The sequence below is a fragment of the Oryza brachyantha genome, chromosome 1 (assembly GCF_000231095.2).
Source record: "Oryza brachyantha chromosome 1, ObraRS2, whole genome shotgun sequence".
Taxonomy (NCBI): Eukaryota; Viridiplantae; Streptophyta; class Magnoliopsida; order Poales; family Poaceae; genus Oryza; species Oryza brachyantha.
In genome coordinates, this window is record NC_023163.2 from 28,496,058 (window position 1) to 28,598,765 (window position 102,708).

Below are 102,708 nucleotides of genomic sequence, written 5' to 3' on the forward strand. Positions count from 1 at the left end.
CGTTCACCGCAGGATACCCCTATGAGCCGGAGTACACCACGATTCATCCTTTGGAAGGCGAGTTTCCCCGCCGAGTAAGATTGGAGCTGCATGGAATCCCCGGTTTCCTCCCTAACTTAGAAGCAGAAGGAGCTGGAGGTTCACATGAGCATGCCTGCCAGGAAGCTGCCTACAGTCTGATGACAACGCTCAGGGCCAGGCATGACCTGACGTTTCGACATTCGGCTTACCGGTATCACCCTGGTCGTGGATCCATGGTCAGTAGGTTTCGGTCTGCCCGAAGTGAGCAAGACCCTACCTTCGGTAGGATGTGCACGGTGCTGCAGGGCCTCGACCAGATGCATCACGACCTCCACGAAGCGTCCAAGGCTCTGAACGATGCCAAGCTCACTCAGATCGTTCATCTGCAAGATGAGGTCGACCGCTTGAAGAAGGAGAATGCCAGGCTTAAAGGACTCCCAGAGCTCGGAGGTGCAAGGTGTCGCACTACGGCAAGGAAGCGAACCCGTGGGCCGCCAAGAGTTCAGTCTTACCCTGGTGCCCCGGATGAACCAAGACCCCTGATGCAGATGGTGCCAACCTCTCCGACCCCAGAGCCCGAGGAAGGTGTCTCCCCGTTCAACGCTGCAAGGAACCGCAACAGGGTCGTCACGGTCTCTAGCAGCAGCGAGTCCGCTTCTGGTGAAGATGAAGATGGTCTCCCTAGCAACTCTGAAGCCGCTCTGAAGACGAGGAAGAAGATCCGTCCCCTGTCATCGATCGTCGCTCTCCTTCCGTGCCCTAGACGCCGCCCTTAGCTTCGTTTTAGTCGTTGTGTGCTAGTTTTGGTGTGTTAGGTTTGCTCCGCTTGGGGCTAGTGGTGAACCATAGCAGTAGTGGGGTTATGGTTGTACCGCCAGGAGTTGTGTGGTTTTAAGTGTGTTTCTTAAGCAAGACAATTACAGTTCACTAATTAAATAAAGCCCCTGTTTGCTTAGCCGTTTCTTTTTCTTCTTTCTCTTGCTGTCCTCCCGCCCCTGCAGATGGTGAACACCCGCCACGGCAACCGCGACACCGACCAGTCCAGCACCGGAGGACCGCCCCCGCCGCCTCCACCAGAGAACCCGTCGCTCGCCCAGATTCTTGCTAACCAGACGCAGATGCTCTCTTGGATGATGCAGCAGATGCAACAGCAACAGCAGCAGCACCAACAAATGCTACAGCAGCTTCTAAATCAAAGTCAGAATAACCAGCAACAGCATGGACCACCCCCAGTGCAGTCCAAGTTGCCGGAGTTTCTCCGTGTTCGTCCCCCCAACTTTCTCAAGCACCACCAACCCCATGGAGGCAAGTGATTGGCTCCATGCCATTGAGAAGAAGCTCAATCTACTGCAGTGCACTGACCAAGAAAAGGTTTCCTTCGCCGCACATCAACTGATGGGTCCCGCCTCTGCTTGGTGGATAATTTCCTGGCTACCCGTACCGCTACCACGGAAGTGACTTGGGCGAAATTCTGTCTTAATTTCCGCAAGGCCCATATCCCCGACGGGATAGTCACACAGAAGAAGCGTGAGTTCCGCGCTTTGCAGCAAGGTACCAAGACGGTGACTGAGTACCTTCATGAGTTCAATCGCCTAGCGCGATACGCTCCCGAGGACGTCCGCACCGACGCCGAAAGACAAGAAAAGTTCCTTGGAGGTTTGGATGATGAACTGAAGAAGCAGTTGCTCTCGGGCGACTATGCTGATTTTGAGAGACTAGTAGACAAGGCCATCCGCCAAGAGGACCAGCACCTCCAGATGGACAAGAAGAGGAAGGCTTCGCAGTTCAGGTCTAACCAGCCGCCTCCTCAGAAGCCCCGATTCCACACCGGCCCCTATCCTTCGAATCAGCAGCACGGGCAATCAACCTTCATTGTCCGCCAACATCGTCCTTACAATCCCAGCAACTTCTCCAGTGGTTCATCCCAGCGCGCTCCTACTCAACGTGCTCTTCCTGCACCAGCTCCCCGGCAACAGAATGCTCCTCCACCGACAGCTCAACCTCCTCCAGCCAGGAGGGATGCAGGTGCAAAGCCAGGGGTGTGCTACAACTGTGGCGACCCAGGTCACTTTGCTGACAAGTGCCCGAAGCCGAAGCGCAGTGGACAAAGGTTCGTGCAAGCTCGCGTGAATCACGTCACCGCCGAAGAAGCACAGGCTGCGCCAGAAGTAATACTGGGTACGTTTCCTGTCAACTCCGTACCTGCTACAGTACTTTTTGATTCTGGTGCTACACACTCGTTTATTTCAAGGAAGTTTGTGGGAATGCTTGGGTTAAAAAGGGAAAAGTTAAGAGACCTGATGCGGGTTAATACTCCAGGGCATAGTATGTTTTCGGACCTTTATAGCCCTGATGTGCCCATAGAAATCCAAGGGATACCCTTTCTAGCCAATCTCATCCTTCTCGAATCTAAAGACCTAGATGTCATTTTGGGAATGGACTGGCTTACCAAACATCAAGGAGTGATTGATTGTGCCAAGTGTACAATCACCTTGACCAGTAAAGAAGGTAAAGTGGTGACTTATCAGTCGTCGGAGTCAGTGGCGACCAGGACTTGTTTGAATCAGATGGAAGCCGAAGAGCAGCCCTCGGAAAAAGCCAGAGACCCAAAGAAGTTGGAAGACATACCAGTGGTTTGTGAGTATCCGGAGGTGTTTCCAGATGATCTCACAACGATGCCGCCAGAAAGAGAGATCGAGTTCCGTATCGACTTGGTACCCGGAACCGCACCGATCTATAAGAGACCCTACAGGATGGCCGCCAATGAGATGGCAGAAGTGAAGAAGCAAGTGGACGAACAGCTTCAGAAAGGTTATATCCGACCGAGTACCTCGCCTTGGGGTGCCCCGGTTATTTTTGTTGAGAAGAAGGACAAAACTAAGAGAATGTGTGTGGACTATCGTGCTTTGAACGATGTTACCATCAAGAATAAGTATTCTCTGCCAAGGATTGATGACCTATTTGATCAGTTGAAGGGAGCCAAAGTTTTCTCCAAGATCGATTTGAGATCAGGGTATCACCAGTTGAGAATTCGGGAAGAAGATATCCCTAAGACGGCATTCACTACTCGCTATGGCTTGTATGAGTGTACGGTAATGTCGTTTGGACTTACTAATGCCCCGGCATTCTTCATGAATCTCATGAATAAGGTGTTCATGGAATACCTGGATAAGTTTGTGGTTGTCTTCATCGATGACATTCTTATCTACTCCAAGTCAGGAGAAGAGCACGAGCAACATTTATGGATTGTGCTAGAGAAGCTAAGAGAACACCAGTTATATGCCAAGTTCAGCAAGTGTGATTTTTGGCTGCATGAAGTGAAGTTCCTTGGCCATGTGATCAATGCCCAAGGTGTAGCAGTAGACCCCAGTAACGTGGAGTCAGTGATCAAGTGGACCCCGCCTAAGACGGTTTCCCAAATCAGGAGTTTCTTAGGACTTGCGGGCTATTACCGCCAGTTCATTGAGAATTTCTCAAAGATAGCCAAGCCAATGACACAGTTGTTGAAAAAGGAAGAGAAGTTCAAGTGGTCAAGTGAGTGCGATAGGAGTTTTGAAGAGCTCAAGCAAAGGTTGGTTTCGGCACCCGTGTTGGTTTTGCTAGATCAGAAGAAAGACTTCCAGGTTTACTGTGACGCATCCAGATCAGGACTGGGATGTGTGCTAATGCAAGAAGGAAAGGTGGTTGCTTACGCCTCTCGCCAGCTAAGACCACACGAGGGTAACTATCCGACTCATGATTTGGAACTAGCAGCTGTCGTGCATGCCCTAAAGATTTGGCGACACTACTTGATCGGTAACAAGTGTGAAGTATATACGGATCATAAGAGTTTAAAGTATATCTTTACACAACCGGATCTGAATGTCCGCCAACGAAGATGGTTGGAATTGATCAAGGATTATGATTTAAGTATCCATTACCATCCAGGCAAAGCAAATGTAGTTGCAGATGCTTTGAGCCGGAAGAATTACTGCAATGCTGCGGTTACAACAGAAGTTTGTGAGCAGTTGCAACAGGAGTTTGAACGACTAAATTTGGGTTTGGTCGAAGAAGGCTTTGTGGCAGCTCTAGAAGCACAGCCTACTTTGGTGGGTCAAGTTCGCCAATCCCAAGCAAATGATCCGGAGATAGCTGAGCTAAAGAAAAACATGCGAGTTGGTAAAGCTCGAGATTTTTCGGAAGATGAACATGGGACAATCTGGATGGGAAACAGGTTGTGCGTACCAGATGACAAGGAGTTAAAGGAGTTGATACTCCAAGAAGCTCATCAAACCCAGTACTCTATTCACCCCGGGAGTACCAAGATGTATCAGGATCTCAAGGAAAAGTTTTGGTGGGTCAGTATGAAGAGAGAAATTGCAGAATACGTCGCCTTGTGCGATGTTTGTCAACGAGTCAAAGCAGAACACCAAAGGCCAGCAGGACTATTGCAACCTCTCCAGATTCCAGAATGGAAGTGGGAAGAAATCGGGATGGATTTCATCACTGGTTTACCAAGGACCGCTGCCGGTCATGACTCGATTTGGGTAATTGTTGATCGATTGACAAAGGTTGCTCATTTCATACCAGTTCACACTACCTACTCGGGGAAAAGATTAGCCGAGATTTACTTGGCTAGGATCATGTGTCTACATGGAGTACCGAAAAAGATCGTTTCTAACCGAGGGAGTCAGTTTACTTCAAAGTTTTGGCAGAAGCTACAGGAAGAATTGGGAACCCGACTGAACTTCAGTACGGCTTATCATCCACAGACAGATGGTCAGACAGAGAGGGTAAATCAGATTCTTGAAGATATGCTCAGAGCTTGCGCTCTCGACTTTGGTGGAACGTGGGATAAGAACCTACCGTATGCAGAGTTCTCATACAACAACAGTTATCAAGCCAGTCTGCAGATGGCACCTTTTGAAGCATTGTATGGGCGAAAGTGTCGTACACCCCTCTTCTGGGATCAAACAGGAGAACGTCAAGTTTTTGGGACTGAAGTTCTAAGCCAGGCCGAAGAGAAGGTCAGAATAATCCGCGAAAGGTTGAAAACAGCTCAAACCAGACAGAAGAGTTATGCAGATAATCGTCGAAGGGACTTAGCCTTCGAAGCAGGAGACTATGTGTACCTCCGCGTCACACCTTTGCGAGGAGTACACCGGTTTCAGACCAAAGGAAAATTGGCACCACGTTTCATGGGACCATACCGGATAGTGGAACGCAGGGGAGAAGTTGCGTATCAGTTGGAACTCCCCGCTAACATGGCCGGAATCCATGACGTGTTCCATGTGTCGCAGCTCAAGAAGTGTCTCCGTGTGCCTGAGGAACAGACCAACTCCGAGCACATCGACCTGCAGGAAGATCTAACTTATGTGGAGAAGCCAGCACGGATTCTAGAGACCAGTGAAAGGAAGACTCGGAACCGTGTGATCAGATTCTGTAGAGTTCAGTGGAGTCACCACTCAGAAGAAGAAGCGACATGGGAAAGAGAAGATGAGCTCAAGGCCGCCCATCCGCACCTCTTCGCCAGTGCCTCCGAATCTCGGGGTCGAGATTCCGTTTAAGGGGGTAGGTTTGTCACACCCGGAGTTTCGTCCTAAGCCTAAATGGTAAAAAGAAATTCGTAAGCAACAATTGGCTTAATTAACTCAGGAAAAATCCCTCTAAAAGGAATTAATTCAATTAAATCGAGGCTCGCAAATCGACTAACAGGATTTAAAATTTAAATTGCAGAAGTATAAAATTTGGCCAAACAAATTAATTTAAAACTCGGCAAAAGTGGGGTTTTCCTTTTTTCCTCCTTTTTCCTTTCTTTTTCCCTTCCTTCTCAAATTGGGCCGAAGTCCAATTTTCCTCCCTCTCTCTTTTTCCTTTTCTTTTTCTTTTTCTTTTCCTTCCCGGGCCGGCCCAGCCGAGCCGGTCCACTCCTCCTCGGCCGGCCCAGCCGAGCCGGCCTCCCTCCGCCCGCCAGCGCGCGCCCCCGCCTGGGCCGCGGCTTCGGCCCAGCTCGCCGCGACGCCCGCGCCGCGAGTCCGCGCCGCCTCCCTCCTCTCTCTCGCGCCACTGACAGGTGGGGCCCACCTGTCAGTGACTGCTTCGCCCGCCGCGCCGCGTCCAAGCCGGACTCCGCGCCGTCGCCGCAACCGCCGCCGCCGAGACCGCATCGTCGCCGACTCGGTCTCCAACCTCCGCTCGCCCTAGCCGGTGCCGCCACCCTATAAATCCCGAGCCGCCGTGCGCCGTCGCTCATTCCGCCGACGCTCGTGTCGCCGCCGCGCTGCTGCCTCTCGCCGCCGCCGCGCAACTTCGCCGTCGGACGCCTTCGCCGCCGTCCAGCCGCGTCATCACCTCCGCGCCGCTGTCGCCGACCGGTCGCCATCCTCGTCGTCGTCGGTGAGCGTCCCCGCGCCGCGCATTCCTCCGTCGCGCCGTCGCCGTCGCGCCCGGTCGCCTCGCCGCCGCCGATCGATCTCCGCCACCACCGCCGATCTCCCGCACCCGCCCGCGTCGCCACCTCCGCCTCGGTCTCGCCGACCCGCCCGCGCCCTCGCCGCCGCCGGTGAGCCCCCGCACCTTCCTCCCCTCTTTCTCCCCCTTTCCGGCCGACCGCCGCCGAGTCGCGCGCCGTCGCCGGACGAGACCGAAGCTCGCCGCTCCCGCCGGTCGCTGTGGTCGTCGTCGCCTCCGCGTCGCCGACGTCTGGCCGCCGTTGCTTGCGCCCGCGCGTGCCGCGCCGTCACCGCTCGCCAGTCGCCGTCGCCGCTATCCTTCCACCGCCGCCGTGCGTCGCCGCCTCGGCCATCGTCGTCGTCGCGCCGTCGCCGCCCGCCGGTTGTCACCTTCGCGCCGTCGCCGTCGCCGTCGCGCCGCCGTCGCCGTGCGCCGCCGCCGCGTCGCCCGCCGCTCCCGCCGGTCGCCGCCGTCCGCCCGAGCTGCGCTCTGCTCTGTTCCTCTCTCGCTGACGAGTGGGCCCCACCCGTCAGTCTTCCCCGCGCCCCTCCTTCCTCTCTCCTCCCGTGGGTCCCGCGTGTCAGTCTCTCCCTCTCCCTCTCTCTCACCGACAGGTGGTCCCCACCTGTCAGCCGTCAGCTTCCTCTCTCCTCGCTGACGTCAGCAGCCCCATTAATTGCGCAATAATTGATTTAGGGCTTTTCTGTTTAGTTAAAAAACCCAGAAAACTTCTAAAATTCATAAGTAATTCATCTAGTCTCCGTTTAAGTCCATTCAAATTTCATTAAATTCATAAAATTATCAAGAATCCATTAAAAATAGTTTCTTTTGCTGTTTCAGTAGAGTTTGTGCATGTTTTATTTATTTTTGTGCTCTGTCGCCTAGATTCGGACCCCGCCGAAGAGCCGGTTTACTTCGAGATCGTCGCCGAAGTTCCCCAAGGGCCAGAGCAAGGCAAGTGACACTCATCCTTGAACATATTGAACCCATTATTGCAAATTCCTTGCTTATTTATTTCAAATATGCATTGTCTTAATTAAAGTACTTACTTTATGCCATTTTCGGATAAACCTTATTATTATGCCATTGTTTATCCAACTTTATTCATTGCTGGACCAGGGGTAACTTGACTAGAGATAGGCCTAGGTTAATGCTTAGCCATGCTTAGAACAAATAGCTCATGGGATCACATTTAATCATGCTTAGTTCTGAATAGCTGAGATATTGATTCACTACCCGGTTCGGGTTAATGTCAACTAAAATATTGACAATGGTGGGCTGTGGGTGCATGGTTTTGAGAGTCGCACCCATGGTAATTAAGGACCGGTTCACGGGAAACCCTGGAAGTAATTAAGTGCTAACCACATTCCGAAATGGGTAAGGTGGGATTTGGAGCATGACTTCGAACTATTTGACGTACCCAGGCAAGGGTAGGCGTGATGGAGTATGGACGGGCAATCGTGGTGTAACGAAAGCTTCTCCTGCTTCCGGATCTACCAAGGCACAAGAGGGGACTGCCCGACTTGGTGTAAAGGAGGGGGTGAAACCTGAAGTGTGGTGCGATTAAATAGGGAGGGTTGTGTAACGGGTCCTATCACGGTCTCCTTTTCGGTATGCCGTGGTGGTATGTCGGCACACGTTCAAGTGTAGTGGAGTCGTGTCTTGTGGGTACAGTAGTACACCTCTGATCAGAGTATAAACTATTCGAATAGCCGTGCCCACGGTTACGGGCGAACTCCCAGCTTCACTGTGATTAGTGAACCCTAATAACTTGAGTAAATTTGTTATCACTTGGGACTACTGCAACGTGGTGTAACGTTGAGTAGTGGTTGGGCCTGTTGCAACGTGGTGTAACGTTGAACAGTGTTGTGGTACTTTACAACTGCTTATTTTATTTATGCTTTACTGTACTTAATTACCTTTATTCTTTAAGCTCTGTTATTTATATAAACTGCTGCTTTATCGCAACTACCCCTAGCCTGTCCTTGTAAATCCCGTTGCATCATTTATTCTCCCCTTGTCCGTGTTACTTGTTGAGTACGGTGGTTTGTACTCAGCCTTGCTTAACTTTCCCACCCCAGGGCTAGAAGTCGAGTCCGATGGAGGTGCCTCTCAGGAGTGAGCTGTTCCGCCGTCGAGGTGTTGCCTGGGACTGGAGTCGTACCCGCTGGAGCTAGTCTACCCTTTGTTTTTCTTTCCGCTGCATTTCCGCTAGAATAAGTGTAATTTTCAGTTGTTTCTAAGAACGGTGGTTATGTAATCAACATTGTCTTTTTGTGTACCCTGGCTGGTCCTGGACAGGGGTTTAATACACAATTAAGTTCAGAAATTCGTGTGAGGAATTTCTGGGCGTGACAATAAACAATCGATGTATAAATACAATTTAGAAATTATCTAAAATTTGAGAGTTTACATACAAGTATAATTTAGAATGCAAGTATAAATACAAATTAGGATACAATTTATTTTTTAAGCCCCAATAGGGTGACATATATTAAGGAGTGCAAATAATTACAAAAGTGTTGTGGGCTGGCCGAAAACAGCTTACAAAAGGAAAGAAGAGGAGAAAAGAAGGGGTGAAGCAGCGGCACCGAGAGAGCGTCTTTAGAATCATAATACAATTTATAATGATACTAGACGTACAATATGTATGGGTCATGATGCTAGTTTCTATGATCCAAATGGAACCGTGGTATTTTTCTTATGGAATCTTTATTCCTCTATTTTCGTATGATGCCCGGGCCAGCGGGTTTGATCTATCGTTATCTAATTATCTTCATATGGCTAGTCCAGCTGCCCAGCTCCATGATTGTATACCGTATAGTACTCCATAACTTCCATCCAGGGAAGCCAGCCATAAATCATGGGCAAGTACCTCTTTCTGGACCTGACCCACGAGGTGCAGTCCAATACTTGTTTTGAACAGTATTTCAAATGCAACAATCTCGGGATAACTAGGGAGCATAGTAAAGCAATCCTCCCCGAAGACGCCAGTGCCTCATGCCGTCTCAAAAGAACGGAGCGAGATCAGACTGCAAACAACGGGGAATTTAACTATTTGCCACTTTTAAGTTTGTCATTTATCCAAATGTCCCTCTTAGCTTTGCACTTAATATTTTGCCACTGGAGAGAGGTTATTTCTTAACTATTTATCACTTTTGCCTACGTAGCGAGCCAGCATGACGTATCCGCGTGGAAAGCGACGTGAACCTCACCCGTCAGCCCCTTCCCTCTCCTTCTTCTCCACCTCCGGCCGCCGTAGCTCCTCCACCTCGGCGTCCTGCGCCACCGCTACCCCGGCGACGAGCGCGAGCAGCAGTAGCAGCGCCACCGTGGCGGCAGTGCGTGAGGGCGAGCCACTTCGCGAACGTAATGGCGAGGCGGGGTCGTCGGCAGCGCCCCGAGGGCAAGCGTGAGGGCGAGGCGGGGTCGTCGGCAGCGCCCCGAGGGTGAGCGTGAGGGAGAGCCAGCGAGCATTGGACGTCGGCCACGCCGTGGTCGTGAGGCGGCGGGCTAGATTCGGGCATGAGGTTGCGGCCGCGGTCATGAGGGCGTGCGGCGGCATTGGGGTGAGCAAGCGACCGCCGAAGCAGGCCGTGCCATGGTTGTGAGGCGGCACGCCCCTTGGAGCAGACCATGCCGCGGGCGTGAGGCGGTGCGTCAGATCCGGTCGCGGCCGTGAGGTACTCCGCACGGTCGGCACCGCTCGTGGCCCCGAGGACATCGTCGGCTTGCTCGGAGGATAGGGTCAGCAACCAGCTCGAGGAGGTGTCGCCGCGGCGACTCTGCTGTTGCTGCTTGTGCTCATCGCTGGGGTGGAGAAGATATGACAGCCGGAGGTGGAGAAGAAGGAGAGGGGAGGGGCTGACGGGTGGGGTCCACATCGTTTTTCCACGTGGACACGCCACGGTGGCTTGCCACGTAGGCAAAAGTGCAAATAGTTAAGAAATAACCTCTCTCCAGTGGTAAAATATTAAGTGCAAATCTAATAGGGACATTTAGATAAGTGACAAACCTAAAAGTGACAGATAGTTAAATTCTCCGCAAACAAAGATCAACATCACGCTGTCCTTGTTGCACCCCCGGTAGCGCACAGCCCAGCAGCCAAAGTGGACGCGGCAGTTGCATCTTACACCAAAACAGCAGTTACGGCCAACTCAGCCTGCCAGCCGGTACCACCGTGCATAGCAATCCTATCCGCTGGTACAATTGCAGTCATCAGACGACACCAGACATGTGCGGTGCGCTGCTCTAGATATGTCGATCTCATGGCCGCGATCTGCAACATCGAGCAGCCCGCGAGTTCTACGACTGCCTCGCCATCTCCACACCCCCCGCAGAACACCAGGGTACAATCGCTATCGTATCCGTTCCGATCAGTTCCCCACTGCCGGCGTTCGACATGGACGCTTCACGTGCCACAGGCCAACCGGCGGCCATGTAAACCTGATCGCAAGAGGTGACGGCTTCACGCGGCACACTGACAAGTGACGGGTGAGGTTGTGAATGGCACCGATCCGTCTCTACTAGTATAAGTTTACCTGCTTATATATAAGTTTCTTTCGCTGCCTTCGATCTCTGCAGGTTCGTAGATCGACCAGGAATTCGCGATGGTTGCGCCCTCCAAGTTAGTGCTGATCACTGCGGCGGCGCTGCTGGGCTGGGCGTACAAGGCCGCCCGGCCGCCGCCTCCGGCGATATTGGGCGGTCCGGGAGGGCCACCAGTCACCTCCCCGAGAGTCCAGCTCGAGGACGGTAGGCATCTGGCATACAGGGAAGCCGGGGTCGCCAGGGAGACTGCCAAGTACAAGATCATCTTCTTCCATGGCTTCGCCAGCACCAAGGAATCCGACTTTCCGGTGTCTCAAGTGACAACTGCCACCGCTAATCTTTTGGGATCGATCAGTGATGTAGTGCTCTTAATTGGTTGTGAATTATACCTTGATCATCTCTGTCTTATTTGACTGCAGGAGCTGGCAGAGGAGCTGGGGATTTACCTGTTGTACTTCGACAGGGCCGGGTATGGCGACAGCGACGCCAACCCAAAGCGTGGGCTGAAGAGTGACGCCACGGACGTCGAGGAGCTCGCGGACAAGCTGCAGCTCGGGGATAAGTTCTATGTGGTCGGGACTTCCATGGGCGGCTACGTTGTGTGGAGCTGTCTCCACTACATACCGCACAGGTCAAAGCATATGCATCAGTTCATGTTCATCTGATAGGCTTGCAGCCAACAAATAAAATGGTTCATCTGATCGGCTGCGCACAGGCAACGGGACAATCGGTGCCCTAATTTTCAGTTTCTGATGAGAGGTTGGACGATTGCAGGCTGGCCGGCGCGGCGCTGGTCGTGCCAGCGGTGAACTACTGGTGGCCGATGCCTGCCGCTGTGTCGGCCAGTGCGTACAGCAAGCTGGACGTCGGGGACCGGAGGACGTTCTGGATCGCGCACCGCATGCCTTGGCTGTTCTACGCCTGGCTCAAGCAGAAATGGTTCAGGATCTCGCCGGTCATCGAGGGGAAGCCCGAGGCTTTCACTGAAAAGGACCGGGAGATCCTAACTGAGATTCAGAGAAAGGAACAGGAGACTGGCCAAGTGGACAGGGTAAGCACCACTGAATCCCATGTCCACGAATTTTATATCTTAAAAAAGACGCACTCGTGCGGAATAAACATAAAGTACACGAAACGAAACAGAGAGTTTGCTCTGACACGGATTCGACGTGTATAAGCGTTCTCAGGGCAAGGCAACGCAGCAGGGAGCCTACCACTCGCTGTGCCGCGACGCCACGATCCTGTTCGGCGCGTGGGAGTTCGAACCTACGGCGATGGAGGACCCGTTCCCCAACGGGGAGGGCGTCGTCAGCATCTGGCAGGGGCGCGAGGACAAGATCGTGCGGGTCGAGGTGCAGCGCTACGTGGCGGAGAAGCTCCCGTGGGTACGGTACCACGAGCACCCCGAGGGCGGCCACCTCTTCATGGGCGCGGACGGTGTGGGCGACATGGTCATCCGGGAGCTCTTGCTCGGCGAGGAGCCGCGAGATTTGTAGAGCGGTAGTGTGGGGATCCAGTTTGTGTACCTATATTGGACTACAGAAGTAGAGAGAGCGGAACACAAGCCCACAAACTCACAAATATAAATTCACATAGATTGGAGGAAGAATATTTAGGTATTTAGGTGCAAGCGGCGATCGTTGATGAAATAATTTTTCGCCGGGACAGTTGCTGACGAAATAAATATATTGGGTCTCTTTTTAAAAGAAGGTCCACACATTTGCGCGGCTAGATTTAATTTATTTATGTGTTTTTTGCTTATATTAGTTTTAATTTCTTTTGTTGTTCAGACTCCCGGTATACTTTTAATTCCCTTAATTGTTTTGTTTTCAATATAACTCTATTAGTGATTTATATCTAACCGCTTAGCACGCATGGTGCTATCTCCTGTATGGTGCTACGATTCTATAAATGTATATTAATATTTTAACTAAAATTTATTATTCTTACAACTATAACACCCAATAGTACTGTTGGCAACTGATCGCCGGAAACCTTGACTGGGCCTCTTTCGTATCAGGCCTTGGTGGACGTCGACCGAATTGTGCCCATCGCAAATTCCTTATCTGCATACAAATTGGCACGAAAGAAAACTGCAGGTAGAATTTGATGGCCTGGCTACCTCGGGCCGGTGCTCGTTTAGTGCGAGCAGCCCAGTTACATTTTGAGGCCTACTTAATCCCTCTTTCATATGCTGAAAATGTCATATAAATCAATTTTCTTTAAGTTTGATTAAGTTCGTAGGAATGCAGTATTTACGGCAGTGAATGTATCTATCTAACTAACTATCTATTATAATATACTAGCAGAATGTTCGTGCTTCGTCACGGGATAAAGATATATATTATAAAGATTATGGCATTAAAGATTCTTTTTTTTTGGAAAAGGAAAAAAATCAGACACAATAAAGGATCAAGTGTTCCGTTCGGACATCACGGAAGAACGAGGATCAGAGAGACCGAAGCATGATGCAGCAAAAGCATTTGCATATGGCCATGATCTGCAGCTTCAAGCGCCAGTCGGTCTTACGCTATCTCCCGCTTGGAGACGGGTGTCCAGCGACCAGGCCAGCCCAGTTACATACTAAGTAAAAAAAAAATCTATCGATATTGATTAAGGAGCTCATAAGGACATGCATGGGATGATCTAACAACCAAGGCATGAGAATGCCTATGAACAATTGCCCAAGTATTAGAAGCAGCCATTGTTTATAGGAACTTTAGTAAATTGAGTGCTATTAAAGGTTGAATATGGTAAGTTCTAACACTGCGAAGGTATATTATTTGAAAAATATATATAGTTTATTGTACACATGATTAATTTATACTTTGTTCGATCCAAAATGTAAATATTTTTAGGTTGTTTAGTGTGGATTAAGGTTAAGACTAAAAGTTTCTGTTGTCCGCAGGAAGTGAGGAACAAGTGGTGGTACGAGGATAGGTGGGATGCAACAAAAAATTTTTTTTATGAAAAGTGACTGATGTGACAGTTAGTGTATTAGAAAATCATTTAAATCATAAAAATATTTATTTTTAAAACATATGAATTATTATACAAATGCAAAATATTTTTAACTTGTAGCACAAACTATACGGCAATAAACAATAAGGTGTAAAGCAAGTCTACACGTGCAAACGTGCGAGGTTTTAGAAGTTTAAGGGATACATGGTCCGGGACTGCTCTCATTTCTTAAGTAGTTTTCTTGTGCGGAATAAGTTGTTAATTTGTAATTTGCAATCATTTGTCCTACAAACTCCTTATACCCCTTTATTTTTTAGTTGATACGGTTGACTTTTGGATCTACATTTGATCATTCGTCTTATTTAAAAAAATTATATAATTATTTATTATTTTATTATGATTTAATTTATTACTAAAGTAATTTTAAGTATGATTTATAATTTTTCATATTTAGACAATAAATTTGAATAAGTCGGATGGTCAAACGTATATCCAAAAGTTAACGGTATTAATTAAAAATCAGAGAGGATAATTGATTATATCTTTATAATGTAAAGCCCTGATGAATGAATTAAATTATCTAAAAATCACTGACGAAAATTGTGTCAGATAGTAGAGAAAATACAATAAATTATAAAATATTGATAACGAAAAGCTCGTTAACAAACATTTGTCCGGGTATATAAGTTAGAATTGCTAGTGTTTTGGAGCAGAGAAAAGAGTAGTAAAAATTGTCAAAGTGACAATAAGGCGCGCCAAATGGGCAGCTCGTGCAGAACATGACTGCTTCATGTGACCCAACAGGCAACCGGTGTGGATTTTCGTCCCCTGCATGCGGATATCGGATACGCACAGCTAGCCATTAATTGCACTGTTCAGCTTGCATTGGACCGGTAAACTGCGAGCATGAAGTTGATATCCTATCCCCATGGCACGTAGCCTACACGTGTCAGAACCTCGTCGTCTCCGTCTAAAGATTAGTTTCTTTTTCTCTACGGTGACACCATCTTTGTACGCAGACGCCATCGCTGCGGTCAAGTGGTGACGGGGCGATGCGCTGCGGCCTGCGCAGTGAGTCAGTGATGGGGTTAACAATTGAACCGCAGCCGTTCGATGGGAGCTGGACGGATTAGATTGATCTCGCCAGACTCCACAGCCTTCCGGTGTACGCGAGCGTTGGTGCACGCCGCATCTATAGTGCGCGCTGGTGGCGAGCCCCGCGGCGCCCGCGTAGTCTGAGGCCTAGATTAGTTTATACAAACATCACATCAAATTTTTGGACATCTAAATAAAACATTAAACATAAATGAACTAAAAACTAATTACCCAGTTACGTAAGAAATATTGAGATGAATCTTTTGAGCCTAATTAGTCCATGATTAGCCGTAAGTGTTACAGTAACTAACATGTGCTAATGATGGATTAATTAAACTCAAAAGATTCGTCTCGCAGTTTCTAGGCTAGCCATGAAATTCGTTTTTTCATTCGTGTCCGAAAACCCTTTTCGATATCTGGTCAAACATTTAACGCGACACATCTCTCAAAAATTTTCTCAATCTAAACACCACCTCAAACCAAAAGGCGAGGGGATAACGCGGGTGGCAGTCTGCGCTGCATGGGCTGCAGAGCTGACAAAAACCAGCGGGGAAGGAAGCAGCATGCAGAAGCGCGCAGGCGCAGGAAGGGAGCGGGTGGGGTGGGGGGCTCAGCCTCGGGTAGCTTGGCTTGTGGCTACGCCACCCCATCGGAACTCGGAGCCCATTGCTTCCTCCCTCCCTCCCTCGGAAGACAGCGATGCCTCTCGAAAAGCCAACGTGCCGAGTGCCGACGAGTCCGCCCGACACATCCAAACGAACAGGAGGCAGCGTGCCGCAACAGAACGCCACCGCAGGCGCTCGCCCGCGCGGCGAGCCTATAAGTATTAGCCAGCGGCGCCCACGCCCAACGGTTCGCTGCTGTGCTGCCTCCCCGTTCCCGGCTCCCCCGCAAACTGCGCAGCTAGCTAGACCGAGAGCTCCTCCAGTGCTTGGGGTTCCGGCCGCTTGCTGGCGCCCGTTAATTGAGTTTGCCCCGTCGCCTCGGTTCTCAGCTGAGACCTGGGAGAGCGCGCGAGCTAGCTGGTCGAAACCCCGGTGCCCGGCCGCCCGCCGGCGCCCAGTGCTGCCGTCGTGTCTCGGTGACGGCCCCTTCGCCGCTGAAAACGGCTGGCAGAAGGTACGTCCGCCCGCTGCGCGCGCTCGCCTCTTTGCTCTCGTTTTCCATGTAATCTCGCATACACATACCAGCTAATAGCAGCTATACAGCCTTACTTATATCTGTATTCATTCAATGCCGAATTGCCGATTAATTAACCCTGTTGGGGATCAAGTTGGGACTGAGGGCGAGTGCTATGCTGGAGGAAAGATCGTATACTTGGTATATATGGACCCTGAAGTAATGAAATTTGTAAAATGCAAATATGTGCTTGAATAGTTAAATGCTCATGTAAATTGTTTAGTTGCGGTCACTATCCAAAAAAAAAATTGTTTAGGTAGCCGGGCGTGAATCTATCATGGTTTTTGCTTATAAGATGTGAGCAGTGATGTCCATAAATTCCATATGGCATTGAGTCTCACGTTCTTTCTGAAAAAAAGGAAGCGTGTTTATAATCCGTACTATTTGTCTGGGAGGACGCATCGCTTAGAAGCTGGCCGTACATGGGCCAGGAATGGGCCTACGCGAGCACAAGCCCATAGCTATGGGCCTAATTTTTTTTCCTAGTACAAGGGCGTGTTCATTTTGATGCCAACATTAACCCTACCAGATTTTGGCCACAATGCTAAAGGTCATGTTTCTTTTAGCTGATTATTATAATCTAGATTATTGAGTTAGATTATTATAAACTAGATTGTTATAATCTGTAATAGAATAAGCTATGAATTGTTTTTTTATAGATGATTAGAGCCTAGATTATTGGGTTTGCAAGTTTAAAGAAAGAGTGGGGTGGCATGGTGGGTAATTTTTCATTCAATAATATAAAAAAAAGCTCACCTAAAAAGCTTATCAAATTATAATAAGCTAGGCTCTAGATTATAATAAGCTACTTTAATAAGTTTTCAGTTTCTTTCAGCTTAGTTCCAATAATCTAGATTATAATAATCTCAGGTTGAAAGAGACAGGGCCAAAATTTGGTAGGGCAGAGATATGTGGATGTATTTTTTTGTTTGGTACCTTTGCCAAACATTTTTGTATGGTAGAATATTTGGGATATGTTTAGATTGCTATAATACTAAAGTTTGGTATCGTTGAAAATGGGAGCAATTTAAAGAGGCCCTAGGTTCTTCTTTGTGTGTGTGTGTGTGGGAGGGGGGGGGGGGGGATTAACAATCGGTCCGGCCCGAATTTTGCATCACAACTTCTTTGTCCAACTATTCAACCAAAGAAAACACACACACAACCTTCTCGAGACAAACAAAAACACAAGAATTTAAAAAACAATAATTTACAAAAAAAAATGTTGTGATGGCCAACAGATAGGGATGCAAGCTAGTGGACTGGCCCATGGATACCTATCACCCCGCGCTAGATAATTTGGTTTGCAATTTTGCATTCAATATGAAGTAGAAATTGAGTAAAAGTGCACCTTTAGTTGGATTCAATGGCAAGTACCCATGGGCCAGTACATTTGCATCCCTAACACCACATGTCTTGTTGATGTACTTCCGCTTAACTTTCCATTTTAGTTGATTCAGTTAGAAAATTTACAAATAAAAAATCATATGCTATTTCCTTTTCCACATATCTAAAGTGCGAGGAAGGGTATAATTATAAATTTGCTAGTGTATGCTGTCAATATCTTTTATATCTTTTGGCTAAACAAGATGAGTCTCGAGAAAATATACAATTAGGTAGCAACACATCTATCATAGATCATGTTAACATACTCAATCTAAGTCGGCAGAAGGAGTTGTCTTTCGCGGCGGATACCGTCGCCTACTGAAAGGAATAGACCCCAAGCCAATTGAATCAGCCACGAGATTGTCCTTTAGCAAGGCCCTTATCTCACGGATGCATTGGCGATATGTCCCACACAAGCTGCAATCAAATAGTCCAAAATGGACACGCCTCATTGCGTCCGGTCTATCCATAGTGACCGATCCTTTTGAAAACCGAGCTAGTGGATGCCACTTTATTTTTTACTTTAAAATCCTTCTTTTATTTGCACGCTATGCCAAACCGAAGGATGCATATATTCATGTTCACATGAAACTCTCTAGAAAAAATTGGTAAGTACTGATATCGGCTTGATTTAAAAATGTTTCCAACCTAGCTAGTACATCTTCTAACCTAGTAACTTTGGATATTTTTTTTCTAGAGTGTTATCTTATGGGTAGCAAACCAGGTTTGTTGTTTAAGATGCCATTTAACCTCCAACTGCCCTGGTTCAACAAGAGCTTTTGTCCAAATTTTTTCTTAAATAGACTCGCAAGAAGGAAATATGTTTAATTGCGCTTATAGCCTTGTCAAGGAGAGAAACTCAAGTCTTGTTTTACAAGGCTTTAGGTACTACCATGCAACGAAGGACGAAACAATAGCTGGTGCTTATTGTCGTTTGCAAGGTGGGTGATGGCAGCGAGGGCCCTCGCCGGTCGTGTGTGAATGCCAACTTGCCTACATAAACCGCCATGATCTGCCAACATGGTGATGCTTCTGGTGTAGCAGACTAGCAGGATCCGCCCTCCACGAGACTGCTCTAGTCACATATTTGCTGGTGCCGCACGTCATCTCCTATGGCTTGACTCAACCAAAATTTCCTCCTTGTGGACAAAGATGACGCATATCTCTATCTCCATATTTCAAAGTAGTGCTATAGCCATATGCCACTTCCTTCTATGCTATTCCCTCCATTCTAAATAGGAAAATCAACATTCGAATTTTTTGGCTAATAACAGAACTAACAATAATATGTCTCGAGTGTCACTTATGTAGTATCATTATATTCGTATTTGAAAATAGTTTCATATGATGTTACTTTAGTAGTTGTTGATAATATATTTTGAAAGAAATCAATGTTCAAAGTATACATTGGAGAGTGAGTAATGAACTATCATTTACTTCTATTATAGGTCTTGTTTGAAAGGCCAGCAGTTCAATCTAGCAAAATGAATGAGTTTTTTTTATAAATTACCTGGCAAACCTATCTTTTGTAGTTGTATTATGCATCTGGTTCATGAAGCTATGATGTTTTGGATGTACATCAAGCCAAACTTTCAATAATTTGAGTGCAACATCTTTTATGTACTGCTTATCACATTTTACAATCATACAAAGAAATAAGTAATCAAAGTTGAACTTTTGTTGTTTGTGCCTGATTTTCAAAATGATACATTTTGATGACAGGAGGGAGTACATATGTCCTATGTTTGACTACACTAGCAATACCAAACAAGACCAAATGTAACCATCTTAAATTCAATGTATTTAACCAGTATTTGAACCCAATACACTTTGTACGTGTGAAGCAAACAATTTAAACTAATAGCTACTTCAGCTATTTCAGATGTCTACCAATTAAATGGTTGAAACATTAAATGATTGTGTAATGATATTTATGTTAGTACCTCGTCAGCGTCTTGAAGTCCAGAAAAAAAGAGGGTGGGTCCAAGGTATACCTCCATCTGAATGATGCTACCTGAAAACCTTCAACACCATGTAAATTATGGCAGGAGTAATTTCACCAACGCAAATTATGCCAGTTACGTTCAGTATGCATTCAAGGTATCCCCATCTGTAGCATCCATGTAGGTAATAAAATTTTCCATATCATGTATGTCCATTGACAAGAAAATAAGGCATGAGCCAACTCTAAACTTCGGAGCGCCTATATACACCATCCATGCGTAACCAACTAGAAATTCAAGTCAAGCACATCAGTTGCACGCTTTTTTAAGAAAAAAGTACATATGCCAAACACCACACCTACCTGAATTTCTTCTGATGCAGTCATTTTACACTTTTCAACCCTCTTTTATGTTCTAGTAACATCCAACTTCGTTTTTGCATCACAGGCTATAAAAGGAGTGGTGCCCATAGCTGACGGGACACACCAAGAAGATTTGATAGACCTTTGCAAATTGAGTGTGGTAGTGAGATGGCATCGGAGATGAGCAAGAACATGAAAGCTGCTGATGATCAAGAGGTTACATCACAGGAACGTGACCAAAGTGGTGGTACAAAAGCAGATGGGGAGGAGCAGGTGGCTCCATTGGCGCGACAATCGTCAATTCTCTCGCTCACCTTGGAGGAGCTACAAAACTCCTTGTGTGAGCCGGGCCGCAACTTTGGTTCCATGAACATGGACGAGTTTGTAGCTAACATATGGAATGCCGAAGAATTCCAGGCTGCCACCGGAGGTTGCAAGGGGGCCATGGAGGAAACCAAGGCGGTAGGCGCCGGAGGCGGAGATGCAGGAGGAAGCGGTTTATGTCGGCAAGGATCGTTTTCCTTGCCACTACCACTATGCCAGAAGACGGTGGAGGAAGTGTGGGCTGAGATCAACCAAGCCCCTGCACACACCTCAGCTCAGGCCCCTGCACAACAACTTGTCCAGCCACAAGCGCGGAGCGGCGGCGTCACGGCTAACGGCCGACAGGTAACACTAGGTGAGATGACACTTGAGGATTTCTTGGTAAAGGCTGGTGTGGTCCGAGGGTCCTTCTCTGGCCAAGCCCCTATGGCGGCTGGCATGGTCCATGGGCCAGTGAACCCCATGCAGCAGGGCCAAGCCGGTCCTATGATGTTCCCCATGGCACCGGCAAACACCATCTATCCAGTGATGGGTGATGGCATGGGGTACCCAGGTGGATACAACGGGATGGCAGTTGTGCCACCGCCACCTCCGGCTCAAGGTGCAATTGCTGCTTTGAGTCCCGGATCATCAGACGGGATGAGTGCCATGACACATGCTGATATGATGAATTGCATTGGCAATGGGATGATTATTGAAAATGGAACAAGAAAGCGTCCCCACAGGGAAGATGGCTGTGCTGAGAAGACAGTGGAGCGTCGCCAGCGGCGCATGATCAAGAACCGTGAGTCAGCTGCACGGTCCCGTGCCAGAAAGCAGGTACATACGTATATGTCGTTGTGAGCTTTGATGTTTCTGTATATGATCAATAGTCAAGACGTTTTTCATGGCTTTAGTTTAAGCTGACAAGATATTTACTGTACTGAATAATGCTACAGGCTTATACGGTGGAGCTTGAGGCAGAACTGAACTATCTCAAGCAGGAGAACGCTCGTCTCAGAGATGCAGAGGTACTAAAGACACAAACATTATTCACTCAGCTTTTTTTTTTTTTGAAGTAATCCACTCAGCTTTTTCATTGCCATTCCTAAACAACCTCATCAATACGCTCCTTCCTTTTCTGTATCCTTGAACTTATAAAATACAATGTCTATATTTTTCTTCTTTTCTTTTTTACAGAAGACGATTCTACTGACAAAGAAGCAAATGGTATTTTCCTCGGCCGTGTGGCAATCCTCAATCCTCATTCCGCAGATACTAGTGCTTATCATCTGCAAATCGTTTGTGAAATGCTTAAGCACAACAGCCTGTATGTATGCTCATGGAGATATGTTGTGTTTCTGTGAATTTTCAGCTTGTTGAGAAGATGATGGAGCAGTCCAAGGAGAAGATGAATGCCAAGAAGGGCGGCAGCCAGCTGCGCCGCTGTGGCAGCTGCGTGTGGTGAAATGGACACAGTGGCTCCGTCTGGGGTGTCACTGGCCTTTGCATGAGACAGACTTGCACATTCTGTCATTCAGATTTGCTTAGTTTCAGACTAAGTGATGTTCTGCTATCCGTGGTACTAGTTGCTATATCTTGGTATATGTTGTGATGCTTATAAACCTGCCTGGGCCGACATGTCTTGCCAGCATGTTCACTGGTCCTTGCGTCGGCTTACATAGTTACATGTCGCTATTTGTACAAAAACAACGAAGAATAAAGCTATATAAAAATATGCAGTCTGTGTTTGTAAGATTTGTACGGAGTATCACTAGTCTTGTGTTATGTGTGCCGCCTAAAGAAAGGTTACACCTTTCATTCTAAATTATAACTATTTCTAGAATAGTACATATGACTAATCAAACATTCTAAACATTAACTATTAATAAAAAAATGAAAAGATCTATCCGTTTAAAAGTGATGTTACTTGATACAATATAACTCTTTCTATTAAAATAAATTATCCTTATAAATATACAAATATCATCACAATTTTTAAAACGAATTATTAAGTAACGTGGATCGTACCACATTTAGTATATCCAATAACTATTGCTAACTCATATAAAACCATAAATAATATATACTACATATAACTATTGCTAACTCATATAAAACCATAAATAATATATACTACATAAAGCTAGTTGCTGTTATCTAGGTGCAATATTTAGTGGTGAAGATAGCAATACTATTATTGAAAATATCGAACAATGTGAGAACGAAAAAAATGAAGGAGATTCTAGTGACAAATGTTTAGTTTGCATGTGCTGTGCTACAAAATAAATATGTATTAAATTTCTAAAATTTAAATAATACCAATAAATTATTTATAGATGGGAGTATATAATATAATAAGTTATAACCAATTTCTATATTATGTGTGGTGTGACTCCTAATATGCTCATTCTTTTTTGCTTTCTACTACTCTATCTGTTTCCTAATGTAAAATGTTTGACTTTTTTCATGCAATGTTTGATCATTTGTCTTATTTAAAAAAATATGAAAATATCATTTATTTTGCTTGTAACTTACTTTATTATCAAAATAAATTTAAGCACGGTTTGTAATTTTTTATATTTGTACTAAATTTTTAAATACGATAAATGGTCAAACATTGCAACAAAAAAAAGTCAAACATCCCACATTACGACGCGGGGTAGTAATAAATACCTTTGAATTGCCACGGGATACCAAAATAGTGAGTAAATAATCTAAAACTAGTATTATTTTTTCAGTACCGGATCATATCATTCTTTTTAAATTTCTTGATCTAATCGATGCACTATATAGGGAAAACAATTAAAATTCACTAGGGAGCCCGGAGCATGCACCGAAAAGGGAAAAAAAAATCAAAAATAAATAACCCAAAACGCTTGCTCTCTGCCCGCAACAAAGACGGGCCAAGAAAAGCTAATCAAGACCGGCCCATTAACTCCCACATGGGCCTACTTCGCTCGTAAGCCAGAGGACTCCTCCTCAGATTCCTCTCGCCTCCCGTCTCGTCCCCTCGGGGTTGCTCTCTCTCGCTCCCGGTCTCGTCTTCTCGGGCGAGTTCGCCCGCCGCCCGCGCCGATCTTGATCCTGCTGTTTCCGCTGCATCCTCACCGGTGAGAATCCATCCATCCATCTTCCGATACGCAGCCACATCCTCTTTCTCATCTCTCTATCCGCGCACTTTTTTTTATGGAATTTGCATGAACCCTAGGTTCTCCTCCGAAGCTTCTCTCATAATTTGCCTTAACCTTAATACTAATAATAGTAATTTTGTTCCCCCAGAAGTTTGGGGGTTCAACTGAGCCGCCCCAATGTTCCACATTAGATCCGCCACTGATTGAACGTCTCCTCTAGCTGATCAAGTGATCAGTCATCATTTCCATGTAAATATCCAAATATTTCTTGTTTGTTAGTCGTATATTTTGTTGAACGAATTGTAGGTTCCTTATTGTCCAATTACTACCCATAAGGAGCTAATTTGCTCTTAGGTGGAACCTACTACACAATACTAACCTTTTCTTTTCGATTCAAATTTTGCTGATGTTGTGCTCTGCCCCTCCATGATGTTAGGGTTCATTCAAGTATCTGAAGGCGCGACTATCTGGAGATTTGCAAATATGGGTTGGGGGATATCCCGGTTGATTGGACTGAAAGCAGCTGTATTTCTCTCAGCGGCTTATTTCCTGCATAGATTGGACATGACAGTGCTTTCTTTTCCCCTTATATATGCCTCTGTGATTGCGTTGCTTGTTTCCATTGCTTCACATCCATCAATTGACCTTCCTTTGCTCCTGGGCAAGGGGTCGAATGGAAGCTTTCCGATGTGGTCATGGATCCTATTCTCACCTTTTCTTCTTTTCATCCATCTATTTGTTCTGTTACGGAGATTTGTGAAAAATGAGCCCTTGTACACTGAGATTGCTGATGGAGTTTATGTTGGAGGGTGGCCTTCTTCAATTGAGTGCCTGCCCCCTGGTGAACCTGCAGTTATAGACTGTACGTGCGAGCTTCCAAGAAGCTCTACAATATCCGAGAATTCATATTTGTGCGTTGCTACCTGGGATACAAGGGCACCTCAACCATCGCAGATTGAGTCTGCTGTGCGATGGGCACTAAGAAAGCGGTCACAGAACAAAGCTGTATATGTCCACTGTGCCTATGGTGAGCTTGCTATGCTTTGATATGTTGTTACTTTACTATGTGGCAACAATATTGTGTTTCCGTATGTTATTTTCTTGAAAATATTAGTATTAATGGTTATGTTTTTGCATTTCTAGAACCCTATTACTATCTCAAGCTACCGATTATTATTTAACTTTCATTATAATAATTACTCCCTTTGTTTCATATTGTAAGTTTTTTAAGCTATGCTTAGATTCATCTATTAATCAATATATATTGTTTGTATATATATCTAGATTCATTAGCATCCATATGAATCTAGGAAATCCTAGAAATTCTTATATGGTGAAACGGAGGTAGTAGATTGCATTGTTTGTTATTGTGTAGGCACCAACAGATGTGTTGTTTTTTCTTGCCACGTTGTGTGTTGACGTATTAATGCTTTTCAATCCTCATGTCATCTTAGCATGCCATGTGATTATTTTATATAATCGCATACAAATCAACATGAAGTTAACTTCCTTGCATAGACTAGGCTATTTTTTATGGCATAAAACAAATATACATTACAATTGCCATGATATGATGGAAAATGTATTAATTATTTCATACTTTATATAACAGTAAGTTTCATGGAACTACAGGTGTTGTAACCACAAACCAGAAATTACACATTACATCGTTGACCTGTGTTGAACGAAACATCGTTGTTCATTAAATTTAGCCAATCATTCTTTCTTGCATTCCATCTTGTAACCAGTTTATTAATCTGTAACAGGCCACGGTAGAAGCGTCTGTGTGATGTGTGCACTTCTTGTTGCATTGGGATTAGCTGAGGATTGGAAAGCTGCTGAGCAAATGATTCGTGAGAAGCGACCTTCTATTAGCATGAATTCGCTTCATCGTAGAAGTTTAGAGGAATGGGCAAAACACCTGCTCTCTCCCTCAAAAAGAAGTGGGGAATCAGATGTGAGTTCTGTGATTCTTTCGGATTATACCCGAAAAAGGCATTGAACTCGCAACAAACTAACTTGCTCAGCGGCTATGATAATTGAGATGAAATTGCTTCGGCATTATCTACCGTTGTCCTAGTCGAATGTCCAAGGCGTTTCATTCTCTAAGTTACTGTTTGGGAGTATGTTGTATGTATATGTGAAAATTCTACTACTGTGGCTTACAACGCCAGCTCTTTTAGGCACTCTGTTTAATGATCTTCCCTGACATGAATGCTTGCCAGAGACGTGGTATTGTCGGATCTCACTTTGTGAAAAAAAGGGGTCGCTGCTAGCCTGCTGGATTCTCATTTATAGCGAAGTGTGATATGTTTCTCATTCTCAGTAGTCAGTAGCTTGCATCTACTCCCATCTCTCTGCTAGGTTCTTTTCCTTTGGTCTGAAACTTTAAATGCACAACTATTCATCACTTTGCTGCACCACTGTATCGTGTTTGCATATCATGTTTTGCATATATTGATTGTGGCTAAGCTGAAGTGTACTCATTCCATGCTCTCTTATGTGTGCAGTATGGTCCTTTGACTTTCATAATTTTTGTCATTTTTCTGCACTTGTGTCAATCAGCAGTTTGCCAGTTGAAGTATCAAAATCAAGAGCTGCACTATTGGAGCGGTCTACATCCGATGGAAAGTTGCATACCTGGCAGGAAAATAACTCAAAAGGTCTTGGTAGATGTCACATGAAAAAGGGCTGCTTTTCAGCTCCCGAGTTCTTTGATCTTGTCAGCTGAGAATTTACTGATACGGTTTCCTTCCATTTATTTGTTCTTGTTCTTGCATCTAATTGTTTCTTGTGTTCACTAATAGGTAACATGGCATTCCTTCCATTGTTTTTTCTGTGTTCTGTTTTCACATGTATTCATGATGTACCCCTTAGTAAAAAAAATGTCAATGGGTGTATTAGATTGCCACCCGTGGTTTCAGACAGTTCTCATCTCTCTTCCATCAATGCCAGGTTGGGAAGCCTGATTTTTTGTTGCACGTTTTTTTTTTTTTTTTGCAGTCTTACCTGCGCCGTGTTCTGTTGTTATCTGTAGGTCTAAATTTTTTTATTTGTGGTTGCTTTATGCATCGTATTTCTTTGAGTGAATTTTGTCTGCTCAGGTCTTGAGCAGCCACGCATCTCCTGCCTCTGCTTTGCTCTGGTCCGCAGTTTTTTTTTTCTGTGCTAACTCTTCAGCCTGTTCAAGAGCCATTGCAACAAGTGAGCTACTGACCAGCATTGCGTTGCACCTCAACAAATTTTTGCCTCTTGCTTTTCCTAGTGATGTTGCTTTCTCAATCTTTAATAATAGAACATTACAATCCCTCTCCCTCTCATCCTCTCTTTCTAACATCACTTTTGCCGGAGTTTACATCCTCCAGGAGAAGCTCTCAAAATCCGGAGTACTGATTCTGCTGAGGCTGATGATGCATCGGTTGCAGCTCGGTTCCTGTGGGACTGACGCTCTCGGCGCCAATGAAGTTCCTGTTGCAAGAGAAACACAAAGAGTTAATGCCTGCCATGTTCTCATTTCAGCATGTACTTAAAAATATTATCTACAACTATCTGTCCTCAATATAATACATCAAATGATCAAATCAAATTATCCATCCTATGAACACTAGTACAATTCATCGCTTGTATGACTCGCTGGAGGCATTTTGTTCACATTTTATTTCTTCCTTTGCTAAAATAATATAGCTGAAAATGGTTCAGAAATTGTTTGGAAATTTTGATCAGTTTGTGTGATTTTTTGCAGCTAGGCAATTCTGAATCTTACTCGCGAGGACGTGAAGACCAGAGGTTGCTGAGAGCACGGAGGCGGCGGTAGTACTCCCCGATGGAAAGAAAACACCGAGCAGCCTGACGAGTTGTTAGAATCCGGCGCAGCTGATGCAATGTTTGTTGCCTCAGATTATCAGCCTGCACATTTGCCAGGTTAGCCACCTAAAAATTGGAATTGAATAGAATTCCTGAAAGAAATGACATGCCGAATTGTATAGTAATTCAGTATCTTGTCTGTCTTAGGAATTTGACACGCTATATAATTCTGCCATTATCTGTTGAACAATGAGGCATGTTCAGATAATCTAACTGTATATTCTAATGACATATTTTCTCTGTTATATTCTACTTTGTATACAGATTGAAATCTAGCTTCCTTTAGGCTCTTAGAATAATACTAGGATGCTCTTTTCGATAACATTTTGGACTTTTCGGTGGTGTAACTGTCTGTAGCAATCAGTTGTACGATACTTATTATTTTCTTGTCTTTGCACTCTTAAAGGGTGGTAACAAAAGGTAAATGAAAATCCAACAGCAGCAGGCCTCTGTGGTCATGTTTATTTCGAGTATTTATCTTCCAAAAGTATGATTAGCAAATCATTATGCACACTTATTTTTTTTTCATGCGAGTATTCTAGCACAATCATGATCTGTTCACCATGCATCTTAGAGGGCTTAATTTTGCAGAATGATTAGTACAATCATGAGCAATATAATTAATAATGCGCTGCCTACTTGGCCAACATCTAATAAAGTACATCCATAAACCACAGTCAATATATCTGAAAGGGGTTCAGGAGGAATAAGAAGGGTGGTAATTTTTTGACTTTTTCAGGGGAAAAACCAAACAACATATTTGCAAACGAATAATAATTTGTAAATAAAACTTTACCTGTTCTTAGTAATCTAAAAGTCAAGGCTAAAAATTAAATTACGATAAAAAAAATTCTAAATTTAAGATTAAAAATTTAAATATTGGCTTGTAATAATAAACAAAAGCAGAAAGACGAGTGTGCATGCTAAACAAATCAAAATGGAGCAACAGCAAGCTCCTATCCATGGAGCTGAAGTTTAGGTGGTTATGTCCTTTTCCTGACCACTATTCATGGATTGGAACCCTTGCAACTTTTGCAAGGCATGGAACATCATAAATGGGACCCCCAATTATCTTTTGCTATGCTGGTGGGCCTCTGTTGAGGTACCAGCAAACAAAAGGGAGAATAAACAAGAGATATGGCCGGCACAGGGGGGTAGAGGCCCAAAGAACATATATGTTTGTGCCCAGAGAAAACCATATGTATTCGTCCATTGACTTTATATAGAAAGAGACAGCTGTGTACATGTATAGTACTGTATGAAATGCCAGCATAAGTGTACAACCTTTGCCTCCTAGTATAATCTGATCATTCTTATGGCTTGGGCCCAACCAACTTCCTTTTGAAAAGCATCCAATAATTGGCAATACCGATAACCCAGTATCATACTATCATTAGCTTGTTCTTGGTTAATAACAAGGTAATTGTGCATGCTGGAAAGTGCTTTATGATGCTTATCTGAAAGTGTTAAGCTACTATAGTTTCTGACAAAATTTGGCCTGTCAGGGAGAAGGTTGGACAAGGCTTTGTAGGGCCAGGGCCTGAGGGCCAACAGCTAGCGCATTGCTGCGCTGCTGACAGACAAGGACAAGTGTAGCAAAGTTTTTCTTTTCATGCATCTTTTCTTTGGTTGCTCCCAGACTCCTAGTAAAAGGATTTACTCAATGATGCTCTAACAGCAGTAATATAATTTCCTCTGAAGAAAGCAAGACGACTTTCAGTCTGTGAGTGGTTTTGCTTATAGGTTTAAACGCAAGAACTTCACAAAATTGTCGTCATAATCACAGCTTCGTTTTCTGCATGTTCAACGGAACGGGGATGCTGCACGTACCTGCTGGTAGAAGCTTTCGAGGCTGGCGAGCTTGTCCAGGGCGATGGCCATGAGGCTCATGTAGTTTGGGACGCCGGGGCCGTCGTTGAGCGTGCCGGCGGCGACCGTGTCGGCGAGCGACTGGTGCAGCTGCTGCAGGCCCTGCGCGAGCGCCTCCTCCGCCTGCTCCGACGACTGCTGCAGGTTGTAGATCCCCAGCATCTGCTGCTCCGTCAGCGGGTCCAGCTGATGTATCAGTATCTGCATGCGCAACATGATCAGATCGCTGCAGCCCTCAGCACACACCGGACGACGGGACGAGGGAGCGGCGGCGCCGCCGCCGGCGACGAACCTTGAGCAGCTCGGAGGGGCGGAAGCCGCCCATCCAGAGGAAGCAGCGCTCGGCGGGGGTCGCCCACGTGCCGGTGAGGAGGTGGAAGACGTCGGAGCGGGCGAGCGCCGCCTTGAGCTGGAACAGCTCGTCGTAGTGCTGCATGCATTCCTCCACGACGAGGCCGAGGTTGCTGTCCAGCAGGTGTGCCTGCAGCCCGCCACGGAGGTCGGTCAGCCGCTTGCTGTCGTCGTCCAGCCACCGCGCGTACTCCATGTCGAACATGGCCGCCCCTGCAAACGATTTTACTGCGCCCGGTGAGAACTCCGAGGCTCTGGCTCTGCGGCCCCCTCGTCTGCAGCTGCATGCATCGAAAAAAGAAACGGACGGACGGCTCTGATTACCAGAACTCATGTCGCCTGCTGCGCTGCACCCCCCAAGAAACACACCCTGGTCATCAATCAAGCAATGCAAGTACCACATTAAAATCCCGCTAATAAAAAAAGGAGAGAAGAAAACAACTTGCAATGTAGTACTCCAGTACTAATAGCATCAGAAATTCAGAAATGGTGTAACCTGTGAACGTGCTCTCTGGAGCTCTTGCTCGATCTGCTGAAGCCTGACCCTGCTAGTCTCTAGGTTTTGCACATAAGCCTGTGAACAAATTGACTTAGAAATAGTCTTTTGAGCTAATCAAAGTCGAGAGATCATGTGGGGGGGGGGGGGGGGCTATCCTGGTCACACCTTTTTCCTCAGCCTGCTCTTCCTCGCAGCCTCTCTATTCTGCGCTAATCGCCGTTCTGTCTGAGCTCAGCGATCGAGCAGGTTTAACCATGTAAGATACATGTGCAAATACATGCCCAACAACTAGAAGCAAGGATATGATCTGGATAGAGAGATGATAGCTACACATATGTATAGATATATATCCCACCTTGGCATCCACCAACTTGCCATCTTTTCTTGTGGATCCATGCTTCCTCTGTGCAAAAGTACAACACCAGAAAGGCTGAATTAGAGCAGGGGTATAACTAGTGTTCCTCCCTATAGAGCACAGTGCATGCACACCTCTCAGCATCATCAGAGAAAAGCAACTACAGGGAGCAAGATAGTGAATCGGAGCCAAAGCTCCTGTCCTGCCATGCCATTGTTGATCCAGCCCAGTAATCATCGGTCACTAGTAGTAGTGTAGTACCATCCCAGATAGCTTTTGGCTGTAGCTGTCCCTGATGGCTCAGTAAGCTGTGTTGGCCATCGCAGCTCCGTAACCATCACTGCTGGTTTTCGCCATAGGTGCAGGAGAAAGAGATAAGAGAGGGGTGTTTAGCACAGCATCATCCTGCTTTTATCACCCACCCAGGGAGAGACAAAAGGCAATTTAGGGTGACCCATACCATCATCTGGTGTCCTTTGCCTAGGTGCAGCATTGACCAGATGCTACAATTAATTAGTCAAATCATCAAGGACAAATCCATTTGCTTCCAGACCATCATGCATGCCCTTTATTATGCCTATGGCTTTTATTTCTACTATGAGTACTACTAGTACTGTTCTCAGGACATTCCCAATCTAATGACTAGAATAGTGTTTATAGCTTTAAATAAGTTGTCATCTTAAATAAAAGATGATATGGCAAGTGAATAAATGAGGAAAGAAAATGAAACCATGTCTTACATGAGACATGATTTTTACATAATATCTAAGATATCATGTGAGATAAGTAGCATTAAATTGAAGCATGGAATAGTAGTGTTTGCATTGAAATAATAGTGTCTAGTACTAGTTTCTTGATAACGAGAAGTTTATGAAAATTATATCCAGTGTTATGGGTTAGAAATGTCCTTAGAGACATCATCGACTGCATCATTAGAGATTCAATAGACAAAACCTAGTAGGCTGGTACATGAGCTTAAGTTGGTATAACTGCAAACGGGTACCGGTGACATGACGGAGCGATCGATGCTACTGTCACTACCGATTCCTAACAGTTTCGTCAAGGACCAAGGAGATTTTGGCGATTCGATTTGACAGCATTATTCTCGCGAAGACAAGTTTACTGCCTTTTACTGGATGAGAGCTAGTCGTGGTCCTGCTGTAGTACGAGCAGTGGAGGAGGAGGTGATGGGAGAAAAGATCAAGAAGAGGGTGGTAGTACGAGTACAGTAGCTTGGCAGTACCTTGTCATGGTCTCCTCCTCCGTGCAGCTGCTGCTGCTGCAGCTGATGCTGGTGCTGCTGAAAGCTTGGGGAGGCAGCAGCGAGGCCTGGCTTGTAGCTGTAATCATCAGTGGTCACCATCATGACCTCCTGCCCCGGCTGCGTCTGCTCGGAGGTGGCCCTGATGCTCGCTGGGGACACCAACTCCATCTGCGGCATTGTGTTCTGCGCTGAGCTCGAGTCAGTGGTGCTCCCAACTGACTGCGAATTCCCCTGTTCAGCCATTAAAGGAGGGCAGCGAGAGACAACAGTGAGCGGTCGGTAAGCATGAGATTAATGTGCTCTGGATGATAGTAGTATAGCATCTCTCTCTGCTCGTGTTGATGCGAACCAAGAGCCAAGAACAACAGCAGCAACAGTGTCGATCTCCTTTCTTGGGTTCAGCGACGAGCAGAGATTGGCAGAGGAGGAAGAAGAGGATGAATGATCATGGGAAGCGCGTCCATTACACTGTGTAGCTGCTGTGGTTGCCTCATTGGCCATGAAGGGAAGATCTCCAGCGTGGGAGGCCTGGCCGCGAGATATCCTGCCGTCGCTGCCGCTGCATACATACATACAAAGAGAATTAAAAAGGCCCTCATCGATTCCTTCCCTGTTCATCTCTCTCCTCCCTCTCCCTCCAACAAGGGCTACAGAGAAACAGGAGAGAGAAGCTGCTACTGGTAAATCGGCAATAGTGTTGTAGGCGAAGGGCGAAGCTGAGGACATGCTTGATTATGTTTCCATCTTTGTGGCATCAGCATCTCACCATTTATGCTGCACACAAAACACAATCTGCATGTGGCCACTGTGCGCTGGATTGCAAAAGGCGAGGCATGTCTCGCCATGTGTGGCAATCGGACAAGGTTTGGAGAGACACTGAAACATCGATGGAGGGAGAGAGAAGAAAGGCAGGCAGGCTTACACTTGGTGTGCACGTCAGCTCTGATCATGCCGGGATCGACGACACCGGCGTTGGCGCCATGGATGAGGGCCTCCTCCAGCTCGCCGAAGTAGGTAGCCGCCGTGGCTGCAGGCTGGAAGTCCCTGCCCAAGCAGTAGCGCACAGAGCTCATCACCGCTGCTTAATCAAGCTGTGGTTAGCTTATTAATTAGCTAGCTATAGGGCAACAACTAAAAGCGCGCGCGCAGATAAAAACTTTTCAAGAATGGAAAGGCATGCAGGGCGAGGCCGGTAAAGCTAATAAGAGGGATTAGAGCTGGACAGATAAGGATGAGGGCCAAAAGATGGAGCTTGGTGCCCAAATCACTCGCAGGATTCAGGCCTTAGGCATTAAGAAATTTGGTTTGTGGGCAGAGGTGTAATCCAATGGAAAGGGCATGAGCATATATGAGGAATAAGTTTGTTAAAAAGATGGATAAAAGGAGGTGAACAAGGCCAGAGAAAAAAAATGTAAAAGAAGCAGCGCACTTAAGAAAATTGCAAAAAAAAAAAAAAATCAGTCTCTAGTTGCAACAAGAGAAGTTTGTAGTGGTCTGGTCTTAAAGGCTAGACCTTCATCTTCTTTCTTGCATGGGGTGACAAAAGCAGGAGGAGCAAGCTAGCTCGCTCATGGTGATCAATTTTGTAAGGAAAATGACATAGTAGAAGGGTATAGAGCTGTATAAGGAGCTGTACAAGAAGCTGGCAGGTGGTGTAGCAGCAACAGAAGCAGAAGCATGGGCTTGGACTCCATAAGCAAATGCTTGGTTGAGAGGTATTGCTCTCTCATGGGCGCTTGCTGCCATCCTCCAAGAACTCTCCTCACCTTGCACCATGATCACCACCAGCTCTACTGCCAACAAGACGGCCAGAGTGAGTGCCAGCTACATACAGACTTGGAGAGGAGATCAGAACCAGCAAGAGAGTGACCATATATACACTACGCATACATACCATCCTAGTAGAGGGCGAGCATGCAAGGAGATGGAGGCAGAGCTGGAGGATCAGCCACACTCGATCGTGAGCCTCTTGTTTCTCGGTTCTCACACACTGGCAGATTGAATCCGCCTTGGAGTTTCATCCACTGTGTACTGCAAAGAAGATCTTGTCCTTTTGAACACGTCCTACGAGCCTGTCCTCCTTTCTTCACAGGCTCGATGAAGAGAGAGAGAGAGATGTGTGAGGGAGAGGGAGATGGAGATGTGGTAGGCCTTTCTTGTCAGGGTTCCTGTCTCCTACTCCACTCCTTGTAACCACCTTTCATCTCTCATTGGTTGCAGTCTGGCCCTCGCCTCTGAGACGGCAAGTACTCAACAAAAGAGCATTGAATAGCTAGAGAAAGAGAGAGAAATGCATACTACAAGCTTTTTTTAAAAAAAAGGGGAGCTTGAGAAGTTGTTCTACACTTCCATCTCCTCCTCTTCCTATCTCTTTGTTGTTCAAAAGCACAGAGGAGGGAGGAGCTGGGATGATTTGTCAACTATATGCTCGCTCTCTCTCTCACTCCATGATACTCATCTACTTAATTATATGAAACAATTTGTCAGTTTAGTCATTGGCCACTCCTAACAAGAGCACCACCAAATATGATATACCACTACTCCAATGTGAAAATCCACTTGCATGGAAAAATATTGGTATCTGGGGTGCTTGCAAAATGGGTTTGTTTGGGTTTATCCCCGTGTCCGTAGGTCAACATCAGTGCCTTGTCATGCACCAAATACTAAAAGATTCTTTCCTCAAAGAGAAAATTTTGTTCTTGAGAAGAGAGGCTCTCTCTGAATGGGGTGATCTGCAGCCCTGATATGTTATGGATCACTGTTGGTAAGGAGCACAAATGCTGTGAGTGGATTTCGTGAGATCAAGTGGCTCATAATAATAAGCCATTAGTGACCTAATTAAGCCAGGTGGTTTACTGTAGCACTTATAGCTAATCATAAACTAATTAGGCTAAAAAAAATTCGCCTCATGATTTCTTCTCTAACAGTATAATTAGTTTTTTAATCTATATTTAATACTCCATTTAAGTATCTAAAGATTTGGTGTGATGTTTTAGAGAAAAACTTTTTAAAAACTAAACTAGCCCTACGAGGCTAAGATCATTAACTCCAGGGAATTCTTTGCCTCCTCTCTCTCTTTTTTTTTTCAATTTCTCTCACTTCTGAGAGTCTTCTTGACTTCTGCTAGGAACTGTTAGGAGCAACTTGGTCAAAGGTGGAGTTACAAGCGTCTTGTTCATGTGTCGGAGCACAGGGACTTCAGCGAATTATGGAACAGTACGTACAGTGTATAAAATATATATACCATGGAGCACAGGGACTTCAGCGAATTATGGAGCACAGGGACTTCAGTGTGTTGAGTACTATGCGATGCAGTTTATTTTAGAGCTTTGGTAGATTTTGTAGATCTTCTGAGAGGAAGGGGCTGCAGCAGAGTATGTCTTGACAATTTTCTAGAGGAGAATATAAGCGAACCATGAAGTGAACTACACGCAAGCAGAGGAAAATGAGCTACTATATATTTCTTGGCGAACGATTCTTCTGCCGTCCAACAATGGTAAATTATCAAGGTGAAAACGAGACGTTATAAAGACATGGACTAGATTGTACCGTCCTTTTTTACTCCCTATATTTCTCTTGTAGTCTTTTTGGTTTTGACATGACACCAATCGGAATTTATCGTTCCATCTCCGGAATATGGATAATGCAAATGCTTGCTTCCACGGCTAATATCTTTTCGATCTACTTGACAAAGGAAAAGGGAGAAAGGAAACGCTACTGATTCAAGACATTACGAAATTCCCACTTCCAATCTTGTAGAGCAAAGCAACAGCAATACAAAGTCAATGATTTGAACTTTTGACAAATCATCATGCTTCTGGTTGCATATTTTACTAAACATGTCGCCACCTTTTAATCATTTTTTTTAATTTCCTGCTTCAGCTGAAAAAACTACTCCATGTCTCGAACCATGAGGTTCTCAAGTCTCAACATTAACACCAACCAATTAGTTTAGCGATGAAGAACAGATCACTGAACATAAATTAATGGTAATCCTCCAGTGTTTTGTTGATTTTCTCAACCAAATCCAACCTTCATTTTTAATACTGCAACATGTAAGAAGAATATTTTCCAGGAAATAGTGAGTGAACCTGAATATAGGATTACTGGGCCAAACCGGACCCATAGTTTGATATGATCCGCTCGTGGAATATGTTCTGCTATAAGAAAATGAAAAAAAAAAGCATGCTATATACTAACCACCGGATTTTAAACACTTGAGCTCGGATAAACAAGATTAGGCAGTGATGCTTCCATGCCTATAAGAGTAAATATCAATATATCGTGGAATCACTCGGCGCGAAGAATTTCAAGGCATAAAGTGTCAAGGGAATAACCATTTTCCTATGAGAAGTTACGTTTTTCTATGGGCATGAAGTCAACTTACAATTTATAAATCTTCCATTCAGACTTATAACATGTAAAGAGGATTTCGACCCAAAATTTCTCACATGTACAGACCAAAATATGCGGACATTATGTCATGAGCATGCGCCAAATAAATGTCACCTTAAGCATTCCGTTTCAGTTGGAGGTGTCGAACTAACAGCGAAGTCGATGGTTTCCAGAGAAGGGTCCACGATTTGTGTTATAATGTATCGGCAAATGCAAGGCCCTTTTTATTCTGTGGGCATGTCAACTCAAACTTTCTTAATCATGTGCAACTAGTACATTTAGCTGACATTAACAAACCACACAGGCCTTCGCGAAGTTGGGCAAGAAGCAAATCTACAAGATGCATCAAAAACCATCAGGCTTCGAGCAAATAATAAGCGATGCTAATAAAAATGTACGTGCATTTAACAGATGAAAATATTGGAGGAGCTTACAAATATCAAGTCTAAAAAAAAGCTACATGATATCTGTGTTAGTATCTTTCTTCAGATGCATGGTGATGAGGCTAACAAAACCTACCAGACCTATATATTTACAACAAAATTTATAGCTACAATTATCAATCTCATTCAGAAATTATTTTTAACGAGTATTTGTCATAAAATAACCATAAGGAAACAAGTAACCATCTATTATCATGAAAACCTCGTGAAGTAATGCCAAGCCCAGAACTGGCACACAACAGTTCTTTCTAGGAGCTGAAAGATTTCAGATACACGGTTAATTGTAAAACAGTGCAGCACAGTTGATAACAGGGCCTGCAACTGCAAGGTAGTCCCCCAGAAAAAGGAAAAGGTAAAAAGACAAAAAAAGAGCGGCTTTGTCTGCCACAATTGTTTTGCAGAATTAGTGCTTGAGGAACATGCCATTGCGAAAGGTAGATGGAATCAAATAAACCTAATAATTTCCTTTTCCTTGAAGCAAATAGATCCTATGGTACAGATATTCCAACTTATTTATGAATGATAACTGGTCATAAAAGTTCAAGATAAGAAGAATTACTTCCGGAACCTAAAGCTTATAAAACATTGAAATGATACCAGCGTCTTCACTTGTCACAAGAATCACAATGGTTTGCTGATCACTCAAAAGATTTAACTGCAATACTAAAAGTTGGAATGGCAGTCACATGGATACTAAAAGTCTAAAAGAGTTAATCAACTAAGAGACATAGAAGTTGAATAACAAGTACATTCACCAGTTAGACAGGGCCATTAAGAGGCCTCCAGTACTGGTCCTGATCCATGCAGATCATGTGACCTTAATAGAATAATGGTGTTTGAGACACACGAAAACAATATAAACTTAAAAACTATCAATAAACTTAGAAACAATATAAACTTGATACCAGGAAAACTAATGTTGTGTCTCCATAGTCCATATCCTCCAATGAAAATGTTACATCATATGCCTAATATCAATGTCAACGTTACTACACGGATATTTATAGGATGGAAGTTACTTTGACAGATCTCAATTGCTAAAACATGTGATTAGCTTGTGGTGCCTAATTCTTTCTTTGTTGTGGATATTAATGCTTTACATACAGAGAAGTCAGATTGGCCCCTAGGGAAAATAATGAAGAACCAAACAACCAAATGCATCAAAGCATAGTCAATCTATGGTACTTTGTACTTTTGTGTGTGTCATTTACTACTTTTCTCAGTTTAATCTGTCAATCTTCAATCCTAGAATGGTGTGTGAGAAGACTGCAGATGGTTACATTAAAATTATTAGGAACACAACTGAAACAAATCAAAAATGCTTGACTGTGCATGTGCATCATTTCCTTACTGCAGTTCTTCCAAAAACAAAATTTTTTATTGGTTATACAGTCACTACATCTATAGAAGTCTTCCATCATTACCAGTTAAGCATTCAATCAAGATAAGCAACAAACACAGGCACAGTAGGTCGGTAGCCTGCTTTATTATAAGAAAATCATGGACAGAGATGGGTGGACATCAAATATATATGCACTGGTTTTGTTAGCTGCTTACTAGTTGCTACTACAGCAAGATAGAAGTACTTCCTTACTGCAGTTCTTTGACCAACACAATGTTTTATGGGAATACAATACTAAATTTTAAATATACTATATTATTACTCACTCTGGTTCCATACTAGTTTTGGACAAGGAACATCTCCTGAAAACAACTTTAACCACTATTTCCTATTACCATATATATATAGAAATATCAACAAATATATGATTTTATTGAAGTGCCTTTCAAGATTATTCTATGCATATAGTCTCCATGCTTCTAAGGTAAATATTTTAAAGGTTATTCATAGTCAAAGTTAATTAAAGTTTGACGTCAGTCTTGTCCAAAACAGCAAATATTATGGAACCGGAGGGAGTACGACTTAAGCATCAAGGAAAAAAAACCCTAAGCTAGGTTAGCCTGCTTAATGTAAGTAAGTCATGGGCATGATTGATTAGATGTCAAGTGCGTAGCTACAGATTTTTTAGCTGCTTGCTAGTTGCTATCATGCCATGATAGAAGTACAAAAAATTCAGGACGTCTTATATTTTCTTTTCATATCTCTAAAGGGTTACATCCTCTGTCCACAAATGTTGGCCATTGTGGCGCCAATGAGGAAAGAACTATGACTGTATGTGTAGAACTGGAATTAAATGACTTGTCTACATAAAAGTAATTCACCGGATTTGTCTTGCAAGGTACCTCCATAATATATATTATTTTGTTGTTCTCTTAATATCATGAAAAATGTACTCACAATATCATAGGGAATTGTAAGACAATAATGATCTATATTTATGGATGGATTGAGTGAAATAACACAAAATGGCGAATCTCCAAAACTTTGTCCATCATGTAATGCAGCAACAAACCAGATATGCTTCGCTGTGACGCAGGAGTTAGGAACATCAATCAAATGATTTCTGTCCATAAGATGTATGTAAACTCAGATATTTTATTGCCATAAACATGCTAAGCTACAGGCAATGCACAACCTGACCAAATCACAAAACAATGCCTTCTTAAACAAAACGCAGTGGAGGAAAGGGAGAAGTGAAAGAAGAAAAAGGGTGGGGATGAAAACAACATTCAGTCAAAAGCGACAAATTCTAGAGAAGGCAATGGGAAGAGTGGAATTTTATCAACTTGAGGAGTGGCAAATTATAGGTTGCTGTGCTAAGGAGAAAAAAAAATGATTGATTTATCCTCCAAGAACCGAACGACTCAAAAAACAGCAGTAAGCCTACACCAAGGGCTAACATCATGCCACAATTAGCCACAGTTAGCAGGAGCTGAAGAGGCCCTATACAGAGTTTTATTGTAGGGAAAATCCAATTTTCTTATGTCAAAATCAGCCTGACAATCCAGGCCCAAGAGTTGGATTTGCACATTTAATTATTTAAATTCGTAGATGAGGAGAAAAAGATTCATGTGGTGATTTTTGAAGTTCATGAAATCTGATGCAAAAATGAAAATATTGAACACTGAGGCCATATGAACCATCTCTACGATACATGTTATAGTGATAGAACTGCGTAAGTTAAATTGTATGAGGCTATATAGGGGTGAAGCCAGGATTTTGAGATTGGGGGTGGCGACTAGATTTCTCAAGAGATTTGTTGCATGACATAACAGTGATAGCGAAAAACTTTCGGTTCACACGAGCTATTTTATAAAAAAAATATTACATGTGACAAAATAATAATCATGAAGTACATTTAATATGCCATTAAATTGAAATCCAATGGAGAGAGGATTTTGATTTAAGAGATATTTTATCAAAAAAAAAATACACATGACATCTAATGTGCCATTAAATTGAAGATCCAATGGAGGGGCTTTAGGCTAAACAACTATCTCAACAAAAAAAGAAGTATTACACGTGACATCTAATATGTCATTGAACTGAAGATCCAAGGAGTAAGGTAAGATCATGACATTAAGTTAATGATTCAACGAAGTTACAATGACAAAGGAAGTCATTAAATTGGTGATCCAATGGAGTTAAACGAAAAAGGAATGAAGATCCAGACAGATTTGGCAATAATCGATCCCAGGACCTGTACTATGCAATTACCACGCAATAACCAACTAGCATAGAAAGTTCTATAGCTTATATGTTTATTGCTGAATTGATTATTGTTAAGCAGAGGGAGGGGGGGGGGGGGTCTTCGCCACTTAAGCTATATAAAAATTGTATCGAAGTAATAAAACCAGGGATTACCTCATGGCATGACTTGAATGAGCTAGGGCAAGAATGCCCACTCAACCTGGACGATGATCACTCGTACTCAAACTGTACATCAACATGCACATACTTCCTCATGAGACAGACTATAAATGAGGTAAAGCTTGCTAACATCTGGCGCTCTTCACGTGTTTTTGCCTCAGAAAGAACACCATGAATGACAAGTTTCTTGAGATTTGGGCACCTCTCAATCATTCCAAAAACCCATGGTCCAAAATGCTCACTTATAACCGTCCAACCAAGTTCCAAGATTGAAACATTCTCCAGTGGTGACGATCCTTGCAGGCTATAATGAAGTAGCCCATCTCTTAACTCATAACTCAATGAAAGATGCCTTAGAAGAGGAAATGACACAGCAATAGTTTCTGAGTCCACAATCTCATCCTCATCATCAAACACAACACCCCAAAATCGTAGCATCCGCAAGTTAGATGCTCTGGATATCATACTGTACAGCTTTGGCCGGACTATAGTAAAGTTACTCACATCCACTACCTCCAGATGATCTGTGCTCTCCCCAATGTCCATATGTGTAACACTAACATCATCAATCTTGAGATGCTTTAGTGTACCTTTCCCAATGAGCTCAAACAAATCAAGGTTCAAAGCATTAAGGTTGAGGACTTCCAGATTATCTGCATCAAGTATGATCTTGTCCACACCAACAGATTTTGCAAATAGGCTCTTCAAGGTATGGCTAGTCAGCTCCATTGTAGACTGTGAATCTGATGTGACAACCTCAAGGAAATCAAGTGCTAGTGACTCCATCTTTGGGCAAGCAGCCACTAAAAGGTTCAAATCCAAGGCTGAAATGCTCACATGCCTTAAAGAAAGGGATTTCAGACAAGTAAATCTCTGATAGCTTGGTTCAACACCGGTGATTGTGTTATGGTCTAAATCCAACACCTCCAACTTCTGCCTGCCACATTTTTCCAGGATGTTTACATTAGGGTTTGTCCGAACATTGTAAGACAAGCTCCGGAGCGTTTCCCTAGTATACATGAGCCATGAAATAACAGGTGCTGCAGAGAACTCATGGGTACTATCTATATGAATAGAGAGGTACTGCAGTCCCATGGTCTGAAATATAGTCTGTGTGATGACAATCTCCAGCTGGCGTGTAGTCATGTCCCGAGGGAAGTCATCAGAATTGAATGATAGTGAATGGAGGTGCTTCCTGCATGCCGTCCGCCACTTCCGGCACACTGCAGAGGCAACCATGACATCGCGTGCAGCGCTAAGATGTGCAAGAATGTTGCCAATGACTTCAACAGGAAGGTGCTCCATATTTGAAACCAAAAAAATTACCCTGCCTGGTCAGCTAAAACCTAATTGAAAATTTTCTATCAGAGGAGCAGCGGCAGACTTGATATAGGGCATCGGAATTCAGTTGGAGCCCACAAATTTCTGAAAAAAAGGTAACTGCACGTCTGCACCCACACCTAGGGTACCAAATTAAATCAATTCAACTCATATTGATCTTGAGCTCTGATGAAGAACAAGTACCTAATCATGTAATCACCAACAATGGATAAGTCTATTAGCCTAGCAGCGCAACGCGTAGCAAATAAAATCCTCCACTCACTGAACGGATGCATAAATAAAGATTTAGATCGAAATGGACAATCGAGGCAAGCAAGCTAGGGTTCCTTACCGACAGAAAAGAAGAAATCAATCCAAACCCGGATGGATCTACGCCGCTCGTACGCTAATCCAGCACGCGGGGAGTCGGAGGGAGGCGAGAGGGGTGCCGCGACGCCTCTCGACGAGAGAAGGCTCCCGGCGCCCCCAGCGCCGGCGGCGATAGCGCGAGGCCGCCGATGATGATGGACGACCGCAAGAGATCGCAAGGAAGAACGGCGACAAATTCGTGAGCTTAGAAGGGACGAAATTGGGGGCAGAAATTAGGGAAGAGACAAATTATGAGGACGGCGAGAGGAGGAAGAACAGTGGAAGACGGGGAAAATCTCAATAGACAAGCAGACGCCAACGAACGCACGCGTTGCTGACGTCAGGCCCTTGTGCAAATTTGCGAGTGATTTTCAAGCCGGTTCAAAAAGGAGAAAAATTATTTGGGCCGTTCGGCCCAATAATGCCACCAAGCCCGGCCCAAGAAAAAGCACAAAAGCAACACCTAGTCATCCCTCCTCAACCCTAGCGCTCAGCCGCCGCTACTTTGCCCTCCGCCTCCGCCGCGCCGCCCCGCCCCGCCGCCCGCTACCTCGTCGCGGTAAGCCCTCCTCTCCTCTCTCCTCCATTCTGGATGCAGCCTGTTGCCTTAGTCTCATCCTGTCTTCTTCTCCCCCGCTGCGCAGGAACATTGTGCTCTCACCGCCGGCGCCATGAGGTACGGATTCATTCACGTTCTCGTCGTGTCCAATCGTTCGCAGCGGCGAGCTTATCTGTCTGGTTCGTGGCGTATAGGAATGTAGGATTTACCGTGTCGTCACTGGCTACGTGCCACTGTCTCTTCAGAAAATGTATGTGTGATGCTTAAATATTTTGATGCGGCTTTCCGTCTGTCCTTAAGAGGTTGGTTTGCCATTTTTTTTGGGTCTCGAGTGTGGCGTCTGATCTTCGGTAGATCCGTAGATGTTATGCTAGAGTTCATCCCATATTAGTACGTAGTACTTAGCTGTTGGTTAAGGTTACAATGGTGCTATCTGATGTTAATTTCAGTCACCAAATTAGACCTTTTTTTGCTTTAAGGCAAACTGTATCTGCTGTAACTGGGAGTGACAACAATCTGAATTCAGTAAGATGCTGTTGCAAACTTCTTTTGATGATTGAATGCCACATTTCGGAATTCAAGTGGAACTCTGTGAATTCTCTCATTCATGGCATTTAAGCATTTGTGCAAACTAGTTATTTTGGAAATGTTCTTTCATACTAGTTGCTTTGGTACTCTGGATAGAAGCAGATTGTAGACAACTACACCTTAATATGCAACATAACCTCACGCGATACCATTTTAATAATGCAATTAACTGATTTTCATTTATGTTTCAGTAAGTTGCAGAGTGATGCTCTGAGGGAGGCGATCTCACAAATTACTAATGACTCCCGTGAGAAGCAGCGTAAGTTCGTCGAAACCATTGAACTGCAGATTGGACTGAAGAACTATGACCCTCAAAAGGATAAGCGTTTCAGTGGGTCTGTTAAGCTACCTCACATCCCCCGCCCTAAGATGAAGGTTTGCATGCTTGGTGATGCCCAGCATGTTGAAGAGGTATGGTTCTTTCCTATCAGTTTTGCAACGACTTCCTTGTATATACATATGAACTGTAATTGCATTAAAAATACACAATTATTGTAAGGTTTGTGTGATGAAGGGACCAACATATTTGAGAGAATTATTGTGGGGCTTATGTGATAAAGGGACCAATATATTTGATTTGATCATATCTTGGTATATAGTGACATTGGGTAAACTCCTCTTGTTTTCCATAAACATGCTTCCTAAACTGCTAAACAGTGTGATTTTTTTAAAAAATAAATCTATCTAAAAGTTGCTTTAAAAATCATAGTAATCCATTTTTCAAGTTTGCCGTAATTAATACTTAATTTAGCATTCACTAATAGGATACCTCGTTTTGCGTGATCTTATTCTCTTTCACTCACTCTCAAACTCATTCTTTGAATACTATTTTTCCATTATAACTTGCTGCCAAGTGTGAAAACTTGGAATACTTGCTTACATGGAGTCCTCCATGCCATGTGAAATTTATTCTATTACTATAATAACTGTTCACCTGTAGGCAAACTTAGATGCAGCACTGTTTGCTATTCGCCTGGATACAGATGCTGATGTTTCTGTTCTCTGATACCTTTGCTGTATTGCAGGCGGAGAAAATAGGCATGGACTATATGGATGTGGAAGCCCTCAAGAAGATGAACAAAAACAAAAAGCTAGTTAAGAAGCTTGCAAAGAAATATCATGCTTTCCTTGCATCTGAGGCCATCATTAAGCAGATTCCTCGACTTCTTGGACCTGGTCTTAACAAGGCAGGCAAGAACCTTGTCCCATCTATTGCACTGCTGAGATAGCTGTTGGGCTTGATTATTGGCAGCCATAGACAGCTGACAAACAATGGGCTATATCCAAATGAGATTCCATGCGTTCAAATTGTTCATTGGATATCAATAGGTCTATATATTACAGATGATTCCTTTAGCTACTTTACCTTTTTGCTAGAAACAATGGGCTCACTTGGCCGCTGTAGTTGAATCGCAGCCAGCTACTATACCAAGCAGCCGAGCAGGCCAATGTGATCCAAATGACCAACATTTTATCATGTGAACAAATTTCTTATGTGATGTAGGATACATTCCAAGGACCAGTGAAAAACTCACTATGTAGAGCATATGGTAGCATTAGGCATACTTTGCCATCTTATGTGCTAGTACTGATAGCTGATTTATTTTTATTAGAAAGTCTGCTTCATGTGATCATGTCTTTTTGTGTTCTTACATAGTGTGATCTACTGTAGGCAAATTCCCAACGTTGGTGACTCATCAGGAATCCCTTGAGTCCAAGGTTAACGAGACTAAGGCTACTGTGAAGTTCCAGCTGAAAAAGGTTCTTTGCATGGGTGTTGCTGTAGGCAACTGTGGTATGGAGGAGAAGCAGATTTTCCAGAATGTGCAAATGAGCGTGAACTTCCTTGTGTCTCTTTTGAAGAAGAACTGGCAGAACGTGAGTAATCAATGTTCCTCAAATTTTAAACTTCAAGATTTATTTGTAACCTTGACTTAAAGCAAGATAAACTGATTATTGACCTTTTAATGTATGTATAGGTGAGATGCTTGTACCTGAAGAGCACCATGGGGAAGGTGTACCGGGTGTTCTAAATGGTTTTCCTCGGACTTCTCAAATTTCTTAAGATTTCACAGCTTGGACTATAACTATGTTCTCAACCATCAAATTTTTGTGCAACAAGTGAAGATTTAGGAGTTCAAATTTACTATCTTGGTACTGAGATACTTTGTTCTGTACTTCTGTCGAACACCATGACTTCCATTGAGAGATCGTTCTGTGATATTTCTTAGTGAGTACTCATGCGTGAATTATTTTGCCCCTGAACCATACTACTGGGAATCAGCTTGTGAAGCTGGTAAGATGCATGGTGATTTTTACGATATTAGATGTCACTGCGTTACGTTAGTGGGCGATAATAGACCATGCTCACTTTCAGCCGGAGTGAGGAATCTTGGTGTGTCCGTGGTTGTAGCCTTGGGGCATCCCGGTGAACTCGTTGTAATTTGCCTCCGTGTTTTAGCTTTGGCCTTAGCCGAGGCTTCAAACCTTCAACCTGTAAAAACTATAAATATCTTAATTCTTCAACCTATGAAAGCTTGAAATGTTTGCCTCCTAATCCCATCCGTTAATAACCCATAGCTAATTACCAATAATTCCAGGACTACGTTTGAGAAGCAACGAACCTTCGTACTGTATATTTGTTTTGTCAGGTAGGGCCAGTTTTGTCGCACGTATTGTTATCTTTCAGCTAAGTACGGTGGAGCGTTTATTGAGTCGTTAAATAATACTATCCCGATTAAGATTTTATAGTTTTATCTAAATTTATATAGATAATAATAAATCTAAACAAATACATAAACAGTATAGACATTACAGAACGGAAGGAAATCAAATCCAGTGACCAGTGTTCACAAACCATCGTTCACCACAGGTAAACAGTAAACAAGTAGTCTAGCGCACCGACCGCAACGAAATGTTTCTGCGTTCATTTCAGAATTCAGATTTACTTAACCGCGCAACAACTCCAGGTAATTTATAGAGACGCGGATGTGACACGGCACGAAAGCTATGAAGCTCGTGTTGATGCTATTAACCAGTAACCACCATCAAAACTTCTATAAAAAGGGAGAGACGACTATGCACACTGCCCATCACAAACACATTTATACAGACGCAGAGCCACACATAGTCGCACACGGCTTGCTGCCAACCATGGCGAACCGAGCTCTGATCACTCCGGTGCAGCTCATCGCCTCGGCCCTTGTGGCGCTACTCGCCACATGCCACGCCGGCGGCATCGCGGTGTACTGGGGCCAGAACGACGGCGAGGCATCGCTGGCCGAGACGTGCGCGTCGGGCAACTACGAGTTCGTCATCATCGCTTTCCTCCCCAAGTTCGGCAAGGGCCAGACGCCGCAGATGGACCTCGCCAGCCACTGCGACCCCGCGTCGGGGGGCTGCACCAGCCAGAGCAAGGACATCCGTGCGTGCCAGCGTCGAGGCGTCAAGGTCCTGCTCTCCATCGGCGGAGGCGACGGCAGCTACGGCCTCTCGTCCCCCGGTGACGCCCGGCAGGTGGCCATGTACCTCTGGAACAACTTCCTCGGCGGTTCCTCGTCGTCCCGGCCCCTCGGAGACGCCGTCCTCGACGGCATCGACTTCGACATCGAGCTCGGCGGCGCCAAGTTCTGGGACGACCTCGCCAGGTACGTAATCACGCTTGCTCCGGCTAGCTAGCTTACTACACACCGGCCGGCCATCGCTAGCAAGCTCATCACTCTTGGACGCCGGCCATGGTCATGCGTGATGCGTGCATGCTCAGGGACCTGAAGAACCTGGGCAAGAGCGGGGGACGGAGCGTGCTGCTGAGCGCGGCGCCGCAGTGCCCGTTCCCGGACGAGTGGGACGGCGGCGCGATCAGCACGGGGCTGTTCGACCTCGTGTGGGTGCAGTTCTACAACAACCCGGAGTGCCAGTTCAGCGCGGGGCGGGGCGCGTTCATGGACGCGTGGAGGAAGTGGGAGTCGGTGCCGGCGGGGCGCCTCTTCCTGGGGCTCCCGGCCTCCAGGGACGCCGCCGGCACCGGGTTCGTGCCCGCCGGCGAGCTCAACTCCCGCGTGCTGCCGCTCATCAGGGGCTCCCCCAAGTACGGCGGCGTCATGCTGTGGTCCAAGTACTACGACGACCACACCGGCTACAGCTCTGCCATCAAGAGCCACGTGTGATCACCATGCACGTGGTTTATGTACTACGGAATATTATTACACGATGACCGATGTACGCCGTATCCTTGCAGTGCGTGCCACGTTTTCTGTTATTCTGTAGCACTGTAGTCGTAGGATGTGTATTATGTTGATTGTTTTGCGGTTGCTCTTAGACGTTGAGACGGTAGCTTTGCCGTTGTTCCAGTTTCATTCGTTCGCCACTGTTGTCCGTATGATGAATAAAAAAATGGTGACCATTTGTGTTGAGCTGAATTTGAAATTCTTCACTTTTACTTATAAGCCAAAATTTAAATTTTTAATCTTAAATTTAGAGTTAATTAGAGTTTTTTCACCAAAACTTATTTTCTAGCGTTGACTTTTAAATTATTAAGGATACGTATATAAAAGTTTAATTTATAAATTATTTGTTATTTGCAATATATACCGTTTGGTATCGAAAACCAAATAATCATTCTTTTGATGCGTTGAGTGCTAAAGACGTGCATTTACATTCCTTTCTGAAAATGATAACTATCATAACATGTTAAACAGAAAGAATACGTAACGGCATTTTATTGTGGAATTGGATAAATTAAGGGATTAACATTATTTCTATCACTCAAATCCGTTTCTCCTCCCATCGGTTTCTTATTCCTCACTAAGCCAGTTGGCCGCTTCATTCTCCTCCTCCTTCTGATTTTCTCCCCAATCGTTGTTCTCCTCTTCACTCCATGGATGATTATTTGGTCTTTTGGGAAAATAATCATTTGCAAAAAAACAATAATTTATATAGAAAACTTTTATTATGTATTCTTAGCGATCTAAAAGTCAATGTTAAAAAATAAACTATGATTAAAAAACCTAAATTAACTCTAAATTTAAAGTTAAAAATTTAAATTTTTTGTTTATAAGTAAAAGTAAAAAGATAGCATGTCACTTGACTCATCCCCAACATCAACGCTAACGCTATTCTATCTCTTACTACACAAAGATTTGAGGGGCATTAGAGAGAGTGGATGTTAGAAAGGCCATCGAGGGGCCGCCAAAATCAATTAGGTTGGCAAGGAAGAAGGCAAATGTGGTAGCCAATAGTGGCGACGGCCCCACACTAGACACCTCAAAATAAGAATGAATTAAATTTGATCGAGCATATCTCTGAAGTGATATGTCATATATTATCATTTTATTTAAATTTATTTATAACTATTTTGATGACAAGGAAGAAATGAGTGAAGATCCCCTCAGGAGAAAAAGGAGCACCTTATTTGTGACTAGCCAAGTAGCTATGCTCTACTCCTACCTTTTTTCCCAACCTACAAGAAGCAAGATGAAGAACATTTTTTTCAGTACTAGTAATTTATCTGTTTATTACAACGGGATAAGCCTATTTAAATGTGCACAGGTACAGGGTCAGCCGTATCTGTTTCTAATCTGTGATGAAGGTTTGTCCTGCTTATTGAAATCTGTAGGTCCAGTGACACTATCTAGGGGGATACGTGTGGGAGTACATGCACCCTGGATTTCGCATCTTCTTTTTGCGGATGATTGCATCATTTTCTCAGAAGCTTCGCAGAGGGGGGTTGACAGGATTCAAATGATTCTTGATGCTTATAGCAAAGGTTTAGGGCAATTGGTGAACAGAGAGAAGTCAGCAGTGTTCTTTAGTACGAATTGCTCTGATGGGATGAAAGCTGTTGTTAGAGAGGTACTTCATATTGAAAAGGAAGCCTTAGCTGAAAAATATTTAGGCCTACCTACTGCAATTGGGAGATCAAAGAAAGGGGTCTTTGAGTACATGACAGGTCGATCGAGAGGACTCGTTGGAGGTTGGAGTGGGAAGGAGGCTAGTTGTGCGGGACAAGAGGTTCTTCTCAAATCAGTAGCACAAGCGGTGCCTACATATCCCATGAGCTGCTTTCAAATACCACTGGACACTTGTAACAAGATGAGGTCCATTATTGCAAATTACTGGTGGGGGAGTGCCGCAGATAGCAAACGAATCCACTGGCAAAAATGGGATCATCTCACCCGACCAAAGAAACAGGGTGGAATGAGTTTTAGGGACCTTCATCTTTTCAACCTAGCTATGCTAGGAAAGCAGGGATGCAGACTTATTGAAAGACCTGATTCTTTATGTGCACGGGTTTTAAAAGGGAGATACTATCATGACATAGATTTTTTACGGACCAGGAGAAGGAATCATGCTAGCCAGACTTGGAGAGCCATTCTGGCTGGTCGAGAGGTGTTAAAGCTGGGGTTGATCAAACGCATCAGTGATGGAAAGTCTATAAGGATTTGGGACGATTGGTGGATACCAAATTATCTTGGGGGAAAACCGATCACACCAAGTGATGTGCAGGTTGTTTGTTAGTGGCTGATCTGCTTACGTCGGAAGGCAAGTGGAGGGAAGAGTTCATATGTGAAAATTTTGTACACATGGATGCCGAGGCTATTCTAAGAATCCCGACACAGATGGTGGTACTGACTATTGGGCTTGGGCACTGGAGAGACATGGTCATTATTCTGTCCGCTCAGCGTATAAGATTCAGTATGTGAAGAAACAACGGGAGAAAGAACCCAATGTTGCATCCTCTTCAGCTAATGATGTATGGGGGCGAATTTGGAAGGTTAAAGTTCCGCCGAAAGTACAAGTGTTTTGGTGGCAGGTGATGCATGAATTCCTACCATCAAGACAAATTCTCAGGCGCAGACATTTGGAGCGGCTAGTAAACTGTGAACGATGTGGTGCTGATGAAGAATCAGTTTTGCATGTGGTGGCGGAGTGTACGCTGGCGAAGAGGTTTTGGAAGTCTATTAAATAGCTCACAGGGGTCAAGCTGCCAAGGCTTCAACCCGTGAGTTGGGCTCGTGATATTCTGGATCTGGTTTTTTGTCCGAGGGAAAATGTTCCTATTATCTTGTGCGGGATGTGGTCATTGTGGATGTCGAGGAACCAGTTCAGGCATGGTGGCAGTGTGCTGCCGATCCAACAAGCAGTGGCATGGATCAAGGATACTTGTTTTGATCTTTGGAGAATTAATTATTCGGAAGGAACTGAAAAGCAGCAAGTAGTAATCAAACAGTGGGAGAAACCTGAATAAGGATGGGTTAAATGTAATACTGACGCATTGTTTCATTGGGGATGATTCTACAGGATCATAATGGCCAGTGTATTGGAGAAGGAGCAAAATGGCAGGTTCATTGTCTGGAACCTCTTGCTGTTGAGGCAGCTGCTTGCATGTACGGTATGAAAATGGCTAGGAGTAGAGGCTTTCGTGTTTTAATTATTGAAACCGATTGTTTGGAGTTGGTGTCTCTTTGGTATATGGAGAGGGTCCAACGTCCTGTGATCACGCCTTACTTTCGGAGGATGAAGGAGCTCCAGAGGAGTTTTGATGAGTTTAGATGCAGTTATGTTCATCGTTCTTGTAATAGACCTGCACATGAGTGTGCAAAACTAATTTCTCCTGACCAGACGGTGGTTGAGTGGCAGCATAATGTTCCACCACTGATCCAGGAGTTGCTTGCACAGGATAATTGTCCTGTTATCTAGTGAGTTCAGGGTCTCTTCTCAAAAATAAAAAGGTACAGGGTCAGCCTATACGACTAGAGATGGACTACGAAAATCAATTGAGAAAACGATTAGACAAATGCTGCCATGGTTATGGACACTACCTAGGAACTCATTGCGCGCATGGTAGAGTTATTTTTGTAGTGAGAGTTGGTGTAGGTTGATTTCCTGTTTTCTGATACTGAAGTTTGTGTGGGCACTCTGGTTCTGAAGGAAAGTTGCTGCAATAGGTTAAGTCTGTTTCCCTGTGATGGTTTGGGTCTTTTTCGCTACGCTCGTAAGTTGGCATCCCCAGCGTGACATATTTTGCTTTATAAAAAACAGGGCTGGAAATCTTTCCTTAAAAAAGAGTTATTTTGTAGTAGATAAAATTCATGTTGCAATAAAACGGGTTTCAGACTTAGGTTAAAATCCTTCAATTTCGTCCTCTAATATATCGAAAGCTGACCTAATCCTCCTTCAAGCGTCGAGGACCAAATTTGGATCAGAAATTTTGTATCCCAAGCCAAATGTTGTTTGTGTGGAACTATATGACCCAAATTATTTAAAACAGAAGTTTCACTTCCTAACCCGGAAATTCAGAGTGAACCCTCTCGGTCTTGAACTATTTCAACACTAGAAATTCATTTTTCTACCCAGAAGATTATGTATGGGTCCTCTCTGTCCTGAATTATCTCATCACAGGATATTTCGATGATACAGCCATAAAAAAATCACTCATGGTGTAAAAATTGGGTGTAAACGTGTAATGCACATGTTAGTTTGTTTTATACTGATAGCGCTGCACCTACATCTCAAATTATTGATATCACTATATCAGTCCACATGTTCGGAAACTTCGGATTGTGGTGGTGACTCTGCTCTGCGACGACAATATGCTTTCTGAAAACGATAAGCACGAGCTTAGCAGTCCAAAACACTATCAAAAACTACCAATCAGCTGGTCGTCACGTGAATCCACATTACCCACTTAATTTGATAACATGATTACATGAATCAAAATGTATCTTTGTCAAGCTGGATAGAGTACGAAGGATGAAAGCAGCAAACGAGCCCGCGCAATTCATTCGGCTGATTGTCCATTCCTCTGTCCAGGAGAGAACGGAGTATTAATATGCTCAATAGGCCCATGCGTTAAAGTTGTTAATCGTCGGGTTAGCTCAAAGATTTGGTCGTTTATTGCCAGCCCGGTAGCATCGAGAGTAGCAAGATTCAAGATTGCATGACGGTTGTTTGATCATCAAACAGTGTTGGAGCTTGTCCATTTCACTGGCTGGACTTGATGCAATCACTAATTTACTTTGCTGTCGAGCTAAATGTCCAAATTTTAAATATGACAATCCTAAAATCACGCTTCTTCATTCCTTGGATCTAAATTTGTTAGGCATCAGAAAAAGGATAAGAGCATCCAATGATTCCGGAAAGAATCATTTATTACTTTGTACACAATCTGCCACTTGCAACTACCATTGGCCCATTGTTGCATAATTCAAAGTGGGTGGCATGAGTCATGACTAAGACCAATCTCAATGGAAGTTTTATGGACAATAAATAAGGTGTCATGTAGACATTTTTGATGATATGACAAAGTATTAATAAATAGAGAGATGAAATAAGTTTCATGGAGATTTAAACATTCTATGCACTGTTACCTAGACAGCTTGTGTCTTACATGTAATCTAAGAAACAATAATAGATGAAACTATACATTGAGATAGAGTTGTTTTATCTTAGTTTTAAACGTTTTAGATGACGTGTCACTCTAGGTAATCGTACCTATAAAACTTACATTGAGAATGGCCTAATTAACCATAAAGAAGACTTTGAGAGAGCACAAGAGTAAGTGGCCATCGCATCTCGTGATTGTTATTGGTCCGGGCGCGTGATAAGTGGAAACTGTTCTCAAACTGAAGACCAGCTCGCCTACGTCAACGGTCAACCACTGCCGGCACTAGGCGACCATGCACTGATTGGCCAATATCATATTGTCAATTGGCAATGGCATGCTTCGATGATACAGTTGGTCCCAAACACCCACCACACATTCTCTTCTTATCATCTTGTTCTGTTCTTGCTCGGTCAAATTGCGCCGGCGAGCAGACCTAATAAATGATGGAATCGTGGAACACACCTCGCAGCTGCGTCACGGAGTATTCACACCGCACTGGATTCAGCTATAAATATGCCAAGAACACTGAGCGTAGCAGAAGCAAGAAGTCAATCCAGAATCACGCCATGGTGACGAGCAGAGTGTTTTCGGCAATGCCATTGCTGATCATGGTGGTGGCACTGGCCGAGCTAGCCGCCGGAGCGCGCACCGGCGGCATCGCTATTTACTGGGGCCAGAACGGCAACGAGGGCACGCTGGCGCAGACCTGCGCCACCGGCAACTACAAGTTCGTCAACGTCGCCTTCCTGCCCGTCTTCGGCAAGGGCCAGACGCCGGTGCTGAACCTGGCCGGCCACTGCGACCCGGCGTCCAACGGCTGCACCGGCGTGGGCGCCGACATCAAGTCGTGCCAGAGCCTCGGCATAAAGGTCATGCTCTCCATCGGTGGCGGGGTCGGCAACTACGGCCTCTCGTCCCGCGACGACGCCAGGCAGGTCGCGGCGTACCTCTGGAACAACTACCTCGGCGGCACGTCGCCGTCGAGGCCGCTCGGCGACGCCGTCATGGACGGCATCGACTTCGACATCGAGAGCGGCGGGGGCCTGTACTGGGACGACCTGGCCAGGTACCTCAAGGCGTACTCGCGGCAGGGGCGGAGCAAGCCGGTGTACCTGACGGCGGCGCCGCAGTGCCCGTTCCCGGACGCGTCGCTCGGCGCCGCGCTCCGCACCGGCCTGTTCGACTACGTGTGGGTGCAGTTCTACAACAACCCGCCGTGCCAGTACAGCGCGGCCAACGGCGTGGGCAACCTGGCGAGCGCGTGGAAGCAGTGGACGTCGATCCCGGCGAGGCAGGTGTTCCTCGGGCTCCCGGCGGCGCCGCAGGCCGCCGGCAGCGGGTTCGTGGAGACGAGCGACCTGGTGTCGAAGGTGCTCCCCGTGGTGAAGAGCTCTCCCAAGTACGGAGGGATCATGCTGTGGTCAAGGTACTACGACGGGCTCACGGGGTACAGCGACAAGGTGAAGTCCAGCGTTTGAGCTGGTAAGCTCGTGTCACGGACCCACGGCGCCGTTCGTGTGGAATCACGCGCGCGTTTCACGTAAGATGGAGTAGTTTCTATACATTTCAGGAGGAAAGGAAAAAAAGAACACAATAAGATGGCAGGCCTGTACTCATTTAGGAGAGGCACACAATAAGAATGTCTTCCATGTCAGTCTGGCTGTGGATCTCCTGTGTAGGCAGTGTAGCTATTATTATTATTTTACGTGTTTGGCCCGGCAAACAATATTAAACTCTCAAGGGATGATATAATATTGTTTACCCAAAAATATTTAAAAAATTAAGAAGATAGATCGATTAGTACGAAATACTACACCTGTTAAAAAATATGAACATTTCTAGATTATTTAGTACAGATTGAGGGGATGCCAAAAGATTCCCTTTCAACCACTTCAGTTATTAATTATTGAATTTATGATATTATCTTTCTAAGACTCGTAAATCATTAAAATGATTAAAATAATAGGAAATACATAATTTTTTATATTATGGTATAAAATTTGACTCATAGAAATGCTTATATTTTCAGAATAGAAAGAGCGTATCACTTCACAAACATGAAAGTTCAAATATAATCTCTATAAATTATAATAAAAATAATAAATATGACTCTGAATATGTATATATTATTTAGAGTATAATTTGTTATTTTTGTTACAAATTGGATATGTACTCATATTCAAACTTGTATGTTTGTGGAGTGACATGTCTCATATTAATATATCTTTACTGCTTTTTTAAATAAAACTATGATTATTTAAATGATATATAATAGATCGGAAGATATCTCTTCGATAGTTTATAATCCACACCCTCTGGTGTGTTCTACGGTTCACAATCTGTCGATCTGTTTTAGCACACGGCATTTCTGGCCACAAAGTACTTCCTATTGCACCTAGGTATGCATATATGCACGTGATTTAAATAGTTGTAAAAATAGTTAAAATTTTTGCAAGATATACTGTGATGTTATAAGCCTCTAAAAAATACAAGCCTACACATTAATAAAAAAAATAACAAATTTTACCTAAGTTGCACAAGTAGCACTCGTTATCTGATTTTATTATTTTATTTTATTAGTTGTAGATTGAACTAGGGTTACATCTTTGTATATAGACTTAAAAGCATCTCAAACAATGCTATCAATTTTTCTTTTTGAAATTTTCTGTTTAGATTGCATACGGGTTATACGTGCTATTGAACCTTATTAAAAAGGTCCATGTCCGCCTTTGTGGCTACATTCTATTCACTCCGTTATAAAATAAAATATTTATAGAATCCAAATTTTGTATCACTATAAGTATTTATGCACTCATTCTCATTATTCAATCGTTCTGACAATTCCAGAGTCATTCAAATGCTTAGAAAGAGAATCTAATCAATTTAAAATTTAAATATACTAGCAAATCGTCTGTACTTTGCAACGGGAATTTATATTTTAAAAATATCATTAAATGACAGTAGTTGACACATGTAATCCTGGTTATTTTTTCTTAAAAAACAGAATACAAATAAAAAAGAGCAAACAATATAAACTTTAAGAGCCTACTAAAAATAAAAGCCCACAAAGCCCATTTAAAAACCCTAACCCTACTCTCACTCTCTCTCCCCTCACACACTCACTCACTCCCTCCCTCTCTGTTCTAGCGGTAAACGACGGCGCAACAGGCGCACGCGGGGGCACGCCGGTGAGGAGGGCGGCCGACGGCGGGGCGGGGTGGCAGCGGTGGAGGGGGGGCGCGGAACGAGGCTGACCCGTGCGACAATGGCGGCGGCGCGGCGGGCTTGCAGTGGCGGGGTGGGGTGGCAGCAATGGGACGGCGCGGCACGAGGGCGCCCCGCGCGGTGACGACGACGGCGTCCTCGCCGCTCCCTCTCTAACAGCAGCAGTCGACAGTTAGTCCTACTCCTAGCCTTTTTTAGGCCCACGCGGGGCTCACGTGTCATCTACTCTAGTGGCACTGCCACTACCACTAGGTTCTTTTATATGCTATAGGAAAAATAACTAAAAGAAAATCCGTTGATATCTCATTAGTTTATGCTAAATAATAGAATAAATACTCCCTCCGTCCCTAAATATTTGACACAGTTGATTTTTTATATATATTTGACTATACGTCTTATTAAAAAATATATAATTATTAATTATTTTTATATCATTTTATTTATTGTTAAATATACTTTTATGCATATATATATATATATAGCTTTACATATTTTATAAAAAAGTAAATAAACCGAATGATCAAATATATATTAAAAAATTAACGGTCAAATATTTAGGGACAGAGAAAGTATATTTTAGAATGGAGATAGTTCACTGGGAGTCTCTCTCTCCTGTCTTCCCTGCATACCATGGCGGGAGGTTCACTGAACTAGGATGCATACCAAAACGCGCCACCGCCTGAGAAATCCAAGACCATGAACAAACGGGAAAAAACGAAGGCGGAGCAACGAATTACGACGTTACGTACTATGGTTCGTTTCTCCTGGCATCTAGAACGGCCATATTTAGACTTCAGTGGTCATCTCGTTTGGCATTTCTGATTCTCTCAACATCAAAAGGCTGGACATTTCAGGGTACGCTGGACATTTCAGGGTACTGTGTACCACTCCCTCGGTCCCTAAAACAACCTTCGAAATACTACTGTATAATCGAAGTTTACAATATTTAATTTAGCATTATTCCAAAAATATTTTTTTGGCGGATTGAATCAGTTATCAGACAGGACAGGAGCAAGGGAAGTGCCGTGTTAGCAAATTTGTGGGCCAGGAGCCCACTTTGATGGGTGCCGGTTGGGCCCAACTTTTGCATCCTCAGCTTCTGGCCCTTCCCCTCCCGAGGGGACGCGAGACGGCGGGAGTAGGCACTGCGCATCTGCCACCTGGTCGCTTCTCTCCGCGCAGCTCACGCGCACGAGCGACATCGACACCTGTATACGGGCATCGATCCCAAGTTCTCGACGTATTCTGATGATCATCTGATCGTGCGGCTATCCTAGTACTCTCCAGCACCTTCGTCTCTCTAGTCTCTACCGACTACCAATGGTCGTTTCTCCCAGACAGCATCCAACCAGCCACGTTCATATGTATCCACCACGGGCCACGGCGAGGTTGCTACTGGTGCCGCTCACTCTCAGTCCATCGACCAGGTAGCAGTCGCACGCGGCTATTAATACCTACTGCGCGTGTGTTCATTCTGCTCAAGCCGCGAACAGCGTTTGATCGATCTTCTGCTTTCCAGTACTATTTGTGTAGAGATCTTCCAGCGTTTTGATCGACAGAGCTCCAAAAGTTTCGGCGAGATCGATGGCAACCGTGCCAGCCCCTGCAGCAGCATGCTTCGCCCCTGCCGCGTCGGGCATCAGGTGCAGGGCACTCGCGCCGGTGACCAAGAACGCCGCCCCGCGCCTGGCTGATCCACCGAAGCTGCTGCGGCGTCGTCCGGGGGGCCTGCTAACGTCGGGCGGCGCGCGGATCTCCAGCAGGATCAGGGCTGCGGCCGTGCACAAGGTGAAGCTCGTCGGCCCCGACGGCGCTGAGAGCGAGCTCGAGGTGCCCGATGACACCTACGTCCTCGACGCTGCCGAGGAGGCCGGCCTGGAGCTGCCTTACTCGTGCCGGGCCGGGTCGTGCTCCACGTGCGCCGGCAAGCTGGCCTCCGGCGAGGTCGACCAGTCGGACGGGTCGTTCCTGTCCGACGAGCAGATTGAGCAGGGTTACGTGCTCACGTGCATCGCGTATCCCAAATCGGACTGCGTCATCTACACGCACAAGGAGGAGGAGGTGCAGTAGAGGCTAGAGCGTTGATGTAAATCGACATGTTTTTGTTCCAGTATGACGTGATATGGAAGCCTATGAACTATAGTAAGTTGTGTTATGATATGGAATGGTTCTACACCGAATTTTGGCTTGATCAGTGTTTGGTGCATTGCACAGAGCAAAGTTGAGAAATGTTTGTGCATGATTTTTGTGTTCTTAATAACTCGCTTGTGCATGATTCAGAACAATTACGACACAACCGTATATATGGCTCATGTTTCTTAAAATCCGCCAGGCCTAGTAATCTGTACTGGCCTGACAATTTTCTCAATGTTCCAGCCCATTGTAGACTCGGCCAAATTTGGCTACATATATGGTGGCCTGTCTTCCCTGAGGGGCCAATGCCACGACGTTACCTCTTTGCAGTTTCACATCCCAAAAGCATTCGCCTAAATCACCTTACTCAGGAGCTCCACGCCTACGCGGTAGATTAAGTTACAGCACGTCCGTTTCATAATATAAGATTTTTTATCTTTATCTAAATTTATTTTATCTAAATTTATATGAATGTTAATAAATATAGACATATATATATATATATAAATAATATATATTAGTTAGTAAATTTAATCTCCTAAGTGTTCTCCAAGGACAAAAAGTTGATGAAATCTATGTGTGCCAACCATGTACCTAAGGCATCTTGAATATTCAGACCATACTCTGAACTACAAGAATAAAAGCTAGCAATAATATAAATTGATTTTAATTTAAATTATTCTCTCCAATAGATATACTCTACTCCAAATTTAAAGATAAAGGTTTAACATATAGTATAAACAAAAATAAAAAGATAGGACTATGCTCAGCCGAACTAAGCAATGTTTCCTTTTTCTCTTTGGAGAAAAAAAAATCAAGTTTCTAGCACGTACGTACTATGGGTCTATTTTGCTCCAGCTTCAGCCAACCGAACATTTTCAGCTCCCCTAAAAATAAGAGAGTGAACCATGTTAAAATAAGCTGAAAAAATAAACTAGAAGATATGAGGATAGTTTCAGCAGCTCTACAGTTTCATCTTGGAGTTTGTTTCTAAAGTTTAGTAGATAAAACCCTACCAAATATGGCGTATATTATACCGCTCCCCGATCCTAATCCGTTAGTTCTAAACGCAAAAAGCGAAGACTACTGCCAGCCACGCATTGACGTCATTTCAACCGACGAATGCCAATGATTCAACGGTTTGTCCAGCATCTAGCTTAAACTACTGGAGTACAACTCACAATGCCCATATGTTATATTCACCGTTCAATGGAAAAGGCGAGATGTCATCTCGCTAATCCTACGTTCCCAGCTAGCTCCTAAGTATCCATTGGTCGGTACGCTAAAGTGAGCTACTATCTTGATAGTTCTAAAAAAAATCTACTATCTTGACAGGCTAGCTACATAACCATGATTAGGATGCTCACATGATTGAGCTAGAAACATCTACAGGCTCATATGAGGGATTTTTATTTGCCTACTGAATTTCGATAGAACAAACACTTCGGGATATTATATACTTATAATTAAATTCTGATAGTGTTCTTTCCCCCAAAAAGGTAATAATATCTGATAGTGCATTCGAGCACGGACGGATGAGACAGCCGACTCATCACGTCAGGAAGTCAACAGAATCAACCGATATAGGAGTCGGTAAAACCGCACGAACTAGTCAATCAATGAAAGCTAAGTTTACCATATCGATTAGGCCAGTGTTAATGTCTAGTGCCAGTGTAGCATACAGTTTTCAAAACAGTTAACTCAATAAAACGATACATGAAACAACTACTTACAATACAATGTTTCATTGTACCATTTCCAAAGCTAATAAATTATTTAATTATACTAAGAGTTTAATTACATATAGACAATGTTTGATTGCATGAAACACCTAAAACCCCTCAATGCGAGTTTTACTGCGTTAACTAATGGTTACTTTGGGAAACTTATTTTAGAAATTAACTTTTATGGGCTAGAAAATCCCTGAGGATAAATAATAAAAAACAAAAAATTCAACCGGAGATGTCCACGTTAATAGGATGGAAAACAAAAATAAACAGAAAAGAATCAATCAGATTTAATGCTATGGATATAGTGAGTACTTTGTATTCGTGTGAAATACCTTAAAAATATTTAATCTTATATGCCTAATTTATTCCGTTACCATTAAATTAACCAATGTTGGACAAGTATCTTTGTAAGACTCTGCGTTTGTTATTTGTTTAAATAACTTCCGCATAACACATATCAAATAATTAATATATAATTAATTAATTATTAGCTATAAAAATATGATAGGTGAATTAATCTATTTTTTTAAAAGAAACTTTTATATATTTTTCAATAAATATACTGTTTAGCAATTTATTAAGCACTCACACAGTAAAAAAATTATATAAGTTGGGAACATGGTGTCCTCATACGCATAGAAATACTTAATTTTAGAATAGATGTAGTATTTTGAAGAGATCACTATTATCTTCATCATGGCACGACTAGTAGGCATGGGGAAGCCACCACAATTGTTTTTACATATGATATGCAAATCTTTCACGGTAGAGGTTAAGTGGCATAGTGAGTAATATATAGGAAATAAGAGAACATGAGCATGTATTAATTAACACATAGAAATACAATAATATAACATAGTACAGCTCTATGCAAACTTGAAACTGTTGTAAATCTAAGAAGCTTGGTAATAGAAGTATTGATAACAAGGAACACTATCTTATTTGAAATAGGTTATGGATAATCACAAATAAATACTATAATGTGAAATATATGTGAAAGAATATAACTAGATATGAAGAGATGATGGCAGTATTAGTACGAAGGCGGAGGGAGGAAGAGATATTATGGCATAAATTTTATATAACTTAGGTCTATTACAATATTATTTTTAGTCTAGAGTCATTGTTTCACATTGTGTGTAGCATCAAATGTAAAAGTTTGATCTAAGTTAAGTCCGAATTTAAAGCTATATTACCACTTTCAATATTTATATTTTACGATTAAATATAAAACTACATTGATATTATATAATAAATTTTATAACGAAGTTAGTCGCGCCGTCAGCGCAGGGCCGTAGGCCATGATGCTAGTTAATTAATAAATAAATCTAGAAATAACTAAGGACGTCTATAGTATGAAACATAGGTAGCAGTTCCAGCCATAACGGGCATGCCAGTGCTAGTGTGCCACACGGTTGTCTTTTGGGTGTTGGTGTTATTAACTTATTATTGATTACTACTTGATTCATATCGCAAAGGTTTAGCAGCGTTTTGAGTTGAGTCTAGGTACAACGAGAAGAGAAGGGCATACATGCCTAACTTTGCTTGCTGTCCTGTCGATTAGATGATTGCAATATCGGGTGGTTTTGACCTGTGGTTAGTACACCATCTGCAAATTGATCACTTGAACAACCGTTCTATGATAAGGATCACTGATAGAGATGTAACAGGGGACAGGAGAATAAAGGGAGAACCGAGAATGTAAGGGGCATGGGAGAAGAAATTATGAGCCACCACAAGGTCCCCAACGAGGTTGGTGCAGAACTGCACATACATCATGTATTCATGTATTTTTTAGTCTGGTAACGTAGCAAGTAGCAACACGCAGTTGCAAAGTTTTAATATGTTATCTTTGGTTCATACTAGCACAATACCCTACCCTAGAGCACGTACTCCCGCTGTAAATTACTATCTTCGTCCTTAAATATTTGACAGCATTAATTTTTTAATGCATGTTTGATTATTCGTCTTATTAAAAAAATTACATAATTACTAATTATTATTATATCATTTCATTTATTTAAGTATACTTTTATGCATACATATAGATTAACATATTTTATAAAAAAATAAAATAAATGATCAAACCTATATAAAAAAATCAACAACTTAATTACAGCTGTTCATCTTCCAAACTGTGCTAGCTACTAGCAAGTCGGTAGCTACCGTGCAGTGATGGTCCAGACCTGAGAGAACCGACCACACCCGTAGTGGCTATTCTAGGGGCATCGTTTGGTCAACACAGTTTCTTCCAACAATCAGAAAACTCCCTTGCATTACTACCCTGAATTCCTGAATACTCAGGTCTTATATGGATCAAAGGATTCTCAAGGAAGTTTGGAGAAATATTGTTGCATAGGATTTTTTACTATCCTTTCATTTGGATCCAAGAAAGCTGGCTATAGAAAAACTGGAAATTTTCTTTTGGCACTGTTTTCACCAAGAAACTACACGAAAATGCATCCATCCTAAGCTCTTTTTTTTTTCATTTTCTTTGGAAGAATGAGACGGTCAAGTAGTAAACCTATATATTCCTATCATATCATGTAATCCGAATGCTCTCAACCACTATATTCCTCTCTTTTCCAATACTTTGTTTTACACATTCATTTTTTCCATTTTTCTATACTTTTCCCATCATATGTTTTTCTATCCTATTAATAAGCCCTCAGAGCTTGAATGTTCGGAGAAACTTGGACCTTCGCGCCTACGGGACCATGGTTATATTCTTTTGCATTAAAATAGTACAGATTATTTATCAGTTTATATATAGAGGTTGATCTTTTCATATTTTTAAATAGAATTTTAGCATTGAGGTAGTTAATTTTATTGTTTATATAATAGAATAGCAAAAAATCATATAATCTTATATCCTTATCTAACAAAATAAACCCAATCTGACTTAGTTATCCAAAAATATCGTTATTTTCCCTTAAAGAAGGCTATATGTTACCATGCAATCATAGTAGGCGACACGTCGGACTAAGACCGCATATGGCAGTCGGTGCTACTGACCCATATTCTTCATTTATGCTTACGCTTTCTAAACTGCTAAACAGTATATTTTTAAAAATTATTATATATGAAAGTTGTTCTAAAAATTTAGATTAATTTATTTCTCTAATTTTTTATAGTTAATAATTAACTAATTATATACTAATTTATTACTTTTTTTTCTATATCGGTTAATAAACCAGCTGCCGAACAGGGCCTAACTATGCATCTCCATCTTTTTACTTCTGTTTATACTTATTATATGTTAAAATTTAAATTTTTAACTTTAAATTTAGAGTTTATTGTGTAACTTTTTACTGAAGTTTATTTTCCAAATTTATTTTTTTAGATTACTAGGAATACATATATATATTTTTTATTCATAGATTATTTTTCGTTCGTGGGTATGCCTTTTGACTCTTTTTTTTTCACCCCACTCTTACGTGCAAGGCTCACTGATTGCAAATCTGTTGCCATGAGAAGACAAGGAAGGTTTCCCATAAGAAATAGCAAAAGGCCATGGCCCATGGATTCAGACTACAAAGTGTAAAACCAAATGATAGGGGCTAACACGGCTTTGAGTTCATCCTCCTGAGATGAGTTCAATTCAACTCATTCACTTCAGTACAGACCAGGCAATTTTGGACGTTATCTGTTGATTGTGCAAGCAAACATAAGCGCAATCTCCCTGGACTGGTCAGATGAACAAAATATCTCCTGAAACATAAAGAGAAAAAATAAATCCAAATTTCACACTCGAATGGCAAATCTCTCACGCATGCAGGGGCTGTGAGCCTCTGACTAAAGTGCACTCAGCTGTGATCCATAATTTATGGTCAATGAAAAGTCAAACATGCCAGCATCATCTCAACGGGAGCAAACAGCGTAAGCCCCATATACTTGTTAGGAAACCAACATGGGTATACCATGCAAATTATGTTGCGTGCCAAAAATAACCGGTATTATCTATGGTAAGCTCGCTATTTCGAACCTATAAATATAGTCGAAAATGCAACACTGAACGTACAGAGGGAGAGGGATCCGAGGAAACCGTGTGATTGCAGTGCAGGTAATCACGGCTACGCGGCGAGCCTGTGCACGGCAGTAGACAAGAAGATTTTTCTAACTTCGCCTGCTGGTATAGTACCAACCCAATCTTTTCGCTTTTAATTATAATTATATAGTTGATTTTTGAATTTTCTAAATAACTTATTTTTCGACATTAACTTTTAGATAAAAAATATACATACAATTTTTTATTCATAATTTTTTTTATTTACAGTTTAAAGTTCAATGCTTCGATTCCCCCTATAAAAGCGAGGCGGGTTGCAACGGCCGACGATCCCGAGGGGAGAGAGAGAAGGGGAGGGTGGTACTTAATGCGAACGTAACTCCCCCTCCCAGTATCGGCGGCGGCGAAGAACATAGAAGAGCGAGAGGACGGGGGATTCCAGGAGAAAGTAGGGCGAGCGAGGCGCAAATGGGGCTCTGCGTCCGCGCCTCTTCGCTCCTTCTCGGCCTCCTCCTCCCGCTCCTCTTCTCAGGTGACTCCACTTCCCCGTTCTTTCGCGCGCTCTCGCTCTCTCTCTCTCTCTCTCTCTCTCTCTCTCTCTCTCTCTCTCTCTCTCTCTCTCTCTCTCTATATATATATATATATATATATATATATATATATATATATATATATATCCCTCGCCTTTGTGTATTCTGCTCTCTGCTTCCTCTGTTTGCCACCGCCCTCTGCCACCATTGGTGCTGATCAATCTCATGTCCGTTCTGCAGTTAGGTTTTTGTTAGGCTTTGCTGTCATTGCGGATGATTGCTTTCAGAAGTCTGTGCGCGATTTCGTGTTAGTTTCCAAGGTTCAAGTCGATAGGAGTACATTCCTTTTTTGTTTTGCCATCCCAATTTGATGAAAGTTAGCGCCTTTTCTTGGTATAAGAGCAACGCTGAAGCGCTGGGGATCTGAGATCCATGAAAGGTAGCTGGAGCAGTACTTGAATTCTCAGTTTGCCACATCCGATAGCTAGTGTTCCGATGAGAAGGCATTTTCAATGAATTAATTGCGCCGACTTGATTTGTCATCTTTGATGTGCACCCATGCTTCCTATCTTGAGGCGTATTAATACTTGCTGCATCACGCAATACACGATATTTTTGCTGAATCCATACACTTGGATTAGATGCCAATCTCATCTGCTTGCATACATTATTAACCAACTTGTGTATTGTTCATCGATTTTTTTTTCATGCGAGCTAATTGCGAAAGTGACTTGGTACCTAAAGTATTCCGTGGCTCTGTCTGAAAAGGAAATTTGATTTTATAGTTTTAAATAAGCTTATCCTAGAAATAATTTGAGGTAATCACTGCACGTAATATCTCACTGGTGAGCTCCCCGTGTGTTCGCAGTGGAGGTGGTGTCGGCGGCGGCGCAGAAGTTTGGTATCAACTATGGCCAGATTGCCAACAACCTGCCGGACCCGACGCAGGTGGCCGGGCTCCTCCAGTCACTGAACGTGAACAAGGTGAAGCTCTATGATGCGGACCCCAAGGTGTTGATGTCCTTCGCCAACACCGGCGTCGAATTCATCATCGCTATCGGGAACGAGAACCTGCAAGCCATGGCCGACAACCCCGGGGCCGCCAGGCAGTGGGTGACGCAGCACGTCCAGCCGTTCATACCGGCCACCCGCATCACCTGCATCACCGTCGGCAACGAGGTGTTCTCCGGGAACGACACCGGCATGATGGCCAGCCTCCTGCCGGCCATGAAGGCGATCTACGCCGCGGTCGGCGACCTCGGCCTCCGCGGCCAGGTGACCGTCTCGTCGGCGCACTCGGTGAACGTGCTCGCCACCAGCTTCCCGCCGTCGTCCGGCGCGTTCCGAGAGGACCTCGCGCAGTACATCCAGCCGCTGCTCGACTTCCACGGGCAGACGAACTCGCCGTTCCTGATCAACGCGTACCCGTTCTTCGCCTACAAGGCGAGCCCTGGGAGCGTGTCGCTGCCGTACGTGCTGTTCGAGCCCAACCCCGGCGTGCGCGACCCCAACACGAACCTCTCCTACGACAACATGCTGTACGCGCAGATCGACGCCGTGTACGCGGCCATGAAGTTGATGGGGCACACTGACATCGGCGTCAGGATCTCCGAGACCGGGTGGCCGTCCAAGGGAGACGAGGACGAGGCCGGCGCCACCGTGGAGAACGCCGCGGCGTACAACGGCAACCTAATGCAGCGGATCGCCATGAACCAGGGGACGCCGCTCAAGCCCGACGTGCCCATCGACGTGTTCGTGTTCGCGCTGTTCAACGAGGACATGAAGCCCGGGCCGACATCGGAGCGTAACTACGGCCTCTTCTACCCCAACGGCTCGCCTGTCTACGCCATCAACACCGGCGCCGGTGGTGCGTCAGGACGGACGGGGCCGTTCGACCCGTACTCGGCGAATACCATGTTCTCGTCGGCGTCCAGATTGACGGTAAGGACAGCATCTTTGACATTACTACTCCTAGTATTGCCCCTTCTGCCCGCATTCTCTTGCTAATTAATGATACCTTGTATACAAAAACGTGCAAATCAACCATGGGGTAGGCCTCGATTCCAAAATTTGGCCGACAGTGATGTTGCTCAGGAAAAGCTTTAATCTTTTCTCTTATTCCCCCTCACAATGATCTGAAAAAAAGTGACCCTTTCCCCTCCGTGCACAAACCTGTCAAGATGTGGAAACACCCAAAGGGGAGGTCGATAGACGGACCGACGGGCATCACAGAAAGCGCGGAAATGTTAGGAATGTTTGACTGGACAAGAAACACAGCACATTTAGCCGCGGCTTTGCATTTGCTTTAAGAGATTCTGAAAGGACCAAAAGGCTCAGGGGTCAGGGCATGTCGTAGTTGTAGCACAGAAACATCTCATTTCTGTCACTGACAAACAACAAGGCTTTGATCGATGTTGTTATCGCCTCCTCTCTCACTCACTTTGTTTTTCCTCACCTTCTCGCTTGCAGATGACGTCTGGGATGGGGGTGGTTGTCCTACTCGCCGTATTATTCCTCTGAGCTTCCTCCACACGTACCACGCAGCAGAGAAAGAAAGTCCGACGACTGAACGAATGATTGGACTAGTTACCTTCTGACTAACGCATCCAGTACTCTTGAGCTGTCATTTCATCGGAGCCGGCCGATTGCATGTGTCGCCCTGACACCGAGGTAACTAACCGAACTCTCAATCTCCTATACCTGAATACGGCAATTTGTTACTGCCAGATTGTGTGCTTAGAAAGCCCATCGAGTACCATACAACTTGTTGAGAATCGCAACGTAATCCTCAGGTTTAGCTCCATGCGGGTAGGTTGGTGGCCGGTCACTGGCACGATCGATAGGCGACTCGGCGCTTTGGCCGGTAGCCTCTGTTGCGCCATGTGAAATAATGGCGAGTTAGCGTATTCTCCCGGGTCTCATGTCATGGATGGGGCACCGTTTGTTCGGTGCGTATTTGCAGCGCCATTGCTGCAGGTCCCTTCATGCCTGAGAGCTCCCTCCAAACCAACGGCAGCAGGCCTGTGTCGAGAACCATCGAAGCTTTCCTCGCGTCGCCACCCTGCGCCTGCTGCTAGAATCCAACGAGGGTAGGGACGTTTTCAGATAGGGCAGTGTTGTCGTTGTCTGCAATAGCACGCACGCTTGGGTCAGCGAGGTGTTGATCACTACTAGCTAACGAGGGTGATCATGAATTAATGCAGTTTTGAGAGCTCAACCAACTAATCTGATGGAGAACCGTATCATGCAAGCTAATTAAGCCCTGTTTCGTCATGTTAGTAATCATCGCGCAAACGTGGAGGCGCCTCCCTCGAAAGAGGACGTACAAGTGGATTGTGGAATATCTACGCCTTTGTCTGATACTTTTATTCTAAAGTCATACTCTTGCATGTAGCATTGTGCGATTGCTGGCTTGTAGACTTTATTCCCGTGATCAGAAATGCGTACTCCTTCCGTCCCAAAATAAATCAATTTTTCACTTTTTACCTATAATTTTTGATTTTTCGTCTTATTTAATTTTTTTTGCGATTGATGTTTTTGTTTTTATTAGATGATAAATCATAAATAGTACTTTACGTGTGACTAATTTTTTTCTAATTTTCTAAAAATTTTTCAAATAAGAGAGATGATCAAACGTTAGACACGAAAACCGAAGAATTAGTTTTTTTTACGGAGAGAGAGTAGCTAATATATCATCTTAGCAACCAATCTTCAGGGAAAAGGGAGAAAAAGTTCTAGTTGCCTACCCTATGCATGCCTCTGTAGCAGTAATTTGTTTTCCTGTTTAGCATCTTGATGCAAGTGTTGACACCTGAGTTCATTCTTGTCCAGACTCCAGACTCATTTATGTATGCTCTTGTTTTCTGGTGCAGGATAATGATAATCTATGGTTCTGAATGGACAGCGAGATCTGTACTTTAGTCGCACTAACTGTGGAGGAGGAAGCTTAGATAAACCTGGGGCACTAGTTAGCTTGACCATGTCCTTGTTATTGCTAATCGGTCAGTCACGTCACTTTGAAAGAACTGAAAGCACAGGTTCAATTCTCAACGAAGTGGCTGTAACTGTCTTTGAGCAACGGCAAGCTCATGATTGAGCTCGTAGAATTCATTTTGCTACCTTTCGTTTTCCATTTTATTGGTGAGGTTACTGTGCCTATTCAGCTTATAGATTCGTAGCAGATTTTACACGGAACTATACCTATAGATGTGATGTCGCATTTGTTACATTTAAATACAGAGATACTATTTTTTTTGTCTGGACGAACTCAAGGCTCAGACTGGTACAGAATGATCCGCGGTTGTCTGCTGGAGCTCTTGAGCTCTGTTTCAAACTCTACCAGTCAGCTACTGCCCCTACCAAAAAAAATGAAAATGAAAATAAAAAACCGGACCTCATGTTAACGGAAGAAGTGAAGTGAGTTGGAGTGAGAGTGGGGCTATCAACAAGCCGAGCTCAAGCGAGTCTGCATCCCTAGGCTCTAGGCTTGAGCTCATTACAAACTAAGCCAGTCTTGAGTCGTGCCTACATAAATTTTGAGCTTTCGTATGGGCTTGGCTCGAGCTTGGTTTATAAATGATACACTTGTTCTATGAATGCATGATTAACATACGATGCGACTCTGGTAAAAAAAAAAAAACATACGATGCGACGTAGGTGTGACAGGTGAGGAACGTTGTGGGATTGGATTTTTTTGGATCCATCTCAAAACCAGTGTGAGGCCTCTGTTTAGAATGCATGATTAACATACGAATAAAAAAATATACGATTATAATGCCCTATTAATTCACATCTTTTGGACCGAAGAAATAAAAATATTTTAGGAATAGCTGTTTGGATTGAGCATAATAAGACCATAGGATTTATAAGAGATATAAACACAAAAAAGTTTTACAACCTCATGTTAAAAGTCCTCTAAAATTTATATGTTCTAAAGCATTCTTAAGGATTTTCAAATAAATTTAGAGGAGACATTCCTTTATTCCAAAAGGTTATATATGATTTTTTTTCATAGAATGTAATCCTTCGAAGTCTCTCCAAAATTCTTTTATTTCAAACTAGCCCTAAACTAACAGCTTATCACATGCACCGCAATTTGTCTCGCTAAGATTTTATCTTTTGAATAATTATTAAATTATAATTTAATAAAGTAGAAGGCAAGTACATCGAAATTAAGAAAAGTAGAAGATATATGTGAGGTTTAAAAAGATCAATGATATTCTACTCTATGTATTAAAACGTGTGAGATAGAATAGCAAAGTATTCCTAGAACAAGTACGACGCTTTCTTGGTACCCATCAATCACGATGGTCGGATCTGTAGAACAAGAGAACCGCACAATTAGAAGTTTAGAACCGTTTGATTTATTTGGAAAAAACATACAGAGATCGAAGGATTTTAGTCCTACAGAAAAAAAATTATACGAATGCTTTTGAAACAAATGATTCCGTCGTGTCGTTTTCTTTCAAACTTCTATTGATTAAATAACCTTATAGAGAATTTGTTTAGAAAAATAGATACACAACAGAGTTACTAAATTTTTCCGTAAAAATCCTTATATGAAAAACCATGGAAACAAAATCACCTAAAGGCAGTACAAGATTACATATAAATGGTGTCTTATATTTATGCGCACAAATTAAACTAAAACTATGTCTAGTATATTAGAATTGTTATGAACAAACCTATACTGGACTCAAACCACCTATAGATGTGCGCTAGAAGAAAATATCCCTTAGAACCCAGTAGGGCCACTAAGCACCATAAATACCCCCTAAACCTAAACAATAATTGAACTTAGTATTTATTAGTGACTTTGTCAATATATCTATGGGATTGTTTTGGTACATATATTCTTCATAATAGCTTGTCGTTTTTTTAGAAAAAAAAACACACAAAGCCTTTAGAATCCTAGAAAATTCGATACCAGGACCTCAAGTGCTACTGAGGCCTTATGTAACCACTAGGCTACAGGCCCTTTCGTCATAATAGCTTGCCGTTGAGCATATCATCGATACAAAATAGCAAATATATAAAATACACTGAAAAATTATTTGGAATAAACACGGCTATTATAAGTGCTGTGTGAATATTGTTATATAATCATACCACAATCAAACGTCGTTTACAATTGCGGAGAAGCTCGTTATACACTATAACTGTATTATTTCAAGTGATAAATTAAATTCTATTTTCTACGAGCAGTAAAACCTTTAGATTGTGTCGTAAAACTCTTATTTTTCTAAATGTCTATGTAACAGAAGCAATAATAACCGTAACGGAAGAGTGGTATAACACTGCATTGAAGTCAATATATTTCCTTTGCTCAAAACCTTTCACCACAAACTCTTGAAGGTTCAACTCTATAAATAACTTTCTTCTTCTTATAAATATATTTACACTTCAATGTTCTTTTACCTATTGGAAACTCCGCCAAATCCAATATATGATTTTTTTATGAAGACTCGATTTCTTTGTTCATAGAATAGGGTACTACAACATCTTATATTTATCTTCTCTTTATGATTCTAAATTCCTAGAATGTTTTTCTTTGTCAACAGGACGTAAAATTTACTTTTTGTCTTTTCAATTTCAATAGAAATTCAGTCTGCACGACATTTTATTCTATATTTTCATAATCACGTGTTTGAATTAGGCGCTTAGACGCACACAAATAGAGATGGCGCAGATCGATCATTGAGTAATATATGTCCGACTCTAGTTTATTTAAATGAATTCATATTTATTTTTAAAATGTGAAACACAAAACCTAATTTATTTAAATTTATTTAATTGAACTAACATTCTTATTTTTTCACTTTTGATTATGTATAAGCAAAAAATTAAAAATTTGATCTTAAATTTAGAGTTGACTTTAGTGTCTTTTATCGTAGTTCATTTTCTAGTCTTTGCTTTTCGATCAAAACCATGTCTATGAAGTTTTATTAATAAGTTATTTTTACTTAAAAATATATAAAAATATATCGTTTGAACTTTTTCCTTGCAACAAACGAACAACCACCTTTATTTTTTTCGTGTATGCTTATGTTTATAAGTTAAAATTTAAATTTTCAACCTTAAATTTAGAGATGATTTGAGAGTTTTTATCGAAGTTTATTTTCTCGCCTTGGCTTTTAAATTGCTAAAAATGTATGCATGAAATTTTTATTTATAAATTATTTTTTATTAACCCCAGAGGCTATCCACGGTTTGCATCACGGCGACCCTGGTCCATCCCTGCGCAAAGAAGAGTATTCTAAGGTTGCGTTCGCAAGTGAAACTAGCCATGAGTCAATTTAAAGCACGTAAAACGAGAAAATCTATTAGTATATGATTGATTAAGTATTAATTTTTGTAAACTTGAAAAATCGATTAATTTGATTTTTTAAATAACTTTCATATAATTTTTTTTTGAAAATAATACCCCATATAGTAGTTCGGGAAGCATACGTACGGAAAACGAGAGAAAAGTTTCAGTCGCAAACACAGCCTAATTTGTACAACTAGTACAATGCATACGTCCAGTGCATCACCAAGATCACAGCGCGTCACACATGTTCAGCAGGGGATGGCACAGACAGGATCACGGAAAGGAGCAGAGGATTGGGGTGGCACGAATGGAGCAGCGCATTGCGCGCGCTCGAGTTATTCATTTTTCTGGTGGGTATGTACAAACGCGATCATTGGCCGCGCAACACGCAACACAACCCCCCACCCCCCCCCCCCCATCCCTAAGTGCAAAATTCCAAAACAGCAAAAACACCACCGAAAAACTCAAGAACTCCCCCCCCCATTCCGAGGCGATTCGATTCATTCACCAAATCGCAATCCGCTGCATGATCCGCCGCCCATCCCTCCGTGACTCCGTCCCTTCTCGTCGCTGAATCTGATGGATACAACTCGAGACGGCTTTGGCAGTTTTTGGCTTGACCGACGACACACGGGTCGCTTACAGAGGGGCCCCACCGTCTCGTATCCAAAGCATCTAGTGCTACCGCGCTTCCCGCCTCTGCTGCAACCTAACTTACCAGCCGTGGGGCCCACTGCTCAGTGTCGTGGCGCTCGGCCTTCTCGTCCTGCGTCTTGGCGTCGTCCTGCTGCTGCTGCTCCTCCTCCTCCTCCTCCTCCTCACCGGCGGCCTCCGCCGCTGCTATTGCCTCTTCTACCCATGAGGCGGTTCGTCTCCCGGACTTGAACCTCCGCATTGCCGCGATGCCCGGCTGCTTCTCGTCGTCCCCGTCGCGGTCCTCGTCCAACGCCACCTTTTTCGTGGCGTGCCGGTGCCGTCCTCCTCCACCTTGGCAAGAGCAGCCACCGCCGCCGCCGCAGAGGAACACGGCCACCAACCCGCGCCACCACCTCCGGCCCCGACTGCGGCCGTATCTCTCCCGGTCGGACAGCACCTTGCCAATGCAGGACACCTTGGGCGACCGAGGTTCCTCCTCGCCGTCCCCCCTGCCGCTGCGGCCGCCCGAGCGTTTGTCGGGCAAGATCCGGCCCTGTGACGGCCGGCGCCGGGTGAACGCCGGGCGGATGCTGGCGGGGAGGCCGAAGAACGTGGTGGCCGCGGCGGGGGCGCCCGCGATGCGCGTGGAGTTGGAGCGCGACTTGGCCGGGATGGGGCCGTTGGATGCGCCGGCCGCCGACTTGGGGTTGGTGCTGCCCTTGGTGGAGTCGTCCCGGTCGTATATCGGGTTCAGCTCCGAGAAGGCCACCTCGTCGCCGATGGGGATGGTTATCGACTCTGGCGGGAAGTCGGGGTCCGGCGGCGGCATCCTTGGCGGCGACGCGTCCCCACTCTCCCCCGCGATGACCGTCTCGCACGACACCTTCCTGTCGCCGGCTCCGGCGCCCGCCACGCCGCATACAAAGCTCTCCAGGTCAACCTGAGGCATGCTGCCCCTGACCACTTGACCAGAGAAGGCGGAAGAGATCGGAGTGGAGAGAAGAGACTGAGACCGAGAGAGTGATGAGTGTATGTGCACACGCTTGCCTTAAAAATTCATCGCAAGAGTAGATGGGGGAGGAGAGGCTGCATCAGCTGCGTTTCTCAGAGCCAGAGGCTGTCGTAACCCTACTACAAATAAATGAAGGTGCAGAAAATGCCGCCTCTGAGACGAAACGAACTCCAAAAACGGATCTCGACTATTTGTCTTCCCAAAACATTCAGTCTAACTGCGTTGAAACAGGACTAATTACTACGGTAATATTAACAGTGAGCTGCCACGAGTTAATATCAACTGTATTTCGTTGCGTTTGTGATATTAATTAACACCATGATGCCGTGGTTATAGCCTTATAGATCAAATTATTTATTTAGCAGGGTTAACGGTAAGGCGGGTAGTAGTGGCCACAACGATTTCATGCCGATCTGGAGTCCTCCGACAAAGCCCATTTTCTCCAGTGGCCCTCCCAATTAACAAGCATAGTATTTTCATTTCAGCGTGGAATGCCCAGTGATCCCCCTCAGACCGATCTGTCTTTTAGTTATTATGAAGCAGTGACCACCAAAATGTGATGAATCACTACCACAGTGCCTCAAACAGTTTCGCAAATAAACAACAGTTGTGCCTGCAGGATCAGCCTGTCGACACCTGTATATATTCAGCTAAAATGCTTACTTTCAAACAAATATTCAGTTAAAATGCAGTTCAGCGCATCTAACCTAGGTCAAGGTCAGAGCACTTGGATCAATCAGTGGGACACTACGAAGTAGTAGGTTAAATGATTATAAGCTTCTCGCCCAGAAAAGTGTACATCTACCATTTTTACCGGGATCAGAGGTACGATTCAAGAGCAAATCTGCAGTGAATAAGCGGGCGTTCATGAACCGGAATGAGAGGGTCTTGGTAAAAGGAATCAAAGGCCAGTTCTTGGCACAAGGGTTCTGCCCGGCGCCACATGGCCGTGTCGGGCAGAGTAGCAGAAGGCATCAGCGGGGCACCTACCCAGTGTGTACTATTTTGTTGCCTTTGTTGCAGATGGAGTTCCAGTGGCATCAGTCGTTGGTGAGCTGTGCAAGGACCATGTATTGGCTTCCAAAACTGCTGCTCTTGCTCGCTCCTCAAGCTCCCAGACTTTAGCAGACTGCGAGTCCTAGCAATACTGGCAAAGAGAAATCTCAATGGCCCTAGGCACACCTATCAGCTGCTCTGAAAGTCTGAATCATGCTGTTGATGTTATACTTTGTGGCACAAACAAATGAAAACGGTCAGCACTCAGTCAGAATAGCTTATGGAATGGAGAATCCCAGTGTTAATAGCAGGAGAGAAGAAATAGCATGCATTTAGATTTTTCCCTGAAAAGATAAACGAGTTGCATCTAGTCGACATTCCAAACGAGTCCAACCTTTAGTCAACAGCCCCACAAACTCCTATGGGGTCGAAATTATTGTACTCCCATAACAGAATCACATTGCGAAACAGTGCCGGGGAAGAGGAGCCAAATAAGATCAAGTTCCAGACATGATAACTTAGGAAATAAATATCCTAGTTGAGTGGGCCTCAAATGCAAGAGCTTAACCCAGACAGCTTCCTGAATGTTAGTAGTCTGATGATATGGCCACAACATGAAATCCAACTCCAAGCAAGGATTGTGAATGGGAGCATCAAAGTACACCTTATATTATAGCTGTATTGGTTACAAAGCTTGTGGCATTTACATTACTAGCAATTTGACTCTACAGTAATGATCTATATATCTAAGTACAGACAAATTTGCCTTCAATGAATTGCAGCAATGACAAACAATAATGGATGGCACAAACTCTAAAACAAAAAACTGGTAGGACACAGGATGGGCAAACCAAACAGCTAATAGCAACATCTTGATTTGAAGTGTTTGGTACCAGGTAAGGTAACTCAGGAAAAATATTAAAACAGTTTGCACTCGATAAATCACAAAGTTAGGAAGACTAAAGCAAAACATGCTATGTTAAGGGAAAGGGAAGCTCAAACCTGAATAATTTCTCAGGCACAACAATGAGTACCAAAACTTTGATGCCCACATTGAGCTAGCCTAACCAAGGTGCTCTATATTTTACGACTAATTTTAGGTTGAGGCCTCCAGGAATCATCAGCAATGTTAAGACCAATGCAAACACATTGTGTGACCTTATTCTGTAAATTTATTTGGAGGACCATTCATATTGTTCCCCCCGAATCTAATCATCCTATGTGAAAGAAAATCGCATCATTGCATGTTTGTTTAGGTTTCTCTGTCATATTCCCCACAAGGTTTCCAATGATGATTATGCAACAAGATCCAATTAGATCAACATATCGGTAGCAGGTGATTACAGAAATCTGGAAGGCAAAAATGGATATCAGTTTAACCCAGTACTTCAAAATGTGAGATGAGAAGTACAGAGATGGCGGGGTTTGGGTGGCACAACCAAAAACCCAGAATTCCTCGTGGAAAGGGTTACCATACATTGATCATAAAAATATTAACCTTTTGCCTTTTGCAGAATGATTTCGAGTACGAGCACTGAATTTCCAAAACTATATTTCATCTATCCTCTTCCAACCTAGGATCACCGACTAATCAAGAAAACAAAAACTGCATCGATCTCAAATGAGGCTGCGATTGTTTTCTAACATGCAACCCCTGTCTGTCCTCAAGCTGTGGAGGCTTACTTTTTCACGGGCCGGAGGTTGGCTTGCCTGGACCAGCCAGCGGCGGCTGCTGCGGTGGAGGAGAAGGAGTTGGGATGGAAGCCGCCCGCGATTCCTCGGCGGCTGCGAGTTGGCGGAGGCGGGCCTGGAGTACGCGGACTCGGTCCTCGGTGCGGCGGAGCTTCCGCCAGCGCCAGGTGAGGTAGGCGGCGAGGCCGCCGTAGACGAGGATGTAGGATCCCCACACGTACGGGTAGGTCTCCGCGTGCTCCTTCGTCTTCCGCCACTGCTCCTCAAGCTTCGCCATCACGCCGCCCCCATACGGCACCCCCGCATCCGCATCCGCCGCCGCCTGTTGCTGCTGCAGTGGCTTCGCGTCGTCACCGTCCCCGGCGGCCGCCGCCATAAGGCGCTGCTCCCTACTGCTTGGGGTGGAATAGGGCAACAGGACAAGCCAAGCAATGGCCGAGTGACCGAGTTAGTTGCGAGATAGTCGTCGGCCCAGGTCGATGGGCTTCTAGTGCTAAGATTAAGTGAGCCTTGTGCTTTTCGTATGGGCTTGAGTTTACACTCGCTGGGCTGAAAACCTAGAGAGGCACTGCTCGCACAAATTTTCACCCATCACATTAAATCTTTAGATATACTCACATTAAATCTAGTAGTGGTTAAAAAACTAATTGTACAGTTTGAAAGTAATTTACGAGACAAATCTTTTAAGCTTAATTAGTTCATGATTAGCTATAACTACTACAGTAATTCACATGTGCTAATGACAGATTAATTAGACTTAAAGAAATTCTTTCGTGGTTTCTGACATCCTATGTAACTAGTTTTTTTTTAATTAGCCGCTGAAATAGTCTTTCGATATCTGGTCAAACATCCGATGTGACATCCAATCTAAAAATTTTGACGAACTAAACACGCCCTTAGAGCTATCTCTCAAAAAATAATACTAGTACTAAAGGTGTGTTTAGTTGAGAAATTTTTTAGCTTTGGTTATCACATCGGATATACAGACACACATTTGAAGTATTACTTTATTAAATGTAGTGTAATAACAAAATAAATTACAGATTTTGCTAGGAAACCGTGAGACAAATTTATTAAGCCTAATTAATCTATCATTAGCAAATGTTTACTGCACCACATTATTAAATCATGTCGTAATTAGACTTAAAAGATTTGTCTCATAACTTACACGCAATTTGTGTAATGAGTTTTTTCTTATATTTAATACTCTATATATGTGTTCAAATATTTAATATGACTTTCTATCCCTATTTATTACACTGTCGTGAAGCAAATTGCTAATATGACAAAATATTTATCGAAAAGAGAGAGAAAAAATAAAGTAACTAGTTCTAAATTAAGACTTAGTGTCTTCACGTAAAACAAGACTGTACGTGTAAGGGACAAATGGGTTATGTGAGATCAAGATATAAAGTTATATTATGGAAGATAGTTTCCAAAAAGATAGTTTCCAGAATTGCGATTAGAGCTGTTTCGAAATAAGGCCGTGTCAGAAAAATATCTTAGTCATAGACTCCAGTCTACTGTGTGGTCCATTCAGTTTCGAGTAGTACTCCTACGACACTGTTGCCCACTGAGTTCTGGACTCTCTGCGGCTTCCAAACCGATAAAGACGAGCATCACCCACGAATCAGTAGCCTGTAATTTCATGATTTCATATGAAACTCGTGTGTTTCAATCAAACTCAATTATCTCCTTATCCGCATTCCAAATAACCCCTCTTCAGCATCCCTGCACTGGTTGTTTAGCGGTAGCACTGGAAGCCTGAAACAATAACATGCGCAGCATCGCGGGTGGGAGGCCAGTGGCCAAACGGGCGACGTCTCGTCCCGCATCGCACGTTGCCGAGAAGATAAACGTAGTTGACCGCGAGTTTTTTTTTTATGCGGACCGTTAGCCATGGCCCATGGCAATCTATTGCCTGCTGGTTGGATGCGCGAGGTGATCCGACCGACAGTCCCTGACTGCTTTGCTGCGGAAGTGCGCCGCGTCGTCCGTGCCCGCCACGCTGCGGCCGTGTTTCGAGCGCACGTCGGATACCGCGCCAGCGCAGGCGCAGCATGTGGGATGTGTGTGTGGCCGGCGCATGCAGGAGCGGCTCGTCTGACGGAGATGGGACGGGACTTGTCTCGCCGTCGTGGCGGTAGGTTCGTCACGCCGCAGCGCAGGCACAGTGCTGCCTGGTGCTGCCGGTGGCAGGGCTCATCGAGTGACTGGTCATCGTTCGGATCGACAATTGGATGCGTCCCGATAAATCACGCATTCACGCGCCGTGGTGGTACTTCGCTGCCAATTAATCCAACCGAAAATCCCGTCCTGCTGTGCTGGTGGCTTTGATTTGGCCAGATGGCTTCGCCGGGGGACAATGGCAACCGGGAATTAGGTGCTAAGTTGTTTGTTTGAGCCAGTAGATTTCGTTAAAACGTCTGATCAAAAACAGTCACACAAAACGAACACGAACCGTTCTAAAATTGTACGGAGTATAAGGATATTTTGATTGTTTACCAAATATTAACGTGAGATCAAATTTATTTTCTTACTCACTTCAATGACAACTTTTTAATTTTAAATTGATTATATTTGCATTTATTGATTCTGGAACCATTGAAATAATTAAAAGTCGGTAAACAATACTTATACAGTAATACCTATAATACAATATATACAAGTATTTATATTTTAAAATGGAGGAGCTCCTGCACGAGGACTACTCGTGTCGAACAACTCGGTAGCATTCTGAACTTCTGTTTCCAACCATGCATAACGAGTCCTGTCTCTATCTCGCGCTAACCACTGCAGTCATCTTACGAATTTAAGAGGGCAACGGGCTAACTTGAAACCTCATAAAACCATTACGGAATTCAGCAAGCCCGGTTGGTAAGAACTGTACTCCAACGCACCCTGTCAGAGGGCACGTACAATGGCTATCTATAAGTCGTCCGTATGTTACGATATTTGTAAAAAAAATTCTCCCCATCTAACAGACAGCGTCTCTTCGCGAAGAGACGGCAGTGGTGCATGTTCCAATGCCAAGCCGATACCGCTAGCACTGTTGTACGTCGCGTCTCGTCTATTTGTTAGTACCATTGATTAACTTGATTTATGTGTCAAAGGATAAATTAAATGTTTTGCAGATAAACAAATAGACAAGTCATTGTATAAGTTGTCTATTTAGCTATCTGTATGTACGTGTTAAATAGACGAAATAGCACCTTATTGGGCGCGGGCACAGTGTATATTCGTCGGCATTCCTTTGCTTTTTCTCAACATGGTGAGTAATTCCACCGTCTGGAGGACTGCACGTGCATGGAGAACATTGTCAAAGAGAGATTTAAGTGCAAGGTTTGCAGCTACACCAATCATTGCGGTCTGGTTGCACAGTCAAATACATCATTTGAAGTGTAAAGTTCGGATTTATCCGTTTTCTAGCTGAATCATTCCCAGCAAAGATTCGGATTAGTACTCAGCATGATTAAGAACATCCCTGTATGATGATACGCTATGAAGAAAAGGCATGATAGCATGTCTTGTCGAACTAATAGCCTCCTTTCCAGTTCTCAACGTCGACGTACTCTCTGTTTGGAAGGCTACACAAGCACAATGCAGGAAATTACATTGTTAATCTTGCCGACCTGCTCAATAACCACGGCAAAAACGAAACACATTGACGTTCCCATTTGTTCCCTACCAGTGCCATCCTGATCGGTACTTCGTCGGATTATTTTATTTAATGCCATTAATTTTAATATACTGTATGTGCATTTATCTTATTCAAATTATTTTATAAATATATAAAGTTATAGGTCATGTCTAAAAAGTCTCCAAGTAATAAATCAAATCACAGTAAAGTATCAAATAATTATGTTAATTTGTTAATTACATGAATAATTAAATATAGACATAGAAGCCAAGCGTGTCAAATAAATGAAAGTGCATGAAATATCATTAGTTGTTGCGCTAGTGTCCAGCTCAAGTTCTAAAAACGACAATATATCTCTTTGCACCGAGGGAAAAAAAAAGAAGAAGGGCCAGCTTGTACTATCAAGGGAAAAACAATAATTCGAGACAATAGAATGGGTTTGTTACTAAATAACGTCACACCAGTCATCCATTTGCAGAGCATCCTGATCCTGAAATCCTGATCCTTGCTTAAACCTGACAATATTCCATCCGAGCAAGGCCAATGCAAAGACAGGCCTAACAGCCAAGTACTAACCACCGGACACTTTCTTCCAAAGCAAATCATCCTTAAACCCAAAAAAGAATTAAATAAAAATCCAGTCACTCCCAACACCAAAAGGCCCGCTCCGCCCTGGCCTGGCCCACCGTCCCCCGCTCCGCCAACTTCTCCTTCCGCAACCCAACAACACTCCTCCCCCTCCTCCTCGTCTCACCAGTTAGTCACCACCTCCACCCCCAAGTCTCCAACGCGAGCCAAGCTCGCCCTCACTCCACCTCGGATTCCCCAGCGCGGACGCCCGGGACCCGTTCGGCCGTTCGCCATGGGCAACTGCTCCCCGTCCCCGCGCCGGCGCGGCCGCCCGACGTCGCCGTCGGGGTCGCCGCCCGTCGCGCGCACCCCGTCGGCGAAGGCCGCGGGCGGTGCGGCGGCCGGGGCCGGCGGCACCACCACGGTCTCGCCCTACGCGCTCGCCAGATCCCCCTCCGTGTCCGCCGCCGAGGGCGACGGGGACGACGTCGTGCGCGTGTACGGCTCCGACGGGTGCCCCGTCGCGTGGCGGGTCCGCGTCTCGCTCCTCTACAAGGCGGCCGCGCCGGTGCACTTCACGCCGTCCGAGGCGGCCCCGCTGGGGCGACCCGTGCTCCGCCTCTCCGCGTCCGACCCGGAGCTCTGCGGCACGGCCGACGAGCTGCTGCGCCACGTCGACGCGCGGTTCGAGGGGAAGCCGCTGGTGACGCCGCCAGAGCGGCCGGCGCGCGTGTCGGCTGCGGCTGCGGCCGCGGAGGAGGTGGCCGAGCTGGTGCGGCTGCAGCACCGCAGCGCGGAGCGGCACCTGGAGGGCGTGGCGGCGAAGGTGGCGGAGATGGTGAAGAAGGGAGGGAAGAAGGCGGGAAAGGGGGCGAAGGTCGTCGTGGAGGGCGCCGAGGTGAGGAGGCTGGGTAAGTGGTACGGTGACGCCATGGAGGTAATGCTTGAGCACGCGAGGATGGAAGAGACGGTGCTCTTCCCTGACATCCAGAGGGCCTCGTTTCCAGGTCGATTTCAGCATGATCTCATTCCCATCTATGTGTGCGTTAGATTTTGGTTTCACCTCTTACCTCTTAGATTTCATCGAGTTTGATTGCATTTGATCCGCTTGCACTTTTATTGTCTTTGCATTTATGGAGGAGGGTTTGATGTACGTATAAGGTACATTTTGCTATTTCCTCTCACTGCTGCATTGCTATTGGACGGTTTCTTCACTGTTTGCATCTGCATTTCTCATGTGACTTGTGAGTGATCTATTCGGCGCGTTAATCGCAACCGGTCATTTACTCATTCGCATATGTGAACATTTATCTACTAGATATTCCAGTTTTTTTTTTTTGGGGGGGGGGGGGGTGTTACTGTGTACCTGCGCTAGTGAATTTTGATGGCACGAAATAATCTGATGTGATAAGAAGGGATAAAGATGTATTGTTCTTTTTCCCTTTTTAAATCTCTGTGTCCCCTACAAGATCCAAATGCCTGTCTTCCCCTACCTTTCTAGCTGTACAGGCGCGGCTTTGTTCTGATCAGTAAAAGGAGTTTACTATCAAAAGACAGAAATGTAGCCCGGTTGAGCAAAACCGATTCTTAAAAATCTTGGTTGATTTGGAGTTTACTAGTGACAAACAGAATGGGGCGCTATGAGAATCCAGCTCGCGATCTCTCTCGCGCACCCTAAGTGAGGATCATAGACAAAACGCCCATCTTACTCTACTTGATCCAAGAGCTTCGTTGTTGAGTTGTTTAATTGTCAAATGATAGCCATGTTTTGGTAATGGTAATCTAATCTAAACGCTCAGTACTTTATGTGCAGGGGTTTTAGATAAGGCTAATGAGCAGCACGGGAGGCACTTGCCCATGATGAACGGCATCAAAGAAGACATTAAAACACTCCTCACTCTGGAATTAGGGAGCTCCCTCTTCCATGAAGTGCTGGTCAACCTCTCAGTCCGGCTCAAAGCGTTGCAGGTACGGGCTCCATCCATTTGGTGGTTATTCTGGTTGCATCTGGTTGTTTTTTCTTTTAACGTAGAATTGTGGAGTCCTGTGTACTGTGTTGCTTGAGAAATGTTGCAAGTTTGTTTAGACCTATATGCTTATAGTAGGTTTTGATATCTTATTCGAAAGAATAGGGGAGTTCTAGTGCAGGTAGCTTAAGAAGTGTGCCATATCAACAGTAAATTCGTGTCGGTAGTTATGAACTTTACCTTTTGTGACTTGCAAGGCTTCTCTACCGCCTTCAGGCAAAAGGGATAGTTCGATGTTTGTTATCATTAACATAAACCTGCCATGAGAGATGCTCAGAAAAAGGAGTAACCGAAAGTGAAGTGAGAATTTACCAAATTTACCGGAGGGGAAAAGATTCCTTTCGTTCTCCTATGAAAAAAATGTTTGTTGGCTCACCATAGACTTGCACTTTCCAAGGAAGCAAGAAGATCATGTGGTCCTGGATAAGGACCACTTCTAACCTGCTTGATCTGTAAAGAATCATGTAGTGTCATCAGCACATTGTATGGTTAATTTTGTTTTTGAGTTGGATACAGATGAACCAACCACATTGGCTACTGAATACAGCTCGATGCAACTTTGATATTTTGTGCATGGACCGTTGAGTTGAAATTAGGATGCAGGCTGGATATTGGTGCAGCATTTGTTTTCCGGTGTTCAAGAACACCTTAATTCAGTATCTTTCTTCAAAGTTAGACATTGATCCACCACAAAACTGTTGTTCCATACAAATCTACCACCCTTAGAATTTTATGCTTGGAGCTGGAAAAGTAGGGTGCAGCCTGGCCCAACTAATTAAGAAAGTTGCTTTAAAAGATAAAGCATTTGCACCTTTCAGCTCTTTATTCTCTTACAGCTGGGCCTATTCCACATTTTCCTACCAAGCTGATGGATTGAGTTTGACATAGGTCTTGTCTTCTAGAGAACTACTAAGATCGCACATGCAGCAATCATGGCGAGCACTTCCACAGATGTTTCACCACTTTGGCTATGACTTGCAAAACCAGTCACATATTTCTATTGCCCACTTGAGCCTTGCTAATTTATGCTGGGTTACACTTACTAGTTGATATAGTATCTTTATTGCACGGTTAAGAATTTCCTCTGCAATTATGGTGCAAGGATGCTGGATCACAGTCTACTGAAAATAGAATTGTATTTGCCATACAACCCTTAGCACTATGCCACTATCATGTAAATTGTAATATAATAAATTAATAATACAAATTTGTCTCAACCTGAATAAATAGAATGTTATATTTAGAGGAGCATCTTCTTCCGTTTACACCAGAAAGATTGATTTGTACAGTACAACTATTGCAAAGTTCACAAATCATTTTAGCTCAGGACTTGTTGGTTTTACATCGTTTGCATCATCCTATTAGATGTAGCTTCTTCTCTGATCCCTTACAAACATTTTGGTAATGTATTGGTTCACCTAACCTTGTCACTGTCAACTTGTTGAAGGAGTGTGTTTAAAAATAAGCGTCGTGGTTACTCTAGGTAACTCCATATGCCACTACAAATCCCACTGTTGGAAAGGATCCTATAAATGTATAACTGTATATATCTCCATCATCATGTTTGGTCCGTACCTGAAATTTGTCGAAAATTTACAGGATCACACCATAGAGCACTTCAAGGAAGAAGAGAGGGAGCTGCTCCCACGATTGGAAGGAGTACGGCGGATGCAGAGAGAGGAGGGGAATGTATCTGACAAGTCCAATACAGCATGGGCATCGGAGGCAATGGGTACGATGGAGATGACGCACTCTAAGCTGTTCGCATTCTTCATGACTGGTCTCTTGCCTCAGGAGGCTATTCAATACTTGGACCTGGTATGCCGATGTACTAAAAATACTAGGCATCTGGTTTCGATGCTCAGATCGCTTGCAGAGCGGCTGGAAGACGCAAACCCAGCAATTATACACAACAACCCCACAAAACTATATGAGCACCTACTTGTAAAATCCCCATAAAGTATAATCCCCCCGTCGTGCAGATAATTGTTGTGCCACGTAAATTGTGAATGCTAACTTTTTTTTTCTTGCCTGGAGTGCAGCTATGTATTTTTCGGGTTTGTTGAGCTCCGTAAAAGCCTGTATATCTTATGGTGTTATCGCAGAAGTGTGTGCGTGTGACTACAGGGAAAATATTGACAGGTGATTGCAATGACAATGATTGATACTGACCACTTTAGACAGCGTTTTATTGTGTTCCTGCTAATCTGGCTCAAAATGGTGCTGATTTCTTACCATTCTTGCAATCTGCTTTGTCATCTATTTCTCTTGTGGATCAATAAGAATATTTAGATCTGCATCCGGCAATGGATTATTACACACTAATGAAAACATAAGCAGATGAAGTGCGCATATTTCAATCAACTTTCAGGAAGTAACACATTTCATCAGATGATCTCATGCAAGATCAATTGCATTAAACAAGAAGTCGACTGTTTATTTACCGAAAATGGTCATAAATCGTAAGCCACAGTCTCATACCACGAATCGACGAACTTCGTATCTTTCAGGTACAATCTTCAAAATTTTCGTCATCTCCAATGCTACCTTCGTGTAAGATCTGCTTCACCTTGTTCATGATCTCCTGCATCTGCTTCCTGGAATGAAGAGGGCAAGGATACATGCATGCCAACTCCAGCTGACCATCTCTGATGGAGTCGAACAAGCCGATCGATGGGCCGACGCCATGCACGGTGGCGCCGCAAACGAATTCCTCCACGCCAGCCTTGCCCTGAAGATCAGACAGCTCGTAGACCACCGGCTCCTCGAACACGGAGACGACCGCTGTTCGGAGCGCGGTGGCCGTCGTCAGCTGGGGGTTCTCGATGGCCCGGCACATGAGGAAGTTGAGGTCGCTGATGTCGGTGAGGTGTTTCTTGCTGTTCTTGGCGCTGGCGTAGGAATCTTGGCACCTCTTGGCCAGCTCCCACAGCCCTTCTCCTCCATGGACTGTGTGGGTGTTGGTGATGGCAGAGTGAAAGAACCCTACAGCATCAGGTCAGCAATGTCAGCAATACTCTGTTGTACTAGAATGTTTCTCGTGCTGCATTGATGAGCACTGTTGTAGTGTTGTGCCCTGTGATCAATGTAAGTAAAAGATGTTGGTACTTGGTGGTACTCACCAACATTGTGATCATCCAGTGCAGGTTCAAGAAACTTGCGGCAATTGATCAGGATCGCAATGGAGTACGTCTCCTGCTGGTCGTCGCTCTTCAGCTGCTTCGACTGCCGTGCAGCAAGCAGCGTCGCGGCAGCCATGGCTGAGCATAGCTTCACTCCGTTCTGCTTGCACGCCTAGATCAGTGGCAATGTGGTTAGGAGGAGCGGTCTGCGTGTTGCAGGTACAATGTGAGAGAGAAATGGTTAGGCTCACGTCGAGCAGCCTCGTCGTCTCCTCGCGGTCGAAGCCGAGGCGCAGCATCTGCGTGGACCTCTCCGTGCCGGTCACCTCGAACGGCAGCGTCGACGTGCGCAGGCCATTGATGGAGTAGCCCACCATGTCGAGCCCCCGAGCCCAGAACGGCTTCCACGAGTCCCTCTGCGGTATCCTCTCCTCCAGCGCCGCGTGCACCGCCGCGTCCTCGGGGTCGGCCGCGGGCGCGGCACCGTCGCTGGCCAGCAGCGCGACGAGCTCCCTCACCAGCGAGGCCGACGCCGCGCGGTCGCACGCGGCCGTGTGGATCCGGACGAACAGCGCCGACCCCCCACCCGCTGGCGGCGGCGGCTCGTAGAGCGTGGCGAAGAGCACCGGTGGCGCGTCGGGCTCGGGTTCGGATGCCGCAGAGGCGGCGGTCCATGGGTTGCGGTTGAGCTCGAGCTCGAGAAGGGAGAGGAAGTCGGGGGCGGACTCGGGCACGGGGAGGAGCTCGAGCGCGAGCGGGAGCGGGGGCGCATTCGGCACGGCGGAGGGGAAGGCGAGGGTTGGGCTGCCGGAAGCGGCCCCGCGGAGGCGCGCGCGGAGGACGGGGTGAGCGTCCACGACGGCCTGGACGGCTGCCACCACCCCGCCGCCGCCGCGCGCGAGGCGGAACGCGAGCAGCGTCGTGCCGGTTCCGCCCGGCACGGCGCGGCACCAGCTGTACTCCATCCCGCCCACCGCGCGGGCGGGCCACTCGGCCGCCGCCGCCTCCGGCTCGCCGCCGGCGCTCGCGGGATCCATGCAAGAACGGCGACTGTTTGGTGGTGGTGGATCGGAGATCGCACCTGCGTGTGTTCGATTGGTGGTTGGGCTTGGCCGGCCGCGGGCGGTGTGGCGCTCTGTCGCCACCTCTCCTAGGCTCCTTCCGCTCCCGTGGCTGCTTACGCAGCAGACGATTCACGATTTCGCAGAAAAAAACACAGTCGAGCTGATGGAACGCGAAATGGTTTGTAGCTTCGGACAAAGCCGTCCCCGTCTCGTCCACTCGGCCGTGTCTGGGCCAAGGGGTGTTTAGTTGAAGCGATGGAAATTGTTGGATATCACATCGAAAGTTTAATCGGATGTTGAAAGAAATTTTTAAATACGAATGAAAAAAAGAATTTCACGGTTTGCATAGAAACCGTGAGACGACTTTTGAGCCAAATTAATTCTTCATTAGCGTATGTGGGTTACTGTAGCACTTATAACTAATCATGGACTTATTAGATTTAAAAGATTCGTCTAATGATTTCTCATATAACTATGAAATTGGTTTTTTATTTATTTATATTTAATGTTTTATTTAAATATCTAAAGATTCGATGGGGGCGGTGACAGCGTAGTAGCACCGGCAGTAGTGTTTCGTGATCTCCTTCCTTTTGATTGGTCACCACCACACGCGATATGGGATGGAGGTCTGGCACTGGTCGGGTTCCCATCGCGTGTTGTTGCTGCTGCTGCTGAATTGCAGCGCTCATCGATGTATCATGTACTGTTACTTTTGTATTAAAATATGTTATATTTCTAGTTCAAATTTAAATTAGAAATATAGTCAACACAGTACCATGTGATATCATCATATTTACGGAACAAAGTTACTCATTCCATTTGATCATCGTATAATATTTCTGTGAAGTTGCTCATCGTCACCATAATTCAATATCCTCAACAAACAGAAATTCAGTACAAATCTGTTTTATTAACAGAGTAGTTCTTCACCGATCAAAAAAATATGAAGAACAATGTATCCCTCCAGTGGTCAAAAGATGGCATGTTACACTAAGTTCCAGCTAACAGCCTAGTCAAATTTTAGCAGATGACAGAAAGTTGGGAGCCATTATCTCCAGTAGCCCCTTGGGATTGTCCACATGAACCCAATGGCCAGATCTGGGGAGAACGTGAAGAGAAACTTTACCTGCATCAGGATCGCTCTCTCTCCTTGACAGTGCTTTTAGCCTCTGAACATCATCAGGGTGCCATCTATCGCTGTGCTCCGCTTGCACTATTGCAATGTCCAAACCCTTAGGAGGGTTCTCAAGCAGTGTCCAATAACTTCTTTCTCTGTATATAAAGAAATTTTCCCCAGTTTACAAAAATCAAAATGCAATTAAACATGTAGACGCATGATTAGTATGAGCAAGAAGCTGTTGAACATTCATGGATATACTATAAGCTACTACCTCCGTTTCACGATGTAAAACTTTCTATCATTTGCCAGATTCATATAGATATTAATGAATCTAGACATATATACAAATAATATACATAGATCAATAGATGAATTAGGCATAGCCAAAATGTCTTACAATATGAGACAGAGGGAATATTTCGCAGATTATGGTGGATAGGAAATCTGAAATGGAAGTGCGGTTAGAGGAAAATGCAAGGTGAACATTACCTATAAGAATTAAACATATCTATGGCAGCCTGAAGATCAAATGCCCATGTCACATGTTCATTGTCCTTTTTTAAGTTGCTCCCAATCCATTCTGAAAGAGATTTTGAAAATCCCAAGTTGAGCATGTGGTCGACAACCCACCTGACAGATAACAGGCATCAGCACTGACGATATAACAAACATGAATCATTAGTCCTTCCTGATAAACATTATGAAGGGGCCAAAACGTTCTCTATCCTTAAACAGTAAGGCTCCTTGTTTGGTTGTATATACATCATTACAAGATAATTGATCAAAACAGGCCTCAGTCATCATATACTGTAATGGATGGACTATATTTTTGTGTCTTCAGAAATATTACATATATACAAGAGCAACATCTGGAGTTTGGCTATAAAACATTACATTTCTAACACAACTCAGGCCTAAGCATGACGTTAACAGGGCCACTTGACTTGAAACACAAGGTGTCTAAAGTTATTTATGGCGTTTCAACCATAAAACAATACAACATGAAAAAACTCAGCAATAAGACATTATAAGTTTATAACGCACCAGGTGTTTCAGAGGACCTAGCTTAATGTTTATGCATGTGCTCTTCTGTTTTGGCATAGTGTCATGCTCATAGCATACAGTTTACAGGATAATAGCTACAATTTACTAATTGAGTAGGATTCTCTCTTAAATTGTTCTTTTTGTACTGTTGTTCTATCTATATGTGGTGCAACTAGTGTTATATCCATGTTTCTATAAACTGCATTATTTACACTGTTACAAATTGGATCAATCAGGGGCTAGAAAACACAATGCAAAAATAAACAGACTAAATCATAGAGTTCAAATCTACAAATCATGCAACCAGCAGGGATAATTAAATCACAGAACAGCAAGGGAAGAGATAGTACTTGCGTGATGGAAGCGATGAAGGAAGACTAGCTAGCGTTTGTAAAACCCGTTCAACTTCACCGTCACTGTTATCTGTTTCTACTTGCCCAGGAACAGAATCAAGCACCCAAAGCTGTTCTGCATCAAAAGAAACGTATAACAAAGTGAAACATGTCCTTTCTCTTATGGATCCAACAATGTTAGCTAGGCGCAACGGCACAGCCATTGTACAATGAAATAAATCAAACGATGAAGAAGAACAAGAATGGTTCTATAATCCATGGTAAAAGATGAAAGGCATGCGAATGGAGTGCTAAAAGATGAAAAATCTCAATCCTATGCCAGAAGGAATTCTTCACACCTGCTTGGGAAGATCAGTGGACTCCCCGTATTCGCCACGGGAACAGCTCTCTGCAAAATCTAGCGCCACCTTACCACCCATGGAGTGACCCACGACAACATCCGGCCATGCCCAGCCGCGGGCCTTCACCAAATCGGCGAGGTCCCTGGCCGCACTCGACATGTCATGGGGCGGGCTTAGCCCCTTTATCCCCGCCGATCTCCCGTGGTTCCTCAAATCCACGAGAACCATTCTCCACTCTACGCACAAATATACAAGCACACGACGACGCAAAATTCAGCTCGGTGATATGATCCCCTCCATACCCGCAACGAGCAAACGCTAATATCTGTTCTCGTTGCACATCACGGTAAGCAGAGAACGCTGCTAAATACAAGGAATTTGAGGCTCGAGGTTACCGTCGGTAGGGGAGCGGTCTCGGAGCTCGGAGGCGAGGGCGCGGGAGAAGGAGCGCCAGTTGCGGCCGGAGCCGAGGAGGCCGTGGAGGACGAAGGCGGTGGCGGTGGGCGGCTTCTCGGGGGGCAGCTGGATCTCGTCGAATGCGAGGGTTTCGATCTGGCGGAAGGCGTCCGAGTGAACGGAGGAGGAGAGGACGAGGCGCCACGGCGACCAAGCGGCGGGGGAGGAGAGAAGGCGCGAGCGTAGGGAGGAGGACGATGCCTGGAGAGACGCCGCCATGGCCAATCGCAGTCGTCGCCGATGCCGCCCGCGATGCCGATGCGACTGCGAGGCGGCGATGTGTTATTGGCTGTCGTTGCCGAAGAGTTAGGAAACTTCAAGAAAAAAAAAAAACAAAAACCATGTGACAGCTGTGGGATTTGAACCCACGCCCTTTCGGACCAGAGCCTAAATCTGGCGCCTTAGACCACTCGGCCAAACTGTCACTTGTTGCATAGTTGGATTTGTAGAATTAATGACATTTTTCATCCATTTTTGATACCATGAGATGAATGGGCAAGATTTCGCCTTGTGAATGTGATGCTGGCTGACCAAGCAATTTGCTTCGCCCTAGCTAATCCACCCTCATCCAAGCGAATCCGGTGCACTCGTTAGCTTAGCTTACTTGGGAGTCCGAGGCCTGAACCTAGCCAGCTCTCCCCGGCAGAACGCTGGGCATGGCGGCGGCGAGGCAGCTGCTGGTCCACAGGCTCTCCTGTGCTTGCTCCTCAGGTACACTCCTGAAATCGAACTCGACTGGACGCCTCCCTACTTCCAGCTGCAAGGCCAGATGCTGGAGCAGCAGTGATGCCCTCCCCGGTCCGAAGGCAAGGGTGAGGATGGCCGTTGCCATCAAACCGCCGCGGCCGCGCGCCGCCGCCGCAGCGGCGGGGAAGGACCGCATTGTGCGGGCGGGCGACGACGACGACGGGGTCAGCCTCGGCACGGTGAAGCTTCCTGCCAACATCGACATCGCTCGGTTCGAGACCCTGCTCTTCCAGGTTAGTAGGAGTAGCATTTCTCTCGTGTCGTGCATATCGATGCGTTTTCCGAGTTCTGATCATCCGATGCTGTGTTGACAGTGGGCGAACAGCCTCTGCCAAGGCGCGAACCTGCCGCTCCCGGTGCCTCTGAGGGTACGCGACGAGAATCAAAAGCAGCGGACGATACGAGTGGTCACTTCGGTTCAGGGTTGTGGTGATTGACGTTTTCCGTGTGCAACAACAGGTGGACAAGGTGGAGGGCGGCGTCCGGCTCGGATTCATGGCGGTGGAGGACGGCGCGACGCAGGTGCTGGTCTACATCGACTGCCTGGTGTCGCCGGCGACGGCGGCCTCTGGGCCGGTGTTCCGAGCGATCAGGAACGGCCCTATGAAGGACCAGGAGCCACCTGGGGAGCCCAGGATCATGAGAAGCCTACTCCAGGCGCTCCAAAAGTCTATCCAGATTGCGCAAGTTTGAGTGACCATGGCAGACGATTCAGGCTGCCATTATCTTAATAGCAGTTCTGTGCCCTGCCTTTTTCTATTTCTCATGTTGACTTGAAAAACTAAAAACTGAAGATGTAAATTCCCCGAGAGAGATGAAATGGTACCAGAGTAAAGCGTATTTCCCTCTTTGCTGAATCAAGCATATTATCCCTTTGCTGAATCATCCTTGAGAGATTGCAGTAGCCAGATTTGATTGGTCGTAGAAAGAAAGGGTATACACAGTTACACGCTCGGCAAGAAATTATGTCAACTGGATCTAAAACTAGCCATTTTTCAAGAATCTGATCAAGTATACAGGGAGCGCTGTCAAGGTGGGCTGGGAAAAACAGCCTAAAACTCGCCAATTGTCAATGACTAAAGCAAACATCATAAGCTAACACGGAGCATTTATGAAGTAGAACAAGCTTCAAGCTTTGGGAGGACGCCGCGCCATGCGTCAGCAATATCTTTCGCTAACTTTGCTTGGCCTTTGGCAAATTCATGGAATGCAAGTCCAATATCAGCTGTTTTCTGCTCTTGGAAACGTGCAAGCTCCTCATTCATTACCGCAGCTATGTGCTCAAACCTCTTCGTGGCCTCTTCACTGTCTGCTTGCAACTGCATTTACAGACAACACTAGTCAATACAGTTATTAATCCACAATTTCTGATAAATGACAAGGGTTCATAAGAGCAAATAAGAACAAGAACTTGCCTCTCTGACCTCAGCTTCTAGTTCAGAAATTTTATCAGGGGTCACAAACTTTAGTTTATCCCTGCAGTAGGAATATGGTTAGAAAACTTTCAGATGATCGTATAGAATCAAAAGGCAGAGACCAATATCACAAGGATCTCAGATCCTGTGTTTCACTAATAGATTAGGTTGTTTAATCAGAAGAATCTTAGGCCACAATATTTATAAGGTATATTGTGGAAGATGATCTTGGAATTACGTTGCCAATCAAGAATTGTTGCCACAGATACAGAGATGAGTAACTGTAAAATATGTTATACATACAGATTAATCTCTTTATAATCCTTCTGCTGAAATAAATCGTGGTGCTGCCTGAAAGCATTGGCTCGATCCACCATAGTTGCCTGCCATTAACATGAGAAGACATGACCTCAGCTTACTCAACCATTGTCGATATTTTAAAGAAAATTCCCGGTTTACAGTTAATAAGTTAATACATGTTGGGAGAAAGCAATACTCACCTTTATTGACTGCACAGCGCGTACATAATCTTTCAAAGGCTCTTCAAAGTTAAAGAGAAGGTTGTCTGCCTACAGGAACATTGTGTCAACATCATTAGGTCATAGAAACTCTGGAATGAATGGTTATGTGGTATTTAATGCCAAGTAAAAATTCTTTCAGTACCTCTCTTTGCAGCTTTACTGATAACATCTCCGACTTTGATCCAACTTCTGAAAAAACTTTTTCCAAGGAGCCCCCATCACAAGCACCTAAAAGCTTAATTGCCTTCCCAAAGTCCGCCAGAGATTGCCCAAGTTCTAATTAATAAAAATTAGGAATGTGTGATTGGCTTCCCATCCAGTTACACAGAATTATATATAGCTAAGGGCATGTTTGGTTTGAAGCCCTACCAAAATGTTGGTGTGCCAAACCTTGGGCAAGTTTTGGGCACCACCAAATTTTTTTAGGAGAGAGTTATATCAACTAAATTGATTTTGGCAAGAATTGGCTTCAATCCAAATGACTAGCATGTACTATTAAAGTTGCCAAATAATTGGTAGGGAAAAATTTGCCACCAAACCAAATAGGCCCTAAGAGAGGAAGATGAGATGTTGATCATTGCTGACCAATAGCTTCATGCCCATTACAATATTTTGTTATAGTAATTGTTTAGTTTAACTCAACATACTAAGCTTGGATCAAACATAATCTTTACTGCCATTGTAGTTTGCGACTTTCAAAATTATAGTCTTACATGAAAGTCAAATAACAAACTATAAAAGTATATAGAATATAGGAAATGGAATGCAGTAAGTAATAAAACGGGCTGTTTGTGTAGGATCAATTGATATACCTCGGTGTCTTTTCACAAGACGGAATGCTTGTTTCTGGGTCTCTGCTAAGTGGTTTTCTAGCTCAAATATGTAATTTTTAAGCTTTTCATATTCAGGAGTAGATTCCTCCACAGGTTTTTCTTTTCCCAGAACAACATCACTAACTTTTGATTGTACGTCCTAAGAAATTCATCGAGAGGTAGTAGTTAGTCCACAGTTTTACAGTATACAAATGAGACAGTCCTCAATTAGCATCAAGAATGTCTTACTCGACATCATAGAGACCAATACCTTAAACATCTGTAAGAAATCAGAAGGCTTCTTGAATATACCAGTCTCGTACGACCTTTCTCTATCCATTTTCTGCTTCATGGACATGCAAATTAAACAAACAGAGAAGTATTAGCACAAGGAATATATTCAATGTTTAGGAGTAAAACAAGAACTCTTTTGGTGAAAAGAACCAAGAGACATTGTGTGGGCCAATAATAAATATATAAAGTTTCAAGAAAAAAATATTAACAGATGATCCACCTTATGAAGTATAAGGTTAAAAAGTAGAATTGGACAATCTAAGGTTGAGGCCACAAATCAATTCGAATGGTCAAATGCTACCCACAGCTGGATTATCTGATGAATTCTTTTTAGCTGTCATTTTATTTTGTTCTGGTGGAAATTTCCATGTGATATACAATAAAAAATTAGCACATTGCTTAGCAATAATACAGCATAAAACATGCATAGGCTAAGACCACTTGACCTTTTAGTTACTTGACTATCAACAGTGATCTATTAGACAACTGTCATTTTTTTATGATGGCCATTACATAGATTTGAAACAGTCAATAATTTAAATCAATACACAACCTAATAACAAAAAAAGGTTAAAAAAGGGTTTTGCATGTAAATAGTTAACCTCTTCATCTGCCTGCAAAAATATCCTGAAATCTCCACTTTGCTTGAGTTCAGGGTGTGAAGCTATTCTATTGACAAATAGATCCAGGGCTTGACGCCGTAATTCAATGAACTCTTTGCTAAACCGGAATTTTTCTGGCAGAAAAGCAAAATAATAACAGCTTGTAAGCAAGAGAATCCAATATTGATAATAGTATAATACCATTCAATGGTCCATAGATTTTTCTGTTCTAGAGATAACACAAGATAGATTGTTCAGAAAACTATGATGCCATCTTACCAACAGCATTCTTCTCTGGAAGGGGAGGTATAAAAACGCCCTTGTACTTCTCAGCAAGACGATCATGCAACCACTCAAAGTCACTATATCGCCGGATAACAATTTTCTCTTGCCCCTCGAATTCAGGCAGGTTGGTCTGCAGAGGCAAACCTTTCCAAATTAGTCAGTCATGTTAGTGCCAAAAATAAAATATTACTTGAAACAGTCAACGTGCTATGGCTACTGAGTAGCACTAGCCTAAAAATACAGAAGGGGGAATGAACACAAAATAGATGTTCTAGGCTAACTCAGAAGAGTATACAAAAGAGGTGAACAAAAAAAAAATACAAACTGCATACTTATCAGCCAGGTTACAAGGTATCACACAATTATCTTGGTAGGTTGCTTGAACGAAAACTTCTATGTATTTTAGCTCATTGCTTACTTAGACATCAAAATACATTTTTTGCATAACTGAATCTTGACCCTTTTCTTCAATGCTAGTGTCAGCCTCTCTGTACCGTCATGATGTTGCATATCTTCTCTTAATCCCTCCTCAATGTCAATGTTCACAATGTTAAATTTTGCCACCTTTTCCTTTAGTACTACTAATGACAAGATATGTATTAAAGCTCCCTACTAAATCCATCAGCAAGCCACTGAGATAATTTAATACTGGATTTTTAGATAAAGCTTTGGATCTAAATTAGCAAAATATGTTCCAGAATTTGAGTTATACTGGTCCAGCTTTCACACTGGCATAGCATCTCGTGCAAAAAACTCTCTGAAATTGTCATTGTTGAGCAGAGACAAGCCGAATCAAGCATACAAGCACCATATTACAAAATACTAACCAAGCTAAGGCCCTGTTTGTTTCTACTTAGGATTATTGTAATCTAGATTATTGAGCCAGATTACTATGAAATGGATAATTATATTTGAAGTACGTAATGGATGGCATGGTGGGTAACTATTTTACTGAAAAAGAATCAGATTATAGTAATCTAGGCTCTAGATTACAATATTTTGTCATAATGATCTATTTGTTTGTTTCAGATTATTTCTAGTAATGTAGATTACAATAATCCTAAGGGAAACTATCAGGGCCTAACTCACTATTTGGGGTTTGATAACGAATCAGAGGACCTTGGTGATGACGCGATAGGAGATGTAGGCCTGGACTCCGGTACCCATCTTCACTGGATCTGTAACGGAGATCGATAGGAACGGCATCCCAGCCGCCGCCGCCGCCGGCGGCGACCGAGGGCTCTGCGACTGGCTCCTCTCCTGCGACAGCGCGCCAGGGGCGGATCTAACGTTGGACATGGGCGCTGAGTTGAACCGCCAAACTTTGGGGGGAACAAACAAACTGTTATCAGTATCAAGGTTAAGGCAAATTAAGAGGAAAGCTTCGAGATCTAGAAGAGAAGCTAGGGTTAACACAATTTCGCGAAAGAAGTGCGTAGGTAGAGAGATGAGAAAGATGATGTGCTTGATGGATGCATACTCACCAGGATGCGGCTGAACCAGCAGGACGACGACGCTCCCGCAGGGCCTTCTCGAGGGGGAAGGGGGGTGGGGGGGAGATCGGCGGCGGTGGATGAACTCGCGAGTCGACGAGACGAGGAAGTCGACGGCGAGGGGCACGGGGACGGGGAGATCCTGGAGGACCTGGACCGATTTTTTTAAATAATTAATCTCTACTGGTATTACGGCTTATACAGGTAGTATGAAAAAGCTCCTTGGGTTGCTTCCATCCCGCTGCTCCGTATTATGACGCGGGTTGCATTTGTCCAAAGTTTTTACAAAACCTTCTGCTTTTGTTTATATTTATTCATGTGCTAATAAATACTACCGCCGTTTCATAATAATTTTGTTTTTCGTTTTTCGTGTCTAACATTTGACCATTCGTCTTATTTGAAAAATTTTATAAAAAACTTAAAAAGATTAGTCACACATAAAGTATTATTCATATTTTATCATCTAGTAAGAATAAAAATATTAATCGTAAAAAATTTCAAATAAGACGAAAATTCAAAACATTGTATAAAAAAACTAAAAAATGATCATATTTTAGAATAGAGGTAGTATACATTATATATAGCGATATCTATACTACTAAAAATATTAATATTAGTAGTGAATCTACCGCCGCCACCACCACTAACTCCTTGATTTTTTTTCTATACTCTATTTTTAAAAGAAAAATAATGATGGAAGAAAAGAACCGTGAGATTAATAAACTCATATGTCAATAACAAATATATATAACAACTAAAATATGACAAATGCAAAAAATAATGTTAATATCATGTTATGCTATTTTTAAATTAAATCTTGTTGTAACGCACGGGCAATGTGCTAGTATATAGATAAATATGTACAAACTCAGAAAATCTTACGATACGAAACAGATGGAGGATGAAGTAATAAATACTCATATACAGAAAAGTATATCAATATTTTAATTTCAATCAAACAAATATGACATTAATATACATTTTTATTAGTGAATTTAATAAAGTTTGTTAGTACTTTGGATGTTGAATCGTTTTTTCTATTGAATCAAAGTCGAAAAAAGAGCGAACAAAGCCAAAAGTCAAAACAATATAAAACGGGCAAGTTTAGTTTCATACTACTTATAGACTTAATAGTTTATCATGCGACAATAGACTATATTGGATTGTTATATTGAATGTTTAGACATTAATTAGAAGATTAGATCAATAATAAAAACTAATTACATAAATAAATATTATTTCATTAGATAATTTTTTAAGTCTAACTAATCCACAGTTGTTTACTGTAGCATCACATTCGTTAATTATGAACTAGTTAGACTTAATAGATTCGTCTCACAAAATAGTACGAGATAAATTTTATTAAACTATATTTAATACTTCTAATTAACGTCTAAAACATATATGAACTGGAAAAAGAGAAAACAAACACCACAGGAAGGGACAAAAAGGGCAAACTCACCGTGGCCCAAGCCAACGCCGCATCGGCACGCATTCGTTGCTGCGCTGGTTACCCGCTCTCTCGCCGCCGGCTCGCCGCCTCCCACCACTGGATCGGGCAAATCCGACATCAGGGCCGCCGCTAGGCACTCCATGGATCGCCCCCGCCACAAGAGCTCGCCTAGCTCCGAGCGCTTCCTCGGCTCCTTCCTCCCCTCCGCGGCTGCCGGCGACCAGCACGGATCGGCGGCCTTTGAGCTCGACGAGGACGACCTGTTCGCCTCCGGGGCCGGATCCCCCGAGCGGCCGCAGCCGTCTCGCCGCCCTCTCATCCTCTCCTCGGTCCGCGCCGCAAACCCTACCCCACTCCCCCGCCTCCGTCGCCCGCCGGAGGGCATCCTCGATGCCCTCCCCGAGCGCCGCCGCCCTCTCGCACCGCCTCCATCGTCTTCGTCGAACTCGTCGTCCACCGCCTCCTCGGCGACGGTGGCTCCTCCACGCATGATCCCCACCATCCCTCGTCCTGCGGCCGCGGCGGCATCGGCGTTGGCACCGCACATCCCGCAGTCTGCGCCGGTGAATGTGCCGGCACCGCAGTTTAGGCGGTTATCGGTGGAGGCACAGATGGATAAAGCTGAGGACGACGACGACGACGACGAGGAGATGCTGCCGCCACACGAGATGGTAGCACGAGCGCGGGCGCGGGATTCACCGATGACCACCTTCTCGGTGCTGGAGGGCGCCGGGCGCACGCTCAAGGGGAGGGACCTCCGCCAGGTACGCAATGCCGTGTGGCGGAAGACCGGCTTTCTCGATTGATCCGTGCCTGCTGCATTCATCTATAGCCTTCAGTTAGATTTGAGTTATTGGGTATGCATGCTTGAATTTGTCTATGTACAATATGGATGATCGGGTGTTAATTTTAGCTGCACCTGTAAAATATGCCTGTTCTATTACCCATCACTGTTAATTGTAAACCCTTGATTGGAACTGTCAATTCTTCATCATTGAAGTATTGGACATGGGATCAAGATGAATTTATGTTCTTATGGTGGATGCTTTTGATCTGTGTTCACTTGCATTCGGATATATTGTTCTGTCTTACCGATACTTAGGTTACATTATGGCTTGAAATTGATTCACATCGAATGAGATCGATTTGGGCATCTGTGAGGATATAGGAGTTTGATTCTGGAAACTATGGATAATTTCTTCCACCTCTTGTGAAATTGCTTATCTGCTGATCATTAGTTATGCTTGATCTGTGAATCACATTAAATCTGGTACTGTGTGACGGGGAAATAGATTTTGGATTAATAGTCGATTGTGCTATTCAGGGCTTGAGTTAATTTTATTCTTCTGTGCAGCTATGGTTAATTGCTTAAATTCGTGTTTGATGTTTACATGTATAATAAGTTCTGCTGGAAGCTTATGGTATAATCTTAAGTGCCTAAATATAATTCTTATGCATTTGAAAGATTCCATAGCAATAGCTAATAGATACTACTGTACTTGGTCATATAAACAGTTAGTTGATCTGAACTGCATTAGCTAGGAAAAACACAGACAAGCTTTACTCTCTCTCTCTCTCTTTCTTGAGAGTTGAAAAAGAACATACTTGCCTTACAGTTTGCTATTATAAACAGAACATACTTGCCTTACAGTTTGCACACACATTAACCAAAAGGAATACAAAAATTTGATCCACTTGTGTTACCTACCTGGGTGACTTAGTTTCCTTCCCATCCTCCTCCCATCAGGAGGCAAGAAAACCACCAGCTCAGGGCGACAATTTGTACAAGGCCAGCTCCGCCAACCTTTGCTGTCCCTCCAGCCTCTGTCTTGAATCGTCATCCTTGCCTTGCACTGTAGATTCCACTTGTGATTTGTTTTAGAAGCTTGGGCCCCTTCTCCAGTTTTCTTGCTCTTCCCCCCAAGGTCTGCTGAATTGCCGAGCACTGTATATGATTATATACAACATACATTACTTTTACCGGATCCTTTGGTAAAACATTTTCAAAGCATGCACAATTTCTCATTTTCTAGATAGACCACAGAACTGCAGCCATACCAACCGCCAGCCATTTTCTGCATTCTTTACTAAAATGTTTTGACCAGGGTTCAAGCATGTCATTTAAGCTAATCAGAACTTCTGAAATTGAAAGCACATTTAACAACACTCCATATGAATTTCGCCATGCTGCAATGTAAAAACAAATGGTGAATTGTCTCCTCACTGTTACACAATTGGCATTGTTTTGTTCCCTTCCTCCAACCCCTTTTATACAGGTGCTCTTTGGTTAGAATACTGTTTTTTAGTGCCAACACGCAAACACTTTCACTTTCACTGGTATCCTAAAACTCCAGAGCTGTTTGAATGGACAATAGAATGAGGTTTCAAAGCTGTGTAAAAGGATTTCCCTTTTGTCAGGCTTTAAGATCGTCCAGATTGTTGCCAGATATATTTTTTATCTGCTAGATTGTTAGGCCCTATGCTGAAATAAATCCCCAGCTACCTGTTGGAATGGTTTAATCATACGGAAAATATCCCTTGACATAGACTCATGGCTTTCCTTGGTCCGGAAAATAGCAACAATACTTGTCACATCTTCCCATCTATATCAGCAAGGAATGCACTAAGAGTATATCTATATCTAATGGAGAAAAACATTATACATGTGATGATCGCCTTTGCAAGTATCCAGGAGCTTGTCTCTCTTCTCGACTCACTTCGTATCCAAACCTTCTGATAGTTCTCCCGTTCAGCTTAATCAGGACCTCGGGGGGTTCAGCTTAATCAGGGCCTCAGGGGCAGATACCTGAACTTCAGGTATACCTTTCCAAATTGCTATACGTCAAAATCCCTTCGACGTTGTAGCCTTCTCAAGCCCAGCTAGTTATGGCCCATAACACCAATGCGTGGTCTTAGGCTTTGAGCATTCTGTATTGAGCCCCTCAAGATCTTGTGAATTCTGCGTAATAACATTTCAACGAACAATGAAGATAAACACTCCTGTGTTTGCCTCTGCGTAATAGCATTTCAACGAACAATGAAGCAACTGACGTAAAATTTTACCGCTATTTGGTGTGAGCATAGTCTGGTTTCATCAACTGAGTGTTGGTTCTCCGCATTTCCACCTCTAATATACATCCGTTCCTTCAATTTTTGTCTCACCAACTCGGCAAGCTCCAAACAGATAGAAGCAACTGAAGTGGTGCAACTTATTTGAAGATTTTGTTCAAGCTAGAGTTTGTGCACACGCAACAACCATTCTAATATCTTCCTCAAGTATACCTTAGATGCTAATACGTGCAAGAGTAGATGCACTTATCAGGGTCATCTTTTGCTTTGGCTTTGGGTTATAACCTAAAATTTGGAATTTCAGCCCTAAGTTGGGAGTTGATTTGATGTTTTTTCACCAAAATTTATTTTTTAGTTTTGATTTTTGACCGCTATGAATATGTATCTAAAAGTTTTCTCTGCAAATTATTGTTTGTTTGTAAATATGTCGTTTAACTTTTTTTAAACACCCTAAAGATGATCATGTCTGTCTTTTGGTTGCACGGACAGCCCAAATTTATCTTGTACTATTCATCCTGGATGACTTTAGCTAGCTAAAGAGATGCAAGTGGCTATCACCCTCTTATTTTCATTTCTGCTTATGTTTATAAGCCAAAATTTGAATTTTCAGCCTTATGTTTAGAGTAGATTTTGGTTGTGAACTTTTGCCTTCTCCCACGGAAGGGTTAATTAAGAGGAATGATCATTCGGTGAGAATAATAGAGAATTTAGCAAGATATAATAAAAACGCTCATCTTAAAATTTCTCGTGTTCACACTTCCCTTTCAGATTTCCATTGTTTTTTATTCCTCTATTTTACACCCATATTCTTGTTTTACATTCCTATGTTTTCTTTCCCGTGTTTGTTTTCTTGTATTTCAAATGGGCCCTAAATGCATAGATAGCTATGCAGTACATCTAACACCGGTCACACTTATTCGCCCCTCGTTGTTGCCATGTTCCTCCGTTGCTGACCACTCCACTCATACTGCTCCTTTGGCACCATCGCTTGTTGCTCCTGCTTCTTGGCTCAACTGCCCATGACTTTACCGTTGGAGATGCTAGATCTAACAACAATGAGCTTAAGGTTGTTGGATATGGCAGCTTCAGGCCTATGACCGATGGATCATGTGGTCTAAAGGTTGTTAAGGATCTGGTAACTAGGGCTAGATGGCGTCCCCATGGAGCTCATCACCAATGGAGCATCTAGTCATCTAGAGACTTGTCTTCCATTAAGCTCATCACCCGCTCTCGCATTTTTAAACCCGCACTTGCACAAGCAGGCTCAGGCTTTGTGAACGCTCCATTATGCCCCAGTGAGTGCATGCTATCGCTCACACCTAGCTAGCCAAACATGCACCTCCTTGCTCCCACAATGCAAGCCAACCTCGACGCGAACAACCAAACATGTCCTTAATCTGATTATGGCTTTGTAGCCACTGGATGGTTGGCGGTCAGCAAACACAAAATGTCTATTTCGAGCTAGGTTCATTCTTAACTGATTTGGGCCAAAACGATCAAAAACAGATGTCAGTGATGTCTTGGCTGGCCATCCACAGTTTCTGCTCTTGTTTTTACTGCTCTCTTTGCGATGCCAGTGATGTCTAAAGTGTAGCCAACCACTTGTAGCAGTATTGGCAGCTCAGTGAGGAGCTGGAACTGTTGACCGGATGCCTACTGTGGCCAAACTAGACACATCAATTAAATTGCAAGCCTGGGTACAGAAGGTATTGTGAAGTTTGGATAGGATCACCAGGAATAGTAAAACCACAGTGTTTATCTTGCGCCTCTCATTTGCGATCCACATGTAAAATTCAGTCGCTGATGCTGTGTCAGTGTAGAGTGCTAGAGAAAGCAACGGGGTATCAATAGATCATGACAACTGCGGCCAGCTTAGTCGAAAAATCAACACTGAATAATGCTGCGGCTGTTAACTGTGAGTTGGCAAAACAAGCCGAGCCAAGTCTTTGTCTAGTTTCAGAGTCAACGCCTTGACGCATAAAATGGCCAGTTGCTTGCCACGTGATGAAATTGTGTGCATTCAGCTGACATGGATGACAGGATGAGTAGTATTGCAGAGCTACTTGTTGAGGCAGGGAAGGATTAGAAGTCAAAGACAGAAGACAGTGTGTGGGTTTGATTCAAACGGACAGTAATATATGTGCTTGGTTTCTCCTCCCGTATTACCTTGCTTTACAGATATCTTGTTTCGGTCACTTAACAATTATACTGCATACCTGATTGTTTTCTACTTTTTCTTGTCACCTGCATTGAACTTTCTGGTCGTTTGGGAATTGGGTACGTCTGACAATCCGAATCCATGTACGTCTGATATAGGTAAAACTTCTATTACTAGATTTTCATGATGTGAAGTCTAGTGCTGGGATAATCCTCACAATCAACTCTAAAATTAAGTTTTAAAATTTAAATTTTGGTTACCATAACGAGTAGAAAATAAGAGCTGAAGTTGAATTCTTTGTTAGATACATTATTTCTCTACTACATAAAAAACCAGAGTCTTCTGATTTCTTAATCTCCTACTCATCTCTCGTCACGCAACAATCTTCGACAAAAGAAAAGTCAAGTGATTTCTTTTTTAAAAAACGTTTTTTCTCTAAGGGCCTGTGGGGTCCAA

At 44.0% G+C, this 102,708-nt stretch overlaps 18 protein-coding genes and 1 non-coding gene across 27 annotated transcripts; 11 read left to right on the forward strand and 8 right to left on the reverse strand.

Moving 5' to 3' along the window:
- The first annotated feature begins 10,739 nt into the window (after positions 1-10,739).
- On the forward strand, positions 10,740-12,812 carry LOC102722165. 3 transcript variants are annotated; one of them, XM_015837159.1, is made up of 5 exons: positions 10,740-10,952; positions 11,038-11,321; positions 11,424-11,635; positions 11,779-12,055; positions 12,183-12,812. In XM_015837159.1, the coding sequence occupies exons 2-5, from the start codon at positions 11,064-11,066 to the stop codon at positions 12,498-12,500; spliced, it is 1,065 nt and encodes a 354-aa protein (XP_015692645.1). In that variant the 5' UTR covers positions 10,740-10,952; positions 11,038-11,063; the 3' UTR covers positions 12,501-12,812. The 3 variants fall into 3 exon arrangements, with proteins under 3 accessions (XP_015692645.1, XP_006645052.1, XP_015692650.1); XM_006644989.2 differs by having other exon boundaries at positions 12,192-12,812; XM_015837164.1 differs by having other exon boundaries at positions 10,740-10,947.
- Positions 12,813-20,086: 7,274 nt separating this feature from the next.
- LOC102722443 (bZIP transcription factor ABI5 homolog) lies at positions 20,087-21,961 on the forward strand. The gene is made up of 4 exons (XM_040519799.1): positions 20,087-21,070; positions 21,190-21,261; positions 21,431-21,460; positions 21,606-21,961. Exons 1-4 carry the CDS (start codon positions 20,096-20,098, stop codon positions 21,696-21,698), a joined length of 1,170 nt encoding a protein of 389 aa, XP_040375733.1. The 5' UTR covers positions 20,087-20,095; the 3' UTR covers positions 21,699-21,961.
- A 1,282-nt stretch (positions 21,962-23,243) lies between these two features.
- On the forward strand, positions 23,244-25,453 carry LOC102722723 (uncharacterized protein YnbD-like). The gene is made up of 3 exons (XM_006644991.3): positions 23,244-23,343; positions 23,801-24,391; positions 25,131-25,453. Exons 2-3 carry the CDS (start codon positions 23,848-23,850, stop codon positions 25,364-25,366), a joined length of 780 nt encoding a protein of 259 aa, XP_006645054.1. The 5' UTR covers positions 23,244-23,343; positions 23,801-23,847; the 3' UTR covers positions 25,367-25,453.
- Positions 25,454-25,505: 52 nt separating this feature from the next.
- On the reverse strand, positions 25,506-33,804 carry LOC102723000 (transcription factor LG2). Of its 3 annotated transcripts, none has more exons than XM_015842675.2 (13): positions 33,461-33,804; positions 33,203-33,356; positions 32,489-32,610; positions 32,034-32,125; positions 31,546-31,797; positions 30,303-30,350; positions 30,113-30,172; positions 29,945-30,022; positions 29,773-29,818; positions 29,390-29,676; positions 29,059-29,298; positions 27,128-27,270; positions 25,506-26,832 (listed from the first exon to the last, which is right to left on the reverse strand). In XM_015842675.2, exons 2-13 carry the CDS (start codon positions 33,340-33,342, stop codon positions 26,739-26,741), a joined length of 1,602 nt encoding a protein of 533 aa, XP_015698161.1. In that variant the 5' UTR covers positions 33,343-33,356; positions 33,461-33,804; the 3' UTR covers positions 25,506-26,738. The 3 variants fall into 3 exon arrangements, with proteins under 3 accessions (XP_015698161.1, XP_006645055.1, XP_015698158.1); XM_006644992.3 differs by having other exon boundaries at positions 29,390-29,661; positions 33,203-33,359; XM_015842672.2 differs by having other exon boundaries at positions 33,203-33,359.
- A 2,086-nt stretch (positions 33,805-35,890) lies between these two features.
- LOC102699454 (F-box/LRR-repeat protein At1g67190) lies at positions 35,891-42,195 on the reverse strand. 2 transcript variants are annotated; one of them, XM_006644993.2, is made up of 3 exons: positions 41,849-42,195; positions 40,171-41,700; positions 35,891-36,294 (listed from the first exon to the last, which is right to left on the reverse strand). In XM_006644993.2, exon 2 carries the CDS (start codon positions 41,479-41,481, stop codon positions 40,228-40,230), a length of 1,254 nt encoding a protein of 417 aa, XP_006645056.1. In that variant the 5' UTR covers positions 41,482-41,700; positions 41,849-42,195; the 3' UTR covers positions 35,891-36,294; positions 40,171-40,227. The 2 variants fall into 2 exon arrangements, with proteins under 2 accessions (XP_006645056.1, XP_015699264.1); XM_015843778.2 differs by lacking the exon at positions 35,891-36,294 and adding an exon at positions 36,301-38,831.
- Positions 42,196-42,349: 154 nt separating this feature from the next.
- On the forward strand, positions 42,350-45,235 carry LOC102699733 (60S ribosomal protein L10a). Its single transcript, XM_006644994.2, has 6 exons — positions 42,350-42,424; positions 42,510-42,541; positions 43,204-43,423; positions 44,038-44,203; positions 44,685-44,890; positions 44,992-45,235. The coding sequence occupies exons 2-6, from the start codon at positions 42,537-42,539 to the stop codon at positions 45,043-45,045; spliced, it is 651 nt and encodes a 216-aa protein (XP_006645057.1). The 5' UTR covers positions 42,350-42,424; positions 42,510-42,536; the 3' UTR covers positions 45,046-45,235.
- Positions 45,236-46,106: 871 nt separating this feature from the next.
- LOC102700007 (acidic endochitinase-like) lies at positions 46,107-47,423 on the forward strand. The gene is made up of 2 exons (XM_040530000.1): positions 46,107-46,659; positions 46,776-47,423. Exons 1-2 carry the CDS (start codon positions 46,166-46,168, stop codon positions 47,176-47,178), a joined length of 897 nt encoding a protein of 298 aa, XP_040385934.1. The 5' UTR covers positions 46,107-46,165; the 3' UTR covers positions 47,179-47,423.
- Positions 47,424-52,822: 5,399 nt separating this feature from the next.
- LOC102700287 (acidic endochitinase-like) lies at positions 52,823-54,051 on the forward strand. Its single transcript, XM_015836634.2, has one exon. The coding sequence runs from the start codon at positions 52,838-52,840 to the stop codon at positions 53,873-53,875; it is 1,038 nt and encodes a 345-aa protein (XP_015692120.1). The 5' UTR covers positions 52,823-52,837; the 3' UTR covers positions 53,876-54,051.
- A 3,073-nt stretch (positions 54,052-57,124) lies between these two features.
- LOC102700574 (ferredoxin, root R-B1-like) lies at positions 57,125-57,880 on the forward strand. Its single transcript, XM_006644996.3, has one exon. It carries the CDS (start codon positions 57,207-57,209, stop codon positions 57,690-57,692), a length of 486 nt encoding a protein of 161 aa, XP_006645059.1. The 5' UTR covers positions 57,125-57,206; the 3' UTR covers positions 57,693-57,880.
- A 5,650-nt stretch (positions 57,881-63,530) lies between these two features.
- On the forward strand, positions 63,531-68,281 carry LOC102700848 (glucan endo-1,3-beta-glucosidase 14-like). 3 transcript variants are annotated; one of them, XR_001551820.1, is made up of 5 exons: positions 63,531-63,617; positions 63,762-64,023; positions 64,890-65,962; positions 66,491-66,691; positions 67,894-68,281. XR_001551820.1 is itself a non-coding variant. In XM_006644997.2 (3 exons), the coding sequence occupies exons 2-3, from the start codon at positions 63,960-63,962 to the stop codon at positions 66,026-66,028; spliced, it is 1,203 nt and encodes a 400-aa protein (XP_006645060.1). In that variant the 5' UTR covers positions 63,531-63,617; positions 63,762-63,959; the 3' UTR covers positions 66,029-66,046. The 3 variants fall into 3 exon arrangements, 2 of the variants coding, with proteins under 2 accessions (XP_006645060.1, XP_040379435.1); XM_006644997.2 differs by lacking the exons at positions 66,491-66,691; positions 67,894-68,281 and having other exon boundaries at positions 64,890-66,046; XM_040523501.1 differs by lacking the exons at positions 63,531-63,617; positions 63,762-64,023; positions 66,491-66,691; positions 67,894-68,281 and adding an exon at positions 64,296-64,460 and having other exon boundaries at positions 64,890-66,046.
- A 3,317-nt stretch (positions 68,282-71,598) lies between these two features.
- LOC102720668 (histone-lysine N-methyltransferase EHMT2-like) lies at positions 71,599-73,057 on the reverse strand. The gene has a single exon (XM_040530021.1). It carries the CDS (start codon positions 72,913-72,915, stop codon positions 72,040-72,042), a length of 876 nt encoding a protein of 291 aa, XP_040385955.1. The 5' UTR covers positions 72,916-73,057; the 3' UTR covers positions 71,599-72,039.
- A 2,150-nt stretch (positions 73,058-75,207) lies between these two features.
- Positions 75,208-76,107, reverse strand: LOC107304671. The gene has a single exon (XM_015839765.2). The coding sequence runs from the start codon at positions 76,040-76,042 to the stop codon at positions 75,662-75,664; it is 381 nt and encodes a 126-aa protein (XP_015695251.2). The 5' UTR covers positions 76,043-76,107; the 3' UTR covers positions 75,208-75,661.
- Positions 76,108-80,061: 3,954 nt separating this feature from the next.
- Positions 80,062-84,086, forward strand: LOC102720943. The gene is made up of 3 exons (XM_006646434.3): positions 80,062-80,883; positions 81,690-81,844; positions 83,503-84,086. Exons 1-3 carry the CDS (start codon positions 80,169-80,171, stop codon positions 83,860-83,862), a joined length of 1,230 nt encoding a protein of 409 aa, XP_006646497.2. The 5' UTR covers positions 80,062-80,168; the 3' UTR covers positions 83,863-84,086.
- A 53-nt stretch (positions 84,087-84,139) lies between these two features.
- On the reverse strand, positions 84,140-86,224 carry LOC102701397. The gene is made up of 3 exons (XM_006644998.3): positions 85,277-86,224; positions 85,026-85,197; positions 84,140-84,888 (listed from the first exon to the last, which is right to left on the reverse strand). The coding sequence occupies exons 1-3, from the start codon at positions 86,060-86,062 to the stop codon at positions 84,410-84,412; spliced, it is 1,437 nt and encodes a 478-aa protein (XP_006645061.3). The 5' UTR covers positions 86,063-86,224; the 3' UTR covers positions 84,140-84,409.
- Positions 86,225-86,898: 674 nt separating this feature from the next.
- On the reverse strand, positions 86,899-89,731 carry LOC102701674 (protein ABHD11). The gene is made up of 5 exons (XM_006644999.3): positions 89,343-89,731; positions 88,945-89,183; positions 88,604-88,716; positions 87,699-87,839; positions 86,899-87,361 (listed from the first exon to the last, which is right to left on the reverse strand). The coding sequence occupies exons 1-5, from the start codon at positions 89,620-89,622 to the stop codon at positions 87,103-87,105; spliced, it is 1,032 nt and encodes a 343-aa protein (XP_006645062.1). The 5' UTR covers positions 89,623-89,731; the 3' UTR covers positions 86,899-87,102.
- Positions 89,732-89,747: 16 nt separating this feature from the next.
- On the reverse strand, positions 89,748-89,827 carry TRNAL-UAG. Its single transcript has one exon. It is a non-coding gene; the product is annotated as a tRNA-Leu (tRNA).
- A 118-nt stretch (positions 89,828-89,945) lies between these two features.
- On the forward strand, positions 89,946-91,021 carry LOC102721231. The gene is made up of 3 exons (XM_006646435.3): positions 89,946-90,383; positions 90,465-90,518; positions 90,610-91,021. The coding sequence occupies exons 1-3, from the start codon at positions 90,060-90,062 to the stop codon at positions 90,841-90,843; spliced, it is 612 nt and encodes a 203-aa protein (XP_006646498.1). The 5' UTR covers positions 89,946-90,059; the 3' UTR covers positions 90,844-91,021.
- Positions 91,010-95,731, reverse strand: LOC102721510 (sorting nexin 1). 2 transcript variants are annotated; one of them, XM_006646436.3, is made up of 11 exons: positions 95,564-95,731; positions 95,199-95,401; positions 94,074-94,209; positions 93,795-93,928; positions 93,170-93,241; positions 92,899-93,058; positions 92,229-92,362; positions 92,066-92,134; positions 91,869-91,948; positions 91,566-91,626; positions 91,010-91,469 (listed from the first exon to the last, which is right to left on the reverse strand). In XM_006646436.3, exons 2-11 carry the CDS (start codon positions 95,376-95,378, stop codon positions 91,260-91,262), a joined length of 1,236 nt encoding a protein of 411 aa, XP_006646499.1. In that variant the 5' UTR covers positions 95,379-95,401; positions 95,564-95,731; the 3' UTR covers positions 91,010-91,259. The 2 variants fall into 2 exon arrangements, with proteins under 2 accessions (XP_006646499.1, XP_040380286.1); XM_040524352.1 differs by having other exon boundaries at positions 95,199-95,421.
- A 1,316-nt stretch (positions 95,732-97,047) lies between these two features.
- Positions 97,048-98,108, forward strand: LOC102701955 (uncharacterized protein C45G9.4-like). The gene has a single exon (XM_006645000.2). The coding sequence runs from the start codon at positions 97,166-97,168 to the stop codon at positions 97,829-97,831; it is 666 nt and encodes a 221-aa protein (XP_006645063.1). The 5' UTR covers positions 97,048-97,165; the 3' UTR covers positions 97,832-98,108.
- The last annotated feature ends 4,600 nt before the right edge of the window (positions 98,109-102,708 follow it).

Coding starts and splice junctions, on each gene's coding strand:
- LOC102700287 (XM_015836634.2), top strand. CDS start 52,838: ATGATGGAATCGTGGAACACACCTCGCAGCTGCGTCACGGAGTATTCA.
- LOC102701397 (XM_006644998.3), bottom strand. CDS start 86,062: ATGGATCCCGCGAGCGCCGGCGGCGAGCCGGAGGCGGCGGCGGCCGAG. Junction 85,198..85,276: donor AGACGACGAGGCTGCTCGAC/GTGAGCCTAACC, acceptor CCACTGATCTAG/GCGTGCAAGCAGAACGGAGT. Junction 84,889..85,025: donor ACTGGATGATCACAATGTTG/GTGAGTACCACC, acceptor CTGATGCTGTAG/GGTTCTTTCACTCTGCCATC.
- LOC102721231 (XM_006646435.3), top strand. CDS start 90,060: ATGGCGGCGGCGAGGCAGCTGCTGGTCCACAGGCTCTCCTGTGCTTGC. Junction 90,384..90,464: donor TCGAGACCCTGCTCTTCCAG/GTTAGTAGGAGT, acceptor CTGTGTTGACAG/TGGGCGAACAGCCTCTGCCA. Junction 90,519..90,609: donor CGCTCCCGGTGCCTCTGAGG/GTACGCGACGAG, acceptor GTGCAACAACAG/GTGGACAAGGTGGAGGGCGG.
- LOC102722443 (XM_040519799.1), top strand. CDS start 20,096: ATGGCATCGGAGATGAGCAAGAACATGAAAGCTGCTGATGATCAAGAG. Junction 21,071..21,189: donor GGTCCCGTGCCAGAAAGCAG/GTACATACGTAT, acceptor ATAATGCTACAG/GCTTATACGGTGGAGCTTGA. Junction 21,461..21,605: donor TACTGACAAAGAAGCAAATG/GTATTTTCCTCG, acceptor GTGAATTTTCAG/CTTGTTGAGAAGATGATGGA.
- LOC102721510 (XM_006646436.3), bottom strand. CDS start 95,378: ATGTCCAACGTTAGATCCGCCCCTGGCGCGCTGTCGCAGGAGAGGAGC. Junction 92,135..92,228: donor CAGTAAAGCTGCAAAGAGAG/GTACTGAAAGAA, acceptor ATGTTCCTGTAG/GCAGACAACCTTCTCTTTAA. Junction 91,949..92,065: donor GCGCTGTGCAGTCAATAAAG/GTGAGTATTGCT, acceptor TGTTAATGGCAG/GCAACTATGGTGGATCGAGC.
- LOC102699454 (XM_006644993.2), bottom strand. CDS start 41,481: ATGGAGCACCTTCCTGTTGAAGTCATTGGCAACATTCTTGCACATCTT.
- LOC102701955 (XM_006645000.2), top strand. CDS start 97,166: ATGGATCGCCCCCGCCACAAGAGCTCGCCTAGCTCCGAGCGCTTCCTC.
- LOC102722723 (XM_006644991.3), top strand. CDS start 23,848: ATGGGTTGGGGGATATCCCGGTTGATTGGACTGAAAGCAGCTGTATTT. Junction 24,392..25,130: donor ATATGTCCACTGTGCCTATG/GTGAGCTTGCTA, acceptor AATCTGTAACAG/GCCACGGTAGAAGCGTCTGT.
- LOC102699733 (XM_006644994.2), top strand. Junction 44,204..44,684: donor ACCTGGTCTTAACAAGGCAG/GCAAGAACCTTG, acceptor GATCTACTGTAG/GCAAATTCCCAACGTTGGTG. Junction 44,891..44,991: donor TGAAGAAGAACTGGCAGAAC/GTGAGTAATCAA, acceptor ATGTATGTATAG/GTGAGATGCTTGTACCTGAA.
- LOC102722165 (XM_015837159.1), top strand. CDS start 11,064: ATGGTTGCGCCCTCCAAGTTAGTGCTGATCACTGCGGCGGCGCTGCTG. Junction 11,322..11,423: donor CCGACTTTCCGGTGTCTCAA/GTGACAACTGCC, acceptor ATTTGACTGCAG/GAGCTGGCAGAGGAGCTGGG. Junction 11,636..11,778: donor CTCCACTACATACCGCACAG/GTCAAAGCATAT, acceptor GGACGATTGCAG/GCTGGCCGGCGCGGCGCTGG.
- LOC102701674 (XM_006644999.3), bottom strand. CDS start 89,622: ATGGCGGCGTCTCTCCAGGCATCGTCCTCCTCCCTACGCTCGCGCCTT. Junction 89,184..89,342: donor AGACCGCTCCCCTACCGACG/GTAACCTCGAGC, acceptor ATTTGTGCGTAG/AGTGGAGAATGGTTCTCGTG. Junction 88,717..88,944: donor CCACTGATCTTCCCAAGCAG/GTGTGAAGAATT, acceptor GATGCAGAACAG/CTTTGGGTGCTTGATTCTGT.
- LOC107304671 (XM_015839765.2), bottom strand. CDS start 76,042: ATGGCGGCGGCCGCCGGGGACGGTGACGACGCGAAGCCACTGCAGCAG.
- LOC102720943 (XM_006646434.3), top strand. CDS start 80,169: ATGGGCAACTGCTCCCCGTCCCCGCGCCGGCGCGGCCGCCCGACGTCG. Junction 80,884..81,689: donor CCAGAGGGCCTCGTTTCCAG/GTCGATTTCAGC, acceptor CTTTATGTGCAG/GGGTTTTAGATAAGGCTAAT. Junction 81,845..83,502: donor TCCGGCTCAAAGCGTTGCAG/GTACGGGCTCCA, acceptor GAAAATTTACAG/GATCACACCATAGAGCACTT.
- LOC102700007 (XM_040530000.1), top strand. CDS start 46,166: ATGGCGAACCGAGCTCTGATCACTCCGGTGCAGCTCATCGCCTCGGCC. Junction 46,660..46,775: donor TTCTGGGACGACCTCGCCAG/GTACGTAATCAC, acceptor GTGCATGCTCAG/GGACCTGAAGAACCTGGGCA.
- LOC102723000 (XM_015842675.2), bottom strand. CDS start 33,342: ATGGTGCAAGGTGAGGAGAGTTCTTGGAGGATGGCAGCAAGCGCCCAT. Junction 29,677..29,772: donor AGCAGGCGACATGAGTTCTG/GTAATCAGAGCC, acceptor CACCGGGCGCAG/TAAAATCGTTTGCAGGGGCG. Junction 26,833..27,127: donor TGGTCTTCACGTCCTCGCGA/GTAAGATTCAGA, acceptor CTCTTGCAACAG/GAACTTCATTGGCGCCGAGA.
- LOC102700574 (XM_006644996.3), top strand. CDS start 57,207: ATGGCAACCGTGCCAGCCCCTGCAGCAGCATGCTTCGCCCCTGCCGCG.
- LOC102700848 (XM_006644997.2), top strand. CDS start 63,960: ATGGGGCTCTGCGTCCGCGCCTCTTCGCTCCTTCTCGGCCTCCTCCTC. Junction 64,024..64,889: donor CCTCCCGCTCCTCTTCTCAG/GTGACTCCACTT, acceptor GTGTGTTCGCAG/TGGAGGTGGTGTCGGCGGCG.
- LOC102720668 (XM_040530021.1), bottom strand. CDS start 72,915: ATGCCTCAGGTTGACCTGGAGAGCTTTGTATGCGGCGTGGCGGGCGCC.